This window comes from Ascaphus truei, chromosome 2, assembly GCF_040206685.1.
Source record: "Ascaphus truei isolate aAscTru1 chromosome 2, aAscTru1.hap1, whole genome shotgun sequence".
Taxonomy (NCBI): domain Eukaryota; kingdom Metazoa; phylum Chordata; class Amphibia; order Anura; family Ascaphidae; genus Ascaphus; species Ascaphus truei.
The window spans coordinates 12,990,229-13,134,407 of record NC_134484.1 but is presented as its reverse complement, the minus strand read 5'-3'; the positions used below and the strand labels follow the sequence as shown (position 1 = coordinate 13,134,407).

General features: G+C 45.6%; 1 protein-coding gene and 1 pseudogene across 1 annotated transcript; both read right to left on the bottom strand.

Annotated features, from left to right (window-relative positions):
• Positions 1-46,160: 46,160 nt before the first annotated feature.
• LOC142488471 (secreted Ly-6/uPAR-related protein 1-like) lies at positions 46,161-60,429 on the bottom strand (annotated as a pseudogene).
• Positions 60,430-69,457: 9,028 nt separating this feature from the next.
• Positions 69,458-101,036, bottom strand: LOC142475740 (ly6/PLAUR domain-containing protein 2-like). The gene is made up of 3 exons (XM_075581483.1): positions 100,791-101,036; positions 74,161-74,289; positions 69,458-73,225 (listed from the first exon to the last, which is right to left on the bottom strand). The coding sequence occupies exons 1-3, from the start codon at positions 100,840-100,842 to the stop codon at positions 72,975-72,977; spliced, it is 432 nt and encodes a 143-aa protein (XP_075437598.1). The 5' UTR covers positions 100,843-101,036; the 3' UTR covers positions 69,458-72,974.
• Positions 101,037-144,179: the final 43,143 nt, after the last annotated feature.

The window sequence follows — 144,179 nt, the reverse complement described above, 5'->3', positions numbered from 1 at the left end:
AACTGGTGGGGCTCTTCTATACAAGCCTCAAAAAGTGTCTGATATTATCCTTGCCTCTTGCATTTTGCACAATGTTGCACTCAGGCACAATGTACAATCAGACCTAGCTGAGCCTTTGGTAGACGAGCATCCAACCCATGTAGCTGCTGAAAATGAACAAACAGCCAGTGGTGGCCAGACACGCCAGAATCTCATCAATTCCTTTTTTTCTTGTAAGTAAAAACATATATGTTCCTTGTACTACTTTTATAGATTAATTATGTTATATTAACAATAATGTTTCTTTATATAACCTTCTGTTAGGACACAGATGAATATGGGTTGCACACCTTTCTTTTCTCTGCTGTGTGCACAAAGGGATGTGGCAGCGGTATGTTATTGTTGCACAGGTTATATAATCCCTCTTAAATTGTACATTAGTTGTGTGTATGTGAATACAACTGGGGTAACAAAGCAGTAATATTTTAGCATTGTGTTGTTCCTTATGCTAACACAATACACATAGTATGGCCATAGTCATTCATTCTTGCTGTATGCTTACATACAATGTTATTGGTGCAGTGTAACATGTACATCCATATGATGTGTACACCAGGCTGCTTTACATTTTGAATGTGATTAAATATACATGGTGTTGCACATTTAACACCAAATACACACTTTGCTGTGTTGCTTACGGTACTGAAGATGGCATGTCAATGTTTGCAATTTATATATTGTTCCTTTGCATTATAGGTATATCTCCAGTATGACTGATCATGGTATGTATATTTGCTGACATCTCTCATAAGATGTGTCTACCTCAATATTCGTATAAGTTTTTTAAGTAAAAACCCAACATATTGGTGTAAAGAAAAATGTAACATACATGTACTTTCTGTATCATGTACATGCATTTAGCTACTATTGAGGTTTCATGTGCATTGTATTAGAAAGTGATTACTCCCATTTCATCACATTTTATGAATGTTCCCTTATAAATTCCATTCATGTAATATAGAGGTGTTTGGAGAAAAGGGGATAACTGTACTTATTTGTTTACTTACGGGAGCTCATTAATCTCGGATGCAATTGACTGATCATAACACTCCATGCATGAATGCCTGTAATCAAACAATGCGTGGTACATCTTATATTTAGCAATGTAGGTGATTATTAATGCTATAAATTATTTGTCAACATTAATTAAAATGTGTCACATGTGTATGTAGAAGTCACACGTGTGTTGATGTGACCTACATGTAACAAGTGTCAAAGTGTAAACAAAACCACAATTGAGTCAAAAATTTAACTGTAATTTAGCATTTCTAATTTCCCACAATGACACTGTTGGTAATATATTTGGAATGTCATTCACGTCACTTCATCATTATCATGATGATAATTATCAAGTATTCTCTAAATATAAACGTCAATCATGTGCACATTAGCATAGGCACACTTTTTAAGACAACTGTTTGTGTGTGTATCAATTTGTGTAGGATCCATGTATAACATCGACAAATGATAACAGCAGGTTTATTATGGTAGCTTATATCATCATATTGACTGTACTATTTATTTATAGAACGTTTAATAAACACACTAAACTATAATTAGTTAGGTAAATGAAATATACACAGAAACGTACTTCATTACATGATGTTGATGTAATATTCAGAACATCATGCATTGTAGGGGACCACAACATCTAGCCAATAACATTATTTGCTACAGTCCCAAACCATTTTATCAACATACCCATGTAACAAGAGATTTTTAACAAGAAATGGCTAGTTGGTTGTAAGTGTCCTTTACATTGGGAGAAGGAGTGGCTCAGTGAGTAAAGACACACACTGGCACTGAGAGTTTCAAGCAGGGGAGTCTGGTTCAATTCCCGGTGTCGCCTCCTTGTGACCTTGGGCAAGTCACTTTATCTCCCTGTGCCTCAGGCGGCAAAAAATAAATTGTAAGCTCCACGGGCCAGGGACCTGAGCCTGAAAAATGTGTATGTAAAGCGCTGCGTACAACTAGCAGCGCTATACATGAACATGCTCATATTATTATTATTATTATTATTGTTACATAGTTTCGACAGTCATACGTTCCATTACACAATAGAATACACAAATGTGTTAGCAGAGTGGGAATGGTTGTTATATATAAAACACACCATGGCATGAAATGTTAGTAGTAATTAAAGAACACGCAAGAAAATTTCTAGCTGCACTCTTTTGCAACATCATTATGTTAATTAAGTGCTTATGCAATATAGGCATAAGGGTATCACATTTTTCATTATTTGTTAATAAGCGCTGCAAGCAATATAAAATTAGTTCCATATGTAGTATAGTAGTCGTTGGCTCCTCATCACAATCATCTCATATAAAGGTAGACTCTTCAGAAATCATACATTGATCTGATTGTATCTTGCCCGACATCTCTGAAATACAGCAAACACATGATGGTCAAAGATGGCACCTTACTATATATGTATCCGTGACAACGCGTTACACAGCTCTATATGATTGTGTACATACACACGTCAATCACTTATATGTTAGAACTACAAGTGTACATCATTATGTAATCGTTAATTACATTAGTAGCAGGCATAACTATGTATATGAAGTGAACATTGCCTGTATACTGAAAAATGTGTGCGCACATCTTAGTGTGCGCACGCACTTCACGCTTGGGTCGACTAACTGTTAGCGCATGCGCAAAACAATGCGTACGTTGTGCGTTCAATACATGTTGAAAATACCATTAACCATAACATATTTATTTCAAATACTATGAAGGCGAAACTACATTCGTTCTAAACGAGTACATCTGTATTCTTTTTAAACAGACGTGTGTGGACAGAAAGCACGGCCGATAACACAATGCGGAAATGCAATACGTGTGACGTCATGTTAAGGCAGCGTGAAGCGCACGCAAACACTCCTCCCACTCAATTAACATTCGCCTAACGCCCAGTGTACGCCCACAAACACTGAGCCGCACGCATGACACAGTGCAGTTACCGTAACTATAACAAAACAACACAGCCAATAGGCTTTGACGCGCGCACGTCGCTTGGGGGCGGGACTTACATCCGTAATCCTTTTTAAGGACGCCTTGGCACATGACAAGGGTCCCACGTCATACGTGGTGGACCCGGTGTTTTATTTTGTAGATGTTGCATGATAACAAATCAGGTATGTGTTAGAGTTATGGTAACATGTTGCTAATATGTTTAAAGGGATAGGAAAGTACGTATATTTATTCCGTCAGCAATGTGTACCACTCTTTCAGGTTCTACTATATTGTAATCTGAAACAATTTGTTTGTGATCGCTACATGTTATGCAGTCTGCTATGTTACGCTGTATCCACGCATTTAAAGTGAAAATGGTGGTTAGAAAAAAAAAATTAAACGCTGAGTCAACGCATAACGATTGTTATATTTACCATTCTTGTAGAATTAACACTTCGTCTGCCTGCAACTGGTCGCTCCAGAAAAGCAAGGCTTTTTCATCCACGCTTGACCCAAACGCTGAATCCTGTATGACACACATCTCCTCCATGAAGCGCTCATAGGAATCGCCACTGCTTTCTTCAAACAATTGGTCCGGAGGTAGGTTCATTTCTTCGGGTACCCATTCCAATGCATTTTCAGCAGAAAGGCTTGGTACATAATCATAGTAGTTATGTTCTTGTACAATGTGGGTTTCAGGAATGGAGGGTGCAGATATTGCAGCAGGTATCGATTCACACGGAACAGTAGTAGCGGATCCATTGCTATTGGCATTAGGAATAAATATGCCATTTAGCACAATATGTGTGCCCTCTTCCACGGTGAAATATTTGTTCTTAGCAATCTTCCAAAAACCATACCTGTCTTGTAGCTTATCCTGCACACGTTCAAAACAGTCATTAGTTGATAAAGTGAATCTTACTGAGGATTTAAAATTTCGCGCATGCCCAGGTTCTTGGTAATAAGGATACTTGGCTCTAATCAAATCATAGATTTGGCCCGTGTTGGCTTTGTGTCCCGACGCGGACAAAATCGCTTCTGCTATCATGAATTTGTACCCTCTGTGCGGATGCATATTTTTAAATAATTCATCAGCCATTGCAGATTAACAGAAAAGATGTCTGCAGCTCTCTGTTCTTTGCTCATAAGAATGAAACGGCTGAATTGCTAACTATTTGCTGTCTTTCCTTTTCAAGGTCATAAAAAGTATCAACTTGTACTCCTTGTTTGAAGCACCAATTGGATGTGTAGAAATAATTGGTTTCACGTTTGTGGTTTGTGATAGCCTTTTGTCTGAGCAACATGTAGCTAATTTAATCTACTTTCTCACAACATTGGTAGACTTTTAATTAAGAAACATTGTGGTTTGAGGAAAAATAACACTGACCACTGTCTGAAAATAGTGCTTACACAGCCATATAATGAAATACACACACACCTGCAAAAGTAAATGTTTTTTTTTCCTCATAAATTTATGTGTGTATTTGAAAGTCTGGTTAACTCCCTGTCTGCATCAGTTTAAGTACGTGTGTATATGTAGATATATATATATCTCTCTCATAAATATATATATATATATAAATATATATATATATAATGTGTATATGTATATAGTAGTATATGTATATTGTAGTATATATATATATATATATATATATATATATATATATATATATATATGTATATATATATATATATATATATATATATATATATATATATATATATACAGGCATACCCCGCATTAACGTACGCAATGGGACCGGAGCATGTATGTAAAGCGAAAATGTACTTAAAGTGAAGCACTACCTTTTCCCACTTATCGATGCATGTACTGTACTGAAATTGTCATTTACATGCATAACTGATGTAAATAACGCATTTGTAACAGGCTCTATAGCCTCCCTGCTTGCGCACAGCTTCGGTACAGGTAGGGAGCTGGTATTGCTGTTCAGGACGTTATGACAGGCGCATGTGTGAGCTGCCGTTTGCCTATTGGGCGATATGTACTTACTCGCGAGTGTACTTAAAGTGAGTGTACTTAAAGCGGGGTATGCCTGTATATATATAGTAATATATATATTACAATATGTCTGTAAAATAAAACTTTACATGTCTGTGTGTGTATATTAAAACTTTTAAGGGCTTATATGTAAAGAGGGATTTTTATATTGGTGTGATTTATTTAAAGGTTAACATAATAGAGGCTTAAACTTTTATGGGCTATTGCATTGACCTGTCTGGTAAATGTGATTTACCATCAAAAAAGGTTTCTTTTTAATTTAGAAGGGCTGTAGTGTTAAAACCAATCATATATATATAATGCAGGAGTACACACAACATATTGATGCCAGTAAGTAGGCCTTGTATGAAACCTATTTAAATGGTGATAAACATGAGTGAATTAAGTAATAAACATTTGTTTTAGCCCAATACTGTTATAGGCTCACAGTTAGTATAGTTCACAAACATTAGGCCTGTATTATTAAAATACTGTGTTTTCACAAGGAAGCATGAAGTGTATTTTTTTTTTAAATACATCTATACCAGTTTAGATAGTACTATATATACATACATACACACACACACACACACACACACTGTGTGTGTGTGTGTGTGTGTGTGTGTGTGTGTGTGTGTGTGTGTGTGTGTGTGTGTGTGTGTGTGTGTGTGTGTGTGTGTGTGTGTACATATATCCATACATACTACATATATATATTAGTATACATTCAGAGATGTTCTTGAAACAAGAACACATAAATGATTAAAGGACAACATAACAATGGCCAAGCAAGGCGACGGTAAGTAATATTTAACACATAATCCTGCTGTACACGGACAAGAAAGATGTTTGCAGTTAAATAGATGTGTGTTTTTAATTGCATGTGAATAATATTAACATGCAATGATTACATCAAGTAACACACCCAAATACAATGTTTTGCAGGTAAGTCAATGGCAGATTCTCTAAACATAGCAACTGGCTCCTGGTGGACCATTACAGGACGATTAATACATAAATATTAATAACACTATTCATTAATTAGGACTGTTAACATTTCCAAAACTTCACGTGTACAAGAACATACTTGAAAGTTTGGAAACAACACAGTCTTCAGCATACATACAATATTAATTAGATAATCTGAAGTCAACAAAACAAGGCCAAAGACATATTTAGTGAATAATAACATTTATTTATTTTTTCCCTTTTGAGAGCGAGTAACAGGCCTGCTTGTTGTCTCTTGGATTTTCCTTTTTCGTTTTGGAAGAACTTTAGCCACAACAGAGCCACTTTGAGTGGCCTCTGGCACTTCATGGGCAGGGCTTGTGGCCAGTGACTCACCTACAGGGCTTTTGGGCAGTGACTGTTCACCGACAGGGCTTTTGGCCAGTGACTCACCTACAGGGCTTTTGGGCAGTGACTGTTCACGAACAGGGCTTTTGGCCAGTGACTCACCTACAGGGCTTTTGGGCAGTGACTGTTCACGGACAGGGCTTGTGGCCAGTGACTCACCGACAGGGCTTGTGCCCACTGACACATGTGAGCAAGTTGGTAGACACTGCACAAGTGATGGTTGGTCTGTTTCATGTGTGTCTTTTTTTGTTTGTGTCCAAAAACTGGTCAGTAGTAACTGCTTGTGCTTCTTTGTTTTTGCCGCCTCCTTTGTAGGTGTCTGCTCCAGAATTTCTACAGATGGCAGCGGTAGGATATCGTCAGGAACGTGCACAGAAATGTCTGCTACTTGACCGGTAACATTCGGACCTGGGGAATGAAGATCAGATGCATGTGGTGAAAAATTTCCAGCATGTAAAGATCCTGCCTGTGAGGTGTTGAAGTTGAAATGTGGTACAGTAGTCATTCTCAAGTAATTTGCTTGGGTTTGCTGAACAACTAATGCTTTGAATGAGGTGTTGATTTTTTGCAACTGTTTAGGCACTTCAATGAAGACTCTGTGGAGATGTGCCAATTGTGATATCGTTTCTTCCTGCAGTGAAATCATCCTTTCCAGCACTGTCATCAGATCAGAATGGCGACGATTTTCTGCTTCCACAATTTTTCCCTCAGAAGCTACTATTGCATCGTATGTGTTAGTTGACGGACGATTTGGCGGTATAACTGTTTCAATTGGAACCTCTTCATGGTCACTTGATTGTATTTCTGTGTCTATGGCGGCATCATCATCATCTTCATCATCATGTTCTAAAAATAAATGTACACATTATTAAATGGCATGTTAATCTCTGCTGTTTTACTATGTCATTATACTGTGTCCTAAGTAACACCTAACATGTTTCCATACGTTTCATAACCTCACATTAAAATCTACCTTGACTTACGAATAATGTTTGGACTCAGTATGAAATATGAATGAATGAACACTTGCTCTAAACTCATAACTCCTACATGATAGTTAACATCACTAACACAATACATGTTGCCTTACACTTCATTTTCACTGACACTAAGTAATCCTATTTAAAGAACATGTGCTAAACAAATAATGAACATGACAACATAACATATAGAAGTGCACATATTGTATGGCCACCAACTGATACACTCACCTTCTAGGTGTGTTGAGCTACATGACCCAGGTGAAGACACTTGTTCCGTCTCAGGTGACACATGTCCTCCAGGGGCAACTATATATAACAATAACATTAGTTGTACATTTACATGTGTAAATATTGAACAAACACTTATTGTATGTTCTGTATTTATGAGTACCTAACAGCATCAGTTCCTTAATCGAAAATGTGTGTGTGAAAGATAACATAAATAGTTGTAATAACTATGTACATGCCTGTGTACTTAGCACTTTTGAGTTCCCTAACATACAACATACTATGTTTCTGCAGTAATGCGTGAGAATAAATTGATTAAATTTGAACATAAAAATCATATGTTGTGTAGTCATATCAGTATCATAATGTACATAACTATCATGAGATGAACATTCACAATGGTTATCATGAAGGTGGTCATATTGCAAAAAGTTTTGTTTTTGGTACATGATATGTGTGGTACATTAATATAAGATCTGGCACACCTGAATGTGGCTGTCACTCTACAAGACAACACATGCAGTGTGTGATAATGTGTAGTTGATAGTAGTTCAACTATATATATGAGTGAACTAATGTGTGACGTACGGTTTGATAACTAATGACTTGTTGGGGCATTTAGTAGCTAGAGTTAAGCTTTCAAATGAGTGTGATTAACTTCAGTTGTGCTAGTCAGGTTGTAAGAACGGTATTCCCTTCCCCAAAAACCCTAATCAGCCAGACCTTTCAATTACTTCAAACAGGTGAAAATGGTGTGAACTAAATTGACCCTAAGATGACCCTGTAATTTGTGTGTGTGCTGAACCCCACCCCCTCTGTTGACGTGTATGCTGTGATGACATATTCATTGCAGCTGCTTTAACACAATGGTAGAAGAGCTAAATAGTCGTCTGCAGTGTTTAAGTTATGAACACAATGACATAACATATGCTACGTGTGCCTCATTATGCTGTCTGTACTGTATATGACATAAAGCAAAAATGGACCTTTTCATAAACAACTATAGATGTGTTAGTGTAAGTGATGTTTGTAGGCCGTTGCATGCAATATATTGGATGCATGCTTAGAATAGGCAGTAATGTCGTGTTTGTAGGAGTAAAATAAATAAAATACACAATAATAATATACATATTTATGTTCTGTACCTGTAGCTAGTAATAATTTCACATTAGCATGTGTTACACATGTGTACTACCCTGTTGTTCCCCATCCTCGCCCACCATCAATTGCTTCCACTGCAGCAATGCATTTTGGGAATTCACATGTAAATGAGCACGCAATGGCACGTGCTATATTAGTTACTGCTTTTAGTAGGACTACAACATATATGTCTATTTTGAGATATATATATATATACAGAATCAGACATATATATATAAATGCAGGTATGCTTATATTGTGAAGACAGTATAAAAAGCAGCGGAAATATGCAAAAAAACTAAGCAACGACACGCCTAGTACAGTAATATTTCTCACCTGGTGGAAATTGTGAGGGATAAATTCCAATATCACGGTCACCGGCCAAGCCCTCCACGACGACGGGAAGTAACTTTCCCCGAAGCAGCTCCTCCAATGGAGTTAATATCAGACGTTGTGGTGTTGGGCCACCTCTAGTGCCAGAAGCATGCACGCGTTGGTCTTGTATTTTCTTTTTCAATTTTGACCGAATATCGTCAAATCTTTTGCGACAATTCACCTTGTCCCTGACACGATTCCCACACGCATTGACACCAATTAGTATTGTGTCCCACATTTCTTTTTTGCTTGATGAACTTGTCCGCGCTTGAAATAGAAACAAAATATATGACGTTAATTCCTAATAATAGAAGCACCAGTTTCCTACAATGCTAGCTGTTCCAAGAGATAGCAAACATGCTGTTTTAGGTGTAATATGTGAAGCACATGAGCATTCACTACTAAACCTAGACATGTAAGCAAGCTTGCATTCATATTGTAAGCAGTTATGGCAAATTGAACGCCTGTGTTTAGTTGTCCTTGTAACGCATGATAAAAAGCTGTGTTTCCACAATAATTAACATAGACAGATATTCTGAACCCATATTTGCATATGAGCAAAACTCAGATGACCTAGGATCACATGTATTTGACGAATAAATGTAAAGGTACACTTACCTAGTAAATGTCCATAGAGACTGTCATAGTGCTCCAGAATCCCAGTGACAAGAGCCGTATTTTCCTGGTCATTGAAGCGAGGATTACGTGGCTTCTCCACACGTTTCTTCCGAGCAGGTTTAGGCTCAGAGCTTGGCTGGTGCTGACTGGACTCTCCTTGTTCCAATGGAAGAGACTCCAAAATCTGGTCACCAGCAAGCACGCCACCACCAGACACCCCATCAGCAACTGAGCCACCAGCAGCACTCCCACTCCCAGCAACAGCACTCGCACTCCTAGCACCAGCACTCCCACTCCCAGCAACAGCACTCGCACTCCTAGCACCAGCACTCCCACTCCCAGCAACAGCACTCGCACTCCTAGCACCAGCACTCCCACACCCAGCAACAGCACTCCCACTCCCTGCAACAGCACTCCCACTCCCAGCAACAGCACTCACACTCCCAGCAACACCACTCGCAGCAACAGCACTCCCACTCCCAGCAACAGCACTCGCACTCCCAGCAACAGCACTCGCACTCCCAGCAACAGCACTCGCACTCCTAGCAACATCACTCCCCTGAACAGTACGTTCACTCTGACGCGTACTCGCATGAGTAGCACTACCACTCCCACCAGCATCACTCTTCCCACGCTTTGCGGGCATACTTACAGCACTCACAAAAAACAGAAAACAAATGTACAGCCAATCACACGAAACACTTCCACATAGAAAACAAGACAAAGATGTAAACAAAACAACAAAGGACAAAGCTCTCACAATACACAACAAGTCTCTCAGTCAATATGCAAATATTAAATCGCCCAGCTCTGTGCGTCTCTCTCTCTCTCACTCCCAACACCACAGAGAATGATTAACAGTACACGTTGCCTTTAAATATGGCGCACTATCCAATACATGCTTGCTTCGCCTGATTCAGCAAGATTTTTGATTGGCCAACCTAACAGCACCCCGCCACGCACGCCGATACACCTGTGTGTGATCGGCAAATCATCGTGAGAGTGGGCGGATTTGTTATCGGTTTCATTTTGAAGACATTCGGCACTTACTGCATACGGAGAGGGAAAATCGCCAATAACATGACTAATCGGTAAGCTTGCCGATTTCACATCATCGACGCTTACTGCATGAGGCCCATAGAGAGAGAACTAGAAAAGAAAAAATATAATTCCCAGATGTTTATAGGTTTCAGAAGTAACTAAATCTTATGTTAGGCATAAGTATTCTATCATTTATTATCAATATCCTGTTTTATATTGTTCCGATTGGTTTTGTTGATACCACCGGGGGCTCCATGTTCTCCCTAATGGGTACCGGGGAGCGACACATGGATTAGTCTCCAGTGGGCACTATGCCCAATTCTCTCACCCTTAGCGTGGTGAGGGTCACTATGTTGGGGGGCGTTTGTAGCCCACTTTTTCTTTTCTTTTTCCTTTCTACTATTCTCTTCCCTCTGCCCACCCGTCCTTTCTCCTCCCCCGTCCCCCCCAGTACCAGTCAACTAGGGTCCCGGGGAATTAGAGGTGCAGACATTTATAACACACAAAGATTACATATAGGAAAATACACAACGGAAGTGCATAGGACGACCCCCCACCTTGGGAAAGTGGAGGGACTATAAGATTTCTTTCATTCAAAGAAAAAATGGCCAATAAAACATCACTAAAACTTGTATCACTAAACGTTAGGGGGCTGAACTCTGTAGTGAAGAGAAAACTTGCCCTACAAGAGCTCAAGAAAACAAATGGAGATATTCTGTTCCTCCAAGAGACCCACTTCAATACCACATCCCCTCCAAACACCTTCAAAACAATTTACCCACAAGCATATTACGCGTCTTATTCAGCAAAAAAAAGAGGGGTAGCTATACTATTCAAGCATAATATCCCATTTATTTTACACAAAGAGGTTGCAGACCCAGAAGGCAGATATCTAATTTTGTATGGATCTCTGTTGGGGGTAGAAATAACCTTGATTAATGTGTACACCCCAAATGAAGGCCAAGCGAAATTCTTGAGGGATGTATGTGATAGTCTAGCTCCCCAACCTAACACTACACTACTTTTGGTAGGAGACATGAATATGATAGCAGTTCCAGAGCAAGATAGAGCAAGCGTACTAGGAACCCCACACCCATGCTCAACGGAAAAAAATGCTAAAGAATTTAGAAATATACTAAAGGAATTCTCGTTTACAGATATCTGGAGGGCGCAACACCAGGGTCAGCGGGACTATACGTTCTATTCACCCCCACACCAGACCTATTCGAGGATTGACTATTTTCTGAGTACCAAAGACATTCTACAGCCATCCTCCCAGTCAGATATAGGAACTATATCATGGTCAGACCACGCTCCGGTATCACTGATACTCTCTCTCCCCTTCGGTAAAAATAATCAATATAAATGGAAACTAAACGACTCATTACTAAATCAAATAGATGTATAGATTGACATTAAACAAAAGCTTAGAGAATATTTCACGCTGAATAAGGGCTCAGTAGAGTCCCCAGCAATCCCGGTGGCCACAATAAGAGGAGCTATCATCTCCATAGCATCACACAAGAAAAAAGCCAAGCAAAAACTATACAATGAATTAGCTGAGAAAGTACAGCTCCTAGAACAAAAACACAAAAATAACCCCTCAAAAAAATTATTCAAATTATTAGACAAAACCAGATCTGAATTTAAACAGATCCAACTAAACGAAGTGGAGAGAGCATTAAGGTGGACCAAACAAAAGTACTATGATAAAGGAAACAAAGCTGATTGTTTATTAGAGTCCAAACTTAGAGGTCTGAGAACCAAATCGCAAATCGTAGCTATACAAACTAGGTCAGGACATAAAACATTTAATGAGAAGCAAATAGCAAAAGAGTTCTCAGACTTCTACTCTAAATTGTATAACCTAAATTTCCCGAGGAACCGATCCTCAGGATCAGAAGCTATCTCCAGGTATTGGGAGAAATGTAAGCTCCAAGAACTATCGGAAGGGAATATTCAAGAGCTAAACAAAGCTATAACTCAGGATGAATTGTTAGATGCGATTGCTCAACTGAAAGCTAGCAAAACGCCAGGCTCAGATGGCTTCTCAAATCAGTACTATAAGAAATTTAAGACGGTGCTAACCCCGTATATGCTTGATATATTTAATTCGTTTCTAGAAGGAGCAGCCATACTCACATCAATGTCTAAAGCAAATTTGGCAATTATCCACAAAGAAGGGAGAGACCCACTACAATGTGGTAATTATCGCCCCATATCCCTCCTTAATTCGGACTTAAAACTTTCCAGCAAAATTCTAGCAAATAGACTTACCCCAATACTGCCCAGCTTAATACATATAGATCAGGTCGGGTTGGTCTCAGGAAGACAAACCTCTGACAATACAAGGATAATTATTAATATTATAGACCATGTACATCTCTCAAACACGAAGGCTATCTTATTGAGTCTGGATGCTGAAAAAGCATTTGACAGGATAAGATGGGACTTTTTAGACCAAACACTGATTAAATTCGGATTTGGGGGCCAGTTTCAGGAGGAGACTCAAATCCCATAAAAATTAATAATAGTACCCGACAATGATGTCCCCTATCTCCGCTCCTGTTCGTCCTCTCCATAGAACCCCTGGCAGCTACAATCAGAGACGAAAAACATATTAAAGGAATTGAAATTGGAGAGAAAGACTACAAAATATCCCTTTTTGCCGACGACATTATCCTAACCCTGGCCAACACCTTGACTTCCCTCCCGAACTTACAATCCCAACTAGATCAATTCGGTAAAATCTCGGGATACAAAATTAGCACGGACAAGTCGGAGGCACTAAATCTTTCCATGACAGTACCCGAAGTTAAGCTGCTACAGGCAAACTTTAATTATAAATGGACCTCGACAAAGATTAAGTATCTGGGAATACAGATATCAAGCTCCTATAAATCTCTATACCAACATAATTATCCCTCACTCTTTGAAAAGATAAATAAAAGATCTCCAGAGCTGGAACGAATATCAGATATCTTGGCTAGGATGAATAGCTACAGTTAAAACTGAATATTCTACCGAGACTTTTATATTATTTCCAGACTCTACTATTAGACATCCCATTGACCGAGCTCAAAAATATTCAAAACGGGATTTTTCCAATTTATCTGGAAAAATAAAAGACCAAGGGTCGCTAGATCAATTTTACTAGCACCAAAAGATTGCGGAGGTCTGGGAGTCCCGGACATCACTAAATACTATTTGGCGGCCCAATTAAAGCAAGTTATAATGTGGAACAATGATCCAGCTATATGCTGCTGGCTTGGGATTGAGTCGACCTATGCGGAACCTCTATTTCTTCCGGCCGCGCTTTGGGCCAAGGGAGGAAGAGAGACCTTCGCAAAGAAATTGAAACTGGGAGCAATGCGATGTACATGGAGGATATGGACTAGAAACAAGGGGAAATATGTTCTGGCATCCTCCCCTACATTATTGACCCCTATATTCAACAACCCAGAGTTTCTACCCGGCTGTCTCCCGAAGGGACTTAGGAAATTCAAAGAGCTAAAGATGGTAATAGCCGATGACTTTGTATCTAAAGGTAAGATGTTACCATTTCCAGGCCTACAGAAAAAATACCAAATTACAAACCTCCCAATTTGTAACTTTCTACAAATTCGGCATTATCTACAAACGGTCTGAAAAGATTTGTCATTCTCGGCCCTAACAAAATTTGAGAGACTATGCAGAAGAGGCTATTACTAAAAAGGTCTGATTTCGGAGGTGTACCTGGGACTGGCGATATCTGCAGCACACTCTAACCATAGTTATATGCTAAAATGGGCAGAAGATTTAAATCTAGAATTAGATAAGGACGACTGGGAGGATATTTGGGAAGCAGCTTCTAAAACATCAATTTGTACCACTATAAAATAGAATATATATAACATTTTATTTCATTGGTACCTAACCCCAAGTAGGTTGAGCCAGATTTTCCCTGGATCCTCAGATTTGTGTTAGAGAGGATGTGGGCAAAGAGGAGACATGGCTCATATCTGGTGGAATTGTTCAAAAATCAGGGGTTCTGGATCATGATACAAACTATGATACGAGAACGCCTAAGGGTGGAGGTGGAGGTGGACCCACTGTCTCTGATCTTAGCCAAACCTATAGAGGGCCTACAACCGCAAATGGGTAAAATGATAAATCACGACCTCACGGCAGCCCGCTGCGCGATTGCCGCAGCCTGGAAAAAAATCAATGCTCCCCCCAGACAGACAGCACTGATAAGGATTAGAGAAATTAAGGTAATGGAACTCCTTTCGGCACAACTTAGCCAAAAAGTAGACAAATTTCACAAGATCTGGGAAATTTGGACAGAAGACTGACAATTTTAAGAAATGAGTCCCTAAAAACCAGAAGGCTATCCCCTTGTATATGCAGAAAGCCCTAGCGTAGTTAATGGGACTGTGCACAAAATGGAGGTTTTCTCTTCAGGGAATGCCAAAAGTGGGTCACACCTAAAATGGCGTCTCCCGCCAAGTCAGGAGAGCGCACGTGCTGCTGACTGCTAGCCTGCACAGAAATGTGTTGCAAAAATCTGTCCGGGTTTGGCGCAAAAATCAGAGCCCCTCCCCTGTGATGTGAGTGACTCAGCGCAGAGCCAGAAACACCCCTTGAAAGAGTGTGCCGCCCCTCCTCTAAATTCCACCAGGGATAGTGAGCACAGTGTACTGTCAGTAGCAACATCTGTTCCCCCTAAGAAAGATACAGGATGCAGTAAACCACAACCTCAGCTACCAGGGGCATGGAGAGCGAGGAAAGTAAGTCACCCATTTCTTTAGTGCCCGTGTCTGCATAAAGTGAGGAAGGGCGATATGGACTTTGCCTATTATTCATTGCCTAGAGGATTCCGGGAAGTATCCACTGATGGGATCGCCAGCTTGAGGTGTTTGGGCCCTGATTGTGTATTCCTGGGGAGAAAAAAAAAATTGTTTGGGGAGCTATTTTCTTTGTGAATGGAGCAAACCATCTTGTGTCTAGCCCTTTTCTGCCTACGCTTGAGGAGTACCAAGTCCCGATGACAGAGACGGCTCCAGATCCGGTTCCAAAACCGGAACCCCAGATGATGGAACCACAGCTGACGGAATCAACGAAGGGTAAGGTGACTGCCCAGGGAGAAGGAGGATCGCTAGCACTGGTACCACTGGAGCAGGACAGCTTCATGCCGGTTTCCGCCAGTGAATGCGAGGCGCCCCGATGCTGTTCCCCTGCGGAGATGTCCCTACCCCCATCCTGTACTACCGAAGACAGTAGTCAACGACTTGTGGTGATGCGCCAACCGGCGGACCACTCAAGTGAAGCTGCAGACAAAGAACCAACTACCTCAATTGCAGTGGACCCTGATGTGGGCCTGTGTGCCCTACAACGGCCAGTCCGGCCTACTACGATGGTACCATCGGTCCTAGGCTTGGGATCAGTACCTAAAAACGACAAGGGTGAGTTGACTGCCCCAGGGGTGTCGGGTGTGAGCTTCCAGGTGACCGCGGAGCACAGTAGCTCCTTAAGTCTGGCCACCAGGGCAATTGGCTCCACTCGGCATCTCATCCTGGCGGAGGTGTCCCCCTTAGAAGATTGCTGTCCAGTGGTGCGAGTGAACCAGTACCCACCGCCTATCGTCCAGGTGAAGAGGAAAGTCAGCCCCATCATGATGTCCAGTGCTGCCATAAATATTACTGTGATTGAACTGAGTGTGAGCCCGTGCGCTCCAACCCAAATGGTCCCAGGACTGGGATCCAATGCTCCCGAGTTTCAAGACAGTGAGTGGACTGCCCCAGAAGAGCCGGGGACAGGTCCCAAGACAGCCGAGGTGGGAACTGACAGCGTCCCCGAGGACCTGTTGGCCACCATGAATTGGCCACCACCGAAGTGGTAAGGTATCAACCCTTTACCCCCTGCAGGATGTAACAAAGACTTTGAGTACGGAGACATTGCTAATCGCTCGCTTCCCAGTAGAAGCCTCCCAAGTGCGTAGGGACAAGGACTGTGTTGTGAGTGATACCGTGAAATGTGCCTCCTTTAAGCCCAAAAGGAGCACTCCATTCCCCATGTGGTGGACCGCGGAAAGGGTCAAGGCCTCCTGGCCTACCACATCCATGCCGCGGATTGCCGGGTGAAGGTCTGGCCAAGAGACACTGTGCTATTCCTTCCACCAGGGGGAGGAAGTAGTATGGAACCAGTGACTATTGCACATGACCACAATCTCAAAGAGTCTACAGAGACTCCAGTGTCGGTAATGGAGACTACCCAGGCGGAGGCTCACCAAATGGTGAGGTACCCCCACATTATCAGTTAAGTGAGGTACCCCCACATTATCAGTTAAGGGCACCCCACAATTGGTCTCAGCAAACAGCTAACACTCAGCTGGCCTCGGGTATTACTGTGTGTGATATGCCATGTACCAATAACGTTAAAGCACCTGTGATAAGTTGTATATACTATGCACTGCATTTTCATTATATAACTTTATTGTGCTGTGTGACGCTGTCCTCCAAGTGGGGACGTTGGTATTTCCACCAGGGGGAGATTGTAGCCAGGGTCCCTCTGGTCCCCCTGTCTGCAGGTTTCTTTCCCCCTTGCGTGTGTGCTGCTGCGGGGGCGAGCACGTTCCCAGGGGCTCTCGGTGGCAGCTGCGGCAGGACGCTGCCATGTTTAATGTGTTCGTGCATGTGCGGAGGCTTGTGTGTAAGCAGAGCAATTGCGGCGGCCATGTTGAGGTTGGCGCGGGAGTTCGCGCCTGTGCCGTGCAATGCACAGAGGTTGACAAGCATAGAGGTGGCCATTATATGTGTGCAAGAGCTCTTGGAAGTTGCGCATGCTCAGTTAAGAGTAGCGGCAGCCATTACAGCTTCAGACATGCGCAGTAAAGATCGCGCACGCGGTCCCCATAGGAAAGAGCTGTATCAAGAACTACAATTCCCAGCAGCCTCTGGGGACTGCACTTTCACCCTGGTCACATGCAGCATTGAAGCCAATAGAGCTGGCACCTTCTCCTGCAGCAAAGAAGATACAATGTTGTGTGCAGACAGGGTTTTGTTAGTCAGTGCCAGGAGCAGCCAGGGGAAGGAGGTAGGGTGCAGGAGTCAGTGACTCCCTGCACTAGGCCAGCAGCCCCCATGGCCCCAGATAGCCCTGAGCCACCCAGTAGAGTGAGTTGTGTCAGGGACAGGCCCCAGGTTAGGGACCCTGTCACTTACTATTCAGTCAGTTAGGGACTCAGCAGACGCTGCGCGTCCGTCCAGAGGTTTGGGCGCAGACCTTCGTTGTTGCTGCAGCAGTCATCCGGGTGGGATCGCCCCGGACGGCAGTTCCTGTGTTCAGCCGACATCAGGATCCCTTGTGAAGTTCCTTGGCAGGCCCGGGCACCGGAGTGCCTGGCAGGTAATCAACAAGTGCACCAACGAGTCCTATCATATTCACACGGGACATAGTGGCTGCGCAGTCACACATATCTATCTAACTTGAAGGGTGGGGTAATACTGTGTGGGGTTACTGGACACTGGGTGGGATCATCCGGTGGAGGTGCAGGTGGAAGTAGCGTCCTGCTAGACGCATTAGTTAGTGTCTCCTCAAGGGAGGGACACCTGTTGATTTGTTGATTGTGATGCATGAGTACGGTCACACTAGTAAAGGCATTAGTTGTTACCCATACTGTGTGTTGAGTGATATATATTTTCCTGCGAGGAACCACTCCCCCTCTGGTGGGAGCCATCGCAGGTGGAGGCGCTGCACCGAGTACGCGGTTACTCATATTATACTTGCCCCAGGTTCCCCGTGGCGGAAGCTCAGCCCTCCTGTGAGCCTGACAGGTAACGCACCACACCTGGTAACATTAAGTTCCCCTTACATACGCCATCTGCGATTGTGGGTGGGGGAATACCCGTTACATATATATGCAATGTTTAATTTTTCTCTTTTTATGAATGTGAGTTTGTATCCTTTATAATGAAACGTTGACTGTACGATGTCTCTCTCTCTTAAAACAATAAAAAAATTGAAAAAAAAAATCTACATTTCTTTCTTACTAAATGACCAAACGGGTGATCATAATGCTCCAAAATACAGGTAATGGGCACTCTGATTTCCTCATCATTACATTTTACATTCCTTTTTTTCACAATAGGATTATCATAGCCAGATACAACAAACGTCGTTTGCTGCCGACTGCTCTCTCCCTCTTCCAATTCCAGAGAGTGCATTAACATTGCACTGCCACCCCCATCACCACTCACCCTTCCACCACCACTCCCACTTGCACCACCAGTCACCAGAGCACAAGCAGTCACCCTAGCACCAGAATTCACCGTAGCAGCACGACTCACCGTAGCAGAACGACTCAGCACGACTCACCCTAGCAGTACGACTCACCCTAGCACCACGACTAACCTTCGCACCACGACTCACCTTCGCACCACGACTCACCTTCGCACCACGACTCACCCTAGCACCACGACTCACCCTAGCACCACGACTCACCCTAGCACCACGACTCACCCTAGCACCACGACTCACCCTAGCACGTCGACTCACCCTAGCACCCCGACTCACCCTAGCACCCCGACTCACCCTAGCACCCCGACTCACCCTAGCACCACGACTCACCCTAGCACCACGACTCACCCTAGCACCATGACTCCCCCTAGCACCACGACTCACCATAGCACCACGACTCACCCTAGCACCACGACTCACCCTAGCACCACGACTCACCCTAGCACCATGACTCCCCCTAGCACCACGACTCACCATAGCACCACGACTCACCATAGCACCACGACTCACCATAGCACCACGACTCACCATAGCACCACGACTAACCTTAGCACCCCGACTCACCCTAGCACCCCGACTCACCCTAGCACCCCGACTTACCCTAGCACCACGACTCACCCTAGCACCATGACTCACCCTAGCACCATGACTCCCCCTAGCACCACGACTCACCATAGCACCACGACTCACCCTAGCACCATGACTCACCCTAGCACCACGACTCACCCTAGCACCATGACTCACCATAGCACCACGACTCACCATAGCACCACGACTCACCATAGCACCACGACTCACCATAGCACCACGACTCACCATAGCACCACGACTAACCTTAGCACCACGACTCACCCTAGCACCACCACTCACCCTAGCACCACCACTCACCCTAGCACCACCACTCACACCAATGACCCCAGCAGCAACACACCCCAGAAGCACCACTCACCACACCACCACTCACTCCAGCACCTCCAATCACCCTAGCACCACCACTCACACCAATTACACCAGCAGCAACACTCACCCCAGAAGCACCACTCACCAGTCACACCAACACTCACCACAGCAGCACCACTCGACAAACCAGTCACAACACCATCACTACAACACCGACTACCACTCCTCACTTCCATACCTCTATCACTCACAAAGTACACAAATATAAATAAAATGACACACGGGAAACCTTTCACCTTTACAATAACTTAAATTGGTTAAATAAATGTAAAAGACACACGACAAAACGAACAAAAAAAGACTCCTATTAACGCCACGTACAACAACTATTTCAAAACCTCTCAAATAATTTGTCTGTCACACTCTTACTCAGTACTCCCAAAGACACTGAGACAAACTACTGTAAATGCTCAACTGTTAAGAGTCCGCAACAGTAATTTCAGCTCTCGCAAGAGTCGCGTACAACGCAACACACAACAAAAACCTATTTTTAACGTGAGTCTATTACGTTCGGTTCACTATGGCGAGAATAACGCCGCAGTCTATTCACCATGTTTACACATGGCACTCAAATGGAAACGGCAGTTTCTGCATACCCATAAATAAATACACCACAAATGGGAGAAAAAATACCAACGGCGATTTTTAATAGCGGACCTCTCTGCATAGGCCCCGATATCTCATAAGGGATAATGTCTCACTGGGGTTTTCTGTTTGCTTCCTCTGGATCAAAATACTGTACGTACAAATATAGGATTAAGAACTCATACAGCACTAATATGTACCCTTTCTGGTGCTTTGCATACGGCGATGTTTAGTCACATGGACACACACTACTTGTTAGCATCTCTGCTGGAAGGGAAACAATGAATGTAACTGTTTACTTTAATATTGATTATACTTGGTTAAGTTAGGCAGAGTTTATCAATGGCTATGGCGACGCGACTGCATGACATCATACGTTGCAGTCTCAATAGCAATGGTTGCACTTTGGTTCAGGAGACTTCGGGAGGCGACAGTGGGCATGGCAGAAGCGTGGCCGTGAGCGGTTCACCCTCATTGGCTGAACTGCTCATATGACGCTCATGTCGCTCTCTAAGACAAAATCCCTTGTCTTCAGAGCTTCAGGTCGCCAGGCAATGCCGTCAAGGTCACTAAGGGCAGCCGCGACAGACTTCAGGTACTTGCGCCGTCGCCGTAAGTATAAGCACAGCCTTACCCAATTACACTGCTGGGTTTACATACTGTTGTGCAATTGTACAGTAGATGAGGTTGAAAAAAAGACGTGCGTCCATCAAGTTCAACCTATGCTAAATTTAGACATCAGATACTTTATCCTATATCTATACTTACTTATTGATCCAGAGGAAGGCAAAAAAAAAAACAGTGTTATATCATCCAATGATATCTCATAAGGGGAAAAATAAATTCCTTCCTGACTCCAAGAATTGGTAATCGTATTACTCCCTGGATCAACATCCTTCCCATGTTTACTTATTAGGTATGTCCCTGTACACCTTTCCTTTCTAAAAAGATGTCCACCCTTTTTTTGAACAAATCTATTGTATCTGCCATCACACTCTCCATGGGTAATGAATTCCACATTTTAACTGCCCTTACTGTAAAGAACCCTTTCCTTTGTTGCTGGTGAAATCTCCTTTCCTCCAACCTTAAGGGAAGACCCGAGTTCTTTTTACTGCCCTTGGGGTGAATAGTTATTTTGAAAGCTCCTTGTACTGTCACGAATATGTAGCCCCCTGTAAACAGCACAGGCTATACCTATCTCCCTTCTACTGTGGTAAGTCCTGTTAAGATCATGCACCAGTTATCATCATGGGTTTTCCCCCCTTCATAGCCCTGCCCTGAGTGGTAGATGCAGGCCTGGACTCTGCTGCAGGCGTGAGCAAGAGGGGAGGCTCTCCTGACATCACGAGAGGTGGGGCTAGCTCTATATTTAGCACCCAACTCCTGTAAGTGAGGAGTCTGCCGGGAGTCTGCCGTGGAGCTGTCGGAGTAGTGAGTCCTGCGGATTTGTCCAAGGAGTTGGAGGAGACCGCGGCCTCACCGGCGCAGCCGAGCAGGAGCAGAGAGAGGAGTGGAGAGACTCAGCCACTTTGAGTAGAGCTGATAGCATTATAAACCTGGTGGACCAATGCCCCTAACCCCCCTGCCTGGGGTGATGGGGAGAATCCAATCCCCACCGCGAGGATAACCTCGGAGGTGGGCCGCGGGGTATTGAAGCCCCGGCCCAGACCATCCTGTCGGAGGAGAGACTTGGAGGGAAGGAGAGGAGGAAATATCTGTGTGGGAGGAGAGCGGAGTAATTAGCAAGGCTCTGCTGTTGTTGTTGCGGCTGCTGGAAGCCACCACATTTGGGAGTTGCTGATCTGCTAATAAAGAGACTATCCTTTGTACCAAAGACTGTGTGTGAGTTGGAAGCTATTACCCTGGGACCGAAGGGGTTCTTCTATATAGGTCCTGTCCCATATTCCTGGGAGTATATAAGATGGAGGCGCTGCACCACTAAGAGATCATGGAGGCTACCACCCCAGAAGCCCGGTCCTGGCTCCCCAATAACATCGCGGGAAGCTCAGGCCCTCCTGTTCCTCACAGGTATGCACCACCACACCGCATGTAATCTGCCCTCATGCACCCTAGACACCACCGTAGAGTCTGGGGGGGGGGGGGAAGCAGGGTTACAAATATATTTGTATATAGTTATCATATCCCCTCTTAGATGCCTCTTTTCTCATGTAAATACATCTAATTTAGCTAGCCTCTCCTCATAAGTTAGATTGTCCATCCCCTTTATTAATTTGGTGGCTCTTCTCTGCACTCTCTCTAGTTTCAGAATGTCTTTTCTAAGGAGTGGTGCCCAAAATTGTACTACATGTAGCCCTGGTCTCCAGCAGCTCCCTGATACCCCCCTCTCTTGGTGCAGCTCGATCGCGGGTGCCGCCGGAGCCAGCGACGGACCCGACAGCTGCTTCCAAGGGTGGGGAGCAGGGAGCAGCGCGTTTTCTCCTGCAGGCGGCCGGTTGCCGGGGACGCGATCGGGCCGTCGCTAAGGCCGCGGTCGCGTCGTTAGGGTCCCGGCGGCTGGCGAAGAGGGCGCCGCCATTGCCCAGTGATTTGCGCATGCGCAGTGGTCGCGCATGCGCAGGGAAGCCTCTAGAGCCAGGGAGAAGTTGCGCGAGTGCGACACCAGGTAGGAGAAGGTTAAGGCAGCACCAGGGAGATCGCGCATGCGCAGTACAGCGCTCAGGAAGCCCGCGAAACCCTAGCCTACCAGGGGAGGCTATAAGCTGGGACTACGTGTCCCATGAGCCTTTGCGTGCCCCATGTGATACCAGGGAGCCAATAGGGCTTAGGAAGCCTCAGAAGGCAAGTGGATACATTTCGTGCGCTGAGGCCACGTTAGGCAGTCAGAGACCGGAACAGCCCAGGGAAGGAGGTAGGGTACAGGAGTCAGGGACTCCCAGTACTAGGCCAGCACCCCCAGGGCCAGAGATAGCTAAATACCCCCGTATAGTGAGTGTTGCCAGGGAATGCCCTAGGTTAAGGGACCCTGTCACTCAGGATTGTCAGTTGGAGTCAGGGAGCTGTGAGGGAAGGAAGGGTGCGGGGAGCGAGTGCAGCTCCTGCACCCATATAGGTACCCACACCCCAGGTAGGCCCCAACTCCCCACTAGGTTAGTGGGTAAGTGCTGAGGGAGGCCCAAGATAGGGACGCTGCCCTTAGTTTAGTGCTGCCTTGTCAGGGTCACGGCTGTCAGTGCTGTGAGGTCTGACAGGCAGGCACCTTGTTGTGCAGCACGTTGGCTGCCAGCATCGAGTGAGCTACAGCTTGCTGCTGTAGGCGCTGGGACCCGTTAGGTAACAGTGAGGCTGAGGGGACTTGGGTAGTTCGGGAGGAGGTAGTACGGGTGCAGGGGTTCAAGGACCCCTGCATAAGATAGGCTACCCCTATAGGCCCCTAGGAGTTTCCCCCAAAGCCATTACAGGTTGCTGTGCTGTAGGGACGGCCTATAGTATAGCGCGTGTCACTTAGTGCTGTAGGGACAGGTCCTATGTTAGGGATCCTGTCACGGTAGGGTAGATTAGACAGGGACACAGCGGACGCTGCGGTTTCTGCTAAGAGGTCCGGATCCAAGTTGGGGTCCTCAGAGACTGTTTCGAGGTTGGGATCGCCCCTGGCGGTCCGCGTGCAAGGAGTCCGGTGTGGGATCAGACGGAACCATCACACGACTGATCCTTTGTGAAGCCAGTTGGAGATCCGAGCACGGGATTGCTCGGCAGGTACTATCTAATACACAAGTGCACCAACGGGCCCTTAGTATAAATAGTGACTGCGCAGTCACCCATTAACTCTCTCTGCAAGAGTACGGGACATTGGGTGGGGTTCTTTGGACACTGGGTGGGATCACCTGGTGTTGGGGAAGCGTCCTGCGAGACGTCGCAGTTAGTGTCTCCTCGTGAGAGGGACATCTGTTATTCTATGTTGTCTTGTCTGTTAGTAAAGTCACCCGTTATTATATATGCTGTGTATGGTATTATTGATTGTCCTGCGAGGAACCACTCCCCCTCTGGTGGGAGCCATCGCAGGTGGAGGCGCTGCATCGTTGTAAGTGAGTACCACTAGTACTAATATTGCCCCAGGTTCCCCGTGGCGGAAGCTCAGCCCTCCTGCGAGCCAACAGGTAATGCACTACACCTATGGTAACACTGTATGTTCCTTGCACCCACATCAGATCTGCAATTGGGGGGGGGGGAATACCCGTTACATACATATTAGAGGTGTGGTCTTTCTAATGCTTTGTAAAGGGGCATAATTATGTTTACTTCCCCTTCCATCGATTGCCTGTCTACAAGCACTCCTAAATCCTTTTCCATCAAGGATTTCCCCAATTTAATTTGTAAGTGCCTTTTTATTCTTGCTTCCCAAATGCATAACCTTACATTTATCTGTATTAAACCTCATCTGTCATTTACCTGCCCAAGATTCCAGTCTCTCCAAGTCCTTCTGGAAAGAAATTACATCCTGCTCTGAGTTGGTGTGATCTACTTAGATTTTGCAAAGGCTTTTGATACAGTTCCACACACAAGGTTGCTGTACAAAATAAAGCAAATTTGACTCAGTAAAAATATATGCACCTGCATTGAAAACTGGTTGAAGGACAGACAACAGAGGGTTGTTATAAATGGAACTTTTTCAGGTTGGGCTAAGGTCGTGAGTGGAGTACCTCAAGGATTGGTACTGGGACCCCTGCTTTTTAACTTGTTTATTTATGACCTTGAGGTTGGCATCGAGAGCAATGTCTCCATCTTTGCTGAAGATACAAAATTGTGTAAGGTAGTTGAATCAGAGCAGGATGTGTCACGGTAGACCAGGTCTTTTAACACCATTTATATTTAAGGGATCAGTCACAGGGTAAAGGCAGTGAAATAAAATTAGATTTATTTGGATAAGACCTCGGAAACACACAGAAATAAAAAATACAGAAATACACACTTACTGGGGTCTGAGGACTAGACTTTCCTAGTTGCAAGGCGCTTGCTTCAGCAAAGGCTTACCTTGATAGGACCATTGTCCTGGACAGAAATCCAGCCTGCTGTCTAGGCCTCTCCATGCTCCCTGTGTGAATATCCCTCAGAAACACCTTTGAGAGGCCCACCAGCAGCTGCTTGTCTTCAAACAAAGGCTTTCTACTCTAGATGTCCTGTTCACCAAATGGTTCCCCCCCTCTGGACATCCTCTCCTCGTTGAACTATGGATTCTATGCAGACTAGCTGGCATCTTAACCATATGCCCGGGCTGTCTGTATAGACCCTTAAAGTAAACGCAAAACATGATATAAAGTACACTTTATTAGAGAATATAATTTGGGAGACCATATACTTATAAGGGAATTAACTTGGGGATATTTGGGCTCGAAATCCAGGAGTCTGGGGGACACAGGGAAGACCCGGTGTAATTCACCCCGCGCACCGGCAAATCATGCCTGCTCACTGGGGAGAATTAAACGACAACCGGCAACATTGGCCCCCAAACTCCTGCAACTAAAATAATTGTATTTCCACCCAAAATATCCCCCCTGAAACTGACACGCAAGAAATGTAACAGTTCTAGGGCTAAGGGAACATGAAATAGGAAAAAAACATGCATTATCCCTGGTCCCTGGCTTATGGAGGTACCCGGGACCCCACCCAGCGCCGGGTCTCTCAGCTAGTTATCAATATATATACACATTAAACTATAACCATTTAATAAAATATATTGTGTTCTGTGTGCTAAAAGTTATGAGTTCCTATTCTGGTGTCAGGGATGGAGTGAGTTTATCTATTCCCTGCCCTCACTAGCCTAATTCGTGGCACACATGAGAAAAATAACTTTGAACCTTTTAGACACGGTGATCGTGCTCAGCTTTATAACCTAGCTGGAGCAGCCTCTGAACCCCTACTCTAGGTTCAGTGTACCTGGGTATGTATCTGGGTATCTCTGCTATATTGGGAAACCCCTGCTACACTAGAGACTCCGTGTATAGCTGCAGATATAGTTTAACCCCTTATACCCATTTACCTTGGCTGGATGATGCTGTAGCAGGGATCCTGGTGGTGAGCTGTAATAACGCTGGCAGAGTTTGGCAGAGTAATGTGCTTGGCTGTATCCGAAAATCTCACTACATTCCTGGATACAACTTTTGGGGTATCCCATAACTCGAGAACCCGATACATAATGTAGACACATACTGTAAAGACTTTTTCCGACAAACCCACCCTGAAACTTACAGCCTAGAAATCTCTCGATCCCAGCACCCCAGTAAAGGCAAAAGTCACATAAATCTTTATTGTCGCAAAATTAGTATACAGTTGCAGTAATACATTTTCGACACCCGGGTCCCAGAGCTGACACTCTTAAAACCCTGAAAATGAGTTAAACAACACACAGAACCCCAGCAAGCTCTTTTTGGGAACCCCTGAACCCCCACAAAATATATGTGCATATAAGTGTCAAAAAGGAGAGCTACTGAGTGAGGCAATTGTATAGTGTTAGGAAGGAGCTGTGAACAGGGTCTGCCTTGTCGTGGCTCACAGGCTTACAATGCTTTAGCCAAAGGGTAAAACTAAATGACCCTTCTTCAAGATAATATATAAGTATTTGAATGTGTATTTTTGTCATATTGGATATAGCATTGGGCTTCTCTGTCACTCTTAAGACCCTAACACAGGGTTAACCAAGTGGGCTTGACCTTTATTGATGATCCTGTTAACCCCTTCACCGTCACAAATATGTACATATCTCTTTGTCCCCTATTGTGGCCCCTGGTGTTCCCCTCCTGTTCCATTATCCCATTTCTCTGCTTGTGGCATCACAACACTATCATTGGCCTACCCAGCCCTACCACCTTTTGCCAACCCTTTCCCGGTGGTGGCTAGCCCAGGCTGGGGCTCCCACCTCACGCTATCTGTCCAAATACTCATGTGGCCCCATGTTTAGCTCCCACTTTGTCACCTTTAGCCCTTAACCCTATTGCTTTGGGCCGAGCCCCCATTCCTGCCTCAGTGACGCTGGATAGACTGGGCAGTGGCTTTGGGGTGCAAAATGTGGCATCTGAGATTTTACCTGCTGTTTGCTCTTGTGCTTGTACACAGGCAGTTCGGTTCCATGGCCACCAGCCCAGTTGGGGCTAGTGGGCCTAACACATCGGAGGGAATGGACTGGAGTCAACAGGAGACCCTGGTTTTTCCCCTATGGTTACTTGGACACTAGGACGGCAGAACGCTAGGAGCAACGGCACAAGCATCGCAGGAACACGGTAATATACCATATATGATTGCTGTGCTTATGGGTTTCCTAAACAGTTTAGGCCTCGTCCAGGGTGGCGATGAAACACATTGCGGCAATGTGTGTGGCCAGCGCTCGCAAGCGCCTGCGCCCGCTCGGCGTCAGAGTAAGCAAATTTGAATTTGCCGCTCGCAAGCGCGTCACCTGAGCGGTTTGCCCAATGAGGGCGAACCAGCTCCGTGACGTCGTGGCCGCGCCCCCAGGCGAGCGCACGCCTAGCCGGCCACGAATCGGGCGCAGTGCACAAGCGCCAACGCGCCCGTTCCCCTCCTGGCCGCAGCCTTAGAAACCTTTTCGGGGAGTGGGTCATAGGGCAGTTTAGCCGCGCCCACGAGGGCTCAAGATGGGCCAGGAACCACCCGGCTAACAAATGCTTCCGTAAGCAGAAGGGTGGAGAGGGGGAAAGAGGTTGGCGTGAAGGTTTAATGAGGACACACTGGCGGCTCTGAGGATTTCGCCTATAGCAAGGGTTCCTAACAGAAAGCCTGGCTCCTATAATGTATTAATTTAGCATCTCTCTTACGCCAGCTGGGCAATCGGTTAACGATAGTATTGACCCAAAGGTATGTCAAGGATCGTATGCGTCATTCGGTAAAGCTATGTGCTTGTTTAGGCGCTATGGGCCAGGCGCGTGGTTAATAAAGACTGTCGGAGTCCGTCTTTCGCTGGTTGCCGGTATATTCGGCTGTTTTCACCGGTTGAATTGTCATTTTGAGGGCGAGAGTTGAATTTATTTTGTTTTACCGATTGGTTGCTCTATTTCCTGTAATTATTTCAAGGTTCAGTGCTTCTTACAATGGGTAGTTTGAGAAGAGTGTGGGATTTCTACTGTTATCCATTACCTGAATAATTCTCTATTGGTGGGGCTTAGCGGGACAGCAGTCTGGGGGCCTTTGCTCGCAGGTTGGAGGCGATGGCGGCACAGTTTGGTGTCCTGTTAGTAACAGGTAAGATGGAAGGTCATTTGGCATTACTGGCAGGGTCACATTTTATCCTTCTTAAATAAAAATCTTGTTTATTGAGCTGGTGACCCCATGCACAGTGTTAACAATCCAACGTTATAAATGTATTTTAAAATAAAGCACCTACATCACATTTAAAGCTTCAATAAGTCACTGCCGCTGATTATTTTAGGTCTCAGAAGAGACCTGATATTATTTACAGAGGGAACACAGGAAATTAAAGCTCTACTTAAATTGGGAAACTCAAAAATATTGTTTTTTTGTAGCTTTTGAAACTACTGGTGGATCAAAACTACTTCTGTTCTCATCAATGACATTTGCTGCTCTGGAGATACTGAGTACAAATACATTGTCTCAGGAGTGAATAATAATACGTGCATATATAATTATTATTATTATCAGAATGTTTTCTCTATTGGGCAGGGACTTCTTTCACCCAATGTTACATACCAATAAGGACAAACAGATACAAAAGGTAATGAGAGCCTTACTCATGAGAGATTGCAATCTAGAGGATATATATATATATATATATATATATATATGTAACGGGTATTCCACCCCACCCAATCTCATATATATTTGTGGGTGAGTAGAACATGTAGTGTTACCGGTGTGGTGCGTATACCTGCAGGCTCACAGGAGGTCTGAGCCTCCGCTAATGAGAGCCTGGGGTGAATCCTCTGGAACGGATCTTCTTTCAGTGCCTCCACCTATGTAGGATTCTAGGGAAGTGTAGAATGACCCTACATAGGAACCCAATCAGAAACCACACACACAGTGATTATAATAACTAAGGGCTTTACTATGAACATAGAGAATATCATAATCATTTACATAACCTCATAACCTGTGTCCCTCTCACGAGGAGACACTACCCGTGACGTCTCGCAGGACGTTTCCCCACCACTAGGTGATCCCACCCAGTGTCCAGTGAAACCCCCACACCCACTGTCCCGTACTCCTACGGAGATAGTCAATGGGTGACTGCGCAGTCACTAAAACCTCTAGGCCTGTTGGTGCACATGTGTTGGTATAATACCTGCCGAGCACTCCGGTGCTCGGGTCCGCAACAGTCTTCTCTTCTACCCACGTTGGGTCTTGGGCCCGACCCAACGTGGGTCCAACCGCTTTCCGGGAACAGCAACCGCCGCTGAATCCCTATCTCTCTAACGGGCAGTAGCGTGACAGGAACCCTAACCTAGGGCCTGTCCCTGATGTACCGCAACCTGAGGTGACTTGGGGAAAACTCCTAGGGCCTGCAGGGGTTAATAACCTGCCCCACTCTCCTAGCTACCCAAGTCCCTAATCCTCCCTATAACTAGCTACTCGCTACTCCTAACAGCCTGCAGCAGACACACAGCTCTCACCGTCCGCCTGCAGACATTCACACACGCTGCACACACTGCGCCCAGCACATGCAGCGACACATGCAACACTCAACACAGCAACCTGGAACCCGCAGCAATAACCCACTGCACACACTCTATGCCTATTTGCCAGTGCGCACAGCACTACCCGCTGTGGCACTGCCAAACCTGCACCTTACACACACTAAGGGTGACCTCCCTATCTAGGGCCATCCCTTATCAGTTACCCACTAACCTGGTGGGGAGTTGGGGCCTACCTGGAGGGTGAGGGTACCTATCTGGATGCAGGAGCTGCACTCACTCCCTGCATCCTTCCTTCCCCTTCAGCTCCGCTGCTCCAACTGACTCACGCAGCTCTCTGCCCGCGAAATGTATCCAATTCCCCTCAGACTCTTGGCCCTCATTGGCCACACTGTCCCACCTGGTGTGCCTGGCCCTAAGCCTCATGGGAATTGTAGTCCCGAGGCCCTTACTATAACATTGGGGCCGCGTGCGCTCCTCCCCTCTGCCTACACTAACTCCTAATGGCCGCCGCAACCCTTCCTGAGCTGTCCCTACTCTCGCGCGACTCTCCTGCGCTTTCCCTGCCTCTCGCAGCCTCCCTGCGCATGCGCGAGCTAACTGGGCCGCCGGGGACCTACTGCGCAGGCGCGACTTCATGCGCAATGGCGGCGCCCTGCTCTGCGGCCGCCGGGACCTTAGAGACGCGATCGCGGCCTTAGCAACGGCCCGATCGCGTCCCCAGCAACCGGCCGCAGGCAGGAGAAGCCGCGCTGCTCCCTGCTCCAGCCCCCACCGTTGGAAGCAGCTGTCGGGTCCGTCGCTAGCTCCGGCGGCACCCGCGATCGTGCTGCACCAAGGGAGGGGGGTCTCAAGGAGCTGCTGGAGACCAGGGTTACACTCTCCCCCTGGTGGAAATTCCAACGTCCTCGCTTGGAGAACGCCATATCCTGACATAAGGTTTATATAATTAAAATGCATGGCACAGAACATACAACACATGTCGAATTTGCACTTCAGGTTACATTGCACTTCACACCAATTAATACCCGAGACTGGCTGAGACCATGTGTGGGGTGCCCCGAACTGAACATGTGGGGGTACCTCACTTTTGCGTCCGTGAGCCTCCCCCAGAAAAATTTCTTGGAGAGCACACTCTAAAGCGACAGTTACGGGCTCTTCGCTACTTCCTCCCCCTGGTGGAAGGAGTAGCACAGTGTCTCTGAAGCAGACCTTTACCCGGTCATCCGCGGCAGGGATGCGGTAGACCAGGAGGCCAGGACCTTTCCCGCGGTCCACCACCTGGTGAATGGCACGCTCCTTTTTGGGCTTAAAGGAGGCCAGTCTCCCTGGATCTTCCTTTACACAGTCCTTGTCCCTACGGACTTGCGAGGCTTCCACTGAGAAGCGAGCACTGGACAAGGTCTCGGTTTCACCTGGCAGGGGGGAAAAAGTAGACACCTTACCCCTGCGGTGATTCACGGTGGCCAACAGGTCCTCGGGGACGCTGTCAGTTCCCACCTTGGTGGTATTGGGACCTGCCTCCAACTCTTCTGGGACAGTCCGCTCACTGACTCGAACTTCGGGAGCGTGGGATCCCAGTCCTGGGACCACTTGTGTCGGAGCGCACGGGCTCACACTCCACTCAGGAACCGTAGCTTTGGCCTTCTTCACGGCCACCTCCATCGGAGTCTGTGGGGAACAAGGGGGTTCCTTACCACTCGGCTGGCTGACGATGGGCTTCCCTTCTTCCGGAAGGATCGGCGGTAGACACTGGTCCACTCTCTTCTCTGGACAGCTACCTTCTATAGAGGACACCTCCACCAGGACGCGATGCAGAGGGGAGCCCTTCGCCCTGGTGACCAGACTTAAGGAGCCATCGTGCTCCGCGGTCACCTGGATGCTCACCCCCATCACCCCTGGGGCAGTCGACTCACCCTCGTCGTCTGTAGGTACTGGTCCCAAGCCTAGGACCGATGGTACCTCCGTAGTAGGTCTGACTGACCATCGTAGGGCACACGGGCCCACAGCAGGGTCCGCAACATTGGAATACACCTCTTCCAGGGTACACGGAACCACAGCAGACTCTGTATCCTCTGCACCACCGCTGGGGTGGTTCGCCGGTAGGCGCATCGCCACCGATAGGACTTCCACCTTTTCCCCGGAAGATATCATGACAGTATCCTCCGCAAGGTAGTCACCAGATTCTTCTGAAATGCAGCCAGTGGTTGTGGGTACGAAGCTGGCGTGCTCCGGTACCTCCACTGCAATCGCGCTCTTCTCCGCCAAGGGTTCACTTGGCTCCTTAGCTGGCTCTGTAGGCTGGGGTACAATAGGCATCAAGAAAATTGCACCGCAACAATCACATCTGGGCTCCCACGCCAGTGCTCCCCTAGAACAGTCACAGGTGGGGCTAAAGCACTGTGTACACGGCTCCCCATCTACCTCGGTGATCCTGAAGTCTAGTGGCACTTGGGACATGTTGGCTCCCTCGTCATAGGCTTCTTGCAAGCAGGGGCACAATAGCATAAGGAGATCTATTCCTGGCGCTCGCCAGGGCACATACACATTAGGGTGTATCCCCTGACAGTCTATCTCATCCTCATGCATCATCTCATCCTCAGAGATCAGAGTGTCTATCACAGCGTCCACGTAAGGTTGAAGATAACCGTACTGGCTCCCCCTGGTGGAATCTAAAGGTAGGGCACTTTTTACAAGGGATTGTTTTTCGCTCTGCCCTGAGTCACTCACATCACAGGGGAGGGGCTCTGATTTTCGCGCCAAACCCGGACAGAATGTTGCGACATCTTTCTGTGCAGGCTTGCAGTCATCAGCACGTGTGCTCTCCTGGTTTGGCGGGAGACGCCATTTTACTGGGTCGGCATAGACTAGGGGGTACCCTTCTGAGGGGCCCCCGGGCATGAACAGTGCGGACGGTGCCTCTGCCAGGCATATATGCTCAGTGTGAGTTACAACAAACAAAATGGTTTTCCATGTGGACGTGGGATCTTGTTCCTCCTCTAAGACACATGCCCACGGCCACCCAGGAATTTTACACATATACTCCCGGACTTTAACCGCGGGTATAAGAGCGGGAATGCCTCCTACCGCCACTACCTGGCCAGGCTCCATATACTGCCGCAAAGCCCAGGCAAGGACCTCGTCTCTGGACTTCACAAACATGGCGACAAAAATAGGAACGGGACAATTTGGAAAAAATTGGACAGGGCACCCCAGGTGGTATCTCAGCAGCGCCTCCAGATGTAACGGGTATTCCACCCCACCCAATCTCATATATATTTGTGGGTGAGTAGAACATGTAGTGTTACCGGTGTGGTGCGTATACCTGCAGGCTCACAGGAGGTCTGAGCCTCCGCTAATGAGAGCCTGGGGTGAATCCTCTGGAACGGATCTTCTTTCAGCGCCTCCACCTATGTAGGATTCTAGGGAAGTGTAGAATGACCCTACATAGGAACCCAATCAGAAACCACACACACAGTGATTATAATAACTAAGGGCTTTACTATGAACATAGAGAATATCATAATCATTTACATAACCTCATAACCTGTGTCCCTCTCACGAGGAGACACTACCCGTGACGTCTCGCAGGACGTTTCCCCACCACTAGGTGATCCCACCCAGTGTCCAGTGAAACCCCCACACCCACTGTCCCGTACTCCTACGGAGATAGTCACGTGCAATAATCACCATTTAACTTTATAAAATTTATTTTTAATACTACACCATGAGGTTTTTTTGCGCTGTTTTCTTTTTCTTTTTTCTGTACTAGCTGGATAGCTGAGCCATCCCCCAAGAGCAGCAGCACAAAACCTCCCTATACTAAGGTTATATTTGTCTTGATCACAATATCACTTAATCCTTATTTACCACGAATGAGCGCAATATTTGTTTGTTTCACTAAAACCTCTAGGCCTGTTGGTGCACATGTGTTGGTATAATACCTGCCGAGCACTCCGGTGCTCGGGTCCGCAACAGTCTTCTCAAAGGGTCAATCGGCGAGGACTCCTCCAACCGAACTCCTGCACTTGTGGACCGCTAGGGCGGTCCCCTCGGGAACACAGTCTCTGTGGACCCCAACGTGGGTCCAACCGCTTTCCGGGAACAGCAACCGCCGCTGAATCCCTATCTCTCTAACGGGCAGTAGCGTGACAGGAACCCTAACCTAGGGCCTGTCCCTGATGTACCGCAACCTGAGGTGACTTGGGGAAAACTCCTAGGGCCTGCGGGGGTTAATAACCCGCCCCACTCTCCTAGCTACCCAAGTCCCTAATCCTCCCTATAACTAGCTACTCGCTACTCCTAACAGCCTGCAGCAGACACACAGCTCTCACCGTCCGCCTGCAGACATTCACACACGCTGCACACACTGCGCCCAGCACATGCAGCGACACATGCAACACTCAACACAGCAACCTGGAACCCGCAGCAATAACCCACTGCACACACTCTATGCCTATTTGCCAGTGCGCACAGCACTACCCGCTGTGGCACTGCCAAACCTGCACCTTACACACACTAAGGGCGACCTCCCTATCTAGGGCCGTCCCTTATCAGTTACCCACTAACCTGGTGGGGAGTTGGGGCCTACCTGGAGGGTGAGGGTACCTATCTGGATGCAGGAGCTGCACTCACTCCCTGCATCCTTCCTTCCCCTTCAGCTCCGCTGCTCCAACTGACTCACGCAGCTCTCTGTCCGCGAAATGTATCCAATTCCCCTCAGACTCTTGGCCCTCATTGGCCACACTGTCCCACCTGGTGTGCCTGGCCCTAAGCCTCATGGGAATTGTAGTCCCGAGGCCCTTACTATAACATTGGGGCCGTGTGCGCTCCTCCCCTCTGCCTACACTAACTCCTAATGGCCGCCGCAACCCTTCCTGAGCTGTCCCTACTCTCGCGCGACTCTCCTGCGCTTTCCCTGCCTCTCGCAGCCTCCCTGCGCATGCGCGAGCTAACTGGGCCGCCGGGGACCTACTGCGCAGGCGCGACTTCAAGCGCAATGGCGGCGCCCTGCTCTGCGGCCGCCGGGACCTTAGAGACGCGATCGCGGCCTTAGCAACGGCCCGATCGCGTCCCCGGCAACCGGCCGCAGGCAGGAGAAGCCGCGCTGCTCCCTGCTCCAGCCCCCACCCTTGGAAGCAGCTGTCGGGTCCGTCGCTAGCTCCGGCGGCACCCGCGATCGTGCTGCACCAAGGGAGGGGGGTCTCAAGGAGCTGCTGGAGACCAGGGTTACATATATATATATATATATATAGAATCCAATGCACAGCCGGCACACCATATGCAAGTAGATAAGTTTTGGTGCTTATCCCATAAAGCAATAACAGACCATACGATACCGGTTGCAACACGACATCAAGGGACAGCACGCAGGTAAGTAAATCAAAAATGTTCTATATTTGATAGAAGACACAAAAACCGACGTTTCAGTCCCCCAGTGGGACCTTTCTCAAGGTGCTGCACCACCTTGCGAAAGGTCCCACTGGGGGACCGAAACGTCGGTTTTTGTGTCTTCTATCAAATATAGAACATTTTTGATTTACTTACCTGCGTGCTGTCCCTTGATGTCGTGTTGCAACCGGTATCGTATGGTCTATATATATATATATATATATATATTTTGTTGAAAATATAAAAATAAACAGATTGCATTGTAATGTTTTTTTCTGTATCACAATAAGAAGAAAACAGTTACTGCACCGACACACTTTATTCGAGCAAATACCCGGTATGTACCTGGCAGATACCTGGAATGCGCCACTCCTAACCTCTGACAAGCCCCGTTGCATTTGCCTTCCCAGCCTGGGTTCATGCCTGGCTGATGGGCGGCTGATCTGTTAAATGATAATGATTAGGATTTAATAGGCTGCAATGCTTCGCGTGTCTACCAGATGGCATAAATTCATGAATTGTAATGCAGTTTATATATATACTGTGCAGTATTGCAGCCAGCGGGAATAAAATGCTTCAATCCCTGCTTGGAAAATAACTCAATGTACTCGGGCAGAAAACAGTCACAAACCTCAATACACCCGGGTATACCCGAATTCGTGGGACTAGCCAAGCTCGAATAAAGTGTGTCGCCAGTGTAAGTAAAAGTTGCGCGCTAAGAAATATTTTTGTGGTAGGTGCGCTATGGGTTCAGGGGTGGGGGTGGCTGCTCCTTTCATTTGTCCTGGGCCCCATGATTTCTGTTGGCGGCCATGCCGGTTGAGTATCTTTATTTCCTGTTATTATTTCAAGGTTCAGTGCTTTTTACAGTGGCTAGTGTGAGAAAAGTGTGGGATTTCTACTGTTATCCATTACATAGAAAATTCTCTATTGGAGGGACCTAGCGGGACAGCAGTCTGGGGGCCTTTGCTCACTGGTTGGAGGTGATGGTGGCACGGTTTGGTGCCCTTTTGGTAACAGGTAAGATGGAAGGTCATTTGGTGTTACTGGCAGGGTCAAATTTTATCTACCTCCTATTCCTGGGTGGGTGACTGACTGCCTTGGTGGGTGACTGACTGCCTGGGTGAGTGACTGACTGCCTAGGTGAGTGACTGCCTGGGTGGGTGACTGCCAGGGTGGGTGGGTGACTGAGTGAATGAGTGGGTGGGTGACTAAGTGACTGCCTGGGTGACTGAGTGACTGGGTGGGTGGGTGGGTGAGTGACTGGGTGGGTGGGTGAGAGGCTGGGTGGGTGACTGGGTGGGTGAGTGACTGGGTAGGTGACTGAGTGACTGCCTGGGTGAGTGACTAGTGACTGCCTGGGTGGGTGACTAGTGACTGCCTGGGTGGGTGAGTTGTGTGAGTGGGTGACTGATTTGAGTGAGTAACTGGGTTGGGTGGGTTTGTGACTGGGTGGGGGAGTGACTGGGTGGGTGACTGACCTTGACCGGGTGGGTGCTGCTTCCTGCTTCCTTGCCAGCAAGGCGCTTCCCCTCCCTGCCCCCGATATCCCCGCGGCTGCTGCCCCGGGCGGGAGGTAGGCTCGGGGGTCGTGGGTGCGGGAGGTAAGTGACTGGGGGGTGAGACTGGCGGGCTAATTCCTTGGATGGAGACGGGCGCACGGAGGAAGCTGGGTTGGCAGGCGCACGGGGGAAGGTGGGTTGGCGGGCACGCGGGGGAAGCTATATATATATATTCACATACATACATACAGTACATATAAGTTGATGGCAGATAAGAACTAATTGGCTTATTTAAATCTTAGTGTTAAACCTCAGGCTCAGCTTGATGGTTAGCTTTATTTCATATTTCGGATCGCCTTATGTTTATCCCAAGCAGTTTTTTAGTCCTTTACTGTGTTAGTCCCTACATCTGCTGGCAGGCCATTCCACACATCCCCCCCCCCTCTCCATTCCACACATCCCCCACCCTCTCCATTCCACACATCCCCCACATCCCCACCCTCTCCATTCCACACATCCCCCACCCTCTCCATTCCACACATCCCCCACCCTCTCCATTCCACACATCCCCCACCCTCTCCATTCCACACATCCCCCACCCTCCCCACTTCACACATCCCCCACCCTCTCCATTCCACACATCCCCCACCCTCTCCATTCCACACATCCCCCACCCTCTCCATTCCACACATCCCCCACCCTCTCCATCCCCCAGATCCCCCACCCTCTCCATTCCACACATCCCCCACCCTCTCCATTCCACACATCCCCCACCCTCTCCATTCCACACATCCCCCACCCTCTCCATTCCACACATCCCCCACCCTCTCCATTCCACACATCCCCCACCCTCCCCACTTCACACATCCCCCACCCTCTCCATTCCACACATCCCCCCCCCTCTCCATTCCACACATCCTCCACCCTCTCCATTCCACACATCCCCCACCCTCTCCATTCCACACATCCCCCACCCTCTCCATTCCACACATCCCCCACCCTCTCCATTCCACACATCCCCCACCCTCTCCATTCCACACATCCCCCACCCTCTCCATTCCACACATCCCCCACCCTCTCCATTCCACACATCCCCCACCCTCTCCATTCCACACATCCCCCACCCTCCCCACTTCACACATCCCCCACCCTCTCCATTCCACACATCCCCCCCCCTCTCCATTCCACACATCCCCCACCCTCCCCACTTCACACATCCCCCACCCTCTCCATTCCACACATCCCCCACCCTCTCCATTCCACACATCCCCCACCCTCTCCATTCCACACATCCCCCACCCTCCCCACTTCACACATCCCCCACCCTCTCCATTCCACACATCCCCCACCCTCTCCATTCCACACATCCCCCACCCTCTCCATTCCACACATCCCCCAGATCCCCCACCCTCTCCATTCCAAACATCCCCCACCCTCTCCATTCCACACATCCCCCACCCTCTCCATTCCACACATCCCCCACCCTCTCCATTCCACACATCCCCCACCCTCTCCATTCCACACATCCCCCACCCTCTCCATTCCACACATCCCCCACCCTCTCCATTCCACACATCCCCCACCCTCTCCATTCCACACATCCCCCACATCCCCCACCCTCTCCATTCCACACATCCCCCACCCTCTCCATTCCACACATCCCCCACCCTCTCCATTCCAAACATCCCCCACCCTCTCCATTCCACACATCCCCCACCCTCTCCATTCCACACATCCTCCACCCTCTCCATTCCACACATCCCCCAGATCCCCCACCCTCTCCATTCCACACATCCCCCACCCTCTCCATTCCACACATCCCCCACATCCCCCACCCTCTCCATTCCACACATCCCCCAGATCCCCCACTGTCTCCATTCCACACATCCCCCACCCTCTCCATTCCACACATCCCCCACCCTCTCCATTCCACACATCCCCCACCCTCTCCATTCCACACATCCCCCACCCTCTCCATTCCACACATCCCACACATCCCCCACCCTCTCCATTCCACACATCCCCCACCCTCTCCATTCCACACATCCCCCAGATCCCCCACCCTCTCCATTCCACACATCCCCCACCCTCTCCATTCCACACATCCCCCACCCTCTCCATTCCACACATCCCCCACCCTCTCCATTCCACACATCCCCCACCCTCTCCATTCCACACATCCCCCACCCTCTCCATTCCACACATCCCCCACCCTCTCCATTCCACACATCCCCCACCCTCCCCACTTCACACATCCCCCACCCTCTCCATTCCACACATCCCCCACCCTCTCCACTTCACACATCCCCCACCCTCTCCATTCCACACATCCCCCACCCTCTCCATTCCACACATCCCCCACCCTCCCCACTTCACACATCCCCCACCCTCTCCATGAAGACATGCTGCCTCCCACTTCCCTGGATTTGAAAGATTCTAGCACACCATCCCCTCCTCGGTCCCTCCTCTGAGCTGTAATGTGCATATTACAGTCCTTTAGTCTTAATATGGTTTAGATGTAGATAAGATACCACTTTTAGAGCCCTTCTTGGACAATCTCTATGAATTGCCTCACTGTATCAGGCCACCCACCACCTGTGTAGGGAGGCTAGTCCATGAAGTAATAAGGTACTGTACGGTACTCACAGATGGTACTTGTAATCTTTTTCCTGCCGCACCCCCAAATTGTAATGGGGGGGCTTAAAGTGTTGTGGGGTTGCTGTTATGGGTGTAAGTGTCTGTTATGATTAGAGGTTAATGTTTTTAATATTAACTAAAGACATCCCAAAGCAAGATACTGTACCAAATGTCCAGCTTTGGACAGGTCTAGCATCTCTCCTCGTTATATACCAGATACATACAGTCAGCAGAGAGACTAGAGGATGAAAGCGCAAATACATTTGGAACTGGGGCATTACATTCAATTGGGTATTTCTTTTTAAATTAATATAAATACTTGTACAGTTAATACTTGTCCATTGATTCCATTGGAAAAAGCACTATAATTCCTACTAATGACAATGTATACAGTAGGTCAGTTTTTAAATACACTTTCTAATACTCTTTACAATGCAGTAGTGCCACCTGGAGGAAAAAACCCATAAGCTCCAGATAAAGGGCTGGTGCTGTGATATACAGTAAGTACCAAGCAGCCTGGTTGTATAATAGGCATGACATTTATAGGGCTGCCAAGAGAAATTGTTGGGCCCAGGAAAAATACAGTATCCGAAGCAGCCACCAGGTATGAGCCTGGAGCGGGTAGAAAAAAGGAGGTATAGGCATGGGGTTGGGGGTATGGGGAGGAGGTATAAAGAGGTAAGGGCATTGAGGGGAGGTATGAGCATGGAGGGGGAAGTGGGAGGGTGTATAAGGTGGTAGGAGCATGACTCGGAGACTCCGGGTTTCGGGCACTTACCTCCAGGCTACGGGTTTAGCCTTTAAATCTGCAGGTGCGGCGGCGTCTCCTGCATTCCCCGGGATTCTCCTGCAATTCCCCCTACAACTGCAGTGAACATGGCTGCGCGGTGTCAAACGACGTCGCGTTGCCATGACAACGGGACGCTACTTGACGTCACGACGCTACGCGGCGCCACGTTACCATGGCAACGTGCCGTCGCGCAGCTCCATAACGTCACATAGCGTGCCGTTGTCATGGCAACGCGGCGTCATTTGACGCCGAGCAGCCATGTTGACTGCAGTTGGAGGGGGAGTTGCAGCAGGATGCCGGGAGACGCCGCCGCCGCAGCACCACGCTGCACCATGTAAGGAAATTACATTTGCTCAGGGTTGGCCTTCAGTAGAAGGTGGCAACCCTGGGTAGGAGGGCTATGAGGTATATATTAATTACATATTTTGCATATTTCTTGGGTGGTGGCAGTGGATAGATCTCATTTCAATTGCGTAAAGTGTTAATATTAACTCATTGAAAGTACCTTGCGGAGGCGAAACGTGAGTTGGCTGGAGTAGCCGTGTGCATTAACCTTGGTTGCTTATCTAAGTCACGTGCTCACGTGTGTGCTGCTCGTGACAGATGGTACAGTATATGGGGACAGATTGAGGGGAGATATTGTTCATTTGAGAGACCTTTGCGAAAGTGAAAACTGGACCAGCTTGAAAACTGTGTATTAACCCTTGTCCCGTATGCAGGTCACGTGCTCACAGGTGTGCCGTACGTGACAAAATAAATAGATTTGTGTGTGCATGTGCTAAATCTATTCTACTGTAGCCAGTAAGCCACTAATGGAAATATTGTACACGCTGTATTTCTAGTTACTGGGTACAGATGTGCTGTAGCCGACTTTATTGTTCCCTGAGAAAACACAACATATTCTGTCAAGGCGCAGAACATCACTGAGTTTACATAGGAATAAATTGCAGTAATGATGCAGAATATCTCCCATCCCACCAACAGGGAACAATGAAGATTGCTACATCTCTACGTAGCCTAAATAGATATGACTTTTGTAATAGTTTATATTCTACTGCACTCAGTAGACTAATGTAAGTTGCTGAGTGTTGGCTTACATTAAGTCACAGGCCCCCTGCAGTTCTTTAACAATCCATACAGCAAAAGAACATCATGTTTCAGTGTCCGACCTACCATGTTTCCTGGGCTTCTATTGGCTAATGTGTGTAGCACTTACCTAATTAAATAACAAACTATCGCAATCTCCCATAGAAAATGTAGCTGGATTTTTTTTACTATTTCATGGGGCCCCTAGAGTGCCAGAACGCATGGTGTGGCAGCCACGTCTCCGGGCCACCCAAGGGGTTACATTTGTCTTCTGGGAAAATTAGTGTGGATTCATGTTTTTGTCCAGTTTCGCACATTGTTCAAACAGTGACAAATACAAGCCACCATTATAAGTCACGGAGCTATGTCTGAACTGCATTTATAAAATATATTAGTGACACACAATGTAAAACAGTACACACATTAGTGTAAAACAATTTTAACACAAAAATATTATCAAACGTGGTAGTGTGCGTTGTCCTATGTGAAAGTGTGTAACCAAATACGGATCTGCATCTGTAAGAACCAATGTGTCCGTACAAATCTTGTGTATAATATGTGTGCTGGTAATCCAGACTTCTGTAGAACCATTATGGTACTAAAACTCTGTGGGGCCTATTCTAGTAGCCTCGATAATAACCAACTTATCGAGGATTTTGAGCTGTTCTCGCAAGGTAGCTCGCAAGGTAGCTATTCAGAAAGCCTCGGTACGTTGGTTAAATTGTGCGGGGAAAGGATTTTCTCGCGATTTCTGGCTCCCTGCCAAACACATTGTGCGGTAGCCGGCGAGAAGCCCAAACTCGCAATTTTGATAAAATCATGCAATTCTAGTAGCCTCGATATCAGGGCTCTGGAATTGCGATTTTGTCCTAGATTCTGAAGGGTTGTGAGAGAGGGACTTGGAAAAAAAATGCATTTTTCCTGCATCAGATTGATGCCTGGGGTCTCTGGTGCTGATACACATTAATATCAGCTCCGGAGACCCCCGGCGTCAATCCGATGCATGAAAAATGCATTTACAGGCAGCTTTATTACAGTAGCGGCTAACCGCTAAGGCATTGAAGGGGTTAACTACCAGTGCCCGTTTATTGTGGGTAGCGGGGGTGGGCGGAGGTGGTATTTGGCACATGATGGGTGTTTAGGCTTGCGGGGAGGGCACCTTCACCCATCCCCGCTACCCACAATAAACATTAAAAAAACAATACTAAACAAAACATCAATTCATTGTGTCACGGGAGATCAGGTTCTACAACACCTTTTTATAACCGGGATCAGTTGATTGAGCAAAACAAGATGGTAAAATAAATGGTAATTTATTTCTTACATAAGACGAACACACAATGTTACACAATTCAAGTATAACGGTGTTTCCCTGGGGCCTTCTGATCCTGACCCCATATGTGAGAAACTATCCCAATTACATGGCTGTGTAGTGTGGTGCACCTGCTGGCTCACAGGACTCCTGAGTCTCCCGCTTGATGTAGTTGGGGATATCACCATGACAGGCGTCTGAGATAGTGTTCTGAGTCCTACTCACATTTGGTACAGCGCCTCCACCCCATCAGGATCCCCACGATGGCAGGGAGGAGTATCTGACGGGGAACTCCTAGGTGCACCTTCTCCCTGAGTAACTCCACGCACAGGCAAGAAGGGTCTTTTCATGGGCATCTTTATTAGCATGTCTTGTGGCAGACTGCCCATCACAGCGGCCGACACTTAGCCGCACATCTTGTAGTGACACTCCATTCAGAAGATTCCTTCTGTCCTCTAATTATGTTGCCTTTCCACTTCTCCCCTAAGGGAAACCACCAGCTGTGCCAGAGCCCTGGACACAGTGGGTAATCTGCTTGTCAGTCTCTGCAACTCACTGCACTTGACTCAGCCTTGAACCACTCTGACCTCTGAGGATCAACCACCTAATGACACACACTGAACTCTAACTTTAGGAAGTGCTGTGCAATATATAGGCTCCAGAAAGACCCACCTCTGTGTCACTAACAGTGGACACAAAGCATGCTGTCAATTCCTTCGCTACATATGACACATCACAAGGGTTTGAGGGCAAACCTCCATGATCACTACTGGCAACCCTGCCTTCTTACCAGGATTACTGCCAGCGAGAGAGAGAGATCTGTACACCAATTTTGCACATGGCTACACAAGATTAACACACTTACTAGGGTTTGGGGCTAATGAATAAATCCGTTTCCAGAACGAAATTCCTTCAGACCACCTTTTTAGAGCACTTTCCACTGACTCACAAAAAGTCCTGGACATCTGTTACTTTGCCGCGGTTGGTGTGGCGCTTAGAATCCTAGAATCTTGGAAAACTGACAAATCTGAGCTGTGTACAACAGACGACAGAGAAGCCCAATGCTACATCCAACATGACAGAAATACATAGTAAAATACTTATATATTCTCTTGAAAAGGGGTCATTTAGTTTAACCCTTTGGCCAAAGCGTTGTAAGCTTGTGAGCCGCGACAAGGCAGACACCCGTTCACAGGTCCTAACACTACCAGATAAAATACTAATATACCTCTATCAGGATTAAAATTCTCATTTACCTCTATTAGGAGGGAGAAAGACCACATTGGATCTATATCCAGTAGAATGAAAGGACCCACTAACTTGGGAAGTGGGGAGGGGCGGGCTTAAAACTTGGGAAGGAGGAGCTGTGTCAAGAGTTTTTAAAACCTCTCGTATACAGACATACCCCGCATTAACGTACGCAATGGGACCGGAGCATGTATGTAAAGCGAAAATATACTTTAAGTGAAGCACTACCTTTTCCCCACTTATTGATGCATGTACTGTACTGCAATCATCATATAAGTGCATAACTGATGTAAATAACGCATTTGTAACAGGCTCTACAGTCTCCCCGCTTGCGCACAGCTTCGGTACAGGTAGGGAGCCAGTATTGCTGTTCAGGACGTGCGGACAGGCGCATGCGTGAGCTCCCGTTTGCCTATTGGGCGATATGTCCTTACTCGCGAGTGTACTTAAAGTGAGTGTCCTTAAACCGGGGTATGCCTGTATCTTCCCAGAAACCCTGCAGCCCAATCAAAAAACCTTAGCAACTTTCCTAGCAACCATTCTGAGACAATCAGACAGCGTTCCCCACCCCTGAGTATTTTCCAGGGGCAGGTGAAATATCCCTCTTTGCCCCTTTGCCCCCCACGGTGCGAGGCTCCACAGTGTCTGCATCATGGGCAAAGGGTGTGATGTTGCCTTGTGTCAGACCAGGATATGGGTGCTCCAGAATAATTGCCCTATCTGGCCTAACACCTAGGCATCTCTGAGCCCTTTCAAGTATGGCTCTGGGACAGACACAGCGGTGCCAAGCCTGGTAGCCCTCTGTGCCTTCCGGAATCCATGAATTAGAAAGCCCTCCGCTCATATACAGGTCAGCAATATCTATACGTATTAAACTATTCCCGTTTAAAAAAATGTGATGTTCTGTCTGCTGCGTGCAAAATGTTATGAGTTCTTATTCTGGTGTCAGGAATGGAGTGAGTGCAAATATTCCCTACAATCACTAACCTCATTCCTGGCACACATGAGAAAAATACTTTTAAACTTTTTAAAACACTGCAAATCTGCTCAGCTTCATAACCTTAGCGTGAGCACCTTCCTGAACCCCTACTCTAAGCTCAGGATACCTGAGCATGTATGTGGGTACCTCTGCTATACTGGGGGAGCCCCTTGCTATACTAAGGACTCTGTGGATACCTGCAGATATATTTTAACCCCTTCATACCCATTTACCTTGTCTGGAAGATGCTGCAGCAGGGATCCATGGCGGTGAGACGTAAGAACGTTTTCAGGGTATGAGGTTGGCGGAGTAAAGCGCTTAGCTGTATTCGAGGATATCACTCAATCTCCGGATACAACTCTTGGGGTATCCCATAACCCGGAACCCCCCTACATAGACACATTCTGCAAAGATTTTCTCCGCCAAACCCACCCTGAAACTTACAGCCTAGAAATCTACCGATCCCAGCACCCCCGGAAAGGCAAAAAGACACAGAAATCTTTTATGTTGCAGAATTAGTATACAGTTGCAGTAATACATTCTCAACATCTGGGTCCCAGAGCTGACACTCTAAGACCCTAACACACGGGTCAGGGTTAACTAAGTGGGCTTGACCTTTATTATAAGCCTGGTTAACCCCTTCACCGTCACACATTGCCAATGTGGTTACCTATGCCCTCAATGGAAGCAAAGATAAGCCCAATGGCAAGGAATGGGCACCCCCTCTACCACCAACTACCATTACAGCACAGTAATGGGCAAAATTACTATTATCCAGATATGGATAATAGTGCATTTTCCCATTCAAAATAAATCAATATAGAGCAGCATACAGATGCAGCGGCCGTTATTCGAACAAATCTCAAAATCGAATTTCGAGATATGACCGTGATCCTCATGAGCTGTGCCAATGTTTGGTACGGTACAGAGTAGAGTTTGCTTTGTAAACCTAAGCTTCCACTTCCAAACAATTTACCGGAGAACGCCAGAAACTCATTCCAAATAATCTACTTACTTCACAATGAACTTTGGTGCATAGATTTATTCAAAGGAACGGTTGGTAAATAATGGTTCACCTGTTTTTGTTGTCTTTGTTGAATATAACACAACAGCAAGAAAAATATCATGATTATTATACTACTACAGGGATTTTAACTTCACATTTGAGTGAAGTGTTCCAGTCACTGCATACTCCCATATAAGTGTACAGTAGGTTTGTGATCCCTTTTAATGGACGAACTAAAATGCCAACGATAAAATAGTGTATATAAAGCTTTTATACATGGGTACATGTGGGACCAGGGTGCACACAAGAGGACTGAGCATTTAAAAAACAAATCTATGAAGATTTCTCTTGTTTGATTCAAGTGTTTTGCACCCCACGTCCAATCCTGAGCTTGGGCATCAGATCAGCACATTGCACAGTTCAGCTCTTTATTTGGTTATCCTATGGTTTGCAACAGTGCCAAGATGAAACTTCCAATGCCAGTTAATGCCCAGTAGCTAGCTCTCAAGTTTGGCGATCCACTTGCAGCCGTATTGCACAGATCTTCTTGGCAACAGAATGTAGGACGAGTTACCCCCAGGTTATTGGGGTTACTTGCCACACAATGTTCGGTACAGCCTCTAACCACGATCCTATCTCCTCCAAAAGGGTACCCTTAAAGACAAAATGATTACAGAAATAGATTAAATGAACATCTGGTAATGTTGTAGGGTAAAGCAGTAGTCATGCACCATAAAAATAATTGTCAGTGCTACAGAAGAGCATTCGAAATGGCTGCCATACGGCAAGACGGTCTGAAACTCTGGCATTGGCAGAACGTGCCGGTATTCCGAACAAATACTGCGCATGCTGACAGCAGGAATGTGGTAATTGCAACCCAACCTGGAGAACCTTAAGCAGAGAGTGGCCCACACTTACTAAGCATTGCTATTCCATCATCATCTGGTGCCAGAAGGCTTTTTAATGTCCATTGAAGTGAGTTGGCTGTTGGGTGTCTTCCAGCACTGAAAGGTGTCTTACAGCAGAGCACCGCTTAGTAAATAAGCCACTATATATTTTATTTAAGTTGGTAATGGGGTCATGTAAACTCCCCCCGCCCCCCACCAACCCCCGGGTCCAATGATATTCCCAAAAAATCAGAAGGCAAGATTGTAAAACTGCAAGCTGTTCATTGTGGATTGCTTTGGTTGGAGAGGAGGCTTTAACTCACACTGAAAATGAACATTATCCATTGTATAATAAGACTGAAGCCTTTATCTCTGTATATCTAAACTACCTGAAGTTACTCCATCTTAGAATGGAAAAGTTGGAGTAGTTTAGAAGTCCCTGCTGTAATACCTTAGTGCCGTGTCCAGCCCCTGCTATCCTCTGAGATATAGTTGTAACCAAATAAGATGTATGCCTGTTTTACCTACTAACATTTGGAGAGGCAGATGGGGGCAGGGATAATATATACTCACAGAGGTATCCAAAAATGGAAGTTTTACTTGGGCTGTTGGAAGTGTGTAATCCTACTCAGTCATTCTTTATATTTTTATGTTACATTTTTACCCCACTGCACTGTATGATTAAATCGTTACTTAAAAATAGCTTTTTAGGATTTTACCATATTACTACTAACTATGTATTTCCCATTACATGTCTATACCATGGCGGTCCAAGTTAAGTTCTCAAAGACCACCAACAGGCTGAGTTTTCAAGGGAATACATACTGTACCTAAGCAAGTTGCCACCGTGATAATTGGAGCTAAATTAATTGTTTTCTGTATGTGTTAATTGGAGAAAGCTGTTGGGAACATCGAGGTCTGAGCTTGTACTGGCTTGTGGCATTGAAAGAACACCCTAAAGCATCTTTAGGGGCCATGTTTACCCATAATCCTGTTTGTCGTTATTTATACTTTACTGTAATATAATAATATTTTAGGCTCTTTTGTCTTCTTGTGCTGGCTGAGAATTCAAACCTGAAACAGAGCCAGAGGCGAGGACAATGGAGGAAAGGAGTATATTAATGTCACTCGGACAAAGTACAGTGGTTTTTTTTATTGTTCGTGTTGCTTTTTAAATGGACGTTTTTAAATGGACATCAATCCAAATATTACAAATATAAAAAAAAATCCCGTTATTTTGTTGCAGCGTTTAAGGTTTTTTTCCCCCCAATTATATCTATGGAAGTCTTGATGCAAAATAACCTTTCTGAAGAGAATTCCCAGTGTGACAGTACTACACGGCACGGGATCTGCCTGCACAGCACGGGATCTGCCTGCACAGCACGGGATCTGCCTGCACAGCACGGGATCTGTCTGCACGACACGGGATCTGCCTGCACAGCACGGGATCTGCCTGCACAGCACGGGATCTGCCTGCACAGCACGGGATCTGTCTGCACGACACGGGATCTGCCTGCACAGCACGGGATCTGCCTGCACAGCACGGGATCTGCCTGCACAGCACGGGATCTGTCTGCACAGCACGGGATCTGTCTGCACGACACGGGATCTGCCTGCACAGCACAGGATCTGCCTGCACAGCACGGGATCTGCCTGCACAGCACGGGATCTGTCTGCACGACACGGGATCTGCCTGCACAGCACGGGATCTGCCTGCACAGCACGGGATCTGCCTGCACAGCACGGGATCTGTCTGCACAGCACGGGATCTGTCTGCACGACACGGGATCTGCCTGCACAGCACGGGATCTGCCTGCACAGCACAGGATCTGCCTGCACAGCACGGGATCTGCCTGCACAGCACGGGATCTGTTCTATCATACGCTGATTTATACAACAAAGATGTCTTCATACGGCCCATGTCTCCGTGTACCTTAAAGCAGCAGTCCAAGCTGCATTTTTTTATCTTTCCCTTTAATACGTGCATCAATATAATCCACACAATGATAAGTAATTAGATAAGTTGCTGATCGATCCGTTCTGCTGTAATTGATCGGCGAAGATTCGGTTCGGGGGTTCACTAAATGGCTGTCAGTGCAGCAGAAGAGGACCAAAGATGCAAAGTTCTGTGGGGAAGATCATGTGACCAGGCAGCCACTAGATACAATTGCTGTACTGCTAGAGAGAGGGCAGGGCTCAAAAGGGGGTGTGCCAGAGTCTGTTTCAGAAGAGGAAGGGAATGTGACTTTGTAAATGGTTGCTATAGAAACAAAAATGCTTGTTACATCATAATACATAAAAAATATAATTCAAAGTTGTTTAAAAAAAATTCTACAAGTATGTTCTCTTAGTACAGAACTGATTTTAAAAAACATGTTTGGTTTAAAGCTGCAGTTCAAGCAATATCCTACATGCGTGTTTTTTGTTGTGTTTTTTTTTTTAATAAATCAGTGTTGTACAATGAGAAAATACTTGCAGCATTAAAAAAAAATTAACAAATAACACACAGAACCCCAGCAAGCTCTTTTGGGGAACCCCTGAGCCCCCACATAATATATATGTATATAAGTGTCAAAAAGGAGAGCTATTATTATAGCATTAAAAAATATATATTTTAAAGACATTCTTTATGTATTCTAATGTAACAAGCATTTTTGCTCCTACAGCAACCATGTACAAAGTCACACCCCCTTCCCCTTCTGAAACAGCATCACATTTTTGAGCCCTGCCCTCTCTAGCAGTGAACCAATTGCATCTAGTGCCTGCCTGGTCACATGATCTTCCTCACAGAACTTTGGCTGTCGGTGTAGCAGAAGAAACCCCAAGATGCATTTAGTGAAACCCCGAGCCGAATCTTCAGCGATCGATTTACAGGAGAACCGATCGATCAGCAACTTAGCTAATCACTTGTCAGTGTGCAGATTGTATTGATGCACATATTGAATTACATTTTTATTTATTTTTTAAACGACACCTTGAACTGCAGCTTTAAGACCTGTTTAATTGGCGACGTGCAGCTTTTACTGCTAACGCCATTGTATTTTAGTGATGAGGGACCATTTTGCTGGAGACTTCTCAACTTTCTGTATAAAGCTGAACATTACCAGCTGCTGCTGGCCCATCTACAGTTGTTAAACACCAAGCCTGTTGGTCTGAGCAGTTCGTCCTCACTGTGCACTTGGAACTGGGAGTAGGACTCAAGCAGAGGAAGCACTCCAAAGAATATGCTGTGGATAAGAGAGATATAAATTAACAGTCAAGAATGTCTAAAACATCGCTCCCATCTACTAATCCCACTGCCAACCTAACACTGTGTGTTAATGACTAGGGTCTAGTTCAGTCTAAATTCTCCATAGCTCCATTAAAACCATTCTGAGCCTGTACTTGCGAGATCAAAATCTCATTATACCCCAGAGTTAAGTTGACTGCACTTGCACCGGACCCCAAACCTGTTTGTGCCAGTATATCTAGAATAAAATTGATCCCCTTAGGCCGAGCTCATACACTCCGCTTGCTTGCGAGAGTGCGAGCTCTTGCTGCAGTAGCACACGCGATCTGTGCACGTAGTGTAAGAGGCTATTGGGGGCGGGGGCGTGGCCATGACATCACAGAGGTGGTTCGCCGCCATTGGCCGAACCGCTCACGTGACGCGGCTGCCGCTTGAAAAGACAAATTTTCTTGTCTTTTCAAAACGCGGTCGCTCCGTCGCGCACACGCACACTAGGAGCGCCCTCAAGGGATCCTGCACTTTGTGCTCGGGGCGCACGCAAGCGCCAACACACACCGTATGATCTCGGCCTTACAAGGCAGCAGAGGATTGTGGTACCGTAGCTTTGCCTCTTTCACAATATGTACACATACAGAGGCCGTTATTCAAACAAATCATGGCGCCGATTTCGTGTGCGCTGCTGTACTCCACGCGGCATGACCGCGGCCAATCGCCCCAGGCGCTCGCGCTTATCGCGATTGCTTTGTTTGAATTTCATGGATTCTGTTTCTTTGTGTGCAATGAAATGAATGAATTGTAATGTGTACAATACTGTGCTACTGTGTCACTTTCATGTTTTTATAAGCCAGAACACTAAAATGCCATTTTCTGCACTCGCCGCACTCGCGTCTTAAGGCGGTACGGTTGGAAGAAATCCCGCGCCATGACATCGGTATTCCGATGTACACAACGCGTGAAGTGTTTGAATAACGCCCGCTACAGCTGTACATTAAAACAGGAGTGCTCAACTCAGACCTCGACAGGTCAGGTTTTCAGGATATCCCTGCTTCAGCACAGATGGGCTAATCAGTCCCTGCTTCAGCATGGGTGGATTAATCAGTCCCTGCTTCAGCACAAGTGGCATAATCAGCCTTTCTTCAGCACGGATGGCTCAATCAGAGGCCCAGTTTTGACTGAGCCTCTGATTGAGCCACCCGTGCTGAAGCTGGGATATGCTGAAAACCTGACTTGTGGGGGGTTGGGGGTGGCTTGACGACTGGAGTTGAGCACCCCTGCCCTAAGACAATGGGTGGGGAGTAGCTTGTGGGGAGCGCAGGTTTCACCATATATAAGGAAGAAAATATAAAATAGTGTAGTATATCTAAAAAATATAGCAATCTATGTAGGAATCAAGATTGGGAACGCACATTCTCCCAGTTGAAATACAGCATTGAATAGCAATAAATGCAATGTGTAGACTCAGCAGTTTGCAGGGGGGTCTTGCTTGGTATACACTCCCTTGTGTCAGCAGAACAAACCCTCGATGGAAAAAAAGACAACTCTAGTGCAACATTGTATGTTCACTATCAGTATATTCAAAAAACAATTGTTATTACATTTACATGAGCAACATGTGCATAGACAAGTAAAAATCAATACGCAGCATCAGTGTACTCCATCCACCCCACTCCCGAGGTCGCTTCGCGTCACTTCCGGTCCGGCCCGTCGCGTCACTGCCGGTTTCGTGATCGATCACAGAATGGATCCACACGGGCTCTGGGGCATTCGGGGCACACTTCTGGACTGCTGCTAGTTCACTCAACGCGTTTCGCTGGCGTGGCAGCTTCGTCAGGAGTCCGATCTGTGGCATAATGCTTCATTGTCCATATATATACCCCAACTTGGTTCCGATTGGATGGTTGGTTAATTTACCACTTCCTATTGGCTGGAATAGTCACTAGTGATTGGCTAGTGGGCGGGACTATCCGTATATACTAATCTCACACTTAATACATATAAAATGACAGTTTTATTTATAAAAAACATCTTAAAATCATTAATCAAAAAATCCATATACATAATAATAAAAATCTAACTTAAAACTAGCTAATACATTCATTTAAATATTTATAGAGATTTTAGGTTTTGAGGTATATATTTTTATTACTTTTTGTACAATTCATGTAACTCTGTTATTTATATTGATTAATGTGTTATACTAACTTGGGATTTTTTCTGCTCTTTCCTCCATTTCCATTCTCCCTATTCCATTCCATATATCTTATGTTGAGTGTTATATATAACAATAGAACACAATTAATTGCCCCAGAGCTCGTGTGGATCCATTCTGTGATCGATCACGAAACCAGAAGTGACGCGACGGGCCGGACCGGAAGTGACGCGACCTCGGGAGTGGGGTGGATGGAGTACAATGATTTTTACGTGTCTATGCACATGTTGCTCATGTAAATGTAATGTAACGGTTTTTGTGAACCGGCCTGACCCCCCCAATCTCATATTGGCCCCTGTGGTCTAACCAGTCCCCATTACGGTGTAGTGTCTGGTGGTGCACCTGTTGGCTACAGGACTCCTGAGTCTCCCGCATGATGGTGTGTGGGGATTTGCCAACCCAGACAGGCAGCTGAGGTAGTGTGCTGAGTCCTACCTATATCCAGTGCAGCGCCTCCACCTCATCAGGATCCCAGCATGAGCTCGTGGATGAGTCTGATGAGGACCTCCTCTGTGGTGCTTCTCTCTGTGCAATAACTCCACACTTGCACACGAGATTGTTGTAAATCAGAGACATCTTTATTGGTACGGTGGGCAAGCTGCCCTCCACAATGGGGTGTATTCAGCCCTCCATTGTTCACCGCACTTCCCTTTGAAAGGTATCTCTTCCCTTAATTGGTGGGTTCCCTATCCCCGCAGGGATATCTATTCTGCGTCAGGTTCCTGATCACAGTCTCATAATCTGTAGCTTATCATGCTACTTTCGGTTTAGTAACTACTTCTACTACTCACACACTCTAAGTCCTAACTTTTGATCAGTGCCGTGCCTTATGTATCCTCTGGGGGCTGGCACACCTCTGACATCACTAACCATGGAGTCAGAGCCTGTGACCACTCCCATCCATACATAGGGCACCTCACCAGGGTGTGAGGGCAAACCTCCATAATTACTGCTGGCATGCCCATAACTTACCAGGCCTTACTGCCAGCAGGAGAGATGACTGCAGCCATTTTACATCATGGTTACAGTAATAACAATTGTTTTTTGAATATACTGATAGTGAACATACAATGTTGCACTAGAGTTGTCTTTTTTTCCATCGAGGGTTTGTTCTGCTGACACCAGGGAGTGTATACCAAGCAAGACCCCCCTGCAAACTGCTGAGTCTACACATTGCATTTATTGCTATTCAATGCTGTATTTCAACTGGGAGAATGTGATTTCCCAATCTTGATTCCTACATAGATTGCTATATTTTTTAGATATACTACACTATTTTATATTTTCTTCCTTATATATGGTGAAACCTGCGCTCCCCACAAGCTTCTCCCCACCATTCAAGAGAGGAGAAATTGGATCTTCTCCCAAGAGGGTTGAGCAGCGAAGTTCGCCATTCTTATTATTATCATTTATGAGCACTTTTGATTATTGATAATAATCACTATATATTTATTTATTTCACTATCATTAGAAGCGCCCTCACAATTTTTGTTTTACACTAAGACAATGGGTGCAAACAAGATAACAGCGAGCGCACATAAAAAATGTATTTATGAGTCACCCCCATCACTCCTTTTTGGGACCAAACCCCATTGCTTTCACCCTTCTGTCTGTGGTACCACTGGACAAGAAACGTAGCAGGAATACCAGAGACTATCTGCATATCCTATCTACAAGGGCACTTCAAGGGCACTCACATATGCCCGTGTGAGTGAAACATATTTATTTACATCTATACCCCTAATCAGTTACCTAATACCCGGTTGTCTGGGACCAACCCCTGCTGCTCTTACCCTTTCTTTGAGGTGTCATTGGAGGAGACGCACAGCAGGGACACCAGAGAAGATCTACATACAGTACATTGTCTACAAGGGCACTCACATACTGTATGCCCATGCACCCTTGAAGGGGAGACCAGACGATCAGGAGCTGTGAGTACAGTGGTGACCACATCAGAGACAACCAAACTCTGCAACAGATGTGACTGTCGCTCACATTTGGCCGTGTGAATGTTTGATTATAGGATCATCACCTCATCCCATCACCCTAATTTCTTAAATATCTGTTTATGATGTGTAAATAGCAGTCAACTAATACACTGCTCTATATATTCATTTTATATGTGCGCTCGCTGTTATCGTGTTTGCACCTATTATCCGAGGATCCAGGGAGGGTCCTCCTTCAGCTGAGCAGCAGCCACAGTTTGGGCCGGTATATTTTCCAATACTTTCTGCCTCTCACTATCGTTCACCCCGGCACTGTATGTTTGTGTTTTCCACCTTATTGTGCTATAGGCAGCACCCCAGTGTCTCCATCTTCCTAAGACAATCGGACCAGAAGTCTTTTGTTTGTTTTTGTTTTTGTTTTCCAAAGCCTTGTTTGTAACAAACCTCACTAATAGGAACATGGGGGTATATGTACCAGGACATTTTTTGCATTAAAATGATGCTAAAAGTGGCATTGTTATCATGTGTATGTCCGCATCAAGTGCAGTATGTAAGCCTGCAGCTGCAGTGTCAATAGGGGGGATATGTAGTGAGTAATGTCACTAAAGGCAAATATCTATTGTACAGATCATACCATACCTATGTGCACAAGTTTGAAACATACTATTGTGGCGGGGGCCCCTTACCCTGCCTCTGGGTCGGGGAACCGCTCCGATCTTTCGGGGCAGGCGGTGCCATTTTGAAAGCTATCGCGTATGCGCAGGACGAGATAGTGTGGCGGCCATCTTGCAGGTGGCACCGCAAGAACATTGCGCATTCGTGAATGCCCCGAACCAGAAAGGGAGAAGAGGATATCCTCCGCGGGATGACAGCCCGAGAGTCAGTCATGTGGGAGCCAGGACAGGAGTAGGTAGTGTCCACGGAGCAAGTGGCTTCCTGGACTAGGCCTAGATTCTGCCCCTTAAGCCCCAGATAGGCCATGAGCCAATCCAGTATAGTATTGTAAGGAAGGCCCCAGATAGGGACCCTCCCATTATTCTGTAGCAGCATTACTACGCCGGTGGAAAGACGCCCACGCGGTGACCTGAGGCCTGGGACCAGGTTCAGAGACACTTGTGTGAGACACTCCGGCTGCAGCTCACCCACGTGGAGGACTGGACCCTTAGGCGAGAGGGGACTATTGTCGGAGGCCCCACTGCGTGGGACCTTATTCAGTCCAAGTCTACAAGCTACACTTGGGAACTGGAGTACCCAGGCAGGTACCCAATGTGCACCGACATTCACAGTGGGTAGCACTACCTCACACTGGGTGGGATTGCTGGAATGGAGACCTGGGGTTATTGGTGCCACGGCACCTTCAGTACGTTGAGGGGAACATGGGTACTGTGGTATTGTGTATTGCATTATTGTATAATTGTACAGTATGTACTGCATTATTTACCTTCCTGGGAACTCAGTAAAGAAAGATTTACATACCCGGTTGTATTAGTGATTTATTGGTTCCTATAAGGAATTCATCCCGCCTACGCTGGGATCCTCATAGGTGGAGGCGCTGCACCGTGAGATATAGCACCACAGGAGCGGAGGCTTTGGCTTCCTGTAAGCCTCACAGGTTTAGCAGCACCCGTGGTTTCGCTCAGGCCATGGGTACGCAACCTTTCCATGCTGCCACCCCCTGCCTGTTTCCCTCCCTGCTCGCGCCCCCTCCATTGCCTTCTCTTTTGCGTCAAATGATGTTGCGGGGTCACGTGACGTCACGTTTCCATGCCAACGTAACATCACATGATCATGCGACGTCATTTGACGTCGCGTTGCCATGGCCACGCATCGCCAAAGAGAAGGTAAGTGAAGTTGCAGAGGCCTCACGCGATCCCCCGGCATTAATTTAAATGCCTTGTGGGAAGGGCGCGGGGCCCCTGCAACCGCCGCCCCCCCACCCCCTGAACAATCTTGCGCCCCCCAGTTTGCGCACGCTGCCTTAGGCAAGGGGAGAGGGGGCTACACTATGTTGAGACTATCGATACAATAAACCATAAGTATCTAATTTGCAGAATATAGGTACAGGCATACCCCGCATTAACGTATGCAATGGGACCGGAGCATGTACGTAAAGCGAAAATGTACTTAAAGTGAAGCACTACCTTTTCCCCACTTATTGATGCATGTACTGTACTGCAATCGTTATATACGTGCATAACTGATGTAAATAACGCATGTGTAACAGGCTCTATAGTCTCCCCGCTTGCGCACAGCTTCGGTACAGGTAGGGAGCCGGTATTGCTATTCAGGACGTGCTGACAGGCGCATGCGTGAGCTGCCGTTTGCCTATTGGGCGATATGTACTTACTCGCGAGTGTACTTAAAGTGAGTGTACTTAAAGTGGGGTATGCTTGTAATGTGGATTTTGAGACACTACTGGTTGTTGTAGGAGAACATAAAATAACAAACATCTCCCCAATTTCAGAGGATCACACACGCAGAGCTTTAGCACATTACTAGTGTAACAGGGTATGTCTTTCTACCTGGCTTTCCCCATGTTATGTAAGACTTTGCTAGCTGCAGGCAGGAACAGGTTCATTCTGTGGGCTTGTGACCCACCTCATGCCCCTCTTATGAGTGACAGAAGTAAGGTGGTGACTCCTAAGAGGGAATGCAAATTTAGTTCAGTCCTGTTCCTGCTGTGAGTCTCTCCCATAGCGGGATGAGCGTGCTCACCCTCAGCCTTGTGGCTGAGGGAACATCTGACCAAGGAAGATGACCCTATACTATCAGGGTCAAGCACCATCAAGAGGGGGGAACCCTCGCACCGCTGTAAAGATCTGATGCAGTGATTGCTAAATAAAGCCCCTTTGTTAATTATACACCAGCCTCCATTGAGTCAGTACATGTGGTGTATGGAAGATGTGCTTCAGAGAGGACTGTCTCTGGTCCTACCAGAACCCCCTGAAGCTGGAGGCGCTGGCACCGAACTACAGATGATATCCAAAAGCCTGTCCTGATCTCCACTACATCGCATATCCACCCAGCTCTCCTGGAACCAACAGGTATGCCTCAGCACCACACGGTAGCCTCAGAGTAAATCTCCCCGAGGGTGGGGGAAACAGTGCTACACTAGCATATACTGCTGAATAGCACTACAGGTGTTTAGAAAACAATGAACCCAATAGAAAAACCTTGATTACATCATTATGCCCAAAAATAGAAACAGATTAAATGATATCTTGCACCGAAACATAAATAATTTCAAACATAATGTATTGCACCTGTTACATTGTACTCTGTTACGTTGAGCATTTCCCCGTTCTTTGAGCCTCCTCACATTATCTTTTCTGCAGATCTCATGAATTCACTACTTATAGATCAATGAAAAACTCTAATGTTGAGAAAGAACTGAAAACTAAATATACAGTCATATTCCCTTATTCATTCTCCTCTCTGGTACTGTCCAGATTTTAGTCTGAAATTACTTTCTCTATCAATTATCAGCAGATAAAGATAAGGACTATATGTAGAGTCGTTTGCTCGTTTGTTGTATTTACTTTTATTCACGTTGTTACTTATTGTATCACCTCTGCCGGGAGATTGCCACCACTGCCTGCATTCATAGATTGTCATGTCTTTCATACTAAGGATTTTGGGGGTATCACTCTTTATAGCAATAGCAAAAACACAGACATGACCGAATATTGTATCATCTGTTACTATACTTGTGTTTTGATTCTCAGTTTACATAGTCTCTGTGCAGACTTCAAAAAGTCCTTTCCGTTCATTTTCTATATAGTACAGGTAAATGGTGTCTCCAGCACAACTTTGTAATGGCTCTCCATACTGTCCAGTATATCATTTTCTATATAGTACAGGTAAACGGTGTCTCCAGCACAACTTTGTAATGGCTCTCCATACTGTCCAGTAAATCATTTTCTATATAGTACAGGTAAATGGTGTCTCCAGCACAGCTTTGTAATGGCTCTCCATACTGTCCAGTATATCATTTTCCATATAGTACAGGTAAATGGTGTCTCCAGCACAGCTTTGTAATGGCTCTCCATACTGTCCAGTATATAATTTTCTATATAGTACAGGTAAACGGTGTCTCCAGCACAACTTTGTAATGGCTCTCCATACTGTCCAGTAAATCATTTGCTATATAGTGCAGGTAAATGGTGTCTCCAGCACAACTTTGTAATGGCTCTCCATACTGTCCAGTAAATCATTTTCTATATAGTACAGGTAAATGGTGTCTCCAGCACAGCTTTGTAATGGCTCTCCATACTGTCCAGTATATAATTTTCTATATAGTACAGGTAAATGGTGTCTCCAGCACAGCTTTGTAATGGCTCTCCATACTGTCCAGTATATAATTTTCTCTATAGTGCAGGTAAATGTTGTCTCCAGCACAGCTTTGTAATGGCTCTCCATAGTGTCCAGTATATCATTTTCTTGTGTATGTTTTGCTGATCTGACGTTGCCCCCCACTCCTCCCTATTCTCTTTTACTGTAAGCTCCCTACTGTTGACCTCTACTGTTTGTCTCTATTATTGGTGAACTCATCCAATTGTTTAACTTCAACTGCCCTTCTCTAATAAGCCCTGAACCTACCTGTCTCCTGACCTGTTACGCAGGTAATTGGAAAGTTATCCCATTCTGGATATCTTTACACTTTGTCTAATTACTGCGCGGATAGTAATTTACACAGCTCACTTCTGCCACCTTTCGTTATGGCTCAATATTGTTCTTCATATCACTGTAATAATTTCCCGTGGGTACCAGTGTGTATCCTGCCTGCCAAAGCGTTCACCCCTTTATGTAACTCCTTGTCAATGTCGTCCTACTTCTATCATCACCATGCTTCATGTGAGTGTTGGGATTGTGATGCTATAGTAGTAGGGAGTACCAATACTTGTTTTTTTTCATTTACACACATTCCTCTTTGTACAACATAAAAATTATGAGTTTTGTACTACTGTTTAACTGAACTAATCTTTCCACTGTATACTGTATATTTTTGAATCAGGCACAGTACAGCTACTTTTTAACAGCTGTCCATTATACAAACTTCTCAGCCTTTGGGAAATAAGTGTCCTAGATATTAGCAAATACTATAAACCTGAATCCATTTGTATTGTATTATTGTCACTTATAGCAAGTGACATATAGACATCCTTATAGAATATTATTCTATCATTTTAAAAATATGCAGAATGATAATACAGTGAACTTCCCAGTGTAACACCGGCACTTTGTTTTCCTGTTTTGATATAGCAAGGCATTTCAACTCTTTTCATTATTGCTGCTTAAATGAATCTATTACCCTATATACATATGTACCCAGCTTCTTTTTCTGTTTGATTAGATAGGCAGGAATACCGCGTATTGCACAAGCAATATCATTGGATCCTCAGCAAATAATGTGATATTCACAGGTTCACTGATATGGCGTCTTATCTCTTATCACCAGGGAATAAAAGGGTTTGCTACATCTGTAAGGTTATAACACATCCCATTGCTAATAAACGGCATGACACTGCAATGTAGAACTTTAACTTTACATTATGCCAGGGGTGCTCAACTCCAGTCCTCAACCTCCCCCCCACCCCCCCAAGAAATCAGGTTTTCAGGATATCCCAGCTTCAGCACAGGTGGCTCAAACAGGGGCTCAGTCTTTGACTGAGGCTTTAATTGAGCCATCTGTGCTGAAGCAGGGACTGATTGCGCCACCTGTGCTGAAGAAGGGATATCCTGAAAACCTTGGAAGGAGGGGGGGCAGGCGGGGGGCTTGAGGACTGGAGTTGAGCCCCCCTGCTTTATGGCAATACAGAAAATCAAATAATAGAATGTACCATTCCCCAAAACAATAATATTAGAAATGACATTAGTATTGTCCTTACCCCGCTCCGCACACAAGGCTGCAGCCAGCAAAAGTATGAGGAACCCCTTCATGTTGTCGGGGTTCTTATGGGCTTTCCAAGGACATACACTACAAAATCCCACTGGCTGCGCTCAAGATCCCATTCCCTTATATACAGCGCTATTCCATTATTATCATGACTAAAAAGGAAGACTATGACACGCTGGACTAACAGGTTTTTAACTCCCTCTGTGGTATAATAATGTTCTGGGTCTGTATTTTGATGTGACTAATTTTCCTCATATAATTGCACACTGTGTTTTTTTCCCTCAATATACTGTAATTGCAGAGGTTGCGCAAGAAAACGCCAACCCATTAAAAAAAAGAATCCAGTGGTTGGAGTGGCCAAAGAAAACTTCTCACTGTTCTGTATCTGTACCCAATATTCAATGATTGGTATATTGTATTTATGGGCTGCAATTTAAAGGGATGGATCTGGGAGTGCAGCATAAATGGAAAAGTACTTTTTTAGGTAATTTTTCTCCTCTATTTTCATGAACTTGTTAACAAGATCCCTTGACACTAGGTGTATAGCAAAGTCTGGATATACAAACTGTCAGACAGCACCACCAATGCAAGATAAATGAATGAATAATATATGTAATGGTGCTGGGGAGGAACATGGGGTCCCTGTAAATCCCTAAATACAACAATGTGTAACCAATAGTCTTCCATAATAAAAGAAACAAGGCAAAACTGGAGACAGCCAAAAAATAGTATTTTACTGCTCACATAGAAAAAAATATATATATATACAGAGGTAGAAGGACCTCACATCTTGAGTTTACTATAGTAAATATAAAGAAAAACATGGCGGTAGTAATCCACGGGGTGTCTCTATCCCAGTGGTATAAATGCTACAGAATGTTATAGTAGGGGAACATACCGCAGAAAAGGAGAAAGAAGGGAGGAAATGGTCCATGAGGCAATATGCCAAATACGGTCCTCTCTTATCTGACGGAATGCGTCCCGCAACCCGCCTTCGGTTAACGGACCGTCGGATTGCGGGTCAATGTTAATCGGCGGCGGTGACCGTCGGATAAGCGGAACCGGTGGCGGTTTATGCGTCCAAAGGACTGCATTATGTGGCGTCAGATATATCGCATCCGACGGATAGCGGGATGTCGGATACCGAGGACTCACTGTATAGTCAAACAGAGACCATCCTAACAAGGGACATACTGTATATCCAAAAATAACGCAGGAAATACAGTATAAGAAAAACCCACGGTCAATTGGTCAAATGTAAAACATAATAACTTTCTTTAACTAATGACTCTGTTTGCAAAGGCAAACAAGATCTTATCTTGCATCAAACGGGCAATGGATGGAAGGGAAGTAAACATAATTATGCCCCTTTACAAAGCATTAGTAAGACCTCACCTTGAATATGGAGTATAATTTTGGGCTCCAATCCTAAGAAAAGATATTATGGAACTAGAGAGAGTGCAGAGAAGAGCCACCAAATTAATAAAGGGGATGGACAATCTAACTTATGAGGAAAGGCTAGCTAAATTAGATTTATTTACATTAGAAAAGAGGCGTCTAAGAGGGGATATGATAACTGTATACAAATATATTCGGGGACAATACAAGGAGCTTTCAAAAGAACTATTCATCCCACGGGCAGTACAAAGGACTCGGGCCATTCCTTAAGGCTGGAGGAAAGGAGATTTCACCAGCAACAAAGGAAAGGGTTCTTTACCGTAAGGGCAGTTAAAATGTGAAATTCATTACCCATGGAGACTGTGATGGCAGATACAATAGATTTGTTCCAAAAAAATGTTGGACATCTTTTAAGATAGGAAAGGTATACAGAGATATACCAAATAAGTATACATGGGAAGGATGTTGATCCAGGGATTAATCCGATTGCCAATTCTTGGAGTCAGGAAGGAATTTATTTTTCCCCTTATGAGATATCATTGGATGATATGACTCTGGAGTTTTTTTTTTGCCTTCCTCTGAATCAACAAGTAAGTATAGATATAGGATAAAGTATCTATTGTCTAATTTAGCATAGGTTGAACTTGATGGCCGTACGTCTTTTTTCAACCTCATCTACTATGTAACTATCCTGCGTTGTCGAGGATAGTTCGTCTTGCTATATCTGTATGTAATAGAGAAATAGAACCCTTTGGCCCATCAAGTCTGCACATTCTTTCTAGCAGGGAAATCAGTCAAGAAGACAGATATATTTTGCAAGTTAAACCAATTGTAACCTGTTTCGCTGCCAGCGAGGCCAGCAACACAATTCTGTGCAAAAGTTACTTAAAGTTAAAGGGCCCCTGGATTGTCCTCATCCACATGTGGCCTAGTGGTCAACTGCTGCATTCCACTGCTGTTGGGGGGTTGGGAAGCTGCCGTGCAGAGAGAGAGGGGACGGGACACATGGGTAGCTTGCCCCGGGAGGGAGAATGGCTGGGGCGTATCCTACAAAAATGGTGGAATTAAGGGGTGCCCAACTCCAGTCCACAAGAACCACCCCCTTACAGGTCAGGTTTACAGGATATCCATGCTTCAGCACAGCTGGCTCAATCAAGCCCTTCTTCAGCACTGGTGGCTCAATCAGAGGCTCAGTGTTCGACAGAGCCTCTGATTGAACCACCTGTGCTGAATCTGGGATATCCTGAAACCTTGACCTGTTGGGGGGAGGACGGGGGGCTTGAGGACTAAGTCGAGCATGCCTGGTATAATGGACCACTCCACAAAGTTTTATTTATTTATTTTTCTAAATAAAACATACTTTAGTTACTGGTATTGCCGATTCCTGGGCTGACCTTACAGCATGTTTAATAAAGGGGGATATTCATTAAAATGTTATAGTGTCAATCGGGGTACTATGGATCAGTACCACGAAACCAGTGCGCATAATGTACAGACGTAGCTAGACTTACTGTCCCTGGATCCGGGGGAAAGAAAACAAGACACTGCGGCTTTAGGTGCAGTAAAACCGTGGCTGCCGGCGTGGGGGCCTGTTATGTCGATTGGGACCCTCGCAGACATTTTAACGCTGCTGGGAGAATCCACGGGTTCTCCCGGCACCAGGAACACTACGGCTGGCTACATCTGTATATGGGAACAAACTCGTATAGCGCCTGTGTTTACTTTAACGGCCAGCCCATTCATGCTGAGATTTGCAATACAGTGAGACCGCTGAGGCATGTGGCACAAGTTTAGTATTTTTACTGTTCAACATTTGGAATATTTTCTTGACATTTGAGTCTATGGGGCCTATGCAGTAAGCGTTCATAAGCCACTTATCACCCAAAATGCCTACTGCTATTCAGTAAGCGGTGATAAGTCGGTGATAACAGACAGAATCGATCCAAAAAAATCGCTCATAAAAAAAATCCCCGAGGCAGCGGTGATAAGCCACTTATCGCCGCTTTTCGGCATGTTCATAAACTCGCGCAATTCTAGTAGCAGTGATTTGGCTATGAACGCTTATCGCCGCTCTAGAATGGTGATTTTATCACAAAGTCCTCACGCCAGAAAAAGTTGACGTGAAGGTGTTGGAAGAAACAGGAAAAAGGTGATGCATCCAAATTGGTCGAAATTCCTCAATGATATATATAAATGATACTGGATAGCAGTGGAAAGTCCATGAATAATATGGCAATTTGTCAGGTGCGGGCTAGGTGTCTAGTGGGGCCCACGTGACCAACACAAATGAAACACCATAATAGCCCCCCCTAGTAACCAATATATAGTGAACAGAGGCACTGGTAGACATATACATATATGTGGGGGCGCTATGGCCCTATTACCTTAGTGCTTGCAGGACCTCCAGATATCCAGGGCGTGCAGTTCATCCAGGTAGATAGCCAGCAGGAAAAGAAGTGAAGATGTGTTGCACTGCCTCAATTTCCAGCTCCCAATAAGTCCGGAAAAAATACAAAGTGAACACTCAGCTGAATAACAGGTCAGGTTTATTGCAAGGTGGTGCAGCAAAGGGACAGCAAAGCCACACGAACGCACCTACGCGTTTCGTGCACGGGGCACTTTATCAAGGTGACAAACAAGTGTAAAACTGCATAATTTATACTCACCTGTACTGTGCCTTGCGCTTCCGGGTGTGACGTCATCGTCCCGCGTCGCAACGGGTCGCGGTGACGCGGCGTGCACAGCCATTGGCTCAGCCAGTCAGGTGGTATGCTCAAGCTATCTGACTGTCTTTTTTCACTTTTTTTTCCTAAAACAAACTTTATTAACAGTGACATAGATACACAGAAGGATAAAAAACAAAATTAAAAGCACATTTCAATATTATAAATCATTTGTATATGAATTGTATTTGTCACTTTTCTATTCTTCATGTGAGTAGGTTAAACACCATCACATATTTCATGATTACAACTGTCTTAGGGTGAATTCATATACTGTACAAGTGATTTATAATAGAAGCACCTTATGTTGTCCATCATAATGATCAGTTAAGATTACACCTCAAATTTGTATGCACCTGATTATAGCTATTATTCTATATTCTACACTTGTATTGTGATCATGTCCAGTTCACGATCTACAAACTACCAAGTATCACATACACAGGCATGGTTTACTTTGAACTGAGTGGGGGATACATATAACATCTAACTGTAAACCTAACAGAATAACAAAATAATAAAGTAATAATATACCCCTTACATAATATATTTATCCATTACCCATGCCTGTGTAGATCTACTGCTTTTATAAGTATTGAAATGTGCTTTTAATTTTGTTTTTTATCCTTCTGTGTATCTATGTCACTGTTAATAAAGTTTGTTTTAGGAAAAAAAGTGAAAAAAAGACAGTCAGATAGCTTGAGCATACCACCTGACTGGCCGAGCCAATGGCTGTGCACGCCGCGTCACCGCGACCCGTTGCGACGCGGGATGATGACGTCACACCCGGAAGCGCAAGGCACAGTACAGGTGAGTATAAATTATGCAGTTTTACACTTGTTTGTCACCTTGATAAAGTGCCCCGTGCACGAAACGCATAGGTGCGTTCGTGTGGCTTTGCTGTCCCTTTGCTGCACCACCTTGCAATAAACCTGACCTGTTATTCAGCTGAGTGTTCACTTTGTATTTTTTCCGGACTTATTGGGAGCTGGAAATTGAGGCAGTGCAACACATCTTCACTTCTTTTCGTGAAGGTGTTGGAAACCTGCAGTGAAGTGGCGAGATGGGACTTAGAAAAATAATACATTTTTCCTGCATAGGATTGATACCAGGAATCTCTAGAGCTGATATACATTAATATTAGCACCAGAGACCCCTGGCATGAATCCTGTGCAATAAAAATGCATTTACAGTAACTTCATTACCATAGCGGATAGCCTCAGGGACCCCCTACTTCCCGAGATACAGGCCCCGTTATGGGGTGCCAGTATCTCCTATGCATTTAAATGTCCGCGTCACATGACCATGGGAATAAAATGCATAGGAGGTACCGGCACCAAATATCGGGGCCTTTATCTCAGGAAGTAGGGGGTCCCTGAGGCTGAAACCAATGCAGTTCAGCTCAGGAGACCCCCTGCTCATCTAAACTATTAACAAAATTAAAATTTACACACATGCATTTCGGGCGATATTTGCACAGGGAGAGACGGCTCTCTCAGAGCAGCTCTCTCTGCAGCAGATACAACTCGCCGAGTAAGGCCTTTTCAGAGGGTCGTTCATCAGATCACCGGCTAATCGCCCGTTTTGTGAATTTTGCTATGACAGGTAATGAAGGCTTTCTGAATACCGTGATACCAACGCTCATAAAAACGGTGATTTAAATGGCCCGGCGATTTTTTTTATGAACCTTTAGTGCATAGGCCCCTATATGTGATCTTGAGCACGAAATGAGAGATGCATGTGTGGCATGTGCAAAGCAGACGTGTTACAGCTACGCGAGAGGGACAGGGCTGTCGTAGATTATGTGCAGCTTGTCTCTTGGTGTTTGGAAAGGATTCAGACATTCGGGACAATTTTTATTAAGTAGTGTTATAGCATAAGACCCTTTATTGCCTAGTGACTTTAATAATCTGTAATGTGTCTTTCTGGCCCACAAGGTGTCTTATCCAGGGGTGAGCAAACTTTTTACACCGAGCCCCCCCTTTTCATCAATCATATTACTCGGGCCCCCCCGTCTGATCCAAATCACATGACTTTTTATTAATGGGTATAACATTTTTTAAAACTGTAAAACATGACAAAGGTTAGAGCAATGGTGCGCAAACTCCCCGCGACTGACCCCCCCCCCCCCCCGCTCCCCACCTGCTCTCTCCTCGGTCGCACACACGCCCTCGCGTCTAATGATACGTCAAATGACGCTACGGGGGTCTTGTGACATTACGTGACCCGCAGCGTCATTTGACACATGTGACGTCACATGGCCCCGTTGCCATGGCGATGCGTCACACATCCGGCTGAAACAAGGTAAGTGGAGTGTTGCAGGGGCCTCACACGATCCCCGGCATTAAATTAATGCCTGGGGGAAGAGCGCAGGGCCTCTGCAACCGCCAGCACCCCCCCCCCAGAAGAATCTCCCGCCCCCCTGGGTGGTGCACCCGCCCAGTTTGCGCTGGGTTAGAGGTTTGTTTTTATATAAATCAGCATAGTAGTATATATAACATTGACTGCAATTTTTTTCTTCCTCCCTTCTTTCCCCCTCCTCTCTTCCCATTTCTCTCCCCCTCCTCTCATCCCATTTCTCTCCCCCCTCCTCCTCAGCTCTCCCCCACAAGCTCTCGTTCTCCCCCTCGAGTTCTTTCTCCCCCTCCAGCTCACGTTCTCCCAGCGCTGTACATGTTAAGTTTGTTTATAGAGTCAGATTCATCACACCAACCCTGTGGTGTAGCAGCTAGAGAATTGCACTAGCATATGAAAGATCATGGGTTCAATTCCTAAATTATACCATACCCTGCAGGAATTGAACCCAAACGAAGCCGGTTGCTCTGCTATTTGGGAAAGAGCAACTTTGAAAAGCCCGCCCTAGCTTCATCGACTCAAGCCACAAAATCGTCTGGTTCTCTGACTGGGGCTTCTCCTTACATACTCTCCACTGAGCAATGTTTAGCATGGAGGAAAGCGGAGCAACCAATCAGAGTGTGGCAATTCCTCCCCGCCAGCCAATAGTAACAGGGGCTCGTACTTTGGCTGATATCAGAGGAGGGGGCGTGTCAAGCCAGCTCGGGATGCCCAGTGGGCGGGACATATGAACTGACCAATGGGAAACGCGCTGACATTCTACCGGTTCCCCCAGTCAACCCATTGCCACCTAATGGGCAGGCTCCACTGAGTCTGGCAAACCAGAGGGTCCTCCGCGCTGGGGGCCACTGTTCTCCGGACTGAGTACTCCGCCCTGCCCTGTCCACTTAGCACCCCGACACCTCTCAACATCCCGTCTCCTCTTTGAACTACGGACTCTATGCAGACTTGCTGGCACCTTAAACATATGCCCTGCCTGACTGCATAGAGCCTTATAGTAAATGTACAACACATTATAAAGTACACTTTAATAAAGAATATACTTTTGGGAACCTTATACGGGATTGGGGATATTTTCGCTCGAAATCCAGGAATCTGGGGGACACTGTATTAAAATGTATGTCAATCATATACAGCACCAATACATACTTTAAGCCACTTTAACCACTGCTTGTATCCTACAGGTGCAGCCTCCCCCCCCCCTTCCCCCGTGTGCATGTTAAAACAACCATGGGGAAAGCTTCCCAATAAGCCATGAGAAATGTACGTGTTCCCGCAGCTCCAGGGAAGCTGAGTTGGGCAACGATCTTCTTTTTATGCAGCTTACCTGCCTGCACTGTGCTTCTCTCTTTCTCCCTGCCCTGGTCCTGCATATTGCAGCCCCAATTATCTAATACAGGAGGTGGCCAGCTCCAGTCCTCAAGGGACACGAACAGGTCCGGTTTTAAGGCTATCCCTGCTTCAGCACAGGTGGCTCAGTCAATGACTTTGACATGATATGTTTGGCTGTACCTTATTTGCCCAAATTAAGGAGACTATATGAATTAGCTCAGGGGTGGCCAACTCCAGTCCTTAAGGGGCCACCGGAAACAAGAAGAAGAAAAAAACATCGGGGGAAAACGGACAGGTACCACTGATATCTTCAAACAAAACTCTCAACAAGTCTGTTCAGGAGTCTCTGAGCCCCACACAGTTTTCTTGAACTTTGCTCAAGGGCCCACCAACAGGTCACGTTTTAAAGGCTATCCATGCTTCAGCACAGGGATTTACATTTACAGGATATATTTGTATGACTCCGCCACTGATTGAGCCACCTGTGCTGAAGCGGGATAGCCTTCAAACCTGACCTGTTGGTGGCCCTTGAGGACTGGAGTTGGCCACTCCTGATCTAATACATATAGTATCCTTAAGCACCAATAAAGTACAGCAGATTTTGCAGCGCCCCAAAACCGGCCAAATATATTCGGTAAATAATGGTCATAGTGTAATGGTATTGGGTGGTGTTACGTCATTTTTCTTTTTTTGTAAACCTAAACATCAATGTAACTGTGTATACTGTATATTAACCAAACTCTACCTCCCTTTCTACTCCGATAACATACCGTAAAATACAGCAATATAAAACACTTCCAAATCCAAGAGATGGAAAAAATAGGCACTACTTTCACCAGGGAGCAAACACATGATATCCAAGAGAGCGCACACCCATAAAAATGACAAGATTTAATGACCAAGAGGATATTGCCAAAATTAACGTGAGTTTATTATTCTTTTTCACATTCAATGCTCTCCATTTCGATAGTATCATATAGGAGAAAAAAGAACCCAGTCTTCCAGCACTCAATCACAACAAATGTATAATTGTAAATTTAAAATACTTTATTAATAACCATGAATAAAAAATAGGGTGTTAAAACGTAATTAAATGGTGTTTTCAGCCCCTTCATATAAATCCAAAATCTCTTGTTTTCCAGCACCTTCGTATAAATCCTACAATTTCTATACTAAAAACTAGAAACCAAACTAAAATAAACCCCACCCACCCAAAAGAACTACATGTATGTATTCCCATGTCCATTTGCTCATGCATCATTTGAGTATATGGATGGCCACATAATAGCCGTCACACACCTACATTCAAGCAATAAATTAAGTACAGGCAAATGAAACCAGGACAAGTGTGCTTTTTATTTTTATTTTCCTTTTTATTTAATATTTAGAATTGATGGAATACAGTGTATTTGTAATTGGTATGATCTAGATTCATAGACATACCTTTACTATCAATGACTAACCATCACTATTTACTATGAATATCAAAGTTTACAACACAAACCCCCTAGTCAATGTGAGTAATTACAACAGTAACACATCACATATACAAACAGTATTGCAGCCATAGTTATTCAGCCCATAGCAATTTTGCAACTAGTCTGACACTTTTGCAACAGTCTAATGGGCACATTGAATCTGGCAATAAGGCTGTTGCAAGTCTGCAGACCACACATAGTGCACTCATAGCAGTGGGATATTCTATCCGCCATGCAGCAGTAACGAAGGGGTTAAGTGTGGAAACAGGAATTTTCACGTTGGCTATTTAAACTTACCTCCACACGGAGGGACCTCCCCCTACGTGCCCTGAAGAAGCGTTTACTACGTGAAACTCGCGCGTCGGCAATTCCCCTTCTACACACGCGGGAAGCTTGTTTATTGAAATGTAACAGCCCATGGATATTGATCCGCGTTACTAGACTTTCGGCTTCCCTCGGTGTGCATGTTCATTCTGGATCGCGCTGTGTAACTGTACCGCGGGATCCTCCTACCTCAAGGGGTCCTTGATTCACTCACCTGCTAGACAGGCATGTCCTCGAGCATATCGGCGCTGATATAACCAAGATCAGCGCTGATATAGGGGACCATGCGATCAACAATAAGACCGGCTCCTCTATATTTGGTATCGGGTATATAGCTGTTCTTTATGGAAGGGGGGTGGGGTGATCATACACAGATTTTATCCCATTATTAACCCCACATATACCCGGTCTATATATCAGCTGTTATTGTTGGCATTTCGTTACCTATAGTGCATTTACATGTTACCTGCTGAGTAGCTTCTCAGCATATTATAGCTGTCATGTGCATACATCAGCCTCATTAGCCAGTGTATACATCATTTGTGCCACCACAAATACAGTGGAGTTTGCTTTTACATTAGCCACCTCACCCCGCGCACCACATCACCCTGCTATGTGAAGGGTGATTATCTGTGTGTGCAGGGCTTTTTCATGTGGCTTCAAACATAATGGCTCAACACTGAGTGGAAAGTACAATGCACAATGAGGTTCACACTGACAAATTGCCACCTATACCTTACTGACCGAAGCGAGGGTGTGCCTTACTGGTTTATATTAACCCTATAAACACCACTGCATCATTAGTGCCAGTAATGGTGCTTCTACATGAAACACCTTTTTGCAGTATAGGTGCTCTGGTAACTATATCATATGCCTAAGCAATGTCGACTGGTATATACCTTACCTGAGTGTTTGCCTATTAGTCTGCGCAAATGTTATTGTGTGGGCAATATATGTTTCTACCATAGACCTAGCACTTACAGCGCTGGAGCGTTTACTGTATGTAGTAACCAGTGCAACCTCAATCAGGGGCAGATATGGTCTTACCTATCGCATACCATGCCACAGAATATGCATATATTCAGTGTATCATTTGAGTGTGCACTACACGCCCGGATACACTAACATTGAGATTATCCTTTTGGTGAGCTCTGATAGGCCCCGTTCCTATACCTTTAAGGAAGCTATAACGTATAGCGTATTGATCCCGAATATCTATAAGGGATCTTATTACATCCACCCACCTAGCCTTAGGTGGGCTATCAAGGATACAGTCACGTGCTGTTGAAATACACCATTTAATTACGTTTTAACACCCTATTTTTTATTCATGGTTATTAATAAAGTATTTTAAATTTACAATTATACATTTGTTGTGACTGAGTGCTGGAAGACTGGGTTCTTTTTTCTCCTATATGATACAATCAGTCTCCACCCAGTCAGCACCTCACTGTGGTCAACACTAGCTGTGCGGGTTTTCTCTGCGTGTAGCACTCTCCATTTCGATATTTATATGCTTGGACACTTAGTTGTGAGGTTTCCTACTGCAGTGTTGGTGGAAACCCTTGCGTATTACAATGGAGGAGTGATATATAGCACGTGTCAATAGATTGGCAAATTATTATTAAGAATGCTCAAGGGTGTCACACATAAGGAACTTTAAGTGGATGAAGAATATGCTTATATAAGCGGTTGGCCTGTATTCTAGAGGACCACACATTCTTCCTCAATATTTAAAACACTTTTTAAACAGTATCTAAAGAGCGAAAAGGTGGTTCTCACTGTTTTTGATGAAGCAGTGGCACTGCATCTACAGAATGCAATGGTCAATGTGCATTTCTAGGGAACAACCTTCAAATGTCAACATGTCATTGTTTCATACATTTATTTACCATTTATTTGCTCAACGTGAACATTTCTCATCGTGTCACTATTATACGGTAATTTAGATTTGAATGCTGCCGTTTCATAGCGCATGCGTGAGAATGAGATCGCCAGTCTCAATATTTTCTATTATACAGCAACATACAGTACACGGAAAAGCAACATTTTAAATACGTTTCTACCATCTACTCCGCACAACCGCATTATACAAACTAAATATAAGTGCCATTAGCTATGGTGAACTTAATTATGGGGATACTGGCTATATTTGACTCCAACAATAGCATTGCTATGTTGCTGCATACACAGCTTTTTATATAATAAATGGAAGAAGAGACGAGACAGAGATAAAAGATCCAGTCACAATGAAGACATAGAAATGTTGGCCCCAAAGCAGAGACTGGAAGGAGAGCAGCGGGCTGCGTGCATAGTTACACTACATGTTGTTATCAGCAGGAACATGTGATGAGCAGATATTTACAAAGCATTCACTGGCAAATCCGACGCCTGCTTCTGCACATCTTCAGATCACAGATCTGGCATAAGATTCTTAATAAATAGTTACCTAGTAAGACATTCAACGTGGATCATGTTTGTCCCAAAGAAATCTGTAAATCACTCTAGCTCAGGGGGTGGGGGGGGGGGGGGAAGCAATCCAGTCCTCAAGGGCCACCAACAGGTTATCAAGACATCCCTACTTCAGCATAAGTGGCTAAAGCAGTGGCTGAGTTGTTGACTGAGCCTCCTGTGCTGAAGCAGGGATATCGTGGCCCTAGAAGACACGAGGTGTCCACTCCTGTTCTTGCTGTAAAATAAATGTGTTTCGTTACCCCTGAAATCCCCTAAAATCAACAAGTGCTCATTGATTTTCTTTGTATATACAGACACACACAACATTAACCCCTCCCCTCCCCCCCCCCCCCCAAAAAAAGAGAAAAACCTTCAATGATCCTTTTTGCTGCCAGAAGGGTTCAACAACCTGTGTGCAATGCACTACTGGCCTCCTCTAGCAGTGTAAGGGTTCAATTATGAGTGATCTGACAAAGCATATAGAATACAATGCGCCTATTGCAATCATTTTAAGTGGTCCACAGATTTCTTTGTGTAGAATGAGGTATTAATGGAGATGGATGGGACGGGCTCTCCATTGATGACTCTTCTCGCCCGATTCTCCTCTCGCACGTTACAGTCCTGTTGGGAGCATGGCCACAACAATGGAAGCTGAGAGTGTCCAAGTCACAAAGCCGATTCTTGCACTGGCGGCCCCTCCATTCTCTTCACTCTCACCATGGCCTATTTTAATTCCATTGCGATTGCAGAGATTAATGTTGCAGCAGAAAGTGGGGTTGGTTATTCCCAGCCAGTTTGGGTTGGTAGCCGTGCATAATTCAGCGCACTGCCGGATAACTGTCTCGTTTCCTGTGAACGGAAAACCTGGACAAAAATAGATATCTTTTTAGCCTTCTTGTACCCTTACATCTGAAAGATTAACCAGAACAAGCAAACAAATCATTTGTTTTTCAAAACGTCTTGCAAAAGCCAAATAAATTATTCTAGTAGATGTACGGTCCACGTATCCTCCAATATGGGAAATTAAAATGGTGCAGGGTTTAGATATAAAGCCTTCTATAGGCAGACGGATGTGGCTATGTATACATTATAAAAACTGGTAACTAGGTGCACGGCACCAGAACATTGTTTGGCCGGAGTCTGTGCCCAATGTAATAAACTCATTAAGCAAGAGTCTTACATTTGACACAGATGAGTAGTCAGTCTTTTTAAGTTGTGTGCATGATGCATTGGATTATAATGGTCCCTGAAGTTCATGCAGAACAAGGCTAACACTTTAGCAATTGCATGTGAAAAAACAAAAAGTTGTGCATATGTTATGTGACCATCTGGAAACTCAAACATAGAAACTGTGGTTTGGCAGATTTTCACATTGTGTGATATTTAGGCCTCTAATGGGCAGAAGGAGCAGCTCAGCGAGTAAAGACACCGACTCTGAGAACAACGGCACTGAGTTTGAAGCAGGGGAACCTGGTTCAAATCCCGGTATTAGCTCCTTGTGACCTTAAGCAAGTGACTTTTCCTCCCTGTGCCTCAGGCATCAAACTATAGATTGTAAGCTCTACAGGGCAGGGACTTGTGCCTGCAACGTTCCTCTGCACAGTGCTACGTACACTAGCAGAGCTATACACGGAAAGAAAAAACATGAATATTATAATGGTAGGCAGATAGTATGAGGCATATGAATGAGCCTTGACTCGGTCATTCTAATTTAGCATGGTAAACGAGATGGAGAAGACCGTTATGAGCTGCACAATGGTCTCCAAATTAGTGTCTTTCCTGATTTATACATTACTTACCAACATTTGAGGAGTATATCCTTGTCTGGCAAAATTGAAAAGCTGGCGACAGAGCTGTGCAGTTGGTCTCTGTCTTGCACTCTTCACTGGGAGTTGGAGAAGGGCAGGTGAAGCATACCAGAGCCTGACCTGCAAAGACATAGATGAAACATGAGCTTGTGATCACGGTGCTGGAGCCATGTTCGCACGGTGCTGTAGCCAGCTTTAGGAGGCCAATGATATACATTTGACTTGGTTGTATGGTTGATTTAGATGTATGATTATGCCTGAAAGTAACAGGAAATGTAGAGAGCAGTCAATAAAGGTGTGTAAGTGTAAGTATAAATGTACAGACATAGAAGAGCTGATTATTCCTTCAGGGGTGCAATTATGGGGAACGTAGCCCATTCCCCACACAATAAATGATGCCAAAACTGCCCACCTCATCCGAACAATTTTCTCATAACAACTTGTTTTGTAACGTCCTTGAACTGAATAACCAAAGGCTGTTTGTAACTATTTACATTATCTAAAACTTTCCATAACAAAAGCCTATGCCAGCCATTTCTAATTACAGATGTAGCCGAGCCCATTGTTGTTCTGGGTGGTTCATCCCATTTCCCTGTGATAAATTGTACCACAACTGCCCTGCCCCATGCATAGCACAGCTTGGCGTCGCTGTTGAGAATGATAGTTTGCAGAGTTTTTGTACCATTACCGTGGGTCTTAAGTAGTGTTCAAGCTAGGGTTAGGTTATATAACAAAAAGTATTTACCGACGCAGCATCGCAACCCCTCGAAAGCATTCCTGATGCTGCGGTGTTTGGAGAAGAGACTCCAGGTGATGTGAAGAAGTCATTATTGATTAAGGATCCTAAACTAGTGCTGAAATGTATTACTCTGCACAGGGGGTTTCTGAAAGTCTTTCTGCTGCATTATTTATTGGTGCAGAAGAACCGATTTGTATTCTTTGATAGAACAGGTACTTATTTATTATTTTTATATTATTTTTATATTATTTTTTGCACCAGTATTTCACAAGCTTTGCAGTAGGGAGACTGTAATACATAACTCCGTGAGAAGGGGATGCATCAATGTGAAGAAATGTTTGTTTGCACATGCTGCGCTACCTACTGCAGTGTGTTCCATGTACACGTGACGCCTAATATTAGCCGGGGGGAGGAGGGGTGGGCTTATTCCGCCATGGATTGTTTTCATGCCTCACAATGACTGAGAATAGGACAATGTATTTTTGACAATGTTTTCCAAAATGAAGTTGATATATTTTTTCCCAAGTCTCACACTCATTGGCCGAGATCCACACAAGGGTGCCAAGAGTTACAATGCTTTTACTTCCATTCATATGAATGGGAACGGAGACGTGCAAAACGTAAGCACTGGGGCATTGGGTCATGTTGATAGTAGAATACAAATTGGTTTCCACCCATCTGAATTTACTAGGTATCATGACTACCTTTCAGGAGATAGCTGTGATGTATGCGGGTGCTGAAAACTGTAGTCAATTATATTCCAACATTATCAGATTTACTTTTTGTTATGAGAGACACGGTTATTTACACCTTTTTTTTACCGGGATCATTAATTGAGCAAAACAAGATAATGAAATGAATTGTAAATTTATTCGCATAAATAGGCGTACACACAGTGGAACACAAACTACATAAGAAATACACACTTACTTGGGACCTGGGCAAAAAAACTACTTTCCTAAGCTTAAATAGAGCATGAAACGAGTCTTTAGTTGACCGGGACTTAGCCGGAAATGTCCTGGAACTCAAATCGGCATGACGTTCCTGACGCCCCCGCTCTCTTTCCTCTGGAGGACATGAAATCACTTCACCGGGAGTTAGCTCCAATCGTCCTGGAACTAAATTTGGCTTGTAATCCCAGCCGTGACCGCTATGTTCCTTTTTGAGAACTTGGTCCCAAAAAGCTGGACTTAAGAAAATATTTTGACTTTAAATTTCTGAAGCCGCTGCTGTTGTGGCGCTTAGACTCTGCTCTCTGTAATTGGCTGAGGGATTCTTAAAGTGTTTCGAAGTTCATTCATGAAATACTTCAGCCAATCCCAGCGTGGGAACTTTCCTACCAGCCAATCAGAGCGATTCCAGTCTTCTGAAGCCGGGCAAGCGAATCTTCTGAATCAGGCAAGGGTATGCGCAAGATTGCCACCTCTGCCTCTTGGTATGCAGAAGCCGCCCGCTGGTTTACGCCCCTCACTGTCTGCTGGGGCAACTGGTAGTCCCGAGTGTGACGGTGAGGGGGTAACCAGGCCATCAATAAAGGTATTATGCCCGTCTGGTTACCTCTGATTCACATTTGGGGTTTTAGAGTGTCAGGTCTAGGACCTGTTTATTGTATCTGCAATGTATGAAATCATGCGACAATAAATCATTTTCTGTGTTTTACCTTTCCAGGTGTGCCAGCAAGCAGTGATCGCTGGGCTGTGAGTTTCGTGGGGGATTTTACGGAGAAAGTATTGCCAGAATGTGTTTAGTAGCGGGGGTTCCAGAGTTGCTGGATACCCCAAAAATGTACCCGGGAATCAGGTCGGATTCCCAGATACATGTAGACACATTGCTCCGGCATAATCTCCCCTTGAAAACACTTGCACGACTGACCGCTAGGATTCCCTGCTTCTGCACAGACCAGAAAGGTAAATGGGGCATAGGGATGGGTGGTGTCCCTGAAATGGTAAAGGGGTCCCTAGAATAAGGGGGGGTGCCCAGTTAATACCCTGATCACCCAGAGTCTGTATAAGGGTTATAAGGGTACTCCAACCATAGATAAGGTTGCAAGGGTTTTTAAAAATCTATGTCCAGTTTTCAGTGTGTGGGGATAAGGCTGATGAAAATGAATCTGCACACTTTTTCATTCTATTCCCAATAACCAAAGTACTTAGAAAAAATATGTGAAAGTACATTTAATTAAAGTGTATAAAAGTACATATGCTTAAGGGGAAATGCTTTTGCATGTTATATGAGCTGGGGACTTCCAGGTCCACGGTTCCGAGAGACCATGTGGCTACCAAGCTTGGTGCCATCAAGTCTGCTCGGGTCCCGGACATGAAAGCCCCAGAGGTTGCCAGGTGTGAAAGCCACTTGGGTACCGGAGTTATGCTCAAGTACTCATGTCCTGGGGTGAATGGAAGTCATCGAACAACCATTTGCCCCAACCCCAGACTGTGAGGAGCGTAACTCAGCGAGTGGCTTCTGACTGACAAGTGGCAGAGGTGCTAGGTTGGCGCATGCCCTTTTCAGAATCCAAATCCGAGCTTGCCCGGCTTAGACTGGTAGCGCTCTGATAAGCTGGTAGGATTCTTCCCACGCTTGGATTGGCTGTAGTATTTCATGAATGGACTCTGAAATACTATAAGAAACCCTCAGTCAATCCGGACAAGAGATTCTTTCAGATTCTAAGCACCAAGACAGCAGCGGCAAATTCGAAATCATCAGAGATGCTCAGAGAGAAATAGCAGCGAGCCGGCTTCAGAAATTTCAAGGTGAGAAAAGTCCCACTTTTCAGGGCCAAGTTCTGAGAAGAGAACGTAGCGGTCATGGTTGAAACTACACGCAAAAAAGAGTACCATGATGTTTGGTACTATCTCCCAGTCAAGGTATTTTGGCAGCTCCGGAGGAGATACACCGGTACGTCAGGAACTTCATGCCGATTTGAGATCCAGGACATTTCAGGACAAGTCCCGGACAACCTAAAGACTTTATTTTATGTGCCATTTCACCTAGGAAATCCAATTTTGTTGCCAAGACCCCCAGTAAGTGTGTTTTCTTCTGTATTTTGTAATCCACCGTGTGTATGTCTGTTTCTATGGAATAAATAACAGTTTGTTTTACTATCTTGTTTTGCTCTGTGAATGATCCCGGTAAAAAGATGTAAATACCTGGTCTCCCGTGACACTGAGGACATCCATTCATCCCAGGATGTGGGTACTCAAGCCTAAACCTCCTGCCCAAATGTTCTTCACACCTGGCAACCTCTGGTGGCTTTCATGTCCGATGTCAGGGTAGACTCGCTGGCACTAAGCTGGTAGCCCAGTGACCCAGCTCATTATACTGTACACAAGCATATATGTTTTAAAACACACTGTTTGAAAAATATCCTAAGTGTATATTTTTATTAAAGTCTTTCTGGTATGAGGAATAGAATAAAAAGCTGCACCTTATTTCCTACTAGCCATATTCCCCACACTATAAACTACAGTACACTTAGACTTTTAAAACTCCTCACAACCTTATGTATGGTTGGAGCACCTCAGAACCCCTATATAGGTTCTGGGTGACCTGGGCATTAGCTGGGTATCCCCCTTAACCTAGGGACCCCTTAACAAGTTCAGGGACACCACACATCCCTATGCCCCATTTATCTTTCTGGTCTGTGCTGAAGCATGGAATCCTAGCGGGGAGTCACGCAAGTATTTTCAAGGGGAGATTTTTGCCGGAGCAATGTGCCTATATGTATACGGGAATCCGACCTGATTCTCTGGTACATTTTTGGGGTATCCAACAACTCTGAACCCCGACTAGCAAGGCACATTGTGACAACACTTTCTCCGTAAAAAAAAACCCCATTGAAACTCATAGCCCAGCGATCTCTGCTCGCTGGCACACCTGGAAAGGTAAAAACACAAATTCTTTATTGTCGCATAATTTTACAACAAGCATCTGGGCTCAAGAGCTGACACTCCCGAACCCCAATATGCGGATCAGAGGTAAGCAAACGGGCTTAACCTTTATCGTGAGCCTGGTTAACCCCTCACCGTCACACTTTTCTTTTAACGAAGTCATTTCTTGATTACAATTCCCCCCAGTTTCTTCCATGACACAAGTACAAGGTGATGCAAGGACATCTCGCATCAACATGTACTAATTGTCGGTTACCACACATGGATAGGGATTAACTGCACACACCCCATAATGACTACATGCTCATATTTATTGCCCGTTTATGCAGGGATTTTTAAAACCAGTATACAGTACCAATAACAAATAAGAGATATAATGTTTAAAGTGCACCAGCCATAAAAGCGAATAGTATAATAGGAAGTTACATTCACAGTTAAGAGGAGTCGTTGAAAAGGACATTCGTTTGTCAGAGTCAATGCATGACGTGTGGCAGAGGTGGATATACAGTACAGTACTGTAATGGTTGTTTCTTCTTGAGCGCTGACCAGGTACACAAAACTGTACATACAATGTTTGCAGACACAAGTCCCTGCCCTGCAGAGCTTACAATCTATTTGAGGCACAGGAAGATAGTGACTTGCCCAAGGTCACAAGGAGCCGACACCAGGATTTGAAGCAGGCTCCCGTGCTTCAATCTCGGTGTCCATGCTTTTACCTTTTCTCACTGTGCCACTTATGAGGGTAACGTGTTCGTGTTTAATAGCCTCCTCAAATTGGTTACTTACTTTCCCTTTTTATATTGGAGAATTTTTGTGGGGGTTAATTGACTCTTGTACTCTGTTACACTCCTCTCAGTTTTCTATATATATAATGGGATATAAAATGCTAGCCTCTGAAGAAGCTGTCAGTGTATGACGAAACGCGTAAGGCGGACCAAATCTCCAGAAGTGCGGCATCTCTCACTACGTTACCGTGTGTTGCGAGATTCAATACAGAATCACCCTTTTGACCGGCTGTGGATTGCAGAGAGTCATCTGAGTGCTACAGCCACGATCCCACCACAGCGGAGCGTGTGTGTATTGACATCACTTCCGGGTCATTGGCAAAGCGGAAGACGCACAACGCGAACTACATGCGGAGAGACTGTGAGGAGGATACTGAGCCGAGCTAGGGCCTGTCTGAGTATTATACTCAAATTTGCGAGCTTTCAGCTGTTGTATGTGAATTGAACCACAATTGATTTTATTAGTGTAATAAATTGTTCAAGCAATATTACACCAGGAGAGCGCACCTCTCTTTTCCCTTCTCTTATATAATGGGACATGCCTACCAAAATCATGAGTGTTTGTGACTGTGGCATGGGAACTGCAAGGGGAACCTGACCTAGACCTTCATACATTCTCACCATCCCCTACCTTTTCTCAGCCAGTTTGATTTATTTTGTAATTCTGTTTTCACAAAAACAAAAATGCAACAAACCCCAGAATGCCTCGAAACAAGCTAAAAATTACAACATTTGTTGTATCTGTCCCATTTACTACAGGTGGGTGAAACTTTCACAGCAGGACACCAACTTGGAAAGCTTGAGCAGAGGATGGAAATGTACAGTATACAACTTCACCGAAAGCTGCAAACCACAAGTATCTTATTTAGAAAACGCCTTCCTGTAACTCCAACTTTTTAAAAAATGTATTGGAAAAAAAGTTGGAATTTAGGAACCTGAATTATTGCCAAATGCTGTTGTCATGGGATGATAATGTTCCTAAACTACATCTATAATCTCAAGTGTGGTTTCTCCCAATGTGTTCCCATTCAGTGCCAATATTTCATTGGAGTGACTATTGGTTCTTGATGGAGAATGTACGTAACCTAGCAGAACATGTTTAGGATTATATGCTTTCTCAGCACCAGGTGGCACTGTTAAGAAAGCCGGTCACTGGGCAGGTGTAATTTTACACTTGAATTAAATTAAAGTTGGATGTTTGAATCAAGATATGCAACGAAAAACGTATATATAATATATATTAATAGTTCATGTTGAATAGTAACATGCAAAAGTGCCCTCGGGTGCCCTTATTTCATAATTGCGGCACATAATCATATATATTTAAAAATAGCTCCTTCCAATATCGCGTTCTGTTAGATACAGAACAGTATATATGCTTCAGGGAAATAAGCTATGCTAAATTTAGACAACAGATACTTTATCCTATATCTATACTTACTTATTGATCCAGAGGAAGGCAAACAAAAAACCCCATTAAGGGGAAAAATAATTCCTTCCTGTCTCCAAGAATTGGCAATCAGATTAATCCCTGGATCAACACCCTGCCCATGTATACTTATTTGGTATATCCCTGTATACCTTTCCCATCTAAAAAGATGTCCAACCTTTTTTTGAACAAATCTATTGTATCTGCCACCACAGTCTCCATGGGTAATGAATTCCACATTTTAACTGCCCTTACTGTAAAGAACCCTTTCCTTTGTTGCTGGTGAAATTTCCTTTCCTCCAACCTTAAGGGATGGCCCCGAGTCCTTACTACTGCCCGTGGGATGAATAGTTCTTTTGAATTTCTAAGGAAATGGAAACAAAAAAACAGCGCACAACGCAAATGGTGAAGTGAGTAAATACAAGTGTATATTAAATAAGGGGTAAATAATCTGCGTACATCAAGTAAAAATATTAGAGCATTGAGTGTGTAAAACACATAGGTTACCACTCGGTGACTGCTGGTGTGGAAGTTGGATGCTTGCTTCTCTCTCTTGCTTCTCTCAGCGGGCGCTTTGAACAGCAGCTGTGATGCAGGACTCTCCTAGGAACTCCTCTTCAAACCGTCAGCGTCTCCACAGGGAATATCCCTTCAGACCAGCTGGGCTCCGTACTTAGTAATAGCCCTCAGAGGGTCCCCAGAAGGTTCGGCAAGGTCCGGAGCAGCTAGTGGAGCTCTTTGATTAAAACCGCCACACACGGCGGGGAGTCTGTTGGCTGCAAGTATAACCTCAGCGTGCCACGCTGCCGCTACGTGATGACGTCACCGTGTCAGTGACTCAGAATCAGTCGGCAAGAGTGTTACACAGTCTTTCCAATGCCCAAAGTTCCACACAGAAATAAAAATAGCAAAAGCAATGCCAATATACAGCCAATGAAACTGGCATTAGGCACACAGACCATAGACCATAATTCTTCCAACGCGTTTCGTAGTGATAACTACTTCTTCTTGTGGCACTTTAAATTGGGCTACATAACTATAAAAGGGTTACGGTTATTGCACCTCATCACTTATTCATATAGAGGTTAAGTAGTTGCGCACGGTATATTTTTGTTTATTTGGTATATCCCTGTATACCTTTCCCATCTAAAAAGATGTTTAACCTTTTTTTGAACAAATCTATTGTATCTGCCATCACAGTCTCCATGGGTAATGAATTCCACATTTTAAATGCCCTTACTGTAAAGAACCCTTTCCTTTGTTGCTGGTGAAATTTCCTTTCCTCCAACCTTAAGGGATGGCCCCGAGTCCTTACTACTGCCCGTGGGATGAATAGTTCTTTTGAAAGCTCCTTGTATTGTCCCCGAATATATTTGTATATAGTTATCATATCTCCTCTTAGACGCCTCTTTTCTAATGTAAATAAATCTAATTTAGCTAGCCTCTCCTCATAAGTTAGATTGTCCATCCCCTGTAATAATTTGGTGGCTCTTCTCTGCACTCTCTCTAGTTCCATAATGTCTTTTCTTAGGATTGGTGCCCAAAATTGTACTCCATATTCAAGGTGTGGTCTTACTAGTGCTTTGTAAAGGGGCATAATTATGTTTACTTCCCTTCCATCCATTGCCCGTTTGATGCAAGATAAGATCTTGTTTGCCTTTGCAGCTACTGCAAGACATTGGGCACTATTCCTAAGCCTGCAATCTACAAGCACTCCTAAATCCTTCTCCATCAAGGATTCCCCCAATATATCTCTATTTAATTTGTAAGTCGCCTTTTTATTCTTGCATCCCAAATGCATAACCTTACATTTATCTGTATTAAACCTCATTTGCCATTTACCTGCCCACGTTTCCAGTCTCTCCAATCCTTCTGAAGAGTAATTACATCCTGCTCTGATTCTATTACCTTACACAATTTAGTATCATCAGCAAAGATGGAGACTTTGCTCTCGATCCCAACCTCAAGGTCATTAATAAACAAGTTAAAAAGCAGGGGTCCCAGTACCGATCCCTGAGGTACTCCACTCACGACTTTAGCCCAACCTGAAAAAGTTCCATTTATGACAATCCTCTGTTGTCTGTCCTTTAACCAGTTTTCAATCCAGGTGCATATATTATTACTGAGTCCAACTTTCTTTATTTTGTACACCAATCTCTTGTGCGAAACCGTATCAAAAGCATTTGCAAATTCTAAGTAGACCACATCAACTGCATTACCCTGGTCTAAATTCCTACTTACCTCCTCAAAGAAACAAATAAGGTTAGTTTGGCAAGATCTATCCTTCATAAATCCATACTGACTATTACTAATAATTTTGTTTTCCATTAGGTATTCCTGAATATTATCCCGTATTAAACCTTCAAGTAGTTTCCCTACTATTGAAGTCAGGCTTACAGGTCTGTAATTTCCCGGTTGTGATCTAGCTCCCTTTTTAAATATAGGCACCACATCTGCTTTACGCCAATCTTGTGGTACTGAGCCTGTGGAAATGGAGTCCTTGAATATTAAATATAATGGTTTGGCTATTACTGAGCTTAACTCCTTTTCTTGGATGTATGCCATCGGGGCCAGGTGCCTTATTTACTTTAATTTTTTCAAAACGCTTATGAACTTCTTCCTCAGTTAACCAATTGGTCATTAATATGGAGGTTGTGGCTTCCTCCTGCGGCACTACTATTCAACTTGATTCTTCCCTGGTAAACACAGAGGCAAAGAATTATTATTTTAAATGATTTCATTAAAAATTATAGGAAATCATTATATATAAATGTATATACAGCTCAACCCCGGTGCTTGGGATCCAAAGAATCACATGGCGCTATAAGCGGGTCTCGTTTTTGCGCGAGAGAATTGCACCCCTCAGGGGTTCCGCGGCCGCTATAGGGGGAGAGCTGGGATAACTCTCCCAGCTGTCCCAGGCCCCGCATAGCCCCAGCAACCCCACGCAGGACTGACCTAGCAGCAGCTTTTCTTTAAGTCATGGACTTTACTATTTGATACACGCTATGCCTTTATTGGTGAAGTATTATGGAATATATATTTTTTATTTTCTTCCCTTGTCATGTTATGAGTTATGAGCACTAGGATTCGTACTTTCTACTTTTTAGTACAATATACATGATTAGAAAGTCTATAGGCTCATTCATACACACTGCAGTTACTAGTGTTTAGGATTCATTAGATCTGTGCCCTAGTGTCTGTACCTAAACCCCACTTGTATCCTATTGGGATCTATGATTTTGGTCCCATTGATTTCCTTATGTGTCTGCTAGCCTGTTATAATGTGCTATAACTGGATGTTGGATGCAATTACTGCATTGGTTTTGGGGCTACTAGACCTTATGGGTTGTTGAATTTCCTATTCATTATCACTTTACTGCTATGTGCTGCCGTTGTTCATACATTTTTTCCATTCATGAGAGGGAGTAGAATTGTTTATTAAGTCCCATAGCTTGTGTTGGTCCATCACTATGTTGTTATGTATGGTGACCCCTCCATTTTACCATTTCCATTACAGTTTTAATGGTTTCATTAATAAAATTACGCTCATACTTATTGAATACCCGTGTGCTATTTGTAGGAAATCTTTGCTGTTTGTGTCTATATTATCTTTTTTTCCTGAGCACCGCTAGAGCTCGCTTACTATGAGTGATATCTAGCTTTTGGGTACAAATTAACTTACTAGCGGCTTGGATGTGGTATTCTCTTGTTTGTAATATACATATACCAGTCCAAATCTGTTCCCTGAAATTCCGCAGATTCTTTAGACCAAATCCGTCCCCGTCCCCCACTAAAATCCATCAGCGGATTGGGTACTAAAAAAGCTGTGCGGATTCATTCAAATACATAATTGAATACAATCCAGATGGATCTTTAAGAATCTGAACTCTGATTTGATATTGAATCCGAAATCCGTTGCCAGATTCTCAAATATCCGCACTTGGATTAATCCATGGGGGTGCAGTGAAGAGAGAGAGAGAGAGAGGGGGGGGCAATGTTCAAACAAAACGTAAAGTTGCTGCTCATTGTGATGTGGGCTGCGTTTATAGTACTCGCGACGGTGCGCGCTTGCTAACAGACCTCTTCTCTATGAGGCCACCCACAGTGCGTGCGACCGCGTCACGCGAGTGGTTCAGCCAATCACGGCAAACCAGCCCGGTGACATCACGGCCACGCCTCCCCTATGAGCACAAATCGCTCGAGCGACAGGCGCACGTAATGCCATGCGCTCACCTCCATTATAAATGCAGCTTTTAGAGTATGGCCTAGCCGCATTGGGGATATATATATATATAATATATATACACACACAACTGGAGATACTACTACATTGAAAGTTTGTCTCTGTCATCCAAATCCGCAAAAAATATTTCACCCATCCCCAGTTATATAAATGAATATTGTGTTAGATATACTGCTCTTTCATAGTTTCCTTCTCTGGTGTCTCGTCCTCTTTAATCCCTCTTTCGGTTCGGGTACCACAAGGCTCAGACCTTGGCCCTCTGCTATTCTCACTATACCTCTTCTCTTGGTGAACTGGTATCTTCTTTTGGCTTTTCGTATCATCTCTATGCCAACGACACCCACATGTACCTCTTCTCCCCTGACCTCTCTGCGTCTCATGTCCCACATCGCAAACTGTTTCTCCGCAAACTCCTCCTGGATTTCCCACTGTTAACTGAAGCTTAACTTGTCCAAAATGGAACCAATACTTGTTCCCCCTTCCACTGCCACGCCTACACCCAAACTTTCCCTCACTGCCACGCCTACACCCAAACTCTCCCTCACTGCCACGCCTACACCCAAACTCTCCCTCACTGCCACGCCTACACCCAAACTCTCCCTCACTGCCACGCCTACACCCAAACTCTCCCTCACTGCCACGCCTACACCCAAACTCTCCCTCACTGCCCCGCCTACACCCAAACTCTTCCTCACAGCCACGCCTACACCCAAACTCTTCCTCACAGCCACGCCTACACCCAAACTCTCCCTCACTGCCACGCCTACAGCCAAACTCTCCCTCACTGCCACGCCTACAGCCAAACTCTCCCTCACTGCCCCGCCTACACCCAAACTCTCCCTCACTGCCACGCCTACACCAAAACTCTCCCTCATGGCCCCGCCTACACCCAAACTCTCCCTCACTGCCACGCCTACACCCAAACTCTCCCTCACTGCCCCGCCTACACCCAAACTCTCCCTCACAGCCATGCCTACACCCAAACTCTCCCTCACTGCCACGCCTACACCCAAACTCTCCCTCACTGCCACACCTACACCCAAACTCTCCCTCACTGCCACGCCTACACCCAAACTCTCCCTCACGGCCACGCCTACACCCAAACTCTCCCTCACTGCCACGCCTACACCCAAGCTCTCCCTCACTGCCACACCTACACCCAAACTCTCCCTCACGGCCACACCTACACCCAAACTCTCCCTCACTGCCACTCCTACACCCAAACTCTCCCTCACTGCCACACCTACATCTAAACTCTCCATCACTGCCACGCCTACACCCAAACTCTCCCTCACTGCCATGCCTACACCCAAACTCTCCCTCACTGCCACACCTACACGCAAACTCTCCCTCACTGTCACACCTACACCCAAACTCTCCGTCACTGCCACGCCTACACCCAAACTCTCCCTCACTGCCACGCCTACACCCAAACTCTCCCTCATTGTCAATAATACCAAAATCTCCTCAACACACCAAGCCCCGCTGCTTAGGGATGAAATTAGGCTTTGCCGTCTCCTTCACTCCTCACATTCAGGCCCTCAGTACCTCTTCCTGCCTCCACCTCTGAAATATTGCTAGGATACGCCCTTTTCTCACTCATGATTAATCTAAAATCTTAATCACTCATCTTGTTCCGCCTCAATTTGTGCAGCTGCATGCTCCTTGTCTGCCAATTTGGCATACCCCTAACACCTGCCCTCCCTCCAACCCTATAGTAACCAGCTCTGGACTAAACTCAATGCTAACACCCCCCCCCCTACACACACACAAACACACACTTTCATGTGATCACCTGTGCAGCTAGACCATACTCCATCCTGATGTATACTCCATTCCACAAAGAGCGGCCACTTTACCTTTTCCTTCAACATTACCCTTATTCTTTCTAGTGTGTAAGCGCCTACGAGCAGGGCCCTCATTCCCTTCTGTATCTGTTCGCCCTGGTCTGTTATTATTTGGTATGTCATTCGTGTTGATGTAACGTGCATCACTCTGTTCCCCCACTGTACCGAGCTGTGGAATATATTGCGGCTTTACAAATAAACGATAATAATAATAATATCCCTTATGTTGAAGCTGGCCAACAGCACACAGATTTACAAGCACAACAATAAAGAGAACATACTGTATCCATGCAGGAAACACGAGGCAACGAGTTAACATAGGAGCATGCTGGAATTACCCACTTAATTCCAAAAAGTATCTTATAAGCACAACATTATATAGGGTAACATACTGTATATGTTCACCCGTTCCTGCCAAGCTGCGATATTGGTATGAAAGTCCTGGACTTGTATTTATCCTCACATCACTATTCTCTCCAGCTCTATATACAGTACTATATACTGTACATAAAACAGAAACTAGAATATTTTAATGTTGGCCATGACTATATAAGCCCTCATTCCCAATCCAGAATCCATTAGTTTTATTTTCTAAAGAGTACTGTAGTATTAGGGGATACCTTTTTTACTTGGACGAATAATTGATATGATAAGACGAGCTTTCGAGGGTCCTCTCTCTTCCTCTGGTCAAGCAATACTGATGAGCATTGCCAGACCTGAAGAAGAGAGGAGATCTCTCGAAATCTAACTTATAATATCAATTGTTAGTCTAAATAAAAAAAGGTATCACCTAATACTGACAAATAAACACTAAGGCGCCTCTAATAAAATAACCTGGTGAATATGTGACCAAGTACAGAGTCCAGTCATTGAAATCAAACAGTTCCTGGGAGAGCTCTTGATTGAAGTCTCACAAAAAGGACAAACAGACACAAACGACAAGAGAAACAAGAAAAAAGATCATAGTGTAACCCTAAAAAATACATAGCAATATTGAGGGAAGCAAAGGAGCATAGCCGGTATAGAGATCCACAGGAAGAGTCCTTTAGAAAAAATGAAGGGCACAACTCCAGGCTAAAACTGAGGGTAGTTTAATGTATAAGTGCACAGGGACAGAAATACAGCCCACACACCAACACATTTCGTCCCATAAAGTCCCCTGGGACGAAACGCGTTGGTGTGTGGGCTGTGTTTCTGTCCCTGTGCACTTATACATTAAACTACCCTCAGTTTTAGCCTGGAGTTGTGCCCTTCATTTTTTCTATAGGACTTTTCCTGTGGATCTCTATACCGGCTGTGCTCCTTTGCTTTCCTCAATACTGCTGTTCATTCTATCAGGACTGCACGCGGTGGAACTTTTCTATGGATGGATTCTGGATTCCTATGCACCCCATGGACAGGTAATGGGCACTAGCCCTTATATGGTTACCTGTGTCCCTATGTGGGGAAGTGTATATGTTAAGTGGGGTGAGCAGTGGAACCACATTTGCGGTAGTCGTGCTGACTGACCGCTAGGTCCCATGTTTATGCCCCCCCTTGACTTCTTATTGCACACATATTGGAAGGTTTTATGAAAGTTCCCATCTACAGTATATTCATGCTAAAAAATACAGCTTGTGAGTCCAAACACGTATATGAGCGTTAATCTCTACATATATACACTAAAAAATATATAACATAAAAATGCAAACACATAAAAAGAATGGCTAAAGGGTTAATGCATTTAATAAAATAGCAAAAAGCAAAAAATATATAAAAAGACAAACAATTGTCAATGCAGCTTGGAACAGGAACATCCAGTAGGGGTAAAATTAAAATCCTACTTACAGCAATGCTGATAAATATAGGCCCATAGAACAAATCTCTTGTAATTCCTAATGGAGAACTTCCACAGGGAACGCCACACCAGACCTCTGAAACTCCGTGCCACTGGGACAAACACCGCCGCCGTGATCGCAGGCCCGCTGGTCACGCGGCGCGCTGAAGACGTCACCGGCAGCGCCGATGCAAGAAGAGGTCCTGGAAGCTGATTAGGCTCCTGGCGCTCAGAGATAGAGTCTTAGCTAGTGCAACTCAATGGGGGGGGGGAGGAATACAAGTCCACAAGCTCAGATAAAACCACCCTACGCGTATCACCTAATACTGAAGTATTCATTTACCCTGCACTATCGCAACTGGAATAACACGGGTATTTCTTGTTCATTCATGTTGTACAGATAAGCTGTTACATCACTGACACATAATGAAGGAAGACCTTATATTGAAACCGTAAGCATGATACCAATGCACATCCTTTTAACCTTCCATTCTGCATAAAAGCCGGCATCACCTCTTTCACCTTTTCTTGGTTCTTAAGTCTTTGGTAAAATACATCTATACACAGTGTTTTACAGGGACATGACAGGTGGTCTACAAAGAAAAATATGCCTGATAGCAGGGGACACAGTTATGCCATAAGGTTGTCACTTCAGGAGAGCAGAACAAAATAAGGAATCATTTAGGTAAACGAATCCACTTATCTCATGTTACATTTTTGTGTTCTTGTATAGCGCTGGCAGTATACACAGTGCTGTAGATAGAATGTTTCAGGCACAATGAGTCCCTGCCTTGCCTCACAGAGAGGTTTAGTGAGTTGCCCAAGGTCACAAGGAGGTCACACTGATACTCAGCCTGGGTTCACCCACTTCAAAGGCTGTGACCCCTGTGTCCTCCACCTCAAGCCCAGCTAATGCCAAATAGTATAAAATGATGTACATGTTGTTGTACCATAAAATTATACACTTATGTACTGACGCAAAAAAACAGGCAGGATATAGGATTAATGGGACTAGAATGCAAAGGGGTCTGATGATTGAATCATAGACAAAGATTGTGAAAGGCCAGCTGAATGCTGGGATGTAACCTGTAGGTAAAGGTCATAGCAGTTGACAGTAGACATGGGGTGGGCAACACCTGTCCTCAAAAACCACCAACCGGTCAGGTATGCAGGCTATCCCTGCTTCAGCACAGGTGGCTCAATCAGTGGCTGCCTTTGCTAACACCACTTAAAGGGGCAGTCCCTGCATTGACCAAAGTGAACTAATGACAGTGGCATGTTTAATAGCTTAAATGTAGGTGAATTACACCATTGCACACATTAGACACATACTGTATCAGTATTTACATGTGTACGTAGTAGGTATAAGTATACTTATATGTGTAGCCCAGGACTACCATTTCTAGGCCTTCTAGCACTGTAAGTCCCCTTTAATAAGTGGTCAGTGTTAGCAGTATACTAGGCTGGGTATGTTATATTGTTCATTGTACATGTTCAATAAAGTTCAGGATTAGCCTGTGATTGTCAGGGGGTCTATTACAGTGAATAGGCCAGCATACTATCCACTCCCCAGGGAAGGAGGGGTTGTTCTTCTATGTAGTTAGTGAGTGTAAGGTGTTCTGGAATAGATGTCAGTGTGCAGACACTGAAGATAGTTCTCCTGCTAGAGGAGTGTACTGAGGCCTAGTCCCTAGGGGATAGGGTACAGATGATATGGGATCCAGTGCATGTACCTACTGGCTAAATAAACCTCAGTCATACCAACAACTGGTGTAGTCCTTGAAGCATGACTAGTGATAATGGAAGATGTGTTCATGAGGTGCAACTCTTGTACTGGAGGCGCTGACCACTAAAGAATCACCGTGAGCATGTACTGATGTCCTCCCCATACCATCGCGGAGATCTCCTGGCTCCTTTTTACCAACCAGGTGTAGCAGGGCCACCCCTGGCTACTATTCTACCAAATGGGCTGGCAGTAAACCTTGGTACTATCAGGTTGCCAGTAGTTGGTATGGGGTTTTCCCCTTCACCTTTGGTACTGCACTTCAGTGACAGCAGAGAGTGGTACATCCTGTTGTAGCTGAGACAAGGGGGTTCCCGCCTTCTGGCTGTACTTAAGGGCTTTACCGCCCCAAAAGTTAGGGGTTGTTCATTCCCCTCTGAGGAAGGCAGGTCACACAACTGGGAGCCTGAGATTGGGGCCTTCCCATGTGCTCTTCCCTCCGGGGGAGAGTTAGTGTGGAGTGGACCATACCTCTGCCTCTGCTAGGGAGGTGGGGAAGAGCTAGGATGGCTGCGGGTGCCCTTGGCCTGTAGTGACGGTCCAGGGACCATCTTCAGTGATAGCTGACTAGACAGACTGCATCCGGCAGAAGACTGCTGTGTAACTGTTACTGAAGAGTGTAGTAATAAACCCGTTCCTGTTTTGCAATATACCTCCTGCCTGGTGCCTGACCTTCCTGGGGGGAGAGGTAATAAGTTCTACCGTGGGAGATCATCTTCAGTTCCTGGAGCCTAGGAAGGTACCGTATGTGGCGAACCGCATCCTCAGTTCTTTTCAGTTCAGTTCCTTGGAGTCTGGCGAGCAAATGGAGTGAACGTACCATTTCACTTGTACCCGTGCTTACAAAAAGACTTGAATATGTCTGATGGTATGGACTTCGTTCCCTATTGGCGACCAAGAGGAGTCCTAGTGGTGAAGGTGGAAGGAAAACGGTACATCAGATGCTTATGCCCCAAGTGTGATTTCCTAGGTGGTGAATTGACCTGGGAAGTCAAGTGTGCCTGCTGCGGAGCACAGTTCTTGAAACCCACGATGCTGCGACCTACTGAATTCACAGAGAAAGATGCGACTGACCTGTCTACCTGGGCGGTCGATTCTGCTGCTAAACAATCAACCTCAACTATGGAAGCTTCGGAGGGCTTTTCAGCGACTGAACACTAATGAGTTTCTGTTACTAATTGTTGGGACACGTGCAGAGGTACAACCAGGGAGACAGATTTGGGAGAACTTAAACCATGGCGTTATTCAACCTGTCACTTTAAACAATGCAGGAAAATAAACAGCCTCTCTCATTGTAAGGGCTGACTCACTTCCCCAATCCCTATCTGCATGGTTGGGTCTAAAGAGGTACCTCAAAGGAGGTGGCTCTTCATGTCAGTCTCTAGGTCTGGATTGGTGTGCGTTGAGGGCCCAGCCTCAGGCAGGTCCCTGTGTCCTGGAATAGGGGTCTGGTGCCGGGTCTCTTGATATCAGCATAGCCTTTCTGCTCAAGACATCATCTCCTCTGTCAGCACAGTTGTGACTATGATCAGGAGTCTCTCTAAGCAGTTTCCAGCAGGAGGCATTTCTACGGGTCTGATTAGCCAGGTGGAGACTGGTTAATTGACTTTGGCTGCAATTAACCAACTCCTTGCTGTTACACTAATCATTTCAGCTCCGCTGTTGTTAACGGAGGAGTCAAAGGCACAAAAATGATTGCAACCTGAAAGTGGATTGCAGATTATACGTTTTTTTCTTCAATATTCTACCTGTTAATTAAAAAATAGAAATCCCACTTGTCTCAGACAGGTCTGTAACCCGGTCTTTCTTCATTATCTCTAGGCAAATAGTGCTTCCACTGCAGCAAAGTATTCTGGGTAATGGCATGCACATGAGCACTTGCAGTGTGTCACCTTTTACTTCCTGTCCAATGCTACAGTAATTACAATGAACGTCAAGGTATTAACAAAAAGATACGCGGTGACATTTTGATGGCATAGGGTTAGGTCACTCTTGTGGTTTGACATGTCAGCTGAGCTACTTCATGAGCTTATCAGACCCTTTATTCATACAACACATTACTGCTAGTTTTAGAAAGCCAACAGACAGTCCACAATCGGTACTGTAATGACTAATTGCTACTAATTTACACTTTTATTGCTGGTAATTTTGGGCTATTTGTAGGTTCTTTCCTTATGCTTTCAGTGCTGGTAACTAAGTCCTATCCTGGGTTTCTTCATACGTCCCCCACATCTCACACCTGCAGTCCAACTCCAAGTCTCTGACTGTCCTTCTGCCATATCCTCATGGAGGGTACTCTGTTACCTGAAACCCAACATGTCCAAAACAAAGTTCCTTTACATTTCCTTCAACACCCAGTCCAATATCCCCATTCTCCATCACAATAAACATATCCTATACAGTCCCGTTCGACTCATCCCTCTTCTTTTCTATTCACTTCCATGCTCTGGTTAAAACGTGTCACTTCTTCCTCCATAACATTGCTACGGGTTTACCCTGCTAAAACTCTAATGAATGCCTTTAGTCGCTACTGTATTCACTATTGTAGTCGCTCTACTAATAGGTCTCTCTGGTTCATAACTTTATCCCTTACAATGTATCCAATATGTATCAATATACAATTAGATTGTAAGCTCCTCGGAGCAGGGACTCTTCTTCCTTGATGTTACTTTTATGTCTGAAGCACTTATTCCCATGACCTGTTATTTATATTATTTGTTATTTATATGATATGTATTACTACTGTGAAGCGCTATGTACATTTATGGCGCTATATAAATAAAGACATACAATATAATACTGCAGCTAGAATCCTTTCACTTTCTCCCAGAACAGCTCCTGTTCCCCTCCTCCTTAAATCCCTCTATTAGCTTCCCATTAAACTCCACATAACCTACCCGGTGCTTCTCACCTCCAACTCCTCCTTACAGTACATCGCTGCTTTGATTTCTCAATACACCCCTGCTCATAACTGTGACCATTTCATACCTTCCATCTGTAAAGTTCTTTCACCGAATAGATATTTTCCGCACAACAGCCACACGTGTAACTGCTGTCCACTGCACGTCACCCTGCCCCTGCTGTCTCGGTAAGTTTCCCAACATGCCACTTAGATTGTAAGCTCTTCGAGGTAAAGATTCCGTTTTCTATTGTATGCTTTTGTGTATGTCTTACTTATTATACCTGTGTATTCTATTGCTGTCACTGTGTAAATGGACATGTACATACAGTGCATACATTTGTTGAATCTATAGACACCCTATTCTACAGCCTTATATAAAGTAGGTCTTAAAGAGAAGTGAAATAATAATATGAGATGTTAATTACACCATTTTGCTATTTAACAGAAACACAAGAACCTTGGGTCTACAGTATGTTAACAATAAGCAACATATTGTTGAAAGTAAAGCTCAAGTTAGTGCCCATAAGGATCAGCCAGGACTGGAGAACATGATTCAGTGGTGACGTACTGTAGCACATTATTGCATTATAATATAGAAGCATCAATAATTACAGGAGAAATTGCCATACAATCTGTCCATCATATAACAATACACGTTTCACAATCTCTCCTTCTTACTCTTTATTTCTCTGCTTGGTTTAAAAAAACGCTGTGGCAAAAGGTGGTGTGGAATATGTGCAGGTGAAAGTAGGATTGTAGGAGAGATGGTAGTATTCAAGATTTAGCCGTATGCTATATCTTCGGGAGAAGGAGTGACAACACTGGCACGGAGTTTGAAGCAGGGGAACCTAGTTGTATTGTATGTCTTTATTTATATAGCGCCATTAATGTACATAGCGCTTCACAGCAGTAATACATGTGGTAATCCAATAAATAACAGATAATATAAATAACAGATCATGGGAATAAGTGCTTTAGACATTAAGGAAGAGGAGTCCCTGCTCCGAGGAGCTTACAGTCTAATTGGTAGGTAGGGAGAACGTACAGAGACAGTAGGAGGGAGTTCTGGTAAGTGCATCTGCAGGGGGCCAAGCTTTATGTGCCATGTGTTCAGAATAGCCACAGTGCTATTCATATGCTTCTTTAAGCAAGTGTGTCTTAAGGTGGGTCTTAAAGGTGGATAGAGAGGGTGCTAGTCGGGTACTGAGGGGAAGGGCATTCCAGAGGTGTGGGGCAGTCAGTGAAAAAGGTTTAAGGCGGGAGAGGGCTTTAGATACAAAGGGGGTAGAAAGAAGACATCCTTGAGAAGAACGCAAGAGTCTGGATGGTGCATAACGAGAAATTAGGGCTGAGATGTAAGGGGGGGCAGAAGAGTGTAAAGCTTTAAAAGTGAGGAGAAGAATGGAGTGTGAGATGCGGGATTTGATCGGAAGCCAGGAGAGGGATTTCATGAGGGGAGATGCTGAGACAGATCTAGGAAAGAGTAGAGTGATTCTGGCAGCAGCGTTAAGGATAGATTGTAGGGGAGACAGGTGAGAGGCAGGAAGGCCGGACAGCAGGAGGTTACAGTAATCAAGACGGGAGAGAATGAGGGCCTGAGTCAGAGTTTTAGCAGTCGAGCAACAGAGGAAAGGGCGTATCTTTGTTATATTGCGGAGGAAAAAGCAACAGGTTTTAGAAATGTTTTGAATGTGAGGGGCAAATGTGAGAGAGGAGTCGAGTGTGACCCCAAGGCAGCGTGCTTGGGCTACTGGGTGAATGGTTCAATTTTCAGTGTCGGCTCCTTGTGACCTTGGGCAAGTCACTTTATCTCCCTGTGCCTCAGGCACCAAAAACAGATTGTAAGCTCTTCAGGGCAGCAACTGTGTCTATAAAGCACTACATAAAAAACTAGCAGCGCTATACAAGAACATGCTATTATTATTATTATTAGTATGCATGACAAATCTGCCTTCACCTGTGATCAGGAACGGATATATATTGACTACCAGGTTCCCATTATTTTACCCTTCTCCTTCGTACTCCCCTCACATTAATGTTATTACTACATTGTGGCGCTTCTTCGCCGTAACATTCCCGAAATACTACCTTGTCACTGTTTCTTTATTACTGGAATGACTGCCCTCACTCTCTCCTGTCTAGGTTATTGCAACCTTCTACTTACTGGCCTCCCTGCCCCACAGCTTTCTACCTATCAATGTTCCAATGCAGCCAGCATTATTGCACTTGTCACAAGTACAGCTAAAGTAAAAGCATGTAGAGTCAGTCAATCTCAAAAGAGATGATACTCATCTGGAACAACTGCCACAGCCGGGAGTCCTCATGGAGCTCAGCAAACAGTGTTGAAACAAAGGTCCATGGTGTATGAACCTCCAGGATACAGAGGTAATGGATCGCAATTGCAATAATATACGTTAATATGTACAGTATCGCGTCTAACCACAGTTAACAAGCAACAAGTGTATCGATACACAATTCTCACTTGGTGTCGGAATGACGACATACGTCTCAGCATACGGGTCCCTACGCGTTTCGTCACAACACGTGACTTTGTCAGGGGGACAGAATCGGATAGCTGTAGACCTTTTAAAGCCCGCTAGTGGGTTAGAAATCAGCTGTACTTAATCATATTACTTGCGCAACCAATCCAAAGCAGTACAAATTGGGGAAAAAAAGAAGAAAACCCTCATATGTTAAAAATAAAATCAAAACTGAAACAAGGGCTGACCAAAAACAACAGATGCCTAAACTGAAAACCATGCACACAATACAAGACAATGTCAAATATATAAATAAACAAATATTGCCTCCAGGTGTTGCTACAGACGAGACCACGAGTATTCTAAAGCTTGCCTTAAACTAGCCCGGGTACATTCTGAGTATGTGCTGGGTGTAACCTGGCTAGTTTAAGGCAAGTTTAAGGCATTTCTGCATTGACTAATGACCCATAGGATTAACACAGCAGGGGTCCCTGGCAGTCCCATTCAGTTTGAATGGGACTGCCAGGGACCCTCGCTGTTATTCTGATGGGCCATTAATCAATGTAGAAATGCTGGGTCTAGTTTAAGGCAAGTTTAAGGCATGTATCCAGCATGTACCTGGGTATACCTGGGTCTTTTTGGCGATTGCCACTGGTTTGTGTTAGAATAACCGTGGGCACTACAGTAAACATATAAAGTGAACACAAATTTTTTATAATTGGGATATTAATATTGCACTCAGTAAACCTGAATATTCAACATACATAACATACATTTTTGGCAATGTTAGTAAATGGAAAATATAAATTTAAAAATATATGTATAGAAAATATATCAAATATACCACCACCCTGAGGAAGGTCCCACGAGGACCGAAACGTTGGTCATGTTTGTGCTATGTTTATTTTTGAATACAAGTTTTCTTACTTACCTTTGAGTGCTGTCTTGTGTCTGCTCCTGCTGGAGTGGATTACTTTTCTCTTACTATTGGTATAGGACATGCGCCGCAAACTGTTTATGGTATATATATATATATATATATATATAATATATACACACACATACACATATATACAAGAAACGCAAGCTTCATAGCGTAACTCTGTATACATTTTTTAGAAAGAAATAAATCAGTCCCATGGATTTTCACTCACAAGTGATAGCAGATAAGTGAAGCAGGAATGATCACACGTGATAGCTTGAATAGTCACAAGTGAAGCAGAAGTGAAGCTGGAATGATCACAAGGGATAGCTGGAATAGTCACAAGTGAAGCACAAGTGAAGCAGGAATGATTACAAGTGAAGCAGGAATGATTACAAGTGAAGCAGGAATGATTACAAGTGAAGCATGAATGATCACAAGTGATGCCGGAATGATCACAAGTGATCCCGGAATGATCACAAGTGATCCCGGAATGATCACAAGTGAAGCCAGAATGATCACAAGTGATAGCAGGAATGATCACAAGTGATAGCAGGAATGATCACAAGTGAAGCAGGAATTATCACAAGTGAAGCAGGAATGATCACAAGTGATAGCAGGAGCTAAACTGACTGAGAAGATTAAAGCTCTAAGAAAAAATATTTAACCGTATAATGGTAAGCTCAATGCAATAAGATAACACTACAGAAAGTAAGATTACATACAGAACAATGTCAGACAAATACAATGAACTGAATAAATAAATAAATGTTAAAATAAATGAAAACCATAATGAATATAAAAAAAATTAATGAAATGATGTGGAATAGTGAGTTAAGGAAACTATGGTATGATAACCTGAAACTAATATGATAATGAGTACAGCATATATAATGAATGCATATTATAACAAATGTAAATACATACAATGAGTAAAGAAATATAGTAAACAATACCAATATACTAATGAAAAAGGGAGTGATGAGATCAAACATGGAGGCTAAATGTTTTATCAAAGATGATGACACAATAAAAATAACAGATCATATATACTGTGTATATATATATATATAAAACAGAAAATAGCCGTGTTAGTCCAGTTGCGATAGTGCAGAATAAATGAGTTCTTCAGTATTAGGTGATACCTTTTTTATTGGACTAACAATTTATGTCATAGGACAAGCTTTCGAGAGTTCTCCTCTCTTCTTCAGGGCAGCCTGAAGAAGAGAGGATAACTCTCGAAAGCTTGTCCTATGACATAAATTGTTAGTCCAATAAAAAAGGTATCACCTAATACTGAAGAACATATATATATATATATTATATATATATATATATATATATATATATTTATATATATATATATATATATATATATATATATATATATACATATACATATATATATATATATACTGTACATACACACATACACACATACATACGTACACACCTACTGTACATGTTTCTAAATTCATTGTTAGCCAGAAATGAAAATGTAATGTTGTGCATAAGAATGCAGTCGATTTCAAACTCTCTAAAATCTCTGTACTTGACTTGTCCACCTCTACACCGCACATTGTGATACCCTCCAATAGCAGGCGATATAGTTCCTGGCATTGTATAATGTGCCCAACATTATACTCATCAATGGATTCAAGTTACTCAATGTTATCTCAATCTGCCCATGAACTGCCTGTGAACATAATGTATAACCTCTACCCATTTAATGTGGCCATGTATTGTCGTCATAATTCTGGGCCCAGGACATACTTGAAAACGAGAGGTAACTCTCAATAAAAACATTTTATACATGTATAAATTAGTTAGTACATTGTCTGGAGCGGAGAGTGATAAAAAGACAACCTGAAGAGTGAAACCTACCAGAGACTCTTACATCCACCACCAGTCGAATTTCTTTAAAATCTAAGGCTGTCACACATTTTAATCTGGTCTGTAACTGTTTCATTCGCCCATAATACAAATTATCTTTAACTGTGCATGCAATGTCTTGTATATAATGTATACCCCGCTCATTATGTAAATGTATTTGTAACCATGTATTATTTGTCTTAACTCTGTGCCCAGGACATACTTGAAAACGAGAGGTAACTCTCAATGTATTACTTCCTGGTAACACATTTTATAAATAAATAAAAAATAGCCTTCTAGTGTGACTTGTATTTAAAACGTAGTTATTGTGTACAAGAGTGAAAATCCTCCATACCGGACTGAAATATTGGTGCATTTCCTGATCCAAATGAATGTGTTAGTGATTATTTAGTGTGACTGATAACACAAGGGGAGCAAAACTGGTGCAAAAATGCACCAGATTTATCCTGATTACAAAAAAAAATCCCACGGTTTTTAAATAACGTTTTTGTAATTTGGTAAATCTAGTCCAGGTTTGCAGCTGGGAGATAGTTGAACTTTCCAAAGTACTTTACAATATTACGTCTGGAGAATTCAAGCTTTGTTATCCTTGAAAACGCAAGCACAGGTGCAAAACGCATTGGAGCATGCTTGCCTCCCTTTTTTATATGGCTCAAATATAATAATATTTTTTTTTTTAACGGGACCTTTTGCCCCTATTATTCAGTGGGGCTGTGCGCAGCTTTGATTTTTCTTCACACTACTGTACCTGGAATCCTGACAGTAAGTGATTGGTTTATACTGTATGTACAAAGACATAAAAAGTAAAAACCGTCTTTCTGGATGATGTTGCTTATTATTTTCTGCTAATCTGCAGATATGTTTTCAGAGGCCTCTCATCAATTTGGATCACACAAGTCTTCCCAAAGAGTCTCCCCACCATGCCTCCTCTTCACTGTGCCTGTCCACTAAGCCAGCGTGGAAGATCTGAGACCCCACGAGTCTCCCCAAAGGCAGCCAGCCGAAGGGCAGCCAAAGGCTGTCAGCCGTTTGCTGCCATTCGCTGATGTTAGAGCTGCTCTGTTACAATTCCCAAAATCATATATTATCTCTAACTGTCCATGAAATGTCTGTAAATTGAATGTATAACACCTGTTCATTTAATGTAACCATGTATTGTCATAACTCTGGTCACAGGCCATACTTGAAAACGAAAGGTACCGTAACTCTCACTGTATTACTTTCTGGTAACACATTTTATAAATAAAATAAATAAGTATAAGGAGAGAGACCACAGGACGTAGGATTATCTCACATAAAAAAGCAAGTGCACACCGTAAAATATCCACACTCTTCAGCTTTGATTTGAGGTTAACTGGAGGATATTGTCACATGAAGCACCAAAGCCACGTTGAAGGGTTTCCTTACACAATACAGAAGAGGGAAACTACAGTACATGATTAATCTACATAGAGCAGATAAGTCCAACTGTAGGATTAACTCCACATAGGAGAGCCATATCACAGCATATTAGATGTACCGTAAGACTTTCAGATCACATCATTGGGTAACCTCACAAAGAACACAAACTGTAGTTAACATTCATATAAAAGACGAGAGACACTATATAACCACAACAACACAGGAGATCGGATAACCTTACTTAAAATAAAAGGACACAATGTTCTCACATTATACAGAAGAGGTCGTGTAAGTGCAGTGCAAGCTCACCTAATGCAGAAGAGACTTGAATTCACTAAATGCACTATAAGGGTGAATTAAGTATGCGGTTATTTGGAACTTCCATTTGTTTCATGTTATTTTCGATAATTAGTGTGAATAGGATTGTTATTCAGATATTTGTATATTAGAAGAAAATATTAAATATCAATGATTGATTTACATCTTACCGAGCTCTGCATACATCACTACAGCCAGAAGGGATCCCAATAATGTCTTCATCTCGAGCAATTCTCACAGTCAGCTCATCCATATCAACATGCCCCTGGGAACTTTTATACCTATATACTGTACATTATTACACAATTCGACTTTTCGCAACTGTGACGGCAGCCCTTCCAGCTATTGGGTCACACTTTGGCTGGAACAACAGGTTATCTGACTCACTGGCAAATGCTACTGTGTGATAGTACAGGGTAAACACAGGGGATTTATTTTTAAAATGGAAAAATACTGATGGAGGAATCATTTTAAGGCAGTCGATCAGCGTCATAAGAAAGGAGGTAGACAATTAAGGACCACAAATGGACCATTCAGCATCAAGGTGACGATATTACTGCAGGTGTTTTTTTTTTTTTTTTTAACAATGTGCAACACACAGTAGCCAAATTGAGGTGTACCACTAATTAGCAGGTATTCACTCTATTAAGCAGCAGTGATCAGTTAATACGCCCAATAAGAAGCTGGTTTTGATATTTGGATATTTGAAGAAGCAGATCCTGAAATCTGTGCCTGGAAATATTGTATGGATTTGTGCTATATATTGACACGACACTAGAGGACTGCAAACATATCCAGTTTGACTGAATGTTGTCATTTTGCTTGGGGAAGCCATTGGTTAATATTGGCACAGGACAATAAAAGGAAATCAATGTACCCAGCACATGACCCTGCATACTCTGCACAATATATTAAATGAATCTCAAGTTCAAGAAAGAGCTTCTCCATTGTGCTCATCACAGCCCAGAGCCACAAAAACATGCTAAGCGTTAGCACACATTTACTCCCATTCATATGTAGGTAGCAGGACTCCATGGCGGAGGCATTGAAATATTCATGCCTCAAAGGATTGTTCACTACAGTTCACTAAACTGTAATAGTGCCTTTAGGGGCAATATTCCATGGAAACTCACATCGACCTCAACGGGAATTGCCGTCCCACACAACCTTGATCGGCACTATTGCAGTTTAATGTACAGTTTTGCCCCCAAAATCGAAATAAATAAGGTAAGTTGTTTTATACTATTATCTCCATATACATGATCCTCTTCTTCTGTCTTCAGTCTTACTATTCCTACAAATCTGCCTTACTGGCCAGGCTAATTTCTCTTCTGTTTGGTCCTCTGCTACTTGCTTTCCTTCTACCTGATATACAGATGTAGCAAGACTTACTGTCTTCGGTGCTGCTGCCACACGCGGTCACATGACCGCGTTGTCAAGTCACCAAAGGATTAACGCGGTGGGGGGGGTTTCATTCAGAAGCATGGACCTCCGCAGTCCCATCGCGGCAGACACTGTCCCGGGCGCCACAGCGTTGTACTTGTTCCTCCGTGATGGGAGGACAGTACAGTACGTCTTGCTACTGTACAACTTAGGAAGAAGAGAAGAACGGGACGCGCACAGCTTGGAGATGGGCTGGAGGCATGTGTCGGTGAATGATCCTAACACAAGTGAATCCTCTGACGCGTTTCTCGCCTCTAGGTTGCTTTATCGAGACCCACCCCGAGGGGGATCACCATGGACCTGTGGTTTAAAGGTCAGCGGCTATTTGTTTCCTGGATTGTAGAGCCCCATGTGCTATTCATTGATTTGACTGTTTGGTTGCACACCACATATTTAATAGGCAAGGAGACGCACCGCTATTTCTGGGAGTATCAATGGCGTTTTCCACTGTTCTATTACCCCGGCTTAGGGGTCTATATATGTACATATATACAGCATTTATGTTCCACAGCCATTTCGTCAGGCATTAGAGCACCCATTATGGAGCCTACTCCCTTTTCTATCTTACTGTACAACTTATAAGATATTCAATAAGGAGCCCATTTATTAAACTGCTATAAAGGCATTTAGAAAATGGCTAGTTTTGCATGGAGGTAGAGCTTGCCGTACTCATTAAGAAGTTATCACATGCGACCTGAGCATTTCTTGATGCAATTTGGTTCCAGCTGTGCAATTTGGTGCAATTTTGTATGCAAATGAGACACTTGCACAACTACATATTTACAGGCTATTCATCAAGTTGCGAGCTGGCGTATAATTTGGAAAGTCACAGCCTGAAATCTTGCCTCCCTCCGGTAGGTACATTTGGGCTTTTACTGGCAAGACAGAGGGGTTTATTCATTAAACTGATATCCTGTAGTGCTGATCAGGGCACTATAACCCAGAAACTCCCATTGAAGTCAACCGCTGTCTCAGAGGCTATGCAGGACCAGGGCGGTCTGGACTACTGTGGTTATTGGCAGGGTGAGGGTTGTAGATCACAGACACATCCACAATCTGTACCACTGCACAACTACTATGCTGCTCTAGCAGGGCATAACTGCCCCATGGAAGTACCTACTGCAGTGGAAGAGCGGGTGGGGGTTTCTGGTAGTTAAAGGAAGCCACAATCAGGAAAATTGTGTCCCAGAAAAGGAAGGCGCTCCACTTGGGGAATTCCATTGTAAGTGATGTCGATTTGGGGATCAAATAGTGAGAGAAAGAGGAAGGTAAGGAACCCGGACAGCTCAGAGTGGTAGGGGGTGCATTTAAGGAACTGTCAAGGCAGCAAGACAGGAGGAACAAGTAGAGGTCATAGTCCCCATAGGGATAAATGACCTGGCTATGGGTCAAGTTAGAGTAGTGCAGGAGGAATTTAGGGAGTTATTGGACAGTTTTTGGGAAGGTAACAACCTCAGTGGCCTTTTGAGTGGTATTACCAGTGGATTTTGATGGGGAGGGCAGGTTTCTTTGCACCAGAGACTTTATTACATGTTTGAGTTAGTGGTATGAAGAGGTGGGATTTGGATTTATTGGATATACAGTACTGGAGCTGTTCTCCTAGGATGGATATGGGCCTATGTAAGAGAAATGGCATGCATCCTTGGAGGGGATCCAGGATACTAGGGGGTGATTTATCATAGCAAATTTGGCGCAACATTGCTTTGTTTTCATCTTGCGTCGTCTTGCATCAATGTATTAAGGTCTTCGCTCCAGGTTTTTAACGCCATTTGCGTCATCTTGTGATTCTCAGCAAGATGCATCACCCATATCCAGGGGAAAGTAATGCATCTTAAATAGAAATAAGATCCCTAACAGGCAGAAGGAGATGTATGGGAAGAACAGGAGGGATAGGAGAAAGCGTAGCAAAAGTCTTCAGGATATGAGTGCAAATCAGTACAGTTTGGTGAAAAATATCAGAACTAATTGCAATAATGACCAGCGATGATTTAGATATTGTGGCTATAAAGGGTCATTGTACAATGAGAATCAGGACTGGGACATAGCTACAGTGTATACCATGTTATTCTCTGCTTACACCTTGATAAAGCGCTTGTAAGCGTGAAACGCGTAGGTGGTGTGTTTTTTACCTTGTCCATGGGTCAGCAATAAAGATACCATATTTATGGTGGTACTCTCGTTGATTGTATTTTCCACTTGTGGTTGTGCTCCGTTTTCTACCTACACTTGCTCTCTATTTCGAAAAGGTAAAGTATGAATGAGGAGATGGGGAGGAGTTGTCCTATACAGTATGTTAGGAACAATATGCTCAAAAAACTAGATTAGTCATCACTTGAGTGTAGGCGCAAAGTTCATCTTTCCTGTCTTGCCTTCAAAAACTTTCTGGGGAAGCTACCCGTCTATCTGAACAAGCTCCTCACCCCTACCACATGCAGCAATTATCTGAGATCTGACTCCACAAGACTGTTCATGGTCCCAAGGCTCAACAAAGTATCCGTCCGCTCCTCCTTCCCTTACCGTGCACCCCAAAACTGGAACAACCTACCGGAGACTCTCACTGCCACCACCAGTCTAAGTTATTTCAAATCTAAGTCTCACATTTTAATCTGGTCTGTAACTGTTACATACGCCTTTAATATATATTATCTCTAACTGTGCATGCAATGTCTTGCATATAATGTATACCCTGTACACTTATGTAACTATTTGTAACCATGTATTATTTTTCATCTTAACTCTATGCCCAGGATATACTTGGGAACGAGAGGTAACTCTCAATGTATTACTTCCAGGTAAAACAATTTATAAATAAATAAATATAAAATTCTACTTTAATACAAGCTACTGACGTAAATACTGGGGCAATTTGGGTAAATGTATACAAAATATAAGAAATGGAAGCGCTGTAAAAATGACCCAAGTGCAAGAAAGTAAAAAAAAATGTAAACATTAGTACTACCGGTATATGACCCTAAAGCTTACCCTATAGTGTCGATTGGTGTTGCTGGAAAAGGACCGTTCCACAGTCTAAATACAAAAGAAGAAAGCAGAAAAACAGTGCTACCTCAAAAAATAGGGACAGAGAAAAGAGAAAAAAGCACAGAGTGTAACATCGTGTACCATATTTACCAACATTATTTGATTCAATGTGAAAATTGACTGGAAATACACACACATTGAGTGCCTAGGATAAATGCACTAAGATAATAATAATAATAATAATCCTGGTTTCAGATCCACATTGGGGAATTGTCTCATCAATCAGGGATTCTCATACAAGACAAAAAAATGAAGAGCACATATAGAGCACTATATAATGAATATAATGTATAAAGATACGGTAGCTCAGTTCGACTCACTATGTTACAAAAGTTAAAAGCATTGAAAAAGTGCAGCAAAGAAAGGACCGGGCAGCCAACAGACGCAGAGCGAAGTCTCCAGTCTCACGTCTATGCTGCCAGCAGGACTGTCCGTGTGTGATGTCACTTCCTGCTTGTCGTGCCTGGCTCTACCTCAGTTCCTCCGTCACCCTACGTATTTCACAGGTAGATCCTGTTTCCTCAGGGGTTTGTATCTTGGGTTCCTTCAATCAGCTTAATTTAGCTCTAACAATTAACCATATGCCTCCTCAACCATACTAAACAACGAAATACAAAGAGAGACAATATTGTACATACAAAAACAAGTAATGCTGGTATCAAACTTAGAAATGTACATATAAATAAAAAAATATAATAATTTGATACTAATCAATAAATAAAAAGCATAAACAAATATGCTGGCGCCAAATAGTCAGTGGAATGTCCTGTACTCCTCAAGGGATCCGCACACTTGCTCGACAGACCATGCAAAGAAAAGAACACAAACAAACAAAAATCATAGCGCAACACTGTAGGGTAAGCAGTACTGCACTAATACACACAAACAGTTAAGAATCCTAGCGACTATTAAAATAATTATTTATTAAAAAGAACTATGCCAAGACCGACAATGGCAAATACAAGGAACCGCAGGTCATCCGGAGCACAAAAATTGGAGCCCTACTTACATACAGCAAGGTTTAAACTCGCATGGTAGGAACAAGTCCTAGGTAGAGATGATCTCCCTGGCGGGTGATGCCTCTGCTCCACTGCGGCTCAGACACCAGTCAGTCCTTACGATGGTAACCGGAACAGCTCCGGCCGTGGGGGCTGGTGTGCGGGGTCCACAGCTCTGCACCGCGTGTAGACACACGCCTCACTTCCTCCTACGGAGCAACAGGAAGTCTCTGCGCGCCCGCGCGCGATAGTGCCCGTTGCCTTAAAGGAACAGCTGGCAGGCTGAAGGGAAAGTTGGGCTCCAAGGCCAAATGTCCTTAAACGTCCAAAGTCAGTCAAATAGTGGCTGTGCCACTAGCCCTACGCGTTTCGTAGATGTCACTCTACTTCCTCAGGGGCCCCCAGCAATCCCTGCTTTACTGCTCGCCCGGGCGAGCAGTAAAGCAGGGATTGCTGGGGGCCCCTGAGGAAGTAGAGTGACATCTACGAAACGCGTAGGGCTAGTGGCACAGCCACTATTTGACTGACTTTGGACGTTTAAGGACATTTGGCCTTGGAGCCCAACTTTCCCTTCAGCCTGCCAGCTGTTCCTTTAAGGCAACGGGCACTATCGCGCGCGGGCGCGCAGAGACTTCCTGTTGCTCCGTAGGAGGAAGTGAGGCGTGTGTCTACACGCGGTGCAGAGCTGTGGACCCCGCACACCAGCCCCCACGGCCGGAGCTGTTCCGGTTACCATCGTAAGGACTGACTGGTGTCTGAGCCGCAGTGGAGCAGAGGCATCACCCGCCAGGGAGATCATCTCTACCTAGGACTTGTTCCTACCATGCGAGTTTAAACCTTGCTGTATGTAAGTAGGGCTCCAATTTTTGTGCTCCGGATGACCTGCGGTTCCTTGTATTTGCCATTGTCGGTCTTGGCATAGTTCTTTTTAATAAATAATTATTTTAATAGTCGCTAGGATTCTTAACTGTTTGTGTGTATTAGTGCAGTACTGCTTACCCTACAGTGTTGCGCTATGATTTTTGTTTATTTGTGTTCTTTTCTTTGCATGGTCTGTCGAGCAAGTGTGCGGATCCCTTGAGGAGTACAGGACATTCCACTGACTATTTGGCGCCAGGTTTTTCTTTATTTTGGTTTATTCTGTTAGTACTGGCAGTATCACCGGGCAGCCATCCTTTATTATAAGTTTTTTAATATCACACTGTGTATTACACTTTAGCGCTAGTTCACATTTTTTTCTTCATAAACAAATATGCTGACACTTGTATAAATATCTAAAAATATAAAAAAACTGTGAGCATGTGAATTTCAACACATCCTATAACTATTTTAAATTATAATATAGTATGCAGAGAATCTATTGATATACATGGGACCATACAGTCAAGCTAATTTTATGCAAAAACAACACTCGTTAATTATCTCATTAGCATCGGCAGTTGTTAAAGCTGCAGACCAAGCAATATCCTACATGTGGGTTTTTAAATAAATCAGTTCTGTACTATGAGAAAATATTTGTAGCATTTTTTCTTCTAAAACCACTCAGAATAATATTTTTAATGTACAGTATTGTACTGTAACAAGCATTTTTTTTGTTTTCTATAGCAACCAGTTACAAAGATACATACCCTTCCACTTCTGAAACAGGCTCTGGTACACCCCTTTTTGAGCCCTGCCCTCTCTCTAGCAGTGCACCAATTGTATCTAGTTCCTGCCTGGTCACATGAACTTCCCCACAGAACTTTGCATCTTTGGTCCTCGTCTGCTGCACTGACAGGGAGTTAGTGAACCTCTGAGCCGAATCTTCATCGATCGATCACAGGAGAACGGATCGATCGGCAACTAAGCTATATACTTATCATTGTGTGGATTGTATTGATGCACAAATGTAAGGGAAAGAAATCAAAGTAAAAAAAGAAACGGCAGCTTGGTCTGCTTCTTTAAGAGGCTTTTGCGCAAATGTGCATTCAACATATTAAGCGTTAACACCTACTAACGCACATATGCGTTAAACCACAGTTCTACACATGCGCAATTACCAAATATATCGCTCATGCCCGTTACCGAAGCAGCCCACACATGCACGTTAACATCTTATACAACCCAGCACACATGCGTTAGCTTTCTTTAACGCGTATGTGTGTGACGTCACAATCGAGCTGTGAAAATGAAGTATGGACACGTTCCAAACATCCAGTAGTCCGAGCACATATTGTACCTATGTTAAATAGGCAAGATGTCACAGGCAGTACCTAGCGGTCCCTGTGAGCACCCAGGAAGGATAAGGATGCAGAGGGTCACAGCAGAGATGGATAGTCTCAGAAACGGCATTGTGGACAACTGTGCTAAGCTATATGGGTGATGGTGCTACCTCTAGAATGAAAAAAGAAATGAGGCATATCCTGGAGGCAATTAATGCCCTGGGCCGTGATGCGAGGATAACAGGTATGCTGAAGCAGAGCTGAAGCAGAGACGGGCAGACAGCGAGAGGAGATATGAAAGAAAAGCTGCCCGACCGTGCGAAGGCTCAAGGACAGGAGAGGTCCACGCAAGAACCCACTCTAGAGCCACACGAACGCCGGATGATGGAGGTGATTTCAAGCTCCCAGGTGGTCGGTCTGCCAAGTCTTATAGACACGTCTAACCAGCAGCAGGAGGAAGCTGCCACGTGTCCTAACATGATCTATGAATAATAATTACATATTCACAATGTCCTTATAATAACTAACATATGCACATCAAATAACTCAATTGCACATCTAGTTGCAATTATATCAACTCTGTAAAACAAACGTGGACTGCCCTATTATCCCCATTCCCCCCCACCCCCCAAATAAATATATTTATAATCACCTGGCAATGCTATGCTGTATGAACGATGTCACTTAAAAATATAACATGTGGTGTACAATGCATTGTAACATTTCTTAATGCAGCATGAGCCGCATAGTAATGATTGCTAGTAACTTGATTGCTTCGTTGAATACTTCATGATGTCTCAAGTGGTTACTATGTTAAATACGACAGGAGAAAATGAAAGGCATATGAGGTATTGTATTGTATGTGTTTCTTTATATAGCGCCAAAAGTGTACTCAGAGCTTCACAAAGAATACAGTATACAGGGAATTTATAATACAATGGGCACAGCAAAATCAGACAATAGGAAAGGAAATCCCTGCCCGAAGAGCTTACAATCTAAGAGGTATGATGGGGAACTTATGGTGACAACGGGTGACGGAATAAGGGCAGTAGATGGCAGTGCTTGGCCACAGTGGGTGGTAGGAGTGACTGTGACTGTGGGTGTGGGACAATAGCCATGAGTGCAGGCTGTTGGGATGCTTGATTTGCGGTGCAAGTTTTAAGGTTGGTCAGGATTAAATGAGAAGGTTAACACCATTTGCATGGGAGGAGATGGCAGGGAGGCGTGGGGGAGAGCAGGTGTGTATATGGCTGGGTCCAGGATTAGGAGAAATATCCCCAGCAGCGAGGAGTAGATAGAGGTTGTGAATAGAAGATTTGTGTGGGTGCTTTTTATTGAGGGGTAAAGAAGTTGTTGGGAAAGAGGTGTATAAATAATGGTGCAGTGTATGGGCACAGGCATACTGTAGGTGGAGTGGAGGAGAGATGAAGAAATGTGGATTGGAGGGGAGTGGGGAAGTTGGAGGTGTGACAAGGAATTCACTTGTTGCACATCCCAAGTTAAAACAATACATTTACTAATTAAAATTAAAATATATATCACAGCATACAAATCTGAACAGTAATTAATAAATATGGGTAAGGTGAACGGGTAATACAACAATTAATAAACAGTCAGGTATAGGAAGTGAGTAATTGGAGAAGAATTATAACTCGAAGCTTGAGAGTTAAATAATAAACCTTAATAAGTAATAGGCAATACCACAAAGCAGTGCTAATTAGTTCTGAGTATATATATAGATGAATGGATGGATAGATAGATAGATAGATAGATAGATAGATAGATAGATAGATAGATAGATAGATAGATAGATAGATAGATAGATAGATAGATAGCTGTGGGCAGTGGATGCTTAAGCATTAATATATTGGATAGATGCAAGCCCCAGATAGGGAGATGATAGAACACCACCAGTCTCTACTTATAATATAACAAAGAGGGTGTCACAGCCACTGGTAGTAGCAGACTCAATAGCTGAGACACGTACTGTATGGCAGGGGAGCGCAAACTTTTGGAGCTGCGCCCCCCTGCCTGCTCCCCCTCGCTTTCGCGCCCCAATCACCTCGCTCAGCAGCGACAAATCACCCCGCTACCATGGACACGGCAGTGTGACATCACTCTGCATGACACCGCGGCGTCATTTGACACCGCGTTGCCATAGCGATGCGTCACACCAACGTGTCTGAACCCGGTACGTTTGTTGCAGAGGCCTCACGCGATCCCCCGGCATTTAATTTTAATGTCTCGGCCTCTGCAAGCGCCCGCGCCCCCAAGTTTGCGCACCGCTACTGTATGGTAACAGCAGTATCGCACTGCATACACAATGTAACAGCAGTATCGCACTGCATACACAATGTAACAGCAGTATCGCACTGCATACACAATGTAACAGCAGTATCGCACTGCATACACAATGTAACAGCAGTATCACACTGCATACACAATGTAACAGCAGTATCGCACTGCATACACAATGTAACAGCAGTATCGCACTGCATACACAATGTAACAGCAGTACCGCACTGCATACACTGTAACAGCAGTATCGCACTGCATACACAATGTAACAGCAGTATCGCACTGCATACACTGTAACAGCAGTAACACACTGCATACACTGTAACAGCAGTAACACACTGCATACACTGCAACAGCAGTAACGCACTGTAACAGCAGTAACGCACTGCATACACAATGTAACAGCTGTATCGCACTGCATACACAATGTAACAGCAGTAACGCACTGTAACAGCAGTAACGCACTGCATACACAATGTAACAGCAGTATCGCACTGCATACACAATGTAACAGCAGTATCGCACTGCATACACTGTAACAGCAGTAACACACTGCATACACTGTAACAGCAGTAACACACTGCATACACTGCAACAGCAGTAACGCACTGTAACAGCAGTAACACACTGCATACACAATGTAACAGCTGTATCGCACTGCATACACTGTAACAGCAGTAACACACTGCATACACTGCAACAGCAGTAACGCACTGTAACAGCAGTAACGCACTGCATACACAATGTAACAGCTGTATCGCACTGCATACACAATGTAACAGCAGTATCACACTGCATACACAATGTAACAGCAGTATCGCACTGCATACACTGTAACAGCAGTATCACACTGAATACACAATGTATCAGCAGTATCGCACTGCATACACTGTAACAGCAGTATCACACTGCATACACAATGTATCAGCAGTATCGCACTGCATACACTGTAACAGCAGTATCACACTGCATACACAATGTATCAGCAGTATCACACTGCATACACAATGTAACAGCAGTAACGCACTGCATACACAATGTAACAGCAGTATCGCACTGCATACACAATGTAACAGCAGTATCGCACTGCATACACTGTAACAGCAGTAACACACTGCATACACTGTAACAGCAGTACCGCACTGCATACACAATGTAACAGCAGTATCACACTGCATACACAATGTATCAGCAGTATCACACTGCATACACAATGTAACAGCAGTATCACACTGCATACACTGTAACAGCAGTATCACACTGCATACACAATGTATCAGCAGTAACGCACTGCATACACTGTAACAGCAGTATCACACTGCATACACAATGTATCATCAGTATCGCACTGCATACACAATGTATCAGCAGTAACGCACTACATACACTGTAGCAGCAGTATCACACTGCATACACAATGTATCAACAGTATCGCACTGCATACACAATGTATCAGCAGTAACGCACTGAATACACTGTAACAGCAGTATCACACTGCATATACAATGTATCAGCAGTAACGCACTGCATACACAATGTAACAGCAGTATCGCACTGCATACACAATGTAACAGCAGTATCACACTGCATACACAATGTAACAGCAGTATCGCACTGCATACACTGTAACAGCAGTATCACACTGCATACACAATGTATCAGCAGTATCGCACTGCATACACTGTAACAGCAGTATCACACTGCATACACAATGTATCAGCAGTATCACACTGCATACACTGTAACAGCAGTATCGCACTGCATACACTGCAACAGCAGTAACGCACTGTAACAGCAGTAACGCACTGCATACACAATGTAACAGCTGTATCACACTGCATACACTGTAACAGCAGTATCACACTGCATACACTTTAACCGCAGTATCACACTGCATACACTGTAACAGCAGTATCACACTGCATACACAATGTAACAGCAGTATCACACTGCATACACTGTAACAGCAGTATCACACTGCATACACAATGTATCAGCAGTAACGCACTGCATACACTGTAACAGCAGTATCACACTGCATACACAATGTATCATCAGTATCGCACTGCATACACAATGTATCAGCAGTAACGCACTACATACACTGTAGCAGCAGTATCACACTGCATACACAATGTATCAACAGTATCGCACTGCATACACAATGTATCAGAAGTAACGCACTGAATACACTGTAACAGCAGTATCACACTGCATATACAATGTATCAGCAGTAACGCACTGCATACACAATGTAACAGCAGTATCGCACTGCATACACAATGTAACAGCAGTATCACACTGCATACACAATGTAACAGCAGTATCGCACTGCATACACTGTAACAGCAGTATCACACTGCATACACAATGTATCAGCAGTATCGCACTGCATACACTGTAACAGCAGTATCACACTGCATACACAATGTATCAGCAGTATCACACTGCATACACTGTAACAGCAGTATCGCACTGCATACACTGCAACAGCAGTAACGCACTGTAACAGCAGTAACGCACTGCATACACAATGTAACAGCTGTATCACACTGCATACACTGTAACAGCAGTATCACACTGCATACACTTTAACCGCAGTATCACACTGCATACACTGTAACAGCAGTATCACACTGCATACACTGTAACAGCAGTATCACACTGCATACTGCTGATACATTGTGTATGCAGTGTGATACTGCTGTTACAGTGTATGCAGTGTGATACTGCTGTTGCAGTGTATGCAGTGCGATACTGCTGTTACATTGTGTATGCAGTGCGATACTGCAGTATCACACTGCATACACAATGTAACAGCAGTATCACAATGCATACACTGTAACAGCAATATCGCAATGCATACACTGCAACAGCAGTATCACACTGCATACACAGTAACAGCAGTAACGCACTGCATACACAATGTAACAGCAGTATTGCACTGCATACACAGTAACAGCAGTAACGCACTGCATACACAATGTAACAGCAGTATTGCACTGCATACACAGTAACAGCAGTAACGCACTGCATACACAATGTAACAGCAGTATCACACTGCATACACTGTAACAGCAGTATCACACTCCATACACTGTAACAGCACTATCTCACTGCATACAACGTAACAGCAGTATCGCACTGCATACAACGTAACAGCAGCATCGGACTGCATACACTGTAACAGTAGTATCACACTGCATACACAGTAACAGCAGTATCACACTGCATACAACGTAACAGCAGTATCGCACTGCATACAACGTAAAGGCAGTATCGCAATGCATATAACGTAACAGCAGTATCGCACTGCATACACTGTAACAGCAGTATCACACTGCATACAGTGGCGACCAACTTTATTCTAACTCGGCTAGCTCTGCGAATTTCAGAATATCCCGGTGATGTGCGGTTTTGCATCGTTTTCGCCCGGAGTGTATTGCGTTATTTTCGCGGCTGTGATTTAAGCATTTTATTCCCGCTGTCTGCAATACTGCAATGCCGTGTAAAAACTCATGGGGGCGTTTGCGAGCTGTTGTCTTTGAAGCCGTCCCCTATAACACTTAACATACAGTACTGTACACATACAGTACTGTATATGCACATCAATGATACTATAGGCCGGCAGGGGCGAGATGTGTTTGCAGCAGAGAGAGATCCGCTTCTCTCTCTGCGCAAACATCGGCATTTTTATTCATAGTGTAGATGTGCAGGGGGTCTCCGGAGCTGAACCGCATTGGTTTCAGGCCCGGGGACCCCCTGCTTCCCGAGATACAGGCCCCTTTATGGGGTGCCAGTATCCCTCTGCATTTAAAGGTCCCGATCACATAACCGCGGCATGTAAACCAAGCAGAGGGATACCGGCACCCCATAAAGGGGCATGTATCTCGGGAAGCAGGGGGTCCCCGGACCTAAAACCAAAGTGGTTCCGCTCCGGAGACCCTCTGCACATCTACAGTATGAATAAAACATATATATAAATAAACACTTGTTCCTTACCTTTGCGGCTATGTGCTATGGTAACGAAGCAGCATGAATGTATTTTTAATAATATTGTACAGTGAGCAGGGGGTTCCCTGAGACACAAATTAAAGCTCAGGGGATCCCCTGCTCCTGCACAATATTATTAAAATACAGAAATACTGCTTCATTACCTTAGCGGCTAACCGCTAAGGCAATGAAGGGGTTAACCCACCATGCCCGCTTTATTGTGGGTAGCGGGGGTGGGTGAAGGGGGTATTTGGCCCTTGGTGTGAGTTTAGAACTTGCGGGGGGGTTGCAGGTGCACTTAACCCCTTCACGACCGTAGCAGTTAATACCGCTATGGTCATGAAGGGGTTAACCCCTCCCGCTACGCCCCCGCAAGCCCTAAACAACCACCGTTGCAGCTAATACCCCCTTCACCCACCCCGCTACCCACAATAAAAAAAATCACACACAGCAACCGCCCAAAAAATAAATAAATAAATCTAAATAAATAAATACATGAATATAAATAAATACATTTAAAATACATTTTTATTCATAGTGTAGATGTGCAGGGGGTCTCCGGAGCTGAACCGCATTGGTTTCAGGCCCGGGGACCCCTGCTTCCCGAGATACAGACCCCTTTATGAGGTGCCGGTATCCCTCTGCATTTAAAGGTCCCGATCACGTGACCGCGGCATGTAAACCAAGCAGAGGGATACCGGCACCCCATAAAGGGGCCTGTATCTCGGGGAGCAGGGGGTCCCCGGACCTAAAACCAAAGCGGTTCCGCTCCGGAGACCCTCTGCACATCTACAGTATGAATAAAACACACACATCAATAAAGAATCATTCCTAACCTTTGCGGCTACAGTATGTGCTATGGTAACGAAGCAGCATGAATGTATTTTTAATAATATTGTACAGTGAGCAGGGGGTTCCACAAATCAAAGCTCAGGGGACCCCCTGCTCCTGCACAATATTATTAAAATACAGAAATGCTGCTTCATTACCATAGCTGATAGCCTCTAAGGCAATGAAGGGTTTAGGCAGAATAGCATGTTTATTGGGGACATTTGCCCCCAATAAACATTGCAATAAACAACATACAGTACACCCCCTGTGTATTTAATATACATAAACAACAATAAATACATTAAATACATATTTTTAATGTGTCTATTAAACCTCCCTGCCTTGACTGTAATCTGTGTAAGGCCCCCTCCCCCTAATGTGTCTGTTAAACTTCCCTGCCGTGATTATAATATGTGTAAGGCCCCCTCCCCCTAATGTGTCTGTTAAATCTCCCTGGCCTGTGTTTCTGTGAGTGCAGTGTATGTAAATGTGGGGAGGGGGATCCCAATGTGCATATAATGCAGCGCCTCACTGCCAATGGCCCACCCCGTGAGGCCTAACCACCCTCACCCACTACCCACAAGGGAGGCCTACCCACATACCGTTGCCCCCCCTTCACCCCCCCATCCTGCCCATGGCCCCTCCACTGCTGCAAAACAGAAACAAAAATTAAAACATCCAAAGTAATGTCCCCTAACCCCTTAATCACCATAGCGGTTATTAACCGCTACAGTCATTAAGGGGTTAACCCACCCTCACCCACCACTCGGGACGCCTACATACCCTCCCACACTAACCCCCCACACCGTGTGGCCTAACCAACCTCACCCACTACCCACAAGGGAGGCCTACCCACATACCCCCCCCCCATCCCCAGTACCCACAATAAAAACAATACAGTGACCCACAATAAACATCATTATATTAAATACATTACCCACCCCCTGTGCCCCCCATAAATACAAGATTTATCCTTTTACAAACAGGGTTTGTAACAATGAACAATGAAACAATTAACTAATTCACGCCTGGAGCAGAACAATTTAGCATGTGAAAAAATATTATTTTATGGGTTCCTGTGCCTGGTGGATTGGTTCGTGAGTAAGGTGCGCAACGGGAGTTGGTGGGGCCAAGTAATGGTAAGATAACTAAAGAAATGTATTTTATTTAACTTGTTAATTTTTTTAAAAGCTTTTTTAACATGTGTATTTTTTTTTGTGGTATATCATTTCTTGCCACTGTATGTATGTATGTATGTCTGTCTAGAGAGATATATACATACAGGGTAAGAAATGATGTTGTTTTAAAAGCTTGATTTGATGTGTTTTAAATTAATTTGTCTATGCTGCTATGCTTTATTGTGTGTTTAAAGTATTTTAAAATTAGATAGATGTAATTGTTGATATTGTATTGTGTGCTTGTGTTCAGGGTTAGCCTTGGTTTTAAAGTTTGTATTCTGGTTGGTACTTATATTTCTTCACATGCTAAATTGTTCTGCCCCAGGCGTGAATTAGTTAATTGTTTCATTGTTCGGGATGGACTGTCAATTGTTTAGGGATGTAAATAATGATTGCTAATTGATTTTTGTTTACTTGATTGGTTAAAATAGTTTACTTGTTTGGAGGTATTTGTATTTTGCTTGCATTGGCATTTGATGATTTAGATTGTAAGATCAGTTAGGATTATTAAAGGAAATTCATTGTAATGTAGTGTGTCTGTATGGAGAAGTGTTATTTGTAGTACAGTATGGTTTTGATAACCCTTCTACATTTATTTGTATATTGTTCATCATGTGTGTGTATATATACTGTGTGTGTGTGTGTGTGTGTGTGTGTGTGTGTGCGTGCGTGCGTGTGTGTGTGTGTGTGTATATATATATATATATACTGTATATATAGTTGCATGATGAAGCCACTATACAAATTCATGGGTGAAGGGTGGGTATCGGGCCAGTGTGGCTTAACCCCTTAATTACCTTTGCGGTTATTATCTGATACGGTGTTTAAGGGGTTAATTGATATCTGAATGTACTTGCAATGTATTGGAAGTACATGCTAGTTAATGTTTTTAATAATGGGCAATTAATCTATTATAACTGGATAATAGTTATTTTGCACATTATTGTACTGTAGGTGTTGGGGGGGGGGTGTATGTATTGAATGTATAGGCCAGGTTTATTTTTTTTACATTCAGGGTTTGTTCCGTGGTTCTGCGTGGGACCTCTGGAGACCACCTGCGGGTCTCCTCGAGAATCTCACGGGTATCAGGCTGGTGGTTCCACAGGTGACACATGCGGGGATGAAGCGGTGGCCTCACATCTGTGGGGGCACCGTGGACCCGTAGTCTGCGGGGATGAAGCGGTGGCCTCACATCTGTGGGGGCACTGCCGACCCATAGGTGCGGGGATGATGATGTGTGGTCCCACTTCTGTGGGGGCACCGCGGACCCGTAGTGAGCACTCGTGAGTTCCCCAGACCCCCGTGGGAACCACCCGAGGCCCCGCAGACACCTGTGGGTCTGACCCGGAGCTCCCAGACATCCGTGGGCCTACCGTGGGTCCCCAATTGGGGCCCACGGTGACCCAAGGAGACCACCTGGGGGCCATGGTGCTGGCGGGATCCACCAGCAGGCCTCCAGAACCTGTTTGAAAAGGGCTGCTGGTACCCTGTAGGTCTGTCAGGTGCCCCGCCAGCCCACCGGGGACTCGCGCGGGGCTGCGTTATGAACCCTGTTTGTAAAAGGATAAATCTTGTATTTATGGGGGGGCACAGGGGGGTGGGTAATGTATTTAATAAATATAATGATGTTTATTGTGGGTCACTGTATTGTTTTTATTGTGGGTACTGGGGGTGGGGGGGGTATGTGGGTAGGCCTCCCTTGTGGGTAGTGGGTGAGGTTGGTTAGGCCACACGGGGTGGGGGGTTAGTGTGGGAGGGTATGTAGGCGTCCCGAGTGGTGGGTGAGGGTGGGTTAACCCCTTAATGACTGTAGCGGTTAATAACCGCTTTGGTGATTAAGGGGTTAGGGGACATTACTTTGGATGTTTTAATGTTTGTGTCTGTTTTGCAGCAGCGGAGGGGCCATGGGCAGGATGGGGGATTGGAGGGGGGGCAACGGTATGTGGGTAGGCCTCCCTTGTGGGTAGTGGGTGAGGGTGGTTAGGCCTCACGGGTTGGGCCATTGGCAGTGAGGCGCTGCATTATATGCACATCGGGATCCCCCTCCCCACATTTACATACACTGCACTCACAGAAACACAGGCCAGGGAGATTTAACAGACACATTAGGGGGAGGGGGCATTACACAGATTACAGTCACAGCAGGGAAGTTTAACAGACACATTAGGGGGGAGGGGGCCTTACACAGATAACAGTCAAGGCAGGGAGGTTTAACAGACACATTAAAAATATGTATTTAATGTATTTACAGGCATACCCTGGTTTAAGGACACTCACTTTAAGTACACTCGCGAGTAAGTACATATCGCTCAATAGGCAAACGCCAGCTCACGCATGCGCCTGTCAGCACGTCCTGAACAGCAATACCGGCTCCCTACCTGTACCGAAGCTGTGCGCAAGCGGGGAGACTATAGAGCCTGTTACACATGTAAATAACACATCAGTTATGCACGTATATGGCGATTGCAGTACTGTACATGCATCGATAAGTGGGAAAAAGGCAGTGCTTCACTTTATGTACATTTTCGCTTTACATACATGCTCCGGTCCCATTGCGTACGTTAATGCGGGGTATGCCTGTATTGTTGTTTATGTATTTTAAATACTGCACCGACACACTTTATTCGAGCAAATACCCAGTATGTACCTGGCAGATACCTGGAATGCGCCGCTCCTCACCTCTGACAAGCCCCGTTGCGTTTGCCTTCCCAGCCTGGGTTCATGCCTGGCTGACGGGCGGCTGATCTGTTAAATGATAATGATTAGGATTTAATAGGCTGCAATGCTTCGCGTGTCTACAAGATGGCATAAATTCATGAATTGTAATGCAGTATATATATATATACTGTGCAGTATTGCAGCCAGCAGGAATAAAATGCTTCAATCCCTGCCTGGAAAATACCTCAATGCACTCGGGCAGAAAACAGTCACAAACCTCAATACACCCGGGTATACCCGAATTCGTGGGACTAGCCGAGCTCGAATAAAGTGTGTCGCCAATGTACACAGGGGGTGTACTGTATGTTGTTTATTGCAATGTTTATTGGGGGCAAATGTCCCCAATAAACATGCTATTCTGCCTTAACCCTTCATTGCCTTAGCGGCTATCAGCTATGATAATGAAGCAGCATTTCTGTATTTTAATAATATTGTGCAGGAGCAGGGGGTCCCTTGAGCTTTGATTTGTGGCTCAGGGAACCCCCTGCTCACTGTACAATATTATTAAAAATACATTCATGCTGCTTCGTTACCATAGCACATAGCCGCAAAGGTAAGGAAAGAGTGTTTATTTATATATGTGTTTTATTCATACTGTAGATGTGCAGAGGGTTTCCAGAGCGGAATCGCTTTGGTTTTAGGTCCGGGGACCCCCTGCTTCCCGAGATACAGGCCCCTTTATGGGGTGCCGGTATCCCTCTGCTTGGTTTACATGCAGCGGTCACGTGATCGGGACCTTTAAATGCAGAGGGATACCGGCACCCCATAAAGGGGCCTATATCTCAGGAAGCAGGTGGTCCCCGGGCCTGAAACCAATGCGGTTCAGCTCCGGAGACCCCCTGCACATCTACACTATGAATAAAAATGTATTTTAAATAATTTTTAATGTGCCGATGTTTGCGCAGAGAGAGCAGCGGATCTCTCTCTGCTGCAAACACATCTCGCCCCTGCCGGCCTATAGTATCATTGATGTGCATATACAGTACTGTATGTGTACTGTATGTTAGGGGTTATAGGGGTTGTTGTTATACAGTATATATATATATATATATATATATATAAATATATATATATACTGCATTACAATTCATGAATTTATGCCATCTGGCGGACACGCGATGCATTGCAGCCTATTAAATCCTGAACCATTATCAATTAACACATCAACCGCGCGTCAGCCGGGCAAGACCCGTGGCTGGGAACGCAAAAGGAATGCGGCAAGCTCCGGGTGAACAGCGTCGCATTCCAGGAACAAGCCAGGGACAAACCGGTGATTTGTTACAATAAAGTCTGCCGCAGCAGTACACTGTAATAGCAGTATCTCACTGCATACACTGTAATAGCAGTATCACACTGCATACACTGTAACAGCAGTATCTCACTGCATACACTGTAACAGCAGTATCACACTGCATACACTGTAACAGCAGTATCACACTCTCTGGATATATATGTTATTGCAATACACGCCCCCCCCGTCGCTTGTAAATTTCTTCTAGCAGGACAAGATTGGTCTCCTGCTTACATGCACATGACGTCACTGTGCATGAGCGCCAGCTCACTCGCTCTGCTCTTCCCTTCACCCTGGGCGAGGCCTTAGGAAAGCAGCAGTAAATACAGGCTCTTGTGGATGTTACATAGTTGTGAGTTTGTAGTTAAGAGCAGGTAAAAGGAGATGGCCTTCCCATAGGAGTGTAACATGAAGGTACTCACTCAGCCAAAGTCAGGAAGTAAAGGAAGTGTGTACTGCTTGTGACACAGGGATAGGGGTCAGGCTAAACTACCTGTGAAAACAGACAGGGGAGAATGGGAAAGTCCATTAACTTGGAGGACTGGAGATGTTGCCAGGGGAACCAGAGTACTGGCAGACTGGAGAGAGAAAGGCAACACAATGTATCCATTCCATCTGCACTGGGAGTGAAACTGCAAGGAAAGCTGACATCCAAATACAGCTAGCAGGCCGAGCTGCAAAGGGAAAGGGGGGTGGGGGGGGGGGGGTAACAGAGAAGGCAGAAATGGGTATTTCTGTTCCAGGACAGTGGTGACCAGAGTAAATTGGCCCCGACGGTGTAAAAAGACTGTTCCTTGGTCCGTTTTGATTGTTAAATAAAGAAAAAAACCAGCACAAGAATTTAGCATCCGCCCCCCCCCCCCAAAAAAGGGAGTAAGGGGGGGGGGAAGGGAAAGGGAGAATGTAATGTAGTATGTTTTAGAATAATCAGTGATATCCACAATATATATATATAAATGTTGCCCTCACATTTACGGAATATAGGCGCGGATTCATTAGCGGAATCTCCTTTGTTTGTTCTCACCAGATTTTTTCAGGAAACACTTTGGGAATGATAAATCTACGTAAGTACCAGCACTCACTGTCTAATAGCTAAATGATGAAAACAGTAGTAATGCAGAATAAACATTTAATAATAAAACGAACCAGAAATAAATCAAATGTGTTTGCAGAAACCAGTATCACAAATGGGCATGTCACAAAGTGAGGGGTGGTGGGGGGGGGGGGGAAAGGAAAAGGGGAAAAAACATGAAACACAAGGAATATACACAAAAAACGGAGAACGGAAAGTATGCTAGGGGGCGACGTTTCGAGGGACTACCTCTTTATCTGGCCCATTCCCCCTGGTCCAAAAGGTCCCAGAGGTACTTCCCTAAGCCTCGCTTTCCCTATAACTAGTCAAATCAGACACCCCTGAAAATAGATAGCAAACATACAGTGTAGGCTAAATACAGCTAAACAGCTAATAGCAGGGCATCAAGAATCCACTAAAGACAATGCCAGTAGTTCAAGTACCACAAGAAACTGTTGGCAATGGTACAGTAAAGGCTGAACACAGCTTGCAAGAAAGCAGCTTGCAAAAAAGCACCAGGAGTCCACAACAGTCAATGAAAGGTTAAGCAAATGAAGACAGTAATCAAACCCTCTGTGGCTCTGCTCCTTGTCTTCGTGTGGAGTACAGAGCCACAGAGGGTTTGATTACTGTCTTCATTTGCTATTCCCATTAACCTTTCATTGACTGTTGTGGACTCCTGGTGCTTCTTTGCAAGCTGCTTTCTTGCAAGCTGTGTTCAGCCTTTACTGTACCATTGCCCACAGTTTCTTGTGGTACTTGAACTACTGGCATTGTCTTTAGTGGATTCTTGCTGCCCTGCTATTAGCTGTTTAGCTATATTTAGCCTACACTGTATGTTTGCAATCTATTTTCAGGGGTGTCTGATTTGACCAGTTATAGGGGAAGGGAGGCTTAGGGAAGTACCTCTGGGACCTTTTGGATCAGGGGGAATGGGCCAGATGAAGAGGTAGTCCCTCGAAACGTCGCCCCCTTAGCATACTTTCCGTTCTCCGTTTTTTGTGTATATTCCTTGTGTTTCATGTTTTTTCCCCTTTTCCTTTCCCCAAACCCCCCCCCCCCCCACCCCTCACTTTGTGACATGCCCATTTGTGATACTGGTTTCTGCAAACATATTTGATTTATTTCTGGTTCGTTTTATTATTAAATGTTTATTCTGCATTACAACTGTTTTCATCATTTAGCTATTAGACAGTGAGTGCTGGTACTTACGTAGATTTGTTAGTACTATACAGGGGAATAAAGGTCCCCTTTTGTTCCATGCACCCTGCAATTGCATAAATTTAACACTATCAGAGTGCTGTCTATCGTCCCCTTTTACCCTTAGACTTTGGGAATGATGAGCAGTCTGCTGACATGCGAGAGGTTAATCTGAAGTGTATGGGTATGGGAGGGATAGAGATTGTGCAATCCCATTACACAAGGGAAAGAGAATATACGTAGCATATCGCTGATAAAATACAGTTTAATAGCATCAAAAACGGGTTGCCCTGTCTTTAGAGCAGGGCTGTTACACATTCGCATGGTTAGCACTCAACCTCCACTGATTAAATAATAATGTCATTCTTTAGATGAAGAGAGAGAGAGGGGGGGTGGGGAGAGAGAGAGGAGATGGGGAGAGAGTGAGGGGGTGAAGGATGGGATGGGGAGAGAGGGGGGGTGGAGGAGGGGATGGGGATAGAGAGGGGATGGAGGGGATCTGGGAGAGGGGATGGGGGAGAGAGAGGGGATGGAGGAGGGGATGGAGGGGAGAGGGGATGGTGTAGAGAGGAGATGGGGTAGAGAGAGTGGAGATGGGGAGAGAGGGGGGGGAGAGAGGGGGTGAAGGAGGGAATGGGGAGAGAGAGGGGATAGAAGAGCGGATGGGGGAGAGAGAGGGGATGGAGGAGGAGATTGTGATAGAGAGGGGATGGGGGAGAGAGAGGGGATGGGGGAGTGAGGGGATGGAGGAGAGAGGGGATGGAGGAGAGAGGGGATGGGGGAGGGAGGGGATGGAGGAGAGAGGGGATGGAGGAGAGAGATACCAGCAATGTATATATATATTTTTAATAAGAAAATCACAAGAATACAGTGTACGTTTAGGTTAGTGACTATGTATTTTATTTTTTCCTGGTGTGGCCAGAGTCTTGCAGTTGGATTTACGAATTGAAGCATGGAAACAGTGGTCCTAGATCTGGCAACCACCAGGGCTGAGTCAGCTGGAAGTTTGATGGGGGTTTGCTGGAGTCTCTCCAACCCCCGACTACGCCTGCTGCTATTAGTCTAGGTAGGACGCGTCGCCCGCCGGGAAGATGTCACAAGTGACCAGCTGATTCTGGCTAGAGCTGGAGCTGTGTACTCCAGTCTCCAAGAAGTTGGGTGTACCATACATGTACGTTCCTTCTTTATACTGCCTGTTCCAGTGTTAGAGAGCTGGGCGGAAAAGCGTTTACCCTTTCACTGCTGCATAGCATAGTGTGAACCCCCAAGACAGATCAGCACACTCCCTGGTTCCCATAGCAATATAAAACTGTTTTACACCCATATGCCACCCTTAGTTGGGAAGAAAACTCTTTTTTACGCCACTACCGGTACAGTTTGTGTTGGCTGTAACTCCCCTTTGAGTTGGCACCCAGTCCCCACCCATCTTTACTTGGCTTGACATTTGCAGAATGACATGAGTCAGGTCACAAGGAACACACTGTCCTCAGTGGCTGTGATGGTAAAGGTTAAAGAGTCACACGTATCCCGTGTAGCCATATATAATTTGGTGGAGACTGGTAATAGCACTAATATTGGATATGAAATGTAATAATTAACCGTTCTCATGTCTCAATACTTAATTACCAGTGCCATGTTACTGTACAAATGAAATTGTTAGGGCAGTCTTTGCATTAATAACCAAGTAAATATTATTATTATTGAAGTATTTAAACTTTATACTGTACTCATTACTTTATATGTTTTGTCAATTGGATGCAGCATTGGGCACCACTGTCTTTTGTTGAATACAGTCTTTGCATTGAGAAAGAAGGGGGAAGAGAGTGTCCGTTTTGTACCCTGTTCCATATATCCTTACATTTACCAAACAGTGTCTAATCCAGCCTTCTATGATTTGCTATTAACCTGGACAGCAAAAGTAGATGTTACGCACAACTTCATTTTTGAAAAGGAATAATCCTTTATTATATCTATTTAAATTCCGAATATAGAAAATGCTTTTGATGAAGAGCGTGGGTACAAACAGAGAGCAAAAGTACAATATTACGGTACATTATTTGTGCTGGTACCTATAACACCTGTGCTCTAAGTCAGGGCCGCTCATCTCCAGTCCCCAAAGACCCTCCAACCGGTGGTCACGTCTTAATGATATCCCTGCTTCAGTGCAGGTGGCTCAATCAGAGGCTCAGTTGACTGAGCCACCTGTGCTGAAGCTGGGATATCCTTAAAACCTGACCTATTGGGGAGGGAGGGGGGCTTGAGGACTGGAGTTGAGCCCCCCTGCTCTAAAGTGACTATTGGCTGCGGCTCATTTTTTTGGGGTAAATTCCTCTGTATTTGAGTGTATCTTTATCATCCTATTGAAAAGATTAGAACATGTCCTATGAACCCCTATAATTGCAGCCTATATTCCTCCAGTCTTTCTGTGCTTTTCAATGTATCAAAGATTTCAAGTTGAACAACTGGGGTAAGAAAGCTGGTTTATTAGAGAAGGGGAAAAAAGCACACAGCCAAGGGATAAAGTAACGAAACGCGTAGGAGAGCTGTGTGCCTCCTTTTATTTAACAACTTTCCAATAAAATGTTGCTTTTTTTGCACCCCACTCCCTTTGGCTGTGCGCTGTATTTTTCTTTTTTTTCCTTCTCTGGATTCTAGTACAATGGCCCGCCCGCCCCAGAGGTATCTCCGGATATGGGCAACCGATCTACAATTAAGACAAAAGTGAGTACCATTCTGAATAAGAATGATGTTTTAGACACCCCCAACGAGGTGATAGACGAGTGTGGGTGCACCACCTTCCCTGGGCCTTCAGGGGATATTTGTCATATTTGCAACCAAAAACATCATCACAGGATTGGATACATATTTATGCATCTTTAACGGATTCAGTCCATGTGGAGTTTACTATTCATGTGTAATTATTATATGGATCTTATTGCTTGAGCACCCTATACTATTTTTTTACTTTGGTTTATTAGAGAACAAAGATACTTGAAACTAATTAGATTTTCTTACCAGAAGAAAAGGTTCTCCAGCACAATGTGGGACATACTGTATTAGCAAGAAATTAAGTATTATTGCTGCGCTGAAGTGTTTGCTTAATTTAATAAGAATATACACAAATCCTGTACAAAACAACCCTTCACTTGCATCACATCACAGGAAAACACACCCCACTATAGTCATGGGTGGCAACTTGTGGGCAAATAAGTCCAGCTTTTGTCAAGTCTCACTTTGTACGGCCCAGACAGAGACCATATCCTAATATACTGTCCACATTCACCCCAAAGTGGAAGAGGGAGTGACATAGTACCCCTGGATATCTATGCCCCTCACCCTGATGAAGGCTGAAGAGGGCCTATTAACAAGGATCCTTTTGGTACAGGGGTGCCTAAACTGGAAGGGGGGAGGGGCGTCAGATTTGGGGGGCGGCAGAGGCGGTTGCAGAGGTCCCGCGCTCTTCCCCGAGGCATTTAAATGAAATGCCGGGGGATCGCGCGAGGCCTCTGCAACCTCTACTGACCGACATTCAGCCGGCTTCCGGACGCGTCACCATGGCGACACCGCACTGAGGTAAGGGGGGGGGGGGAGAAAATGGAGGAGAGCAGGCAGGGGGGCGCAGCCTGGTCTAAGTACTTTACGTCCTGCTCCCTCCTGCTTCCACCCTAGATTGCTTATTTGATTGAGCACTTCACATGACAGAACCAATAATTAACCATGAAGATTTCAGCTTGCATGTGATCACCACACCCCACAATTAGGAGAGGCACAGCAAGCCCTGAAGGACATACGTAAGCAAACATCCAAAAGACGTATTTAGATTTGTAGTCAAGCTTGAGCTTGATGCTTTGCCGGTGAATGGAAGGGGCCAGATCTCTTGGTATATACACGATGTGCAACTTGCAAGTCTGATGTCTCAAAACTGTCAACAACAAAGTGAAGAACTTGTAGAATAGGTGACCCCTAATTAAAAGTCAGCACCATAACAGTGTGTCTTTGTGTCTTTGTATGTCATGTCTCTTTGAACCTTAGCTATTGTTTCTCAAAACTCCCCCTTGGGCCCTAAAACCAGACCAGATTTGGAGGTAAACACCAGGTAGGGTTACCCGACGTCTGGATTTTCCTTTTTTAGGGTCACACAAACTGGGTCCAGCCGACCTATGTATTTTATACGCCATATTGTCTGCGTTTTAAGGGGTTAATTCCGGACCCAGCTGATACTGGGAACATAAAGACACTCCAATATCAGTGCGTCGGATAGGAGGAGTTGTCTTTCCCTCCCACCTTATAAGTGCAGCTGTGCGGAGCACGAGTGAGCAGGTGCAACGTGGGGGGAGAAGGACACAGAACAGAGGAGGCAGTGGGTCCATGCCACCAGTGAGGGGCGTGACGCAGGAGCTGAGGTGGGTGCACCGCAGGACTTCGGATTCAACGCTGCGTCTGTGTATAGCCACAGCCTTTTGTGAGCTTTCGTAAAAGGTGAAAAAGTCCTCAAAGCTTCAAATCGAACTATTAAACAGAGAATCTTTAGCAAACTTTGGCAGGAAAAATCCATTCTTGAATATTAGTAGGGCTTTTTTTAGATGGGAAATCTTGAATGTGGTACATCAATGGAAACCCGTATTTATAGGGTTGCAGAGGTGGCTGCATCACATCTGTGAAGTGGCCCATTTTTAAAGGGGTGTAGCCCTGTTTCCCCCACCCCTAAGTGAGATCTGAGGGTGGGCTGTAATTAGCTACTGGTGATGCCCTTTTACCTGTTGCGCACAGGAGCCTAAGCCTCTGCCACCGGGAGCCTAGGGTGAATTACTCTTACATATGGTGCAGCGCCTCCATCTGTGAAGGATCCCAGCAGAGTGGAAGCAGCCCCCCACAGAACACAATTACAATGAACACATACACTAAAAATAGACAGGGTTTTACTGTAACAGACTATAGTGTAACACATTACATAACACTCTATATAGATCACTAATAATACAACTATCCTCCAGACCTCGCAGGGCGTATCCCCACCTTGTTCCCAATACTGTGTAGCTCACACAGAGTCCCCAAGAGTCCCACAATACCCCAAGGGTGTGGCTGTGGTTAAAGTTGGTGCACTTGATGACTGTACCTGCCCGGGGCTCCTGCACCCGGGTACAGCAGAATAACCGAAGAGGACCCATCTGTGTCCAGCGCCGAAGTCTCCGCGATGGAGTCCTCCTTCCAACAGAATGATCTCACCATACAGATAGTCCCTTTATCTGTAGTGAGAGAGGTCTGGTCCCAGACCTCACTTGCCCGGCCACGTCGCACTCAGCTGTGTCCCTGACTTACCTAACTCCTAAAGGGCAAAGTCCATAACTGAAGGGGCCTTCCCTTATAGCAATTACACTCTATGATGAATAGGGCCTAGGGTGGTCTCTGGGGCCACGTGCACGATCTCTGCGCGAATCTATAAAGGCCGCCGCCGCACTCAACTGCGCATGCGCGACTCTGAGCAGACCCTGAGCTACGGAGAGCCACTTTGCTTATTCCGCAATCGCTCTGTGCATGTACGAACCTTCGCACGTGCGCGCGCACACACAAAACATGGCAGCACATGGCAGCGCCCTGCGGAGGGAGCCACCGGCGAGCCCATCGCCCTCCCCGCAACATCCCCCTCCCTGCAACATCCTCCTGGCATTGGAGGTAAGGGGTGGGGAACGGGATACCGGGGGACAAGAGGGGACCTGGTTACACGGGATTCACTATGGAGTTTAACAGGGACTATTAGAGGACTTCTCATCTTTTAAGATCCTAACAGATTCATCTTTTTTTTCTCAGGTACGCACTGGGTTACTTGTTGCTGTATCTGCTATTATAGGCTAAAGCTGGTAAATTCCGGGCATTATTGAAATCCCTGCTCTCTGATTGGATAATGGCTGGAATTTTAACCAATGAGTTATGGCCCAGAATTTTTGGCAGCTTGCCAAGTTTTTCAGCCAATCAGCTTTCATTTCTCATTCACAAAGAGTAAAATTTGCTCTTAGACAGGGGAGGTGATTGGACAGAAGGCAACAGCAGGGCACTGATTCCTCCCCCTCCCTGCCAACAGCCAGGCACTGACTCCTCCCCCACCCTGACAGCGGCCAGGCACTGACTCCTCCCCCTCCCTGCCAACAGCCAGGCACTGACTCCTCCCCCACCCTGCCAGCAGCAAGGCACTGACTCCTCCCCCTCCCTGCCAACAGCCAGGCACTGACTCCTCCCCCACCCTGCCAGCAGCAAGGCACTGACTCCTCCCCACCCTGCCAACAGCCAGGCACTGATTCCTCCCCCTCCCTGCCAACAGCCAGGCACTGATTCCTCCCCCTCCCTGCCAACAGCCAGGCACTGACTCCTCCCCCACCCTGCCAACAGCCAGGCACTGACTCCTCCCCCTCCCTGCCAACAGCCAGGCACTGACTCCTCCCCCACCCTGCCTGCAGCCAGGCACTGACTCCTCCCCACCCTGCCTGCAGCCAGGCACTGACTCCTCCCCCTCCCTGCCTGCAGCCAGGCACTGACTCCTCCCCCTCCCTGCCTGCAGCCAGGCACTGACTCCTCCCCCTCCCTGCCTGCAGCCAGGCACTGACTCCTCCCCCTCCCTGCCTGCAGCCAGGCACTGATTCCTCCCCCTCCCTGCCTGCAGCCAGGCACTGACTCCTCCCCCTCCCTCCCTGCAGCCAGGCACTGACTCCTCCCCCACCCTGCCAGCAGCAAGGCACTGACTCCTCCCCACCCTGCCAACAGCCAGGCACTGACTCCTCCCCCTCCCTGCCAACAGCCAGGCACTGACTCCTCCCCCTCCCTGCCAACAGCCAGGCACTGACTCCTCCCCCTCCCTGCCAACAGCCAGGCACTGATTCCTCCCCCACCCTGCCAACAGCCAGGCACTGATTCCTCCCCCTCCCTGCCAGCAGCCAGGCACTGACTCCTCCCCCTCCCTGCCAGCAGCAGGGCACTGACTCCTCCCCCTCCCTGCCAGCAGCCAGGCACTGACTCCTCCCCCTCCCTGCCAGCAGCCAGGCACTGATTCCTCCCCCACCCTGCCAGCAGCCAGGCACTGATTCCTCCCCCTCCCTGCCAACAGCCAGGTACTGACTCCTCCCCCTCCCTGCCAGCAGCCAGGCACTGACTCCTCCCCCTCCCTGCCAGCAGCAGGGCACTGACTCCTCCCCCTCCCTGCCAGCAGCCAGGCACTGACTCCTCCCCCTCCCTGACAGCAGCAGGGCACTGACTCCTCCCCCTCCCTGCCAGCAGCCAGGCACTGATTCCTCCCCCTCCCTGCCAGCAGCCAGGCACTGACTCCTCCCCCTCCCTGCCAGCAGCCAGGCACTGACTCCTCCCCCACCCTGCCAGCAGCAGGGCACTGACTCCTCCACCTCCCTGCCAGCAGCAGGGCACTGACTCCTCCCCCTCCCTGCCAGCAGCCAGGCACTGACTCCTCCCCCTCCCTGCCAGCTGCCAGGCACTGACTCCTCCCCACCCTGCCAGCAGCCAGGCACTGACTCCTCCCCCTCCCTGCCAGCAGCCAGGCACTGACTCCTCCCCCTCCCTGCCAGCAGCCAGGCACTGACTCCTCCCCACCCTGCCAGCAGCCAGGCACTGACTCCTCCCCCTCCCTGCCAGCAGCCAGGCACTGACTCCTCCCCCTCCCTGCCAGCAGCCAGGCACTGATTCCTCCCCCATCCTGCCAACAGCCAGGCACTGATTCCTCCCCACCCTGCCAGCAGCCAGGCACTGACTCCTCCCCCACCCTGCCAACAGCCAGGCACTGATTCCTCCCCACCCTGCCAGCAGCCAGGCACTGACTCCTCCCCCTCCCTGCCAGCAGCCAGGCACTGACTCCTCCCCCTCCCTGCCAGCAGCCAGGCACTGACTCCTCCCCCTCCCTGCCTGCAGCCAGGCACTGACTCCTCCCCCTCCCTGCCAGCAGCCAAGCACTGACTCCTCCCCCTCCCTGCCTGCAGCCAGGCACTGACTCCTCCCCCTCCCTGCCAGCAGGGAGCTCCGCACAGGAGAGTGAGGGGAAAGGTTTGTGTGTCTGTGTGTGTGTTTTGTGGGTGTAAAGAGGCCAGCAGAGTCTTGTTGGTGTGTGTGTGTATGCTGTGTGTGTGTTTTGTGGGTGTAAAGAGGCCAGCAGAGTCTTGTTGGTGTGTGTGTATGCTGTGTGTGTGTGTTTTGTGGGTGTAGAGGGAGAGCTGCAGTGTGTGTCTTCAGTGTGTGTTTTGTGGGTGGATGAGGGTGCAGAGTGTTTTGTTGGTGTGTGTGTCTGCAGTGTGTGGGTTTACAGGGGGCTGCAGTGGTTGTAGAGGGGGGCTGCTAGTGTGTTTTGTGGATGTAGAGGTGGCAGAGTCTGTTTTGTTGATTTGTGTGTGTCTCTGCAGTGTGTGTCTCTGCAGTGTGTGTTTTGTAGGTGCAGAGAGAGGGCTGCAGTGTGTGTTTTGTGGGTGGAGGAGGGGTGCAGAGTGTTTTGTGTGTCTGCAGTGTGTGTTTTGTGGATATAGAGCTGGCAGTCTGTTGGTTTGTGTGTGTCTGCAGTGTGTGTTTTGTGGGTGCAGATGGGGGGGCTGCAGTGTGTGTGTGTTTTGTGGGTGGAGGAGTGGTGCAGAGTATTTTGTGTGTGTGTTACTGCAGTGTGTGGGTTTACATGGGTGCTGCATCACACATCTCTCTCCCCTGCACCTCACATCACCGTCCCTGCACCTCAAACACGCCCCCTCCCTTAGCAGCCACGCCTCCCGCCCCTGCTCTAACATTATTGCTGGACAGTCGTGTGAAACTTAGGCCTGGGACATGGTCAGCGCTTATGCGCTGACCCGTGCTGCTGCTCGGCACTGAGCCCCTGTAGCCGCAATGAGAGCGGCTTTAGCAGGGGCTCGCGCACGCGTCAGCACGCTTGGGGAAGCGTGTGTCTGACAGCGCTTTGAAATTTCCCCGCTTGAAGGAGCGCAGGGCCGGTCACGTGAGCGGTTCGCCCAATGAGGGCGAACCAGCTCCGTGACGTCACTGGCCCGCCAGGGAAACATACAAACAGACGGAATCCAATTTAGAATTATAGTATAGATTAAAAATAAATATACATTTAGCCTATAATAGTAATAATCCCCTCAGAACAGGGCATTACTGGCCAATAATGCCCTGGCTGGGTTAAAGACCTGAGGCGAAAGGCCTTCAACTCTTCCAGCCAAGGCATTATTGGCCAGTAATTGTGAGGATTCTGGAGCCACGCCGCTCTCGGCGTGCTCCTCACTTACCTGCAGCTCCATCTGGGTCTCCCGCGGCACACGGGGACTCCGGAGGCAAGCCGCCGTCAGCTCTTCCATCTATGCGCGTGCGCGCACATCTTCCTTCCTCTTCTGCTCTCAGAGCAGGGCGGGGGTCCGCACACGCAGCCGATGGTCCTGCCTCACGGAGGCGCGGCCACACGGAAGCGCTCCCGCCTCTTAAAGGCATAGCGCCCCTTGTGATGGCTACCACTAAACATAGCCAGGCTGCTGGGCTTTATGGCTCCTTCCCTGGGACTGCTTCTGAACCTACACCTGCTGTAACCTGGCCTTTCCACACACCCCTACCTTGCTGCGCTGCTATTGGTTCCTCTCTCCTATATATACCCTGCAGAGTCACTGACTCGTTGGCTGAGCATAGAACCAGTTGTTCTCACCATTCCCTGCCTCCTTAGTCTATTCCGCAGACTTCCTCGTGAACTGAACCGGCTTCCGCTACGTCTATCTGTACCTCTGGCATCCCGAACTCGGCATACGGCTACACGACTCTCCGCACCTCTGGCATCCCGATCCTGGCTTACGGTAAACGACAACGTCCCTCTCTCTAACCCCGGACTTGGCTAACGGCCTCTCTACCTACCGTACCTCTCCTACTCCGATCCGGAATCCCAGACCACTCTTCAATCAAGACGTGCCCTCGTGGCTGTGGGTGGCGTTATATCCTATCCCACCTCAGCACCGCGGTCCCGTCTCGTTTGTGGTGAGCACATCCTAACATTATGCTCAGCCCAACAAACATGGACCCCGCTGAGGTGGCGAGCACTATAAACGCTCATACTGCTCTGTTTACCAGACTAGAGACTTACCTAGACCAATCAGATAAACGGATAGATGCCTTGCAGCAAAGCGTCCATACCCTTACTCTTCAGGTTCGTACCCTCAATCAGCAACTGTCTCCCGTGGCAGCTCCTGTACCGGCTATTCCTGCTCCGACACCTCCGTCTGCGTCTGCTCCGGAACCCCGGATTCCGCCTCCCAGACACTATGCGGGGGATCCTCAAGGATGCCGGGGTTTCATTAATCAATGTCTCGTCCAATTTAAACTCTCTCCCTCTCGCTTTGTGTCTTCTGTCTCCAAGGTCGGCTACATCTACTCCCTTCTCACCGATCAGGCACTGGCGTGGGCCTCTCCCATTTGGGAACGACAGGGTGCCATCACACAGGACATCGATCTCTTCGTCGAGGAATTCCGAAGAGTCTTCGATACTCCCGCACGGAGGTTAACGGCATCTTCTGCTCTTCACCACATAATCCAGGGAGATCGTTCGGTTGCCATGTATGCAGTGGAGTTCCGCACCCTTGCTGCTGAGACAGGTTGGAATGATGAGGCTCTATCTTCGGCATTCTGGCAAGGCCTGTCTGAGACCCTAAAAGATGAGCTTGCTGCACGTGATCGTCCCACTAACCTGGAGGAGTTGATCGCTCTCTCTATTCGTGTGGATCAGCGTCTGCTGGAGCGGAGATACGAGCGTTCCCATGTACGTCCACGGGTCTCAAGAACTCTTGCTCCCTCCTTCGTGGCTCCGTTACCTCCTTCCGGGGACATTCCAGAACCCATGCAGTTGGGAGGCAATAGGCTGTCTCCTGCTGAGAAACTGCGTCGGCGCAAGGCCGGCCTTTGCATGTACTGTGGCAATTCCGGTCACGCTGTACCCCGGTGTCCTCACGCACCGGGAAATGCCAGCTCCCAATGAGATCCCGGAGAGTTTCGTTGGGAATATTGACACTTTCTCCCATTGTCCAGAACATCCTTCCTACCAGGATAACCTTGCCGATTACACTTTCTGGAGAGGGGTTTCACACTCCGGCACAAGCATTCATTGACTCTGGTTCTGCAGGTAATTTCATTGATGAGACTTTTGCTAGACTGAACAATATCCCTTTGGTCAACAGGAGGACGCCGGTAGGACTGGAGGCGATTGACGGTCGACCGCTTAAACCAGCATTTATCACGCTACAGACGGTGCCTCTTCTTCTACAATTCGTTAACGTCCATACGGAGATCATTACCCTCGATGTAATCCACACTCCTTCTGCTGAGTTGATTTTGGGTCTTCCTTGGCTTCAACTTCATAATCCTCGCATCGACTGGACGGATCAGAAACCTATCCAGTGGGCTCCTTCTTGTGCTAAGACCTGTACCCAGATTTTCAAGAGAATTGGTGGTTTGTCTACCTTATCTGAGAAAATTAACTCCTTACCCTTTGAGTACTGGGAATTCCGTGATGTATTCGACAAGACACGTTCCGAGATTCTACCTCCACACCGTTCTTTTGATTGTCCTATCGACCTACTTCCAGGTGCACCTCTTCCCAGGGCAAGATCCTATCCTCTCTCTCTCCCAGAGACAAGGGCCATGAACACTTACATCGCGGAGAACTTGGAAAGGGGTTTCATCAGAAAATCGTCTTCCCCGGTCGGAGCAGGTTTCTTCTTTGTCAAGAAAAAGGACGGCTCTCTCCGTCCATGCATAGACTACCGGGGTTTGAACAATATCACTCGTAAAAATCGCTATCCTCTGCCGTTAATACCGGAGCTCTTCGATCGTCTCCAGGGAGCAAATATCTTTTCTAAACTGGATCTAAGAGGTGCCTACAATCTAGTAAGGATACGAGAGGGGGACGAGTGGAAGACTGCTTTTAACACTCATGACGGCCACTATGAATATCTGGTTATGCCGTTCGGTTTGTGCAACGCACCAGCAGTTTTCCAGGATTTTGTCAACGAGATCTTTCGGGACATTCTGAACTCATTTCTTATTGTTTACTTGGATGACATCCTCATTTTTTCTAAATCCACTCAAGAACACATCAAACATGTTCAACAAGTATTGTTACGTCTTCGGGAGAACCATCTTTTTGCGAAACTGGAGAAATGTCAGTTCCACCTCAAATCTGTTGCATTTTTGGGTTACGTCATCTCGGATTCCGGTTTCAATATGGATCCAGAGAAACTTAAGGCTATTCTGGACTGGCCTCGTCCGACTACTCTTAGAGCCGTGCAACGTTTTTTAGGTTTTGCAAACTATTATCGACGTTTCATCCGCAATTTTTCGTCCACCGTATCTCCCATAACTGCCCTCACCAAGAAGGGTACTGATCCTTCATCTTGGTCGGAGTCCGCCATAAAGGCGTTTGATCGGCTAAAAAGGGCTTTTGTGTCTGCTCCCATCCTCACCCACCCAGATCCTAAACTCCCATTTACCTTGGAGGTAGATGCTTCGGACATTGGGGCTGGGGCTGTTCTGTCCCAGAGAACTTCTCCCTTAGCCAGACTGCATCCATGTGCGTTTTTCTCGAAGAAATTCTCGTCCGCTGAACGGAATTATGATGTCGGGAATAGGGAGCTTTTGGCGATCAAGTTGGCTTTAGAGGAGTGGAGACATTTCTTAGAGGGGACTGAGACACCCATTACCATTTTGACGGATCATAAGAATCTCCTCTACCTAGAAAGGGCACAGCGTTTGAACGCTCGACAAGCCCGCTGGGCTTTGTTTTTTTCACGATTTAATTTTCTCATTTCATTCATTCCTGGCTCCAAGAATCTAAAGGCGGACGCCCTATCACGACAGTTCCTGGCGGAGGACAAATCTGAGGAGCAGCTGGAGTCTATTATTCCTTCTAGTTGTATCCTCTCCGCTAATTCGTTTGATATCATGGGAAAAATTCAATCCGAACAGTCACGGATTCCTGAAGGACTCAAGGTTCCGGAGGGAAGACTCTACACGGCACCTCAACACCGCAAGAAGGTTCTCGAGTGGTGTCATTCCTCTAAATCAGCAGGACACCCAGGGATACGGAAGACCAACGATCTGGTTCAACGTACCTTCTGGTGGCCTGAGAGGGCTAAAGATGTGGAGGAGTTTGTCAAAGCGTGTAATATTTGCGCTCGCAACAAGGTGCCTCGGGTCAGACCTGCTGGGCTTCTACTTCCGTTACCCATTCCAGACCGTCCCTGGAACCATATTTCTATGGACTTTATTGTAGAGCTTCCAGAGTCCAAAGGAAAGAATACCATTCTGGTGGTCATCGATCGTTTTTCTAAACAGTCGCACCTTGTTCCTTTGAGGGGTCTACCAAATTCCCCCAGGCTGGCAGATGTCTTCATTCAGGAGATTTTTCGTCTTCACGGAGTACCTTCTACCATTGTCTCAGATCGTGGGTCTCAATTCGTGTCGAGGTTTTGGCGTGCTTTTTCCCAGAAGTTGGGGATTTCGCTTCAGTTCTCTTCTGGGTACCATCCACAGACCAATGGACAAACGGAGAGGGCCAACCAAAACCTGGAACAATACCTTCGATGTTTTATAACTGATACACAGGAGGACTGGGTGGATCTTCTTCCATGGGCCGAGTTTGCTCTGAACTCTCTTCGCAATGATTCTACCCAAGAATCTCCATTTTTTATAAACTTTGGATTTCATCCATCTCGGTCACCTTTCTCCTCCCTCTCCTCAGGGGTGCCAGCAGTGGACAAGCACGTATCTCGCCTAAAGGTCTTATGGTCTAGGATTCAGGAGAATTTGAGGCTCGCTACAGGGAGACAGAAACTCCAGGCTGATCGACTTCGACGTCAAGTACCGGAGTTCGCCCCAGGAGACAGGGTATGGCTCTCGTCCAGGAATATCCGTTTGAAGGTTCCTACCATGAAGCTTGCTCCCAAGTTCCTCGGTCCCTTTACTATACTTAGGAGGATTAATCCTGTGGCTTACAAGCTAGGTCTTCCACCTTCTATGAAGATACCTTCGGTCTTCCATGTGTCCTTACTGAAACCAGTGTTTCAGAGTCCTCGCTTTTCCAGAAAGAATTCTCCTCCACGTCCGATCATGATTCAAGGTCAACAGGAATACGAGGTGCAGTTTGTCCTGGATTCTAGAATTTCCAGAGGAGGAGTACAATACTTGGTTCACTGGAAGGGGTTCGGACCAGAGGAACGTTCATGGATTCCTCACCGGGATCTTCACGCACCTCGGCTTCTACAGGCTTTTCATCGCAAGAATCCTTCCAAGCCTTATCATGGTCGCCCGGAGGTCGCCCCTGAAGGGGGGGGTACTGTGAGGATTCTGGAGCCACGCCGCTCTCGGCGTGCTCCTCACTTACCTGCAGCTCCATCTGGGTCTCCCGCGGCACACGGGGACTCCGGAGGCAAGCCGCCGTCAGCTCTTCCATCTATGCGCGCGCGCGCACATCTTCCTTCCTCTTCTGCTCTCAGAGCAGGGCGGGGGTCCGCACACGCAGCCGATGGTCCTGCCTCACGGAGGCGCGGCCACACGGAGGCGCTCCCGCCTCTTAAAGGCATAGCGCCCCTTGTGATGGCTACCACTAAACATAGCCAGGCTGCTGGGCTTTATGGCTCCTTCCCTGGGACTGCTTCTGAACCTACACCTGCTGTAACCTGGCCTTTCCACACACCCCTACCTTGCTGCGCTGCTATTGGTTCCTCTCTCCTATATATACCCTGCAGAGTCACTGACTCGTTGGCTGAGCATAGAACCAGTTGTTCTCACCATTCCCTGCCTCCTTAGTCTATTCCGCAGACTTCCTCATGAACTGAACCGGCTTCCGCTACGTCTATCTGTACCTCTGGCATCCCGAACTCGGCATACGGCTACACGACTCTCCGCACCTCTGGCATCCCGATCCTGGCTTACGGTAAACGACAACGTTCCTCTCTCTAATCCCGGACTTGGCTAACGGCCTCTCTACCTACCGTACCTCTCCTACTCCGATCCGGAATCCCAGACCACTCTTCAATCAAGACGTGCCCTCGTGGCTGTGGGTGGCGTTATATCCTATCCCACCTCAGCACCGCGGTCCCGTCTCGTTTGTGGTGAGCACATCCTAACAGTAATGCCCGGTTCTTCGGGGATCATTACTTAATTAACATCTGCTGTGCTGACCTGATTAGTTAATCCTACAGCCAGCATAGGTATGAGAAATGTCTGATTACACATAACATTTGTCTTCTGTGGCTCATGTGCAAATTGAGCGGTGTCTGGGCAGAGCTTAATTGTGTCAGTTGACTTTCAGAGCATATATAGTGAGAGACAGACTGGGTAAGCAGCAGCAGCAGCGCATGCTTGAAGTAGCCCATTATAAAGTGGGATACATTGTGGACTTTAACAGTGAGTTCAACAGAAGTGCACAGCTATTGGCCATGTTTTTGGGAGTTGCACTGCACTGGAAAGGAGGACATTTTCTATCAAAGACTCAAGGAGACACAGCACTTCTCATGCTAGAGCAGGGGTGCGCAAACTGGGAGCGCAAGACTTTTTAAGGGGGGTCGCGGGCGGTTGCAAAGGCCCCACGCTCTTCCCCAAGGCATTTAAATGAAATGGTGCTCACGACTGGACTTGCACTGCTACCAGTGCCAGGCCTCCTCGACTAATTATATTTGCTCCAACCTCACTTCTTTTCAAACTACAACTTCCCCTCTGCCATCCTCAGTGTGACTCCATTCATATATCTCCATCTTGCCTTTCTCCATTTGTCAGTTCACATTAACTCCTTTCCTTATCTGCACCCTTTGACTCCACTCCACAATTCACCCTGTAGTACAAATGCTCCTCACACCTCCGCTTTCTTTCCATGCCCCCCCACCCTCACCCCCACCCCCAAGCATAATCTTGTTATTTATTTTTAAGAATCCAGAAAGTATTTGTCATTAGACACCAAGGCCCCAGTTTAATACACTTCCCTGTGCTGGAGAACTTTTTAGTCCCATTTATTCGAATGGAGATAACTTCCTCAGCACAAGTTAACAGCTTCACAGAATAGGGCTGTAGGGCTGCAGGTGACAGAAACTCACACACACTATTCCTTGTGTTTCCACTTCCCTCCTAGATTGTAAGCTCCTTGGGGCAGAGACCTCCTTTATATTGTCTCAGTTCTCCCTAACATTTAATGTATGTACTCTGTTGTCATACACAACGTACCTGTAATAATATGTGAATATCTGGGCTAAATGTTATGGATAGCGCCACCTGCTGGTGGTTAAATAGAAGGCAATACAAAGATTTATGAGCTACTGTAAATTGATGAAAATACATAGTTACATAGTTACAGAGTAGATGAGGTTGAAAAAAGACGTAGGTCCATCAAGTTCAACCTATGCTAAATTTAGACAAGTGTTGGAGCAATGTAGAGAAGAGGCTTGCAACTGTTGTAGATCCTTGGGGAGGTCTTAATCCAGCAGTGGGTTGACCAAGGCTAATATGTGACACATATACATACATATACATACATACACACGTATTATATATATATATATATATATATATATATATATATATATATATATATATATATATATATATATATACAGAGAGAGAGAGAGAGAGGGAGAGCCCACGTGCATTGATATTCCAGGCAAAAGGTGACACATTGTGTGCTCATTTGCATGTAATTTCCCAGAATCCCTTGCTGCAGTTGGAGCACTGTATGCTAGGTGATAATGGTTGAAAGGCAGGGTTGCAGACCTGTCTAAGACATGTGAATGTGCGCACAAGTGATATTCTTTATTGGCTATATGCTAACGGTGGAGATTTTTTGTTGCCTTTTTCACCCACCATAACTTAAAATGTGATATGGTAAACCTACCCAGCCTAGAAATATTTCAAAGCAAGTATAAACCAACCTCACACTGATGATACCCATCAAGGTTGAAACATGTCTGTAAGTGGTCTTTACTTGCTTTGCTAGTCCCAAGCTGTGCTTAAAAGCTGTGTGAACGGCGATGCATCAGCTTAAATGGGCTCACATGGATGATCCAGTAAAAAGGTGACACATTGTGTGCTCATTTGCATGTCATTTCCCAGAATCCCTTGCTGCAGTGGGAGCACTGTATGCAAGGTGTTAATGGTTGAAAGGCAGGGTTGCAGACATGTCTGAGACATGTGAATGTGCTCACAAGTGATATTCTTTATTGGCTATATATAGATATAGATAGCTATAGATATGTATGTGTATATATATATATATATATATATATATATATATCATACGAACCAGCCCAAAGACCAGTAAAGAGACAGCAACCAACGAGGTGTAATCCAAAATAATCTGTATTGAAATGAACAGATACACGAAAGCTTTCGTGTATCTGTTCATTTCAATACAGATTATTTTGGATTACACCTCGTTGGTTGCTGTCTCTTTACAGGTCTTTGGGCTGGTTCGTATGATATGTGGATTCCTATGGGACTAGCAACTGCCTTTTGCTTTACATTAGAGTGCTGACTGCTTTATTTATGTTATATATATATATATATATATATATATATATATATATGTGTACGTATACACGTACATGCACATATTAATATAAAATAAGTATTACATTAAACAAAAAAATGCTAATTTATTGCATGTCACTTTATCTTCTTGCTGTTCTATCTTGACAAAGGGACACACGGAGTCCCGACCACAAGCTGATAGAAATACTAAATGTGTGCTTAAAATACTGGTGAAAATACTCCCAACGGCTCAACTAGTCCCTGCTTCAGCACAGGTGGCTCCATCAGAGGCTCAATCTTCGAAGCTGGGATATCCTGAAAACCTGACCTGTTTTGGGGGGCTTGAGGCCTGGCGTTGAGCCCCCCTGTTGTAATGGGGGTTGCTGCATCATTTGTATATACAGCATCTTTACCAATGCGATAGTATGGGCAAAAACCTTGGTATCATAATCCATTGGCTTTGCACAGAGAATCCCGGGCAGGTGTACTGATCTGAGCCTCCCGCTTCTCCCGGCCTCCAGCTTCTCCCGCTTCTCCTGGCCTCCTGCTTCTCCCGCTTCTCCTGGCCTCCCGCTTCTCCCGGCCTCCCGCTTCTCCCGGCCTCCCGCTTCTCCCGGCCTCCCGCTTCTCCCGGCCTCCCGCTTCTCCCGGCCTCAGTCTGCATTCTGTTTTGGACTTGTGAATTCTAATGCCAAGTTCTTGTTGCTAAGCAACGCATGCATAACTAAAACCAGAAACGCATTAAAATGCCCCAGCGCATGCACTTGCCAATAATGAAGTGATATTGCCTGGCACACAACCTATGCCTTTCTAGCCCAGCTAAGTTTTTGGGGGGCAGTTCTGATGAAGAACCTATCTCCCCCAAACAATTCAGATTGAAGGGTCATTGTTTTGGCCTAAATGTGGCTTTGAGGTTATGCGTTCGCCTCAGGGAAAATAACATCCGTTAGTGTTTTATGTAACGTGACGTTATGAGCCCCGATGTATTGGAGATTTGTGGATTCAGCCCTAATACTGGTAATATCGTGTCCTTCCCAGCAACATGAATAAATAATACTGTGATCTTTCATCATAGATTTACCATGCGGAGCAGCTAACCAGCACCTCACTGAGGTCAACAAACAAACATCAATGGTATGACGTACCCCCACTTTTCACCTGTTCAGTCCTCTGAACCCCCCCCCCCTCGACGTCCCCTCCATCCTGTCTGATCCTGTTTTTAAAACCACCCCCAAATACAAAAAAACTTTCCACACCCAAATAAATACAACAAAAAAAACACCCCCTAAAACACTAAAAAAAAAAAAAAAAAAAAAATACATACAACCCACCATCCCAAATATATACAACCCCCCACTCCCCAAATACATACAACCCCCCCCACCTTTCAAGTACATACAAACCCCCCTCCAAAAAAGAAAAAAAAACCCACCCCCAAATACATTTTTTTTAAACACCGCCCCCCCCCCTCCCAAATGTCCCAGCTCTCCCCCCCTTTCAGCGGCCCTGAGTACAGTGCATTATTTTGCTGCATATACACATATTCTTTTAATGTCTTGTTTAAGGCCCGGGACATGGCGCCTTCACCCGCGCGGAGGCGTGGGAGGCTGTGGGAAAGCAGGTGCTTTCCCTGGCCATGGTTGACGGGCCGTGGGGGGCGCTCCTAGGGGCGTCACACAGCTGCTTTGCCCTCATTGGGCGAACGGCTCGCGTGACCCTCGTGTCGCGTCAAGGAAATCCGTTTTAACGCCCCCTCCTGCCTCCACCCGCGCGGTCTATGGGCACGATCACTGCCTTAAGGCAATCTGATCCAGCCCCTTGCGGACACCTACGCGCGATCTCCCACACTATGGACTCAGCCTAAGGCCCAGGACATAGTGAAATCAGCGTCGCGGAGGCGCGCTGAGCCACGCTGAACAGATGCCCCTGCATCTGTAATCAGCGCGGCTATAGTTTCTCCCTCCGCATGCTTGCTGATGCGTGCGGAGGCTGAGAAACTTCCCCGAGACAGGCAAGTTTGAAATTTGCCGCTCGGGGAAGCTGCCGGCCCGGCATTGTAACTACAGAGCCACCAGACAAGACAGAGGAAGCACAGAGGTGTGTGTGTGTGTGTGTGTGTGTGTGTATGTGTGTGCGTATGTGTGTGCGTATGTGTGTGCGTCTGTGTGTGTGTCTGTGTGTGTCTGTGTGAGTAACCCCCCCCCCTCCCCAGACTCCCATTGTTCCCAGGGAGGCTTTAGCATGGCACTTACCGTGGCAGAGGCCAGGCTGTTCTCTGCCAGGCTCAGGTGGTGGGGCTCCCATCTCCTGAGGAACTTGGAGCTGAGGATCTTGCTCAGGAAAGTCCTGGGGTGCCTGATTACACACCTGGATGTCCCCCTCTGGCAGCAGTTTGTACCTCATCCCATTGAAGTGCAGCAGGGACCTCCTGCATGGGGCAGCCCCCTCTGTGGCAGACATCTCCCCCCTCCCCCCCCCCCACCCCCAGCAGCAGAGGCTTGCTTTCCTCTATGTGTCTCCTCCTGCTGCCCGGGTCACTGCCCCCGCAGGAGCTGCTGGTGAGGTCCATCCCAGCCAAAGCAGCTTCTGCAAGTCTTCTATTGTCTCTCCCCCACTCAAATCCCAACAGCAGAGAGAGGGGGGGGCAGCAGATCCCCTCCATTGAGAACAAGCCCAGTGCTGAGATCCACTGAGATCCTGTGAGGGTCTCAGATCCCCCAGGGGGGGGGGCTCTAGTTGGGTAAATCCATCTTTCTCCTAGGAGCAGGCTGTATGTGTGAGCTGCCTGCTTTCTGTGTGTCACTGTCACTGTGTGTGTTGTATGTGTGTGTTGTATGTGTGTGTGTGTGTGTGTTGTATATGTGTGTGTTGTATGTGTGTGTTGTATATGTGCGTTGTATGTGTGCGTGTTGCATGTGTGTGTGTTGTATGTGTGTGAATATATTTATCAAAGTTGCACAATGTTAATAAATAATTTATTCTCACAACATGTCTTTTTTTTTTAATTTTGAAAATATTATATAATATACACACACACACACACACACACACATATATACACACACACACACACACAGGTTCCCCAGTGACACACAAACACACAGACCACTTCAAAGTGACACACACACTGACAGCTACCAAGTGACAAACACACACAGTGATACCCGCCTCCCAAGCGCGCTTGCTGTCTCCTCTGCCAGGACAGCAAAAAGCTCCTGGTAGAGCGAGCGGCAGCAAGCGAGAGCGAGCAGCAGCAGCACCTAAGCGCTTACTATGTCCCAGGCCTTATTCTCACGGTCATTGACGCAGGGGAAGATGGTGTTAATCCCAGCGTTATCTCTTTGTGACCTTGCACATGTCACTTTATCTCCCAGTGTCTCAGACACCAAAATTAGGCTTTTAGGATCATTGAGTCATTGTGCCTGCAACATCCCCTGTATAACAACACAGTATTATCAATGAGAGAAAATCTACCATTAGTTAGTAACACTGGAAACCCTGTCATAGCTGTCATTTCCACACACAGGAATTATTTATATGCAACCACATCTTTAGCTAGTAACACAATGTGCAATCCCCTGCAGAATGGCGCTATATAAATGCTGTTATACTGTAAATAAATAATAATACACATATTGCTTTTCAAGAGCGTTCTCTGTTCATGGCTTTTAAGGGTTTGAGCTGCATGCACATGGATCAGATTATCAATAATCATTCACACAAAACCACAAAACAAAGCCTTATCACCTTATGCAGTAACAAAAACATCTCCGC

Coding starts and splice junctions, on each gene's coding strand:
- LOC142475740 (XM_075581483.1), bottom strand. CDS start 100,842: ATGAAGACATTATTGGGATCCCTTCTGGCTGTAGTGATGTATGCAGAG. Junction 74,290..100,790: donor AGTGATGTATGCAGAGCTCG/GTAAGATGTAAA, acceptor ATGTCTTTGCAG/GTCAGGCTCTGGTATGCTTC. Junction 73,226..74,160: donor GATATACTCCTCAAATGTTG/GTAAGTAATGTA, acceptor ATTTTTGTCCAG/GTTTTCCGTTCACAGGAAAC.